The sequence below is a fragment of the Euprymna scolopes genome, chromosome 31 (genome assembly GCF_053919585.1).
Source record: "Euprymna scolopes isolate OS-2025 chromosome 31, ASM5391958v1, whole genome shotgun sequence".
Lineage (NCBI taxonomy): Eukaryota > Metazoa > Mollusca > Cephalopoda > Sepiida > Sepiolidae > Euprymna > Euprymna scolopes.
The window spans coordinates 2753854-2898032 of record NC_136512.1 but is presented as its reverse complement, the minus strand read 5'-3'; the positions used below and the strand labels follow the sequence as shown (position 1 = coordinate 2898032).

General features: G+C 33.0%; 1 protein-coding gene and 1 long non-coding RNA gene across 9 annotated transcripts; one reads left to right on the top strand and one right to left on the bottom strand.

Annotated features, from left to right (window-relative positions):
- Positions 1-38396: 38396 nt before the first annotated feature.
- Positions 38397-64552, bottom strand: LOC145255596 (uncharacterized). The gene is made up of 2 exons (XR_013863862.1): positions 64303-64552; positions 38397-39096 (listed from the first exon to the last, which is right to left on the bottom strand). It is a non-coding gene; the product is annotated as an uncharacterized LOC145255596 (long non-coding RNA).
- LOC145255594 (heterogeneous nuclear ribonucleoprotein L-like) lies at positions 59564-140640 on the top strand. 8 transcript variants are annotated; one of them, XM_080114078.1, is made up of 18 exons: positions 59564-59671; positions 90252-90373; positions 98410-98458; positions 104169-104281; positions 106497-106572; positions 106704-106791; positions 107708-107802; positions 109950-110013; positions 117803-117898; positions 120839-120853; positions 123979-124211; positions 131383-131562; positions 133445-133566; positions 133685-133815; positions 134833-134906; positions 138140-138197; positions 138796-138891; positions 139670-140640. In XM_080114078.1, exons 2-18 carry the CDS (start codon positions 90261-90263, stop codon positions 139726-139728), a joined length of 1662 nt encoding a protein of 553 aa, XP_079970204.1. In that variant the 5' UTR covers positions 59564-59671; positions 90252-90260; the 3' UTR covers positions 139729-140640. The 8 variants fall into 8 exon arrangements, with proteins under 8 accessions (XP_079970204.1, XP_079970203.1, XP_079970201.1 ...); XM_080114077.1 differs by lacking the exon at positions 59564-59671 and adding an exon at positions 63228-63475; XM_080114075.1 differs by lacking the exon at positions 59564-59671 and adding an exon at positions 64909-65322 and having other exon boundaries at positions 117803-117877.
- The last annotated feature ends 3539 nt before the right edge of the window (positions 140641-144179 follow it).

The window sequence follows — 144179 nt, the reverse complement described above, 5'->3', positions numbered from 1 at the left end:
AAATTGGACAATATAGTAACCATTAGTAATGGAGATTCGGTAAAATTGTTAACTTATATGGAACGGCTCATCAAAAACTTGTTTACGTTAGACTTGAAGACAACAATATTGTAGTCAGCTGGAAAGCAGAAAAACGGAAAACAATTGTTGATTCAAGAAAATGTCAAAAATTGTATGGCTGAAGATGAAGAAATCTTAAGAAATAGAAATTCATGGAATCTTGCTTAACTGATATTTAATGGATAAAATGTAATGCAAAGTGCTGAATTTTAAAATTGTTTGCATATTATGCCCCCCCCCCACACAAACACTTTTGAATTGCAAATAAATTTTGGAGGATATTTATTAATTAATTTCTTAATTAAAAATTCATAAAATTTTTTACAACAATTGCTAAAATTGCACCTCATTTTTACACCCTTTGCATAAAACTAAACATGCAATACCTCCGTTCAGTCTCAAGAGACAATGTATAACCCCTGTAAGGATAGCTGCACGTATAATTGTGAGGCAAGGGTTGCACAATATCAACCATGCCTCTCCTGAATCGGCATTGCTTGGATCCAGTAGCAAGGAGAGGTCCAAGACTGACTGGAAACAATGCCGAGATAAGCAGAGAACACATACAGCATCTGGAATTCCCAAATGGTCACCCATTTTAGTACTGACCAGGATCTGACAGGAACTGGTGTGTCAACGTGATTATGCCGCATACCTACCATTTTCTGTGAAACTAAATTAAACTAAATATAACCCACATTACGACTCCTTATGCCCATCAACTGTGTTTTAAAATTAATAAAGATTGGTTAATTTTTTTTTAGGAAAGAATTCCATACGCATATATAAACATATACACAAGCCTAACTTTATATAGAAATTTATATGCGATCAAAAATTTAGAAGGTATTGTATATCTTTAAAGTTGACATTAGTTGTGATGGTACTCGGAGCGGCGATGGGGGCTGGGGGGGGGCGTTGGGACACCAGTTCTGCTTTTTAGGAAATTCACATAAAAAAAACAACAAAGAATTCAAAGAAATAAGGTTGAATAAAATAAGAATCTTTTGCACCAAGTAAACAGCTTGAATTTCTGCAAGTGAATCTAAGAAAAAAAAAAAAAAATCTTGCAATGAAAGAAACTTAAGCCAATGGCGGATTAAGAAGATTAAATGATAAAATTTAAAAAAAAAAATCATTTCCTTTGGAAAAGCGAAAAATTGCAAAGATATATAAAAAAAACAAAAAACAAAAAGGAAAATCTTGATGAAAAGGGATTCTATCTTGTTGAGGTAGGAATGGAAATAAGGAATGGAAATGCACTAAAATATACACCATAGCAACAAATAAATATTACATATTGGATAAATATTTAATTCATAGACATGACATAATGCAAGACGCACGTATCTTGAATAATTCCATGTCAATGCACATATATATACACACACGTGTTTTTAGTATTACAACCGCAATTGTATTAACAGAATAAAAATTATCTGCCCATATCGTCAGATGATTCAAGTTAATTTATTTTAACTTGAATCATCTGACGATACGGACGGATAATTTTTATCCTGTCTATTGAAACAATTTGTAATGAATTAAGTTAATACACGTAAGGTTATGATAATAAAAACATATTTCGCTCCAATCTTCAGCAATTGCACAAAACGACTCAAAAACCCTTATTTCAGGCTTTTTGTGTGACTCAGCATTGTTCGTTACAAATCATATATAGATAGGACAATCTAGGGACGCACCTTTCAGGGAAAAAATCTGTTCGAAAGTTTTAAACATTTAGAATTTTATGAATAGTATAGATTTTTCAGTCGCGACAAGTGGAGAATGATGGTTCACAGGAAGTCGTCTTCGGACACGAAGGACAGCACATGATGATGATGATGATAGATTTTTACGTACTGTTGTCTGTTGCTATGCAGTTAACGACCCTGAAAGGTGCGAACAGTTCATGCAAGGAAACAATTGCTTTTATGATAGGTTCTTCTATTTCACAAGCCTGGGTGCCCGGCGTTTCCTGGGTATTTGGGTGGGGTGGGTGTTGTTAAGCAAAAAAAAAAAAAGTGGTAGTAGGCAGGCAGGCTCGAACCTGTACCACGAAGAAGGAAAAGAATGTAAAAATAATATGACGTCTTGCACCCATCGCCAAGCCGGAAGTGGCAAAGGTTTAAATTAAGGCTAGTCAATCGGAAAGAGGGGATGACTTTCGAAAATATCGGCGAAAAAAAGTGACCCTTCCCTGTAGAAAAGTGGCCAGTTGAGGGTGGAGGAATTAATGCTTTTAGCCAATTTTTTAGATATTTGTTGTCCAAAGGGTCGAGCTTCAAAACGATACTGATGATGATCTCGTGAAAATCCATCGCTTTTGTAGAAAATTTTAGGCAGACATACATACACACATTTAAACAGACAGGTGAGATTCATATTATAGATTATCTCCAGCCATTTTGTGAAACTATTCACTTAGCTTATCCATGGAAAAGATTAACCATTAGAACGAAATATTATGTGTGTGTATGAGGTTTCTGCACATTCACTACTGGACATGATATAACAGATGAAAATGAAGGGTGAATAGAAGGCGGGTGCATTAAACACAATGGTCTGAAGGTCGTGAGTTCAATCTCTGTACAAGGTAGTAGTACGCTTTTCAATTTCTATTCAATCCCAGCAAAATCTAAATTCCCACGAAACAATATTCAAGAAGAGATGATGTAAATAGGTCAGCGTTTGAACGGAATTAAATTCAAGAATTGATTGATTTGTTTGAAAAAAACTAACATTTCACAAATCAATCAAATCTTGAATCTGAACAAAATTTAATTCCATTCAAACCTTGACCTATATCATTTTCCTGATATCTTTCTAGTTAGAATTCTTTCTAGAAAGACATCGGGTACCTACGGGAGGTACCACATGAAGGTTGCCAACATCCCTAACTGAAAGTGTTTCTGTGGAACGAACTTGATTTGAACTTGGTACACACAGATCGTCAGTGCATATCATTAACCACTTAGCTACTGTCATGTCCACGATGATGATGAAGAAGAAGAAGAAGAAGAAAGAGGATCTTAAAAGTTTTTCCATTTCTTTTTTTTTTATCGAAAATCGCTCCAGACAAGGCATGAAGCCACTTAATGTACAGAACTAAGTAGAATGAAAGATGACTATTGCAAAGACAAGAGATATAGTTTGATAGTAGATTCATAAAGATAGAGAATAGAGTCAGGTACGAGAAACTGACTGTTTAGAGCGATAGAGAAAACTTACTTTATGAGAAGCAAAATGAGCAATGGATCTAATATATGTTAATTCACTACAGCGTGTTGAAACGATCGTTTAACTTTAATTAAAATGAGACGTGGGGGGGGGTACACTCTGCCAGAAACATTCTTAAAAAATAAAAATAAGATATGGAATTGTCTTCCGTTTTTCTGCTTTCCAGCTGACTACAATGTGGTTGTCTTCAAGTCTAACGTAAACAAGTTCTTGATGAGCCGTTCCATATTAGTTAACAAATTTACCGAATTTCCATTGCATACAGTTACTATATTGTTCAATTTCTACTGTCCACTCTTTAACCCTCATTCTCGAGTGGCCTCTTGGCCTTGATAAGTGGTGATGCCTATGTAAAAAAAAAAAAAGAAAAATAAAGATAACTCGGACACCATTAGGAGAATCTGTATAAAGAAGAAACCAGAGAAGACATCAGATGTCGAGTTCTTATGTCTTACAGGTTAAAAGCAATTAACCGGCAAATACTTTCATCTTTTATATAGATAAGACCAGTAAATTTCTTATCTTGTTCTTGCAAGTTATATGGCCACCCAAACAGCAGAATCCCATAGGCTAAAATTAGTCGAATCAAGTAACTTGACCCATTCTTTAATAAACATTGGGTTTGTCAAGATAAACGTTGCATTTTGCACGTATGGTCTTCGTTCAGTTTCAAAAGATAATAGATACCCCCCCTTACAAGCATGGTTACTACACATGTAACTGTGAAGCAAGTGTTGCACAATCTCCAGCCACACTTCTCCTTAATCAACACTACTTGATTCCATTAGCTAGGAGAAATTCAGAACAGCTGAAACAATGCCGAGATAAGTGGAGAGCACACACAGTACCTGGTGTTCCCAAATGGTCACCCATTTTAGTAACGAAGCACAAAAATAAAAAAACCAAAATAACAGCTGGAAACAATGCCGAGATAGGCAGAGTGCATATACGGCACTTGGTATCTTTAAATGGTTACCATTTAGTACTGACCAGGTTCAACGTTGCTTAACTTCAATGATCTAAATAAAACTGGTGTATCAATGTGTTTGTGACGTACCTGCAATTTAGAGGCATAACTAAGCACAGAAAAAAATTACTAAAATACATTTTTTTTTTTTAATTTATTCTAAAAATGTTCGCCATATTTGATGTGGAAGTGTGAGAAAATTAGTTTTATTTTCTTTTAAAGTTAATGAGTTCTTATTCTTCTGATGAGTCAGGGCGAAAAATATTTTTTTAAATTATATAATAATTATATGATTGTTTCTGCGCTACGAAACAGGTGCTGTCAAGAATTGATTATTTTTACGTGCTGAAAGAAATGAAGGGTAAGATGAGCAACATCTTGGAATTTGAAATATAGACTTTTTGTCATTTATTTGTATATGCTGTGTAGTCACGTCAAGCTTCATAAATTAAAGGATTGGTGTAAATAAAAGGTGAAATATAATTGAATAAGCATATTTTTCACACACACATATATATATATATATATATATCCTTGCTCGACCGAGTTCCAACCTTTGGTTGCTACATGTAAGACATTCATAGCAAGAACTTGTCTTCCTACCAAAATGAAAATAGACTTTTTCTCCCTTAATATGCCTATTCAAGCAGAATCTCTATGAGGAGAACTTCTTTGCAAGAAAACGTTACTAAGGTACTGCTTCCCTGCAGATTACAACATTGTTATCTTCAAATCCAATGGCAACAAATAATTGCCACAATCCTTCCCCATGAGTCATTCAACTTGCTATGTTCCATTAACCAGTTTCAGTGAAAAGTATGCGGCATATGCACATATTTTGTAGTTCCTCTAGATATCAGGGATTCAAAAAGTGTAGAACCTCACCCAATGTAAAGACAAATAACACCCTACCTGAGAATTCTTCCTTCAAACTCTTCGGCCTTATATTTGCGGGCAATATGAACTGGAACAAATACATTGAGGAGATGGCAAAGGCTGTTACAAAGAAGGTGAGCTCCCTCTATCAAGCTAGAAGACTACTCACCCTTGAAAGTATCCTGTACCTTTACAAGGCCACCGTTCGCCCATGCATGGAGTATTGTTGCCACATCTGGGCTGGTGCATCTACCACTAGCCTCTCCTTGGATAGAGTCCAAAAAAGAGTTTTCAATCTAATAGGTCTCATTTTGTCAACTAAGCTTCAATCACCACTATGTTGCATCCCTGTGCCTATTTTACAAATATTTTAATGGAATGTGTTCTGATGAACTCGTTTCACTTGTACCCCTTCGACGTACATATCCCCAACAAACCCGCTTAGCAACAAAATCTCACCCCTTCACTATTGAGGTCCCTAAATGCCAGAAAACTTTCTACTCTAATAGTTTCTTCCCATGAACAGCTAGACCTTGCAATTCCCATCCTGCTACCTGCTTTTCTGACTGTACTGATATGCAGAAGTTTAAATGTAATGTAAACCAACATCTTGTTAATCTTTCTTAGGCATGATCTCAAATAGAAGGCCCTTACGTTCAAGTGGCGATATTCCTTGTAAGGAACGCGAGTAAAAAATTTTTTAACAAAGATGCAATCAAGTTCATGATGTGTGTGCATGTGCGTGTGTGCGTGTGCATGTGTGCGTATGCGAGGTGGGGTGACTAGCTTCTCATTCCTTTTTCTCATAGAAGAGACTAGCCTGAGTGCCCGGCGTTGCCCAGGTGTTTGGAGGTTTGTGTTGAGCAAAAAACAAAAAAAAAAAATATTGGTAGTAGGCAGGCAGGCTCGAACCCATACCACGAAAGAGAAAAAGGATGTGAAAAACAAAAATACATGTGACGACTTTGCCGTTGCATTCATCGCCAAACTGGAAGTGGCGAAGGTTTAAATTAAGGCTTGTCACTCGAAAAGAGAGGATCACTTTCGAAAATAGCGGCGAAAAAAGCGACCCTTCTCTGTAGAAAAGTGCCCAGTTGAGGGTGAAGGAATGAATGTTTTCAGCCAATTTTTCGATATTTTTCGTCCGAAGGGTCGAGTTTCAAAACGATACCAATCTCATGAAAATCTATCGCCTCTGTCGAAAGTTTTAGGCAGATATACAAACATACATACATACATTTAAACAGACAGGTGAGATTTATATTATAGATGTTGCTAGTCTTTTTCTACTCCATCCTTATCGTAATGCAACCAAATAATAAAGATATCCCATTATATTTTATACACATTGTTAGTCTCTCTCTCTCTCTACTCTATCGTTATTTCTACAGAAAGTGCTCGACTGAGCTTCAATCTTTGATTCTTTTTTGCAAGACATTCACAGCAAGAACGCATCTTCTACTACTTTGAAAAGAAAAACAAAAAAAAAACGATCCTTTCTTCCTCTGTAGGCTTAGAGATCCCAATCTGTGGAACGCATTACCATGGGATTGAATCCTTGCAGATTACAACATGGTCATTTTTCCAATCTGATATCAAGAAATGTGTGTCATAATTGTTATCAGAAAACTGTCCTTGTTAATTTCTGGCTTTGAAAATTTGACAGATTTGACAGCCTTCAACTGGTGTCAAATATATATTTTTTTTTTTTTTAATCACTTGAAATTTTGTTTTGATTATTAGACGTGGCTATTTGTCATCTCTTTTGCTAAAACATATTCTATTGCTTAAATAATTTTTATTTTGCAAAATAAATATTAATCATATCATTTGAATAGTGAACAGTGCAACAATGGCCCCCAAAATGATTGTTTAAGGTAGCCATTTTGATTATGATCTTGAATGTTACCTCTGAATTGCGAGACAAAGTGAAAATCAGATACTCTTAGTCGTCAATCTTGAACTGGCAATTTAAATTTTTAAATCACATAGCTCTACTTAAAAATGATGGTCCAAAAACAGTCTGAAGTATTTCATACGTTTCTGTGACATTTTTTTCCAAGTTTAAAACAGAATTTTATTGCATATCATTATTCTAAAGTGTTCTTATGCATTTTTTAAAATTAACCAGCTGTCACAATCAGGCTTTAGTAGGGTGTATTCTAATTCTGGCAGTAGCTGTTCATTTGAACCTGGAATCATAAAAATTAGTTAGTCATCTCATAAGATGTCTCGCAATAACATACTAAATTTTCACGAGTCTATGACTATTTTAAATACCTGTACAAAAAAAGTCTGGACACTTATTGAAGGCACCTCATAGATGAGATCAGAGAAAGATTAAATCTGTATAATATAGGTAGGTCTGTGCAGAACAGGAGACTTTGTTGGTTTGGACACTTGAAAAAAATGAACGAGTGTTCTTAATTGTTTATTTGTCTTTTGTTTGTTCTGTTGTTTTTTACTTGGAGGGTCATTACTTATCAAAGCCCAGAAGCCATTTGAGGATAATGGTATTTATGCACCTCTCCTCTTTTTAAGCATTCATTTTTTGAGGAGCTGGTTGTCCGCATCAATCTGGGTTTGTGTCATTCGTCTCTTGCCGCAGTGAGAAACAAGTAAATTCCCACCTACGTGTGAAGTATTGTTAGAGGATCATTTATAAATCTTCTCAGAATGCCATCATAAAAATAAAATGGTTTGCTAATCCGAAATAGGTTAGAAAAGAAACAATGTTGTTTTTCTTTTATCCCCCCCCCCACACACACACTTTCCGAAAGGAATGCTGATGCGGATGGATTATAGGTAATCGGGTAATTGAGGTAACAGAAATATTTCAAGTCAGCTGCACACTCGTTTCGGTTATTTCACGTAGATGCGCGATTTGTAAAGAATCTCTAGCAAAAGTTCCGCACACAAAGCAAACCGACTGAGATCCCATTTTAAAATTATCAACCAAATCTTGTGAATAAAACTAGCAGCATTACTCGATGCTGCCTGGGAGCAAAAGTATAACATATTTCAATTTAAACTTCGCTTTGCAATCCTGAATTTTTTAGATGAGATGTGAATGTTTGTATTATTTTAATTAATCGAACAATTATTCTCATCCTGAGTGTTATTAGCATAACTTACTTTCAGTCGCTGCACCCCGCGACCTTCTTGAAGTGTTGAATACATGTTTCCTTTTCTCTACTAACGAAAAGCGGGGTTAGCTCTGTATTGCAAGAATTCGAACCGTGGGTTTGAGGGTGGGTCTGTTTTTTAAATAAAAAAAAACAAAAAAAAAAACGAAAATATGCGTGGGTATCGATCCTCTGTTTCGTAAAACATTTTTTTTTTTTCACTAATATCAACAATTAGCATAGATATCCCGAAAAATTGAGTCATAGGAAAACCCTAAAAACATATCTTAGTGGCCCCTGAAGATTGAACTTTCTAATGAACTATGGACCCATCCTAAAACCCACGGTTCTAATTCTTGTAATGCAGAGCTAATTCTTTTTTTTTTTTCCTTAGTAGAAAAAAAGAAGCATATTTTCAACATCCAGAGAAGGTCGCAGGTTGCAGCGACCGAAACGTTGTGCTAATAACAACCAAGATGAGAATAATATTCTGATTAATCAACATAACGCAAATATTTGTACTGGTGTTTTGTTTTCGGAATTTCACTCATCCAGAGGAAGTCTCGCAATAACGACAAAACGCTGATGAACATATAATTTGGTTTGTTCCTTTATTTATCTCTTTATTTCGTCGGAGTACTATTTCCAATAATCTCATCATATATATATATATATATATATATATATATATATATATATATATAGTCCTTAATCCATTTATCTAGTGTTTCCTTTTCAGATTAAATATGTTTTTAACTCATTTCAAAGTGTTTTTTAACATATTTTATTAACTGTTTGCTCATATTATAAGCTCTATTTCCTATTTGGTTTTATCGAGCTTTTATATCTGGCTTAGATATTTTTATAAATATTAATTCTTTATTATTTATAATTTACTTTAATTTTACCATCTTGGATCATTTTGGTAAATTCAATTGTAATTTTCATTTTATATATATATTCTGTCCCTCTAAATGTTTAGAGGGACAGAATTTAAATACAGTTTTAAATATAATGGGCGGATGTCTCTCTAGAGCTCTTTCAGCTATCATCTTATCAGGAGAAAATCGATAGCATAAAATAATATTATGTCGAAAGTAAAGAGTTCTGATGGGGAACTATTGAATGTGCCAAAATTACGGGGACACAAAAATAAAGTTCATTAACGTTTAAAAAACGATTAAAATATTGGCACAACGGGGGGGGGGGAGAAAAAATTCAAAGTTTCCCAAAGAGAAACAATGCGTTAGATGTTTCTTTCTGCCGGCACAAAGAAGGTTTCCGCACCGCAATAGAGACAGACTCCAAATCTTTAAATGGTTTCTGGAGTCCGCTCTATGTAGCACCTCGAACCATATATATATATATATATATATATATATATATATATATATATATATATATATATATGCGTAAGTGTATGTATATATATTTGAGCTAACTCCTCTTAGTAGAGAAAAGGAAAAATGTACTTAACACCTAAAGAAGGCCGCAGAGTACAGCGACCGACACGTTGTGCTAATAACACTCAAGGTGAGAAAAATTGTCCGATTAATCAAAATAATATAAACTTTTCTTTATCTGATGTTTGTATATTTTTGAGATGAGAATCGATAATTATTTTTTTGAGATGAGAATCGATAATTATTTTTTTGAGATGAGAATCGATAATTATTTTTTTGAGATGAGAATCGATAATTATTTTTTTGTATTATTTGGATTACTTCGACTATTGTTCCTATCTTGGTTTGTTTTGTGTTTTTTTTTGTTTTTGTTTTTACAACGTTTTAGCCGCTATAACCTCCATTCACACTGGATGTTATTCGTGAATGGTAAAAAATATCATCAAATATATTTCATTCTTTTTTTTTTTTTAATAAACCCGGATCCAATCCGTTTTTATTATTTTTTGTTTTTGTAATATTTGTATATTTTTGATTTATTAAAACAAAAAAGAAATAGACTTGCGCCATTCTTCACTATTCAGTGTGAGTGCACTTGAAGACGGTCGGAAGGTTACATCAGCCGAAACGTTGTGAAAAAAACAGCCAAGATGAGAACAATAGTCCAAACAATTCAAATAATACAAAAAATAATTCTCTTTAACTTTTTCTATTAATCTCCCTCTATTTTTCTATCTTTTCTCCTTCCTCATTTTACCCTACCCTCTCCCCAATCCCCACTACTCGACATATAAAATCAACAGAATGCTCTTTGGTAAGACAGGGATGCGTTCAAAAGGAATCTTTTTGCTGAGAGCACAACTGAACCATGATACTTGACTTTTGCATTTTAAACTTTAATTCAAATAAAAATCAACAGTGGGTTCTCTACAGTGCAATGTAGACTACAATGTATTGTGGATTAAGGCAGTGCAGAGAAGCATGCGGAACTTCTCTCTCTATCTTTTTCTCTTTCATCCTCCCCCATTTTACCCCTCCCTCTTCCTAATCCTCTTTTTCTTCTCTGCCACGCCCATTCCTCTCTAGCTGGACACATACACACATACAACTCTCATTTATATAATAGATTCCTTCAGGACTGGATCGGCATTTTTTTCCTTTCAAATAAGTACATACCACTGAAAACCGTACCCTAACTGACGAAACCTGACCCAATCGGCCCTCAGAAAGTAAATAATATTTTTTTAAATTTCAAATAATGTTCATCCGAGGCAACGCTGATTAAGAATTTACCAACTTTGTGTGTATGTTTTTTTTATGTCTGGTTAAAAGTCAAAAACGATAAAAACAAATACTGACAGATAAAAGACAAGGCCATCAAGCCAGATATAGTAATATGGAACAAGCCTGAAAGAACTGCACTCATTATCGACGTCACAGTTCCAAATGATGTTGGCTTTAATAGAGCTGAACGGGAAACAATAACAAAATATCAGGACCTTAAAAAATAATCTAAAAATGACATGGTCTCTGAAAGAAATAAACATAATATCGGTTGTGATGAAGGCAACCGGCCTAATAAAAAAACAAACCTTCTTTTATGATACTTAGAAGCAATCCCTGGAAGAGCAAGCCGTAAGGAAATACAGATAGCAGCCATAAAGGGAACAGTGTCTATTCTTAAAAGAGCCTTCGGATATAAATTTAAATTATAACAGAATCAAGTGTTAGCCCCTGGAGGGAGCCTCTTGATCTTTTCAAACTAACAAAAGTAAAATATATATATAAAAAAAAACAACTGGCCTATATATTATATACAACAGTGATTCCCAAGCTTTTTGATGGTTGCACATCATTAAGGTCTTTGAATTTTCGTAGCATACTTATTATACAAAATATGAACATTTAAACATTGCTTACTTACGTTTATTCTTATGGAAATTTCAAACATATCAAACAATTTAAACAAACGATTTATTATACATTTTATTTCTTCTTTTTTCACATTTAAACATTATTATTATGTAACTAATAATGTGGGAGTATTTATGAATACAAACACCTACGGCTATAACGATATGAAAACTGTTTTCAACTCACAACTTGTATAATCCCTTTGCGGCACAACAGTAATAAAAATAAATGATCTCCCTGATAAAATTGTCTCTGAGATGGGGATATCTGTTGATGACACTGCGCTCTATGGCAGGCACAAGGGCAAAACAAATGAACACATATCTAAGATAATAGCGGAAACCCAAGAGAAAGACCTCCAGTCCGTAGGGAATGTAGATAAAAATGGTCACATTCAATGCTTCTTTCGTTTAATAATTACAAGAAACCTTCTCAACCACCAATAGCTATGGCTAATGATTAGGGCTATGATGGCAGCATATACTTTTCATTGTCATCACTCGCGAATACATATTCGACACAGTTAGACACAGTTAATAAACCGAGAACCACACATCACTATCTAAAAAAGCATATGAGATATCAACGGATACACACTCAAGAGTCAAAATAAATAATGAAAAGAATATGCTGTTGTCCTAACCCTACTAATGATACATTACCTGAAAGTACTTCGTTCAAACTCCTTAGCTTAACGTTCACAGGGAACATGAGTTTGAACAGATATATCAAGAGCATTACCAAGACTGCTATAAGGAAGGTGGCCTCTCTCTATCGTGCTAGAAAGTTACTTGTGTCTGAAAGTATCCTGTACCTCTACAAAGCCACCATTCGCCCATGTATGGAATATTGTTGTCACATTTGGGCTGGTGCATCTGCTACTAGTCTCACTCCTGGACAGGATTCAAGAGAGAATCGCCTAATTAATAGGTCCTGCACTGTCAGCTAGGCTTCAGCCACTGTCCCATCGATGAAATGTTGCATCCCTCTGCCTGTTTTACAAGTATTTTAATGGTATATGCTCCAACGAACTACAAGCCCTTGTCCCCCCCTCGACATAAATATCCCTAATAAACCTAACAAGCAGCAAAATCCCACCCCTACACAGCAGAGATACCTAGATGCCAGAAAGCCTTCTATTCTAACAGTTTCTTCTCCAGAAATGCTAGACTTTGGAATTCCCTTCTGGGTTCCGGCTTCCCCAACTGTACAGGAGTTCAAGTGTAATGTAAACAGACATCTTTCTGCTCAACTCCCTAGATAGTATCCCTGTAATCATGTCCCAGATAGCAGCCCCTTACATCAAAGTGGCACTGTGCCTTGTGCAATAAGAAAATAATTCCATGGCACACTAATGTGCCACGGCACAGTGGTTGAGAATTACTGATGTAGATTGTCGGTGACTTATTTAAGCTTTCAACTAAGATGACTAGTTCTGTAGTACGATTATAGAAACAGACTAAAGGTTCTTTTTTTGTAATTCTCAAATGTTCTGTAGTCTGGATGACTGTTGGGACCTTTATTTTTAAATGAAGTTCAAGAATTATCGTCGTCATTATTTTTTTTTTTCTTTTTAGGAATTGGTTCATAATTAATGTTTTCATAATTAAGGGTAAATTTAATCTAACATTCAACAAAATGATAAATCAAAGAAATTTTTTTATCATATTCAATCATGTTTTTTTTTTCCAAATAAAAACACCAAAAATATTTGATAAGAAATAAAAACACCAAAAATATTTGATAAGAAATAAAAACACCAAAAATATTTGATAAGAAATATAAAGAATCTGTTAATATGATAAACGAGATTGAAGATATAAAAAGAATAACAACGTTTTACTTATTCTTATGAAAAATTAAAAATATCAAATAATTCAAACAAACGATTTATTTTCTTCCTTTTTTTGTCGTTTAATCATCGATATCATATAAGTAATAATGCGTGATATTAATTAATATATTACTTAATATATTAATCAATATATTACTTAATATATTACTTAATATATTAATTAAGATATTAATACAAACAATCTTTTTTATATAACGACATGAACCCCCCCCCGTAACAACTTGTAACTTCTACTTATAATCTATTTATGGTAAACCAATATACCGTGGCACATAATAACGAGGGTTATAGACGGACAATCAGCAGATATTTTTACCAAGCAGGTAAATTTTTCCATCAATAAAAAGAAAAATACTTACGAAGTGCCTTCAATAAGTTTCCAGACCTTTTTGTACAAGCATTTAAAATTGCCATAGACACTTGAAAATTCAGTATGTTATTGCTATACATCTTATGAGATGACTGACTAATTTTTATGATTTCAGGTTCAAATGAACAGCTACAGCAGAAATTGGAATACACACTACTAAAGCCTTATTGTCATAGCTAGTGAATTTCAAAAATGCAATCTGGACGTGAGGACACTTTAGAAAACTATCTTACTGTTTTAAACTTGGGAAAATGCCATAGAAATGTATGAAACACTTCAGACTGCTTTTGGATCATCTTGCATGAATCGAGCATCAGTTTTTGAATAGCATAAGAGATTCAAGGAAGGCGGGGAGTCTATGAGGGATGATGAAATGGGTGGGATGAGTAAGGACGCCAGAACACCAGAGTTGATTGGCCAAATAAAGACTTTCATAGATAAAGACCATCGTGTGTCTATAAAGACAATAAGTGCACAGTTTGATGTCAGTGTGGGAACTGTACACAATTATTTGCGAGGGACTGAAGATACAGAAGATTTGCTCGAAAGCACCAATCCACAACTGCATTCTTGTCACAGACAATTTGACCAAGATGGACATCAAAACAGTTCCTCACCATCCCTATCGACCAGATTTTGTTCCCTGTAACTTAGTTATGCTCTAAGCTCAAGGAAAACCTTAGAGGCTGTCGTTATGAGACACTTAAGGAGAGAAAGAGGCTGTGACACAAGGGTCATTGACATGCTCACACAAGAGGACTTCCATGAGGCATTCCAGAAGTTGTTGGAACGGTACAACAGGTGCATTGCAGCCGGAGGAGATTACTTTGGGAGGGGGACTAGAGTTCCATATGTGTACTATCAAGAAAATTGCCCATACAAAAAAGTCTAGAAACTTATTGAAGGCACCTCATATTTATAGATCATATTCAGTGCCACTAATTTTGGATCTGTTCTTGCTCTGCTCCCAAGAATTTGAGGTGATCCAGTAAGATACAATCTGTTTGTAAATTATATAGATGAAAATTTTTTTAAATTGAAAAAGATAAAGGTCAAATCTGTTTTATTTTGGTGACAACCTGAAGAAGATCGGAGTTTACGTTAACCAAAACGCCATAGAAATAACATCTAAGATGAGACTTATCCAAATGATAATTCCCCTTGAATAAAAAAGAACAAACTCTACATCATCATCATCAGTCCAGCATCCGTTTTACACACTAGCAAATGTTCAAAACTAATCTATCCTGATTCGTATTATATTGATTCTTTGGACGATTCTCTTTCTGCTGATTGTTTTCTTCTTATAGCCTTGGACTTGAAAGGCCACTATGTTGTATTCAACTGGGAAGCAGTTCAGCAGAACAGTATTCCACAGGCGGGCAGTTGGGAAAGAAGCTTTGTTCATAGAATCTGCGTTTACATTTAGGCACGGATAGAGAGTGGGGAAAATCATATATAGTGGTTGTAGCTAGTCGAGTATTTTTGTGAAAGTTTGGCAAGGGGGGAACCATACATTGGAGTTCAGTTGAGCACTTGCCATGAAAATAGCGATGTTGGTCACAGGTTGGTCACGAGTGTTTGTTTTTTTTTGTTTTGTTTTTTTGTGAAAGTTTAACATTAAATTATCAAAATGACTATTTGATCCCCCAAAAAATTAATCTTATTTTTCCAGGGTTATGCTGATTAAAACAAAATACTAATTTTTTAGGGGTTTGTCATGTATTTTGGATGTTTTACTTGGACATACAAACATACAGACAAATGACCCTTATATAATGGATTTCTTTGTGCAGGAAAGTTATTGCTTTGGCTCACAATGTAAATTCTTCTTGGATTAGTTGTCGTCCAAGTTAGTCGTCCAATCAAATTTGTTGTCCAATCATTCCGTTGGTCACGTGACACTTGCTTACCTTTTTGTCAAATTTCTTTTTGCCAAGATATACAGCAATCGCAACACTATCGTGTCTTATTTCTCTTTTTTTCTGAGAGGAGACGAGAGGGGGTGGGGATTGGGGGGGGGCGAGAGCTGAAAGGATAATTCCGTCTGTGATGTGTCATTGACATCACATCAGGATAAACCCTATGATTAAAGTAAATGAAAAAAAAAAAAAAAAAATCACCATCAAGAATTTGTCCAACTAATAGGTCCTTCACGTAAACATTGTGACACTGGCAGCTTAAAACCTGCACTCAGTGCAGAATTTAAAGCTTGTTCTATGGGGTGGGGTTAGGGTTCAACTTGAGAGTTAAAGAGTTCGGCCCACATACCTAAGAGTAATGACAGATAACAGACATCATCATCATCATCATCATCATCATCGGTTTAACGTCTGTTTTACATGCTTGCATGTATTGGACAGCTTTCAGAAATTAACTTCCAAACTAACTCATCTCTATACAAATTAAAAAGTAAACAAAATAAAAAAGAACACAATCCATAAATAATTGATTTATAAAAAGGCCTTTATGGTTTTCTTTTTATTATTTTCGTATGCCCAGAATTTTTCAAACTGGACGCTGTAAATCGGCTGGACGGTTTCAACGCCTAAGCAAGACGATTTGAGTTTTATATTATATTATAATATATATATATATATATATATATATATATATATATCATAATATATACATATATAAGAACAAAGAATTAATAAAACATGTTAAAAACACTTTAAGAAGAGTTCAAAACATTTAATTTTCAAAAGAGGAAACACAAATCAAGTGGATTGTCCTTAATCCATGGACTTTCGAAAGAAATACTTTTCTTCTCATCAGAGGGTAGGAATTAGCAAAATGCAAGCAAAATCCGATCCCGCAAAGTATTTAATGAAACTACAAGTAAGCCATAGAACTTAATTGGTAAAAGTTAAAAAATAGTAAAACAGAGGGGATGGAGAAAAAAGATAAATGATTTCACATGAATGGATGGTCGAGTGAAGAGTAAAATATCCAATAATGGTAAAATCCAAGAAAAGTTGCTAAAAGTCTGGTATCCAGAAGTAAAAATCCAAAGTAATCGTGTTATTGAAAGATATTTTGATGTCATCCAAAAGGCAGAATTCCGTGAAATAATTCACAAATGGGTACAAGGAGAAAAAGAGTTCAAAAAATTATTAAAAGAAAGATAAATTGTGCATAGAATGAAGAAATGGAGAGATTTCAAGATAATTCTGCCAAGGGCGAATTTCTAAATATATATATATATATATATATATATATATATATATATATATAGTACCGATTTCAAATATTAAAAACTGACTTAGGTGCCATCAGCTAGAATCGAAACCAAAAGATTTACTTTGCCAGCCGCGTTCCCTACCATTTTAGCTAACCTGACATCTCTGACCAAGTCTTTATTTGTCCCTCTTTCTCTTCCGTATTTTCAATCACCTTCTGCTGCAAACTGGACCTGCTACCTTAACTGATCTACATCCACTTTCCTAGGAATTCTAATCCATTCTTTCCACATGGGTCATACTAACCAATTCTCCTGCTCCCCACACATCTCTCTATACGGTTCCAAATTTAACATGAAACATGCTCTTTCAAGCTACAATCTATACTAACGAGATGGTTAGTTGGGAGGCAAAACCATGTGAAGCGGTGATAAAGATAGGTTTGAGAGAAAGAGGGATAAATAAAGACCTGGCCAGAGATAGGTTAGTATGAAAGCTATCTGACAAATGCCAGCATGTGAGAGAGACACTAAACTTAATATAACAATTGCAATAAGCGGACACCATTACTGAACAGTTGTGTATTTGCTTCACTGAAATTGAAGTCTGCAACATGCTCGTCTTCAAATTCAATATCAACAAATATTTGTCATAAACTACTCTCGTCTCTCTTTTTCAATTCATTTAACATCGCCTTTGTAGAATAGTTTAGATAGCAGATCCAGTTCGCAGAGGAAGACCATAGGAAGAAGTAATAAAGATGGATTTGAGAGGAGGGGGGGGATAAATACCACGTGACCTAGCTAAACCAATCAGAGCCCTTGATATTATAGGAGCAAATCTTTACGTAAATTCTAAAACTATCTGGGTAATCGATGTGAAAAAGAAAATCAAAGTCCTACAATTTATACGGATTTACTTTCGACGTAAATTCTTTTCAAATTACAAGAAGAAATAAATCAATTTGATTTATTGGATCCGTTCTTGACTTGAGGACATTCAAGATGACTTGACCAGCAGTAAATCTGCAGATCCTTTCAGTCTGTCGTCAATTGCACGTTAATGATGCGTGCAATTGTTATCTTTAGTTATATCCCTTGATATCAATATTGATATTATTATTTGAATGATATCAGATTATATCAAACATCAAATACATCATGGTTTTTTGTCTGTTGTTGCAAGAAATGCTTACGTTTAGAAGAGGGGTTCAATTTTCTTATCTTTAAAATCTAAATAGAATCACTAGGCTTGACCGTTTCACAGCATTTTCATAAGATACGATGGATATGTAATGTGAGTTTTAAAGAATGATGACTTCAGAGGATGATTAATCTGGACTTTATGGGGAGATGTGTGCAGGACTTTGTTGGTTTGGTCATGTTGAAAGAATGAGTGAATATTGTTGGGTTAGTAGATGTAGAATAGCTGAGATAGTAGGGTCAGTTTACAGAAGGCCAAGGAAAACATAAAAGGAAGTCTGGTGCAAAGTATCTGTTATTTGATTTGACCCCCTTTTTTCTTATTCTCTACAACCTCTCTCTCACAGACGTGATGTTGCTATTCTCAGTCTTTATAAAATTGTCTAATCTATACTCTGCTGCTTTTGTTGCAGCTCATTTGACTCATTGGTCTAGTGGTCATCATCAATTTGCTATTTTGAGGCCTCATTGCAATACAGCTTCCTATTCCAGTAGCTTCTTTCATATAACTGCACGTTTGTGGAACTCTTTTCCTGCAGACTGTTTTCCTCCTACTTATAGCCTTGAGTCTTTTCAAGAACAATGTCAATAAGCATCCCCTTGTTTTTGCGATAATAATATTTTATTCCTGTTAGCTCTTTACACTGAGTGGTTTCACACCTTGTCTGGAACAATTTCCACAAAAAAAAAAAAAAAATATGCAAATAATGTTTTTTTTTTCTATCATCATTGCGACTAACATCAAACTCAATTTTCATGAACAAAATTTCTGTGTAACACATTACGATGGTAATGCTCCCCTGCAGACTAAAACAATCTATTGTCAACATACTTTATGACACTTCTGAATTTTTTAGATGAGGGACCCATGCCACAGTGGTTAGAATATCTGGAAAAATCAATTGTGAAAGTGATATTCTCCTGAAGGTTTAAGGTTCAATTCTCAGTGCAGGCGACCGAAAAATACAATTGGGAATTAATTAGAACTTTTATCCAGTCATGACTGATGGAACAAGAGCATGCTACCTCCATGAAGTAAATAAAGGGTTCCGTTCGAAATTTCGTCCAAATTTCTGAGTTTGACAGAAACATTCCTGTGTTCAACAAGATACACCTGAAGAATGTCGGAGGTTACATCGAACGAAACGTTGTGGAAATGACACTCAAGATGAGAACAGTAGTCCGAAGAATCCAAATAATATTAATCAAATTTGTTCCTGAATTTTTGAGATTAGAATTGATTATCTATATTATTGATTATCTATATTATTGATTATCTATATTATCGATTATCTATATTATTGATTATCTATATTATTATTGATATCTATATTATTATTGATATCTATATTATTATTGATATCTATATTATTATTGATATCTGTATTATTGATTATCTATATTATTATTGATATCTGTATTATTGATTATCTATATTATTATTGATATCTGTATTATTGATTATCTATATTATTATTGATATCTGTATTATTGATTATCTATATTATTATTGATATCTGTATTATTGATTATCTATATTATTATTGATATCTGTATTATTGATTATCTATATTATTATTGATATCTATATTATTATTGATATCTATATTATTATTGATATCTGTATTATTGATTATCTATATTATTATTGATATCTGTATTATTGATTATCTATATTATTATTGATATCTATATTATTGATTATCTATATTATTATTGATATCTGTATTATTGATTATCTATATTATTATTGATATCTGTATTATTGATTATCTATATTATTATTGATATCTGTATTATTGATTATCTATATTATTATTGATATCTGTATTATTGATTATCTATATTATTATTGATATCTGTATTATTGATTATCTATATTATTATTGATATCTGTATTATTGATTATCTATATTATTATTGATATCTATATTATTGATTATCTATATTATTATTGATATCTGTATTATTGATTATCTATATTATTATTGATATCTGTATTATTGATTATCTATATTATTATTGATATCTGTATTATTGATTATCTATATTATTATTGATATCTGTATTATTGATTATCTATATTATTATTGATATCTGTATTATTGATTATCTATATTATTATTGATATCTGTATTATTGATTATCTATATTATTATTGATATCTGTATTATTGATTATCTATATTATTATTGATATCTGTATTATTGATTATCTATATTATTTTTCTTTCGACTACTTTTCTTGTTGTTTTCACGTTTCAGTTGATGTAACCTCCAACTTTCTTCAGGTGTATCTTGTTAAACTCGGGAATCTGCATGCAATTTTGAACGGAACCCTTTATTTAATTTAAGGGGGTAGCAGATTTTCATTCCGAAAAATGACGTCATCGTTGAGGTTCTAGCAAGCAAGATCTATCAAATAGTCAGACTGTTGGTAACGAATCAAATAATTTTAAAAAATGATTAGAAAATTGCATAAAAAAATGAAAAAATAAGGAACATGATGATTTGTATTAAAACTCGTTAAATATTTAAAAAAATAAAAATAAAAAATGAAAAAATAAGGAACATGATGATTTGTATTAAAACTCGTTAAATATTTAAAAAAAAAATAAAAAATGAAAAAATAAGGAACATGATGATTTGTATTAAAACTCGTTAAATATTTAAAAAAAAAAAATAAAAAATGAAAAAATAAGGAACATGATGATTTGTATTAAAACTCGTTAAATATTTAAAAAAAAAAATAAAAAATGAAAAAATAAGGAACATGATGATTTGTATTAAAACTCGTTAAATATTTAAAAAAAAAAAATTAAAAATGGAAAAGTTGTGTTCATGCATTAAAAGAAATTAAAGATTTCGTTGTTTGATGGATTTTAAAGACTAAAATATGTTCATCTTTCGATATATAAAAGGCAAAACGCGAGCAAGAGTTTTTGTATGTCCACGAAAGGCTTTTTTCGCCAGGGTTCCTGGGGGGGGGAGCTACTATCGCTTAGAAATGTTTATATACCCCCTAGATAATAATATCTACGATTTGCAAACGTGTGTTGCGTCTAGATTTATTTACGTCGAATTTTACACAATTCTTGCTCTTTCGGTGCCTCTCGTGTTGATTCGGCTTTTTCGTATAAAAGCGAAACTGATCTGAAGCTTATCAAAACTTTTTTTTTTTAATTTTTTTTACTCCCTCCCCCCAACACACACATATAAACACCCGAACAACGCCGGATACCCCTGCTAGTCTATAATATAAATCTCACCTGTCTGTTTAAATGTATGTATGAATGTATATATGTTTGTATGTCTCACAAAAACTTTCGACAGGCGATGGATTTTCCCAAGATCAGTATCATTTTGAAGCTCGACCCTTCAGACAGCAAATATCGAAAAATTGGCCAAAAACATTAATTTCTTCACCCTCAACTGGGAACTTTTCTAAAGGGTGGGGTTGCTTTTTCCGCCGATATTTTCGATAGTCATCACCTCTTTTCAATTGTCTAGCCTTAATTTAAACCTACTTCATTTCCAGTTTGGCGATGGTCTCAACAACTAACACGTCACTTTTTTTTCACATTCTTTTCCTCCTTCACAGTACGGGTTCGAGCCTGCCTGCCGACTACTGCTTTTTTTTTTTTTGCTCAATCAACACCCTTACACACACCTCCATTTTCTTTTCCGCCTTCGCGTCATGGGTTCGAGCCTGCAGCCTACTACAACTTTTTTTTGTTTTTTGCTCAACACCAAGGCCGCCAACCCCCAATATTTCCTCCTGTATCAGAAAACACGCTATGTGATATACAAATATCTGTACGTGATGTTGCCAAGCTAATCAAAAATCTTGACTCCAGTAAAGCAACCGGCCCTGACGGTATTCCAATTATAGTACTCAAAAAACTTCAACCTGAACTAACGCCCATACTTACAAAACTGTTTAAACGTTATCTTAAGGAGAATTGCTTCACATCACCCTGGAAAATCTCATCAGTATGCCCTGTATTTAAGAATTCAGATGATCGCTCATCCCCCTCTCAGTACAGGCCAATAAGTCTCCTGTGCGTCATGAGTAAGTTGCTGGAATCTGTGTTAAATAGAGAAGTAATCAACCATCTCAGCAAAAATAACCTTCTTAGTGACACAATATGGTTTTCGTTCTGCTAGATCTACAGCAAATGTGCTTACGGTTGTATCTCAAAGGATTAGCGAATCTCTTGACAGAGACAACCTCTTTAGGGAAATTGCTCTTGACATATCAAAGACCTTTGAGAAGGTATGGCATAAAGGTTTACTTCACAAGATCTCCAGCTACGGTATAGCTGGAAATGTCTTCTCAATTATTAAATCATTTCTCTCTGATAGGTTCATAAGATTAGTAGTTGATGGGCAAAAATCAGAAGCTTGCAGTATTAATGCTAGAGTCCCTCAGGGGTCCATCCTGGGCCCAACTCTTTTCCTGATCTACATTAATGATCTTCCAAATCACATCCTTACATCATTTGTAGACATTTTTGCTGATGACACTACCATCTATGGTAGCACATCTAAGACAGTAAACGACCAAGTTCTCTCCAATTCTCTCTCCTCTCATCTTGATCACGTTGTACAATGGGAAAAGGAGTGGCTGGTTACTTTTAATGCATCTAAAACCAAGCTTCTATCTTTACATCATCAACTTTCTGATCCCCATCTGGCATCAATTAAAATGAATGGCTCTCGTCTTGGGGAGGCCTCAAGTTTTGACAAGCTTCTGGGCTTGAGCTTTACTCCTGATCTTAAATAGAACACGTACATCAAATCTGTTGCCAAGGCTGCTGGAAAAATGGCCGGATCCTTCTATCGATCAAGTAGATATCTCACTGCTGATGCAATTCTCTATCTATATAAGAGCCAGGTACGTCCAAGGATGGAATACTGTTGCCACATCTGGGTAGGAGCTGCTAGAAAGGACTTGTCCTGCCTTGATAGGGTTTAAAATAGACTTCGTGGCCTCGTGGGAGATGTCCTTTTCTCTTCGCTGCAACCTCTATCTTACAGAAGAGATGTTGCGAGTTTGTCTCTGCTTTATCGTTATTTTCATGGAAAGTATTCAACTGAGCTTCAATTTATTGTCCCCCTCTCGTCAAACTTTCGCAAGAAACACTCGTCTAGCTGAAAACACTATCAATAATTCCCCCCACTCTTTATCTGTGCCTAAACCTAAATGTAGATTCCATAATCAAAGCTTCTTTCTTAGAACTACACGCCTGTGGAATTGTCTTCGGTTTTCCTGCTTTCCAGCTGTCTATAATATGGTTGTCTTCAAGTCCAATGTGAACAAGTTTCTGATGAGCCGTTCCACTTAAGTTAACAAATTTACCGAACTTCCATTACGATCGATTACTATATTGTCCTTTTGACTACTGTACACTCTTTGACCCTTATCTTTGAGTGGCCTCTCGGCCTTGATAAGTGGTGACGCCTATGTTAAAAAAAAAAAAATAACGCCTACAAACACCTGCACAATGCCGGGCACCCAGGTTAGTCATCTATATATATAAAGTAGTAGAGTTTGTGTGTGTACGCAACTTTCCTACAGCTCACAACACTGGACCGATCATGACCAAACCTGGCATGATGATGGTCCCCCACCTAGGGATGGTGCACACTATTTTTCAAGATTAAGGTCGAAGGTCAAGGTCGTAACTTATGTATATATACTCTTCTGCAACTCACACCACTGGACCGATCGTGACCAAACCTGATATGATGAGGTCATCCGATCTAGGGATAATGTAGACTATTTGTCAAGGTCAAGGTCAAAGGTTAAGGTTTGGACTTGCTAGTTTACTTCTAAATTACAGAGGGCCGTGGGTGAACATAATAAAAATCTGTGTAGCTATAAGCCATCAGATTTTAGCTTCAATAAAGTGTAAGTTTTTGCTGTTGCTATTAATCTAAAACCACTACATACGGCAACAAGATTTTTTTTATTAGTGAAAGCAAAAATTAATCTCGTTTTCATTTTTAAAGGCGGCATGCATTGATTGGCCAATCAGCAGCAGCTTGCTATAACAAAAGATTAAGGGGGGGATTTTGAGCAGAAACCTTTTTCATATCTCACAGCGAGTGGATTAATTGAGAAAAGCAATTTTGGATGTTGAATAAAACATTGATCGTAGGCCCTGGTTTGCAAACGCAAGATTATCTCCTGTTTACGAACCGAATAATAAAAATGGTAACACATAATAATCCATTTTTTCGTCATGATTATTCGTATTGTTGTACCAAAATAATGTATATATATACATATCTATAATATAAAACTGAACGTCTGTGTGTGTCTTGTCACGAATAGGCCACCTTCGGACCAAGATCAAAGTGTAGTATCTGTTCCGATAGATACTGCAAGCAAAGACCATATGTGGGGGTAACTCCACATATCAGACCTTGGTCAATGTAGGGGCAACCCTTCATACCAACAGTTACTATCTAGCTCCCATTTCCCATCTCTCGGGAGCTGGTCCCCTTTTCCCTCCCCCGTCCCTCTCTCTCCACATTAAAAAACGGCCTTGTGCCTAATTTGCTCAGTGGGGAAGCAAATAAATACATACTGCAAGCAAAGACCATATGTGGGAGCAACCCCACATATAAGACCTTGGTCAATGTAGGGGCAACCCTTCATACCAATTGTCACTATCCAGCTCCCCTACTCCCCGGGGAGTTGGTCACCATTTCCCCTTCACTCCTCACATTAAAAATCGGCCTTGTGCCTAATTTGCTCAGTGGGGGAGCAAATAAATACCTGGTCACAAATAGGCTCCTATATGCAAATTAGCTAGATCTTTTGCAGATGAATGCAATTCCTTGACCCATATATAAGAAATTTATTTTCTTTTTAAATAAATAGAAAAAAGGGATTTTTGATATGAATATCAATACACAAAAAAAAAATAAATTCATAGGAGTGTGTATATATCTATATCTATAATATAAAGCTGAATGTGTGTGTGTGTGTGTCTGGTCACGAATAGGCTCCTATATGGTTGACTATTATAGAAAACTGATCACATAATGATAGAAGATGTATCGAGACACAGGAATGGATATGTTTGATCTAGCATAATGATGATTCATTAAAATTGTGAGGTCTGCGTACGCGCCTGGTTTTTAATTTTAAATGTTCATTTACGTCAGTCAGAGAGTGATCTAATCGTTATACGATGATCTATGCATAAGAGCTAAGTTGACCGACTTTTAATTCAACTGAAAGTGCTCAACGATAAGAAACGAATTTCTTAAAGGGGCTGTCATAATTTTTTTTTTTTTTTTTTACTATCATAATTATTAAATACCTACAGACACTAGTAAGAGAGTAAATTCAATTCTATAAGAGGAGACTCATCGGGATGATATAAAGCTCAACAAATTTATTGGAGCTTATATAAGAAACAATAGTAAAGGAAAATGTTACCTAGCATCTTCTCTACTCTTCTGATGAGAAGCATTAGGCTTCGAAATACCTTGGTATAAAAAGTCCCCTTTATCCCTTAACTAAATGTATATATACCCTTATCAAATAAATGAATCATTCTATATTTACAAATATATAGTTTTTGTGACTTCATTTTCCACTCTTACTGTCTCATATATATACATTATATATATATATATATATATATATATATATATATATATATATTATTTTTAAAATGGGGGTACCAAAGTGGTTAAAAGGGAAAATTATTCCCAACTCGCATTTAGGTAAAAATGCACTTTCGTAAATAATTGAATTCATTCAAAACATATCGCTAAAACCAAAACAAAAAACATTATATATATATATATATATATATATATATATATATATATATATATATGAGCAAGCAGTTAATAAAATATGTTTAAAAACACTTTGAAATGAGTTAAAAACATATTTAATCTGAAAAGGAAACACTTAATGAATGGATAGTCCTTAATCTGCGGAGTTTCGAAGAAATACTCTCCTTCTCATCAGAGGGTAGGAATTAGCAAAATGCGGGATCGGATTTTGCATGCAGAAGTATTTGATGAAACAACAAGTAAGTCAAAGATCTTACTTGAAAACAAAATAAGTTAAGCAGGGAGAATATGGTAAAGAAAAAGGTGATTACACATGAATGGATATAGATAGATGTGTGTGTGTATATATATATATATATATATAGATAAATAGATAGAGAGATAGATGTGTGTTTGTGTATATATATATATATATATATATATATATACATACACACACATTTAATGGTTAAAGTTAAATTCTGTAAATCAAAATATAAACACATATAGTTAAGAATTTATTGTTTGAAACAAGGAATATAGAGAAATTATGTTTATTTTCTTAATCCATGGATTTTCAATAATGGCTTTTATCATCAGAGGAAATGAAATGCAATTAGCAAAATGTTCAGCGATGAAAAAAACCATTATTTTGCTTTTCAGCACAAATTATTGAAAATGTTATTTGAATCGTGAATAAGTGTCATAGGACAAGGAATTTCATGCAACCTGGGCAGTCCAATATCAGAATGCATTCAATATTTTCCGGGGTATTACTGCCAGGTCGGAGGAGTAGTGATCCAGGGGAAAAATCAGTAATCCGATATATCAAGAATGTTTGGTTGTTCCATACTGTTATTTCGAAGGGCATACAAAATATATGATTATATATATATATATATATATATATAGTTATCCACATACAGTACTGTTTCGCTGTTTCACAGCTCATTAGTGCGGCTAGGCAGGTAACTGCCTCCAGCCATGATCGAAACCTGATTGCCCAAATGACAGTCAAGGCTTCTCACCATTACACTATACGACTGCTGCTGAGTGGGTAATGAATTTAACAATGTTTAGTTTTGACATCGTCCAAATGCCTCCGCTCGAATTGTTTACACAAAGAACGTCACTTTATAGGCTAATGGCAATTTGTATATCACTTCCCGAAATGCTCAACCCAAGATGGGGAGCATTATATATATATATATATATATATATATATATATATATATATATATATAAGGGGGTGGTCATCAACAATGTGTATTTTTTAACATTATTTTATTATTCCGTGTTTTGGTTTTTCATTGAAAATTATGTTTAGATCATTGTTTTTAAATCATTGAAATCGTTTTTAAGGTGTTTCAGCCGTTCTGTGAAGCGTCCTCTTCAGAAATTATTTAAAATGTTTCAAATATAATCAAGATGTGTTAAAATGTAAAAGAACATTTGAAATGTTTCCGAGAGGTGGAAACATGTGTAAGTGATTCTGCTTTTCATTCGTATGTCCAATTTTTATTACTGGTTCATTGGGCTGGACTGATGTCTTATGTTTCTCTCTCTCTATTTGTGTTTCTATTTATCTTTCTTTGTTTTTTCTCATTTTTTTCCTTTTTTACTCTTACTTGAGTGGGAGTGAGGGGCCCATTGGTACTTGATCAACTGGGTGCATAGGGTAGGATGTGTATTTGTGTGTGTGTGTGTGTGTGTGTTTTCTTTTATTGGTTTGAAGAATGTATGTTCTGTTTTATAGTATTATAAAGTTATTTGCTTCCTTAGGAAGGTAACTGTGATTCAAGGTCGTTACTAATGTGTGTATGTGGTAGGAGGGGGGGCAGTTCCTCTGAAATAAGGGTAGAGGTGTTTTCATTCAATTTAGATATTTATTTTTTGAATTCTTAGATTTTAGTATTGTGATTTTTCGTTTCAGTCTTAAAATGTTCGGGTATTCTTAATATTATGTTTGTTTAGATAAAGAGGTGTATTTATAAATATACCTAGGGGATTTTATAATGTTTCTATTTATTTGTCTCCCCATATGGGTATAGTCAGACCCAGGATCAGTTCTTATTGTGGGGAAGATCTCGTTCCCCAGAGGAGAGGGGCCACTTGGAGGGGTATAGGTATGGGAGGAGGGATGATGGAAGGGATGATAGTTATCTCAGTCATGAAGGATTTCTCCTCCACTTACTGAGGGGGGAGCAAGGTGTTGGAACAGATATTACACTATGGTTCTAGGTGTTTCCTAGTGTTGTTGGTTTCGAGGTTAAGTAGGGTTCGTATTGTTCAATGTGTTGTATTAGAGACAGGGGTGTTATGTCTGTGTGTGTGTGTTTTAATGTGTCGGTTCTGATTTATGTGTGGGTGTGTATATGTACGTGCATGCGAGTGCCTTGCATTTCATGTTTTTGTGTGTTGATATTAAGCTCTGTTTAGTTCAGGAGTGAATCTTGTGATGAATTTTTTTTTCCTGTGAAAGTAAATAAAAATAATTGTCTGTTTGGAAGATTGGCATTATTTTGAAGCTATTTCTACTGCATGTGTGTACGTGTTTTGAAACATAGAGGCGTCTGTTATCTGCAATTTTGATGTTGCTCTTATGTAAAGCCACTCTATTGCTGAAATTTTTGGTGGCGCCTATGTAGGATTTGTTGCATGCTGTACATCTTAGTGCATAAACTACATTTCTGGAGGTGCAATTTATATGCTTTTTTATTTTGAATGTATTTTATACATAATTCATTTCATGAATATATACATATCTATCATATATATAAAACTACTTAATTTACTCACATAAATTAATATACGAAAGTATAGATTTATGCGTAAACTTTAAGTATTTACTTCAAAAGTGCTCAATATGTAGGTAGAGCTAGTTAGTAAGTTATAAAATATATATGACAATTAATCTACACTGAATATTCCGCGTTTCATCCACTCTAGGACTCTTCAGGCTTATGTGCGAATTCTGTGGTTGTTCATCGTTTCGCGCATAAGCCTGAAGAGTCCTAGAGTGGATGAAACGCAGAATATTCAGTGTAGCTTAATCGCCATATATATTTTATAAATTACTATATATATATATATATATATATATATATATATATATAGATAGATAGATAGATAGAGAGAGAGAAATAGATAGATAGATAGATAGATATGTATATATTCATGAAATGAATTATATTTTTTCAACCTAAACAAGGCATATTGTTACTTGGAATGTAAGGCGCTACTATTTGGGATCACGTCAGAGGACTGTGGGGAGTTCAGCAGTGAGATGTCTGTTTGCATTACATTCAAACTGCTGCAAATTAGTATAGTTGGAGAAGCAAGAAACAGGGAGGAAATTCCAATATCTAGCAGTCTGATGGAAAAAAAAACTATTAGAATGGAAGGCTTTCTGGCATCTGGAAATCTCTATAGTGAAGAGGTGGGATTTTGCTGCTTGTCAGGTTAGTGGGGGTAAGTCGAGTGGATACAATTGCTTAAGTTCATCAGAGCACATTCCATAAAATTACTTTTAAACCAGACACAAGGATGTCACATTGCGGCGATGAGACAAAAGCTTGACCAATAGTGCAGGACTTATATCTTCACTATAATTCACCAATGTATGGAGTATTGTTGCCGCATCTGGGCTGCTGCAACTGTCACTAATTTCTCACCCTTAGACAGGGCCCAAAAAAGAGTCTCGAATCTTATAGGTCAGTAGTTCAAATTGGCCAAATGGCGTGAATTATGATTTGTAGCCAAACCTTCCATTTAACCAAATAAGCGTTACGTGATCAATTACCTTAATATCGCAAATAAAGCGGCTTGCCTGCCAAGAAAGAAAATTATAAAGTAATATCGATCCTCACATGAAGATTAAAATTATGGCAGAAAAATAAAAGATAAGAAACTAATCAATGTTGCCTAACGCAGATATAAATATGTTGTAATGTGAAAAGTTTGCTATTAATATTTGACCTCATTTCATTACATCTGGGAAGTCTCGCCCGGTCCCTGAGGGGGTTGGGCATGAATCTCAAAGACTAGATGTGGGGGCCACCCCACATATAAGACCATTGCTCTTGTAGCAATCAGTTTTTGGTCAATGTAGGGGAAACCCTTCATACCAATTGTCACTATCCAGCTCCCCTACTCCCCAGGGAGCTGGTCCCCATTTCCCCTATCTCTCCACATTAAAAACCGGCCTTGTGCCTTATTTGCTCAGTGGGGAAGCAAATAAATACAATCAATTCATTAAATCTGACACAGAAATTGGCAAGAAACTCTTTAAAACAGTATTCTATTATATAAAGGCCAACTGGCTGTACGTATGTGTAACACTAAAGAGAGGCCGCATCAGACCTCTAGGGTTGATATGACGTTTCTTTTGGTTAAAAGTAATTTTTTGTTCCCGGACGATGATCGGGTGTTGAAGGAATAAAAATTATTATTAATTTTTTTTTGTCAATAAATTCTGAGCTAAGTCTGTTGTTGAGATGGCGGCGGCAAAAGTGCCTTTGTAGCGAGAGGTTAAATCACAAAATCTTCAAAAGCGAAAAAGAATGCATAAATATTTTAGCCAAAATACACAGGCGTTTGATCTGAAATGGCCAAAATCATAGTTTTGCAGGAGCCGGAGGGTTGGGGATTTCACACCCGCAATTGGCAAAACTATGAGCCAAGGTTGATCTGTGAGTTTGACAAGTTGAAAAAAGTCGGGTTGTTTTTGATCTGAGAGAAACACTCGCAGTGACTCGGAATTATGTTTTAGAACAAAGAATAGGAAAAAAATGAATTGTCCGAAATTTCAAAACAATAATATGACGTATCGAGAATTGTCATTTGGTGAATCAGGTTGAACGAAAATTGAAGTTATGAAATATTTTTGCTCGGATGGGAAAATGTGTTGTTCGATAAGTTCAAAGCGACAAATGCATTCTTGGTCTTTTGACGTAAACAAAATGTCTGATATAATGGAATGGCCGACAACCAGAACTTAATTCAAAGATAAACTAAAATTCCTTTGAATTATCAAAGCGAAAAATGAGATCAATAGATAATTTTAAAACAAATAAAATCGCGTGATTTACTTTAAGTCAAAGGAAAAATAATTTTCCTGGATATGAAAAAATTCCATTAGTAAGCCAGGGAGGAGTTAAATAATACAACGTGTAAGTTGGGCGTTAATTAAAGGAGGAGTCCATCCAATTCTGGAAATGGACCAATGAAAAAGGGCCCTGTCGAAGTATAATCAACCAATGAGAAAAGGCCCCGTCGAATTATAATCAAGCAATTTGATTTGTCGATGACGCACATGGGTGTCATTATCATTCCATAATTGTATTATAAAAGAAATGAAAAATCAGAGATTAAGTCAGAGAGAGAGAATCCGGAATCAGAGTCAAAGAGAGCTAAGTCAAGTTGTTCTGTCTCAGCAGAATCACCCCTCCTCTCTCTCCCCCTCGCTTATTGCCTGATAACTCAACGCTTATAACGTGTCGATCACTTAACGAGAATTACGCAAAGTCCGCGATACCGACCAGGTATTTCAACAACAGAAGCTCAGTTGTAGAACTAACTGCTTGCTTGAATTAATTGTCAACTATATGTATATGCTGTAAATACTTCTTTTATGAATTTCCGAAATATATATTATATTAACCAACCTCCGGAGTTTTGTTGCTGATGTGCGTTGATCCCTATATGTGGATATTTCTTGATTTGCCATTTGTGACACCGTATCCGTCAACGAACACCCAAAATAACTAGACGATCCACGGAGAACAGGCCTTGAGGACCGAGCATCCGAGAAGAATCCCAACGCCTTAACGAAGAACTCACTGGGTGACGCGACGTACTAACGGTTGGCAGACCTGGTTGCCCAGTCGACATATTATAACTGTGCCGACCAGAGTGCAGATCATAACTGGGCCGCGATCAGAGGTTCAAGGTCGTGTAAGACCACGTGAAAAGCTCACACATGTGCATTTGTATATCCAACTAAAAGTAAAAAAAAAAACGAAACAAAGACCCACAAAGTTGGTATATTCTTGACCGGTGTTGCACCGGATGAATAGTATCTAAAATTTAGAAAAAGTTATTATGGACTGGGTTTCATCATTAGTGTTATTATGTACTAATTTAGAAATAAAATTGCTGACTAAATCCACAAGCAATCTATTATATACAGGGAACCTGTTTGTGCATGTGTTTGTATGTCTGCTAAAACTTTTGTCATCCGCATCCGACCTGGTCAAAACTGGTACCATCTTAAGGGATAATGCCCCGGAGGCATAAAATGTGAAAATTAGAAAAAAAGATCTGTTCTATGGCAGTCAACCGGACCACTTTTTGGAAGGATGGTCCGTGTCTCTTTTTTTCGCAAGTCATGCATGCATATTAAACTAAAACTTATTTAAACGCTCATAGCCATGTGGGCAAAAGCGTTTGTCCGTCGGGTTTTTGACTTCTTTCCCCTTTTGCGTTTCACATTCGAGCTCAGCCATCACGGCTCATATTTTTTTTTTTCGGTCGCATAGGCATTTTCTGCTATTTTGATTGAAAGAAAAGTTGTTTTGATTTTATTTTTTATTGTGGGGGGGGGGGTCCAAAGCATAGACAACAAATCATGTTCAATATTCGGAGAATAGCTTCTTCTCTTTGTATCCTTTCTGCCGAAATATCTGGTGAGGAGGTTATCACATACATCTTTTGGGGGGAGATTACATCTTCATATTTTTAACCGTTTTTTAAGTATTAAAAAAAAAAACAAAAAAAAGAAAACAGGCTCCTTCAGTCTAGGACAGACTATGGATACCCATGAAGGGTTGCTTGCGCGTGAAATTTTCGTGGCAGGAGGTGCGCAATCTCCAACCACACCTCTCCTGAGTCGACATTGTTAAATACCAGTAGCAAGTGAAGTGTATGTACAGGACGACTAGAAACAAATGCCGAGATAAGCGGAGATCACATACAGCACCTAGAATTCCCAAATGGTCACCCATCTGGTACTAGCCAGGCTCAAAGTTGCTTAACTTCGGTGATCTGGATAGAACCTGTAATTGGCCCAATGAACAGAGAATGTTGTGAATTTGAAAATTCAGAACATTCAAATTATTAAAATAAATTCAATGTCAACGCGATTACGCCGTTTTTTTAAGTAGGATTACCGTATCTTTTATTTTTTAAATTGTTGTGGGGGTATCGACGTCGCCCACGATGGAGTTGACATATAATGAAAAAGTGTTCAATATCCTTAGTAGAGCAGGTGTGTCCAGACGGAACTTCATGTGGACCCAAGCAATGCCAGGTATCCCTGCTGGTCTGCATTAAATCTGCCCACACAACAACGGCTGCATGCGTAAAATGCTAGCAGAGGAGAAAAGACACATAAAAAATTCGAAATTCCGTGCAGATTCCCGAGTTTGACAGAAAAATTCCCGAGTTCAACACGATACACTTCAAGAAAGTTGAAGCTTAAGTCAACTGAAACCTTGTGAAAATAAAACTCAAAATGCGAACAGTAGTCCAAAGAATCCGAGTAATATGAATACCTTCGGGCTAAGATCATAGTGTAATATCTGTTCTGATGCTACACTTAAGTAAATTTGTCCATACTACGCCAATTTTTATTTGTGCCGAGTTCTTCAGTCGAAGTTCTCAGAAATCAAGGGGCCCACGACCTGGGGCTAACACTTGAACTCTATATGAGATACATAGATATTTGAATGTTCCATTAAAGTTCTTTATCTCTCAAGCACTGAGTTAGTAAAGAAATTGAGAACATAATTTTCCTCTCCCCAATTAATCATTTTTATACGTTGTAGTATATCTTTCATGTTGGTCTCATGGTCTTACTGGATTCCAGGACAAGAATTTGTCTAGTCTGGTGGAGTATCCAGCTTCGTGCTATTACTTGAGGTAATATCACTTGGAGAAGGTGCACTATTCCTCGGAAAAGCTGTGGGGTAGTCGTAGTGAGGATATCTTATTTGGGCTGCAAATACTATGGGATTTTGAATATTTGGTCAGGGTTTACTTCTACTGAAAAAGCATCCTCATGCCAGATTGTTCTGACAAACCCCTGTACAGAGAGACCCTAGACACTCGAGGATAATGTCTAGTAGGCATCCAAGCTCTCCCCTTTATTTGTGCCTAGTTCCAGAATGCCTCTTTTTGTGGGGGGTGAGCTGGTTTTCTCCCACATTAAAAATGACCTTTTGTCACATTTTGCTTTCGTGGGAAAGCAAATAAATACTAATACCTAACGTTATATAGTGATGTTCCTAGTGTGTCATCCTTGACCTTGAATATCACTTAGTATTGACCTTTGTTAGGGAAGAGTCCATCTTTGCTGCTCACATCAGATATTTTGACATTGATTCTTGTATTTTGCGAAATTGATATTTCTTTCAAGAAAGGTCAGATCAACATTTTGACAACCATCCTTTACCTTTGGCCAGATAAAGATTCATATTTCTTGATCCAGATTCTTCAAGTGTTGATGTTCTTTTTTTCCCTCTAGTGTTGTCTAAGAGTAATTCCAATCTCAAATTCCATAGGTCAGTGTCAGACAAGAGAACAGAGCTGCCAAAATGAATCTCACATCTCTCAAAAATGATGGAACGGAATATATATTTACTGCTTATGATATGAGAGGATATCGGCAAATAATTCTTCGTTTAAACAGGAAAATATTGGTTTCCAATTATAAATGCCAGGGCATCATTTTCATGCGTATTTCATTTTTTTTTTTTTCTGTTCCGTATATAAAAACAAAACTAGAATACCCGTCCCAGGACAAGTAAAATTAATTCCCTAAACAGAATAGTTTTGCACCACTTATATCCACTTACAAAAATTAAAATCAATATATAATCCTACTAAACCTTATTTCTAGAATCCTTATTCTAATTTTGATCAAAGTCTAATATATGATTTTGATCCTGGAAATCTCAAACTTTAAGAGCTATTTTTTTTTTTACTTGGGAGTCACCACTTATCAAGAGCCGAAAGCCAATCGAGGATAAGAGTTAATGAATGTAAGATGATAGTGTTGTAATCGTTAATGGTGTAAATTGGGTAGAATTTGATTATAAAAGTAAAAATTTAATCCCCAAAATAAGTGTACTTTTTTCTTTTTACACCGCTTATCAAGACCTGATGGCCACTCGAGGATAAGGGTTAGTGAGGGTACACTAGTCAATGAGACAACAACATATTGATAGGGGTGTAAATGGGGTAGAAATGTATTATTTAGGGGCGACCTAACAAGAACTTGTTGTTTGAACCTGATGTCAATCAAAACAATTTACAGATTATTCCCGAACCGAAGAAGGTCATCGCAGCAAAAATCAGGACAATTCTAACAATAACGTCGCAGTTATAAACAAAGGAAATAAAAATCCGCATCGTTTTTATTGCCGTTACTTTCAGCATCACTTAATGGTCACTCACCATCGTCCATCTCGCCTGGTGTACACTTTTTCTCTCTCCGACCCCATGCCAGCCGCAGCCATACATTTCTCGTCCTCAATTTTACATGTGCATTTCCTTTGAAGTCAACTTTGCTTCTCCCTGAGCACATGTCGCATTTTTTTAAACCTTTTTTGCCTTCCTCTTCTCGCTCAGACTTCCTAATTTGCATATAGAGTTTTTCGACTGCTGCTGCTGCTAATCTCTTCGCAAGCCAGCTATTCTTCGCTGCTGCTGATATTTTCCCACGCACTCATATGCACTGTATTACACTAAGAGGCGGGGGTGTCAGAGGTATTGACAATTTTAGACATTTTTACAACGCACAGATGCACATTTAATTGCCAATAAAACAAAGACTGTTGGAATTTCATGATTAAAACTTGGTGGACAAGTCAGGCATAGACTGAAGTTTATTTCTACAAAATTACCAGAAAGATTTGTGGATGATTTTATTAATGATTCTGATCCATAGAATATGAGTACATCTCGCAAGAATATGATTGGTTGATTAAGCAATAAATAAGGACTGGTAGAGCAGCTGGGGAAGACATCAAAAGATATGCTGAAAGCTTCAAGCTAAGGATATACCAGCTGCTCGGCATGCGTTATCTTCAATGACTATCAACAATTTCCTCCTCTATGTATAAATCTAAACGTAGATTCCATGAACAAAGCTTCTCTCCTAGAACTATTCACCTGTGGCACACTGTTCCACTGGCCTGCTTCCTGGCTAATTACAATCTGGTAGCTTTCAAATCCAATGTAAAAAAGTTCTTGTTGAGCCGTCCCCTTAAATAATCAAAATGATAAAATGGAGACTTGAGAATACATGACTGAATTCGTGGACAAGTCGGGTTAGGATTAGAGTTAGATTGTGGTTTATTTTGTAGCAAATAAGGCTGAAATTGCAGAAAAGATCGTGGATTTTACTAACAATTCCATGGGTGGCATTTCGGGAGATTAGTATGCAAATATGGAAGCGGAGATCAAATTTATTAAAATTAGTTAAAAAATTTAAGAAAATGTAAATGTATGTCACAGAAATGGGTTACTGTGAGCTGCAAGTCTGATGTAGCTGGGTTGAGCAAATAGTTTCTCATCAGCAAAGAAAGGAACTCGTGATAAAAAAATTGTTAGCAAAAATATAAAACACTCATTTATTTATTTCTCCGTGTTGCACGATTCAGTCAGTAGAAAGAAGCAGGGAGTGGGCGAATTTCAGCGACACAATGCAGCGATGTGATTCATGGCTCACCTTTGCTCTTTGACTCTCCTCTCTCTGTTGTCTCACTTGTTTATATCAACCTGTTCTCTTGCAGGTGTGAGATCAACTATTCATCTTCAGTGATGTCAGTTTTGACACTCATCTGCCAATTACTTTACCCTGATGACTGAGTGTGTGTGTGCGCGCAGTCTCACCATGCGACACAAACTGAACTGCATGTGGCTTATGCGTCTGAGAAACCTCAACTACTTTCAGGACTGAATTAAAACAGATTTTAAGCCATCTTCTTATTCTGTATTGCTTTCATACCAATAAAAAATCTTTACAACGATAAGTTACAGCCAAAATTTAAAGCTGTAGTGAGACTGCCAAATCATTTCTGGAATTCACTTTCCTCCTCTTTCCCCAAAGCAAAGAAAGTTTTAGCATGAACATGTGAACTCAAAATATTAATTCCCGAAAATTCACCAACCACATCTGCATTGAAAAATAAGACTCCAGAATGTCTGTTCAACCAAACCCCAACTCCTCCAGCTTTTGGTTGGAGAAGAAGACAGAAAGGACTCAATGACTCACTTACAAACCTTATTTGACGCAAACAGAAACGAATCGCTACTCACATTTATATATACACTGAAAAGAACAATGTAGATCAATGCACACACATACGCAATGCTATATGATAAAAACATGATCAAACTATGAACATGTTGAAGTGACATATTTCTACACCTTGCCACTACTTCCTCGACTTTCTCTACCAAACTTATGTTTGCATAAATGAACATTTAACATGAAAGTAACTTGTATATGTTTTAGTGATGGGACAATTCCAATATTTTTCCCCCCGATTCCAATACAATTACCGATTCTGATTCTTTATAAATCACTAAATATTTAACTATAGAGTTGTTATTTTTTCCTGATTATCATAAAAATCCATGCCAAAGTGTGCAGATATTTTCTCAAGTGAAAAAAAAGCAAAAAAACTTGTGGGGATAGTCTATAGATTTTAGTTTTACCAGTTAAAAATCAATAAATATTTAGTATTTAAACATTACTACCAACAGTGGAAGATTTTGTTTTAAACAAAATAAAAAAAAAAAAATAAAAAAACGAAAGACAATTAAGAGAATCGTTTTTGGCATCTGAAAATAGGAACTAATTTTTCCTATTTGAATACTCTCGAAAAATTCCAATTTTTCCGATTCCGATTAATAATCCTAACGCTAATATCTCTTGTATAAAATTTTTTGTTTTTCACAATTTTTGTATTTATGAAACTGTTTTTTAAGCAACACTTACTACTTGGTGACCCTTCCATTGACTCATGTTCCATTTATTTTGAATTTGTATACATGCACATGCCTATACACACAAATATATATATATATATATATATATATATATATATTACAATAGAAAACTGCGAGCATGTAAAGTAATATGGTTAAGCTTAAACATGTAAAAGTAAAGGACTAGTTGTAAAAACTGGAAAAGAAAAGGACAAAATATTCTAGTAAAAAATATAATAAATTTATAACTTAAAATAATGCAGCATTCAGAATTGATTATATAATGTTAAATTAAATTTCCAAAACAATTTGTAATGCTGCAATACTTTAAGTTATAAAATCATATTTTTTACTAGAATATCTTGTCTTTTTCTTTTCTAGTTTTAACAAGTAGTCCTTTTCTTTTTAATTTTTAAGCTTAGCCATATTTAAGCTCCCATTTTTCTATTGTAATGTATGATTTTTACAGGCTTCCAGTAAATTCACTTGTTCTTTATTTAATTTCAGTCTTATTTTTTTGTCTCCATAAACATAGCATACACATATGTAATAACCAATGTATGGCACACATCTGCTTTCATTCTCTCTGTTTCACTTGTTACTTCTCTTTTCGCGAGAGTGGTGAATTAGTAGCAACACTAGTCGCTGAAGCAAGGTGGTTGTTATGGAAACCAGTCACAAAAAAAAAAAAAAAATGTCGTTCACCACCTTACATATTTTTATGATTTTGAACACCAGTAAATTCATCATTACTTTTGTTTTACTGAACGAAAATTGAAAATAGCCGAGAAGGTGATCTATAAACTGTAATAATTGTTTGAAATTTAGTTGAAAAATGAGCAAGCAGTGAAGCTTTAAAGCAGTTCTAAATGAATAAAACTGACACTTAACTATATATTCAAACACGGTAGTGTTTGAATGAGATATATATATATGTGTGCTTGATTTTCTTGCTTCTCTAGAATAACTTTAACAATTCATCAGTGTTTTCTTGGCAATACTCTACCAAGGCCAAGAGCCGCACCACAAGGCTTCCATTAGAATTCAATACACTTAGGAACACTTTCAACCCACCACCAGAAATCAACAGAAATGGTCCAAACCTATGAAGAAAAAAAAAAGAAAGAAAAGTTAAATAAAAAAAATTGACAACTGAAAATTTTGTTTAAAAAAACTCAAAGTTCAAAATTAGCTTCGAAATCTAGTAGGCGATGCCCTTTTGTCTTCCCTGCAACCTTTTTTCCACAGAAGAAACATTGCGGGTCTGTCTCTGCTGTATTGTCATTTTCATGGCAAGTGCTTGTCTGAGTTTCAATCTATGATCTCTCCTTTGTCAAACTTTCACAAAAAACACTTGTCTTGCTAGAACCACAATCAACAATTTCCCTAACTCTCTATTCGTGCATAAATCTAAATGCAAATTCTACGAACAAAGCTTCTTTCCTATAACTGTGGAACACTGTTCCGTCGGCTTGCTTTCCAGCTGACTTCAATATGGTCATCTTCAAGTCCAATGTAAACAAGTTACACACCCCTAAATAATACATTTCCACCCCATTTCCACCACTAACTATTAATACCCTGTTGTCTCATTGACTAGTGTACACTCCCTAACTCTTATCCTCGAATGGCCATCAGGTCTTGATAAGTGGTGACTTCCATGTAAAAAAAAAAAAAAAAATGTATACTTATTTTTTTAAATAAATTTTTACTTTTATATATATTTTTCACAACAGAGCGTTGAAGTCATTGCCAAGGTTGCTGCAAAGAGGTGGGCTCTCTACTGTGCTAGAAGATTACTCATGACTGAGAGTATCCTGTATTTCTACAAAGTCACCATGCATCGAGTAGTGTTGATGTATCTCGGCTGATGCATCTGCCACTAGTCTCTAGTCACTAGACAGGGTTCAATAAAGAATGGCCAACCTAATAGGTTGAACACTAGCAACCAACCTCGGTCCTATCACCAAAATGTTGCATCTTTGCCCGTTTGAAAAGTATTTTAATGAAATGCGCTCTGATGAATTTAAAGCACTTGTACTCTCTCAATGTAAATACACTCGCTAACCAAACAAGCAGCAAAATCCCACCCCTACACTGTAGAGATCCCTAAATGCTGGAAAACCTATTCAAATAGCTTCTTCCCTCACACTACTAGACTTTAGAATTTCCTCCCGGGTCCCTGCTTCCATGACATGCAGAAGTTCAAGTGTTATGTGAACAGATATTTCGCTGCTCAACTCCCTACCTAGTATCCCTGTAAAGTTGGTCCTAATTAGAGGTCCCTTACATTAAAGTGACTGTGCTTTTTTTTGGGTGATATAACAGTAAAAAAAATAAAAAAATTCACTTTTATTTTTCATAGAAAAAATTTCCAACTTTTTAATACAGTCTTTTGTACCTTTTTTATTGTTAGAAAATCTTTTTACTATCTTTCTTTTTTAAAAATATTTTTCTTTTTTAAAAAATATTTTTATTTTTTTTTTCAGAAAATATTAATAATTTTTAGAAAATATTTTTTAGAAAATTTTTTCGGAAAATATCTTTTTTACTTTTAAAAAAATATTTACTTTTAGTTTTTTTTTTTTTTTTTTTTAGAAAATATTTTATTTTTTTAGTAATTATTTTTTAGAAAATATATTTATTTTTTTTAGTAATTATTTTCATTTTTTTAGTAATTACTTTTTTAGAAATTATTTTTACTACCTGATTGTATACACCTGCTTAATCAGTATTAATAGTATTCCCTTATTTCTCCTTATTCGGCCATAATAAAATGGAGGCTTTCTAATTTTTAACCAACCATTTTTAAATTTATTTTTTAATAATCGGACTCTAAACGTGATAATTGGTAACAATCTGAATTTGAAAGAGAGAAAGGATTTTTTTTAATTGTGCCTCTATTCCGAAAGACTATGCTACATTAAAAAAAAAAAAAAAAAAATTATAACTCCATTTTTCAAACTATCTTTTGCACGTGCTATTTTGGAATTGTTAATCGAATTTTAATTGGCATGCTTTTTTTTGTTTTTTGTTTTGTTTTTAATAATTTATTAATCAGAATAAAGTAAATGTGTAGTTTAGCGGCGTAAATTATTTGACAGACAAAAATTATAAAACCAATAGTTTTATATAATAAAACTATTCATATTTTTTTTAGATTAGGTCCACCTCCACAATTTTCTTTTAAATGATGACTTTTAGAGATTTTCGACTATGCTGAATACAAAAATCGCATTGAAATTTTGCAGAAATTAGTTATCGAGATATAAAAAGTTGTATTATGCATTGTATTCTTTGGCGGCCATCTTTTTTACGCGCGTGCAGTGTCAGTCATAGATGAGTAGATTTGTTTATGGCGCGCGCACGCGCGTAAAAAAGATGGCCGCCAAAGAATACAATGCATAATACAACTTTTTATATCTTGATAAGTACTTATTTCTGCAAAATTTCAATGCGATTTTCGTATTCAGCATAGTCGAAAATCTTTAAAAGTCGTCATTTAAAAGAAAATTGTGGAGGTGGACCTAATCTGAAAACTTACCTTTTTTTTCATCATTTTTATTAGACTAAAAGTACGACATTCGAGGCCGCCATGTTGCTGTTAAAATTTGGCCTTTCTAAGTTTTGGCCTTTTTGCGCTCTTTCATGAACCATGTTTTTGGCCGCCATATTTTTTGTAATGAAAGAGCGTAAACAAGGCCAAATTTGGCCTTAAAAAGGCCAATCTGTCAAACTTTAGAAAGGCCAGTTTTTTAAATAATACGGCGGCTTCGAACGTTGTACATTTAGTCTACTAAAAAAAAAAAAAATGATAAAAAATAATAAAAATGAATTTTTTTTCTGGTTTTATTTCAGCGTTTGGGTCTAATAATGTGTTTTATATAAAAATAAATAGATTTTATAATTTTTTTGTCCGTCAAATAATTTACGCCGCTAAACTACACATTTACCCAAAATAATTTTCAGTTTAAATTTCCGCTTTTAAAAATTTTAAACACTGAACACTATTTCACCTTATAGCTATAATATCGGCCAAATTGTTATAAGCTCAATGACGATAAATTTTCAACTGCAGAGCATGTATATAGAGCAGTTACTCCAATGACAAAAAAAAAATGAATAAAATAAATAAAAAAAAATCAAATCAAAATAGGGTGCGCGTCGTCCTCAGAGTTGCCATAAAAATATTTTAAGCCAAATGTTTCAGAAAAAAAGTGCCAAATTAATAATTGTACCTATTTACTATGCCTCCCCACGGGACAGAGTTAGACACCAGGGTCGTTTTTTAACGTGGAGAAAAGGTACAAAAATAAAAATTGTCTCAGTCGTGAAGGATTTCTCCTCCACCGAAAGAGAACAAGAAATAGAAGTGCAGCAATGCAGCATCTGAAGAACAGATACTACACTTTGATCTTGTCCCGAAGGCCAAATTAATAATTGTAGCCAAATTTTCACAAACAAAAAAGGCCAAATTGAACATTTAAATTGTTAAAAAAAATAAAGAATGTGTGCGTACGCTATTATTGTAAAGAAGACTTAAAATCAAAGATAAGTTCTATTTCTTTCAATTTAATTTTTTTTTTTAAATCGAACAATCATAAAATTCTATTTAAATTGTATTCCAATAAATTAATTCTGCAAAAAACATGTTATTGAAATAAATTTATTATTTTCTTATGTCTGTTGTAAATTCAGTTTTTAATTATAATTATTTTTCTACTGAACCATTTTTCGTAATTTTTGGAATTTATACTAATTTCGGCATAACACGTAAGTACGCAATATTTTTCTATCGTCGCCATAAGCAAAACAATGCGTGCATGTGGTTTGTTTGGCCTGTCGTCGGAAAGTGTAACGTTATTACATTCAAATTATTTGTCGGCTTCAAATATTTTTATGGTCTGGCAACTTTGAGGACGACGACGCGCTATCGTAAAGAAGTACCATAAATAAATAAATAAATAAAATAATGAATAAAATAAATGGTAAATTTTTACGACGTGCCCCAGCGTATTATAAACACCCTCAACCTCCCCATGTTAAGAACAGCTTTCGGAATAAGCACCCCTCGAAAGCCGTTCTTAACATTAGGTTGGAAGGTGTTTATTTATTTGCTTCCCCACTGAGCAAATTAGGCAGGAGGCCGTTTTTTAATGTGGAGATAGGGGGAAGGGGGGATCCAGCTCCCGAGAGGAGGGAAGTGGGAGCTGGATTAGAAACTGTTGGTATGAAGGGTTGCCCCTTCAGTGACCAAGGTCAGATATGTGGAGTTACCCCCACATATGGTCTTTGCTAGTCATAGCTTTGCAGCATCTGTCGGAACAGATGGTATTTATTTGCTCCCCCACTGAGCAAATTAGGCACAAGGCCGTTTTTAATGTGAGGTAAAAACCAGCTCCCCTAAAAGGGGTCACTCTGGTTACCAAAAAATAATAATTGTCCCAGTATAGAGGGTTTCCCCTCCATTGACTGGTACAAATTATCTTAAGTGCAGTATCTGCCGGAACAGATACTACACTTTGATCTTGTCGCCCGAAAGCCGTTCTTAACATGGGAAGGTTGGGGTGTTTATACTACGCTGGGGCAGGTCGTAAAAAAGACCAAATGAATAAATAAAGAAATTAATAAAAAATAAAATAGATAAAATAATAATTATTATAGTAAAAAAATAAATGATAAAATAATAAATTTAAATTATAATAATAATTATAATAATTATAAATAAATAAGGCTTCATTTAAACGTTTAAAAGTCAGTGTAGTTAGTGCTCATGAATGTAAAAAAAAAACAAAAAAAAAACACACACACACACACACACACACACGGGAGAAATGTCCGATAAAAAGAAAAGGAAAAAAAGAAAAGAAAAAAATGTTAGGATAAAATTTTAATTGTTTTGAATCAGATTGGGACATCTGTGTTTTTTCGTTTGATCTACCCCCCCTCCCCTCTCTCCATCATCTCTTATTCATATCTGAATCACTTCCTCCCCTTCATCTTTGTCACCCTCTACATCATCTCTCGCCAGTCTGTATGCGCGTGTGTGTGTACCAGTACCACAGAAACCACGAACGCACGTGTTGTGTGTGTGTGTTATTTTTAATTAATAGGATGACCTCGAAGGATCAAGTGGAAATTCTTTTTTTCGAAAAGAAAGGATAGAGCGTGCTAGAGAGGGGGGGGAGTATGCAAGAGAGAGAGAGAGAGAGAGAGAGAGAGAGAGAGAGAAATGGAGTAGAACGGTATTGATACGAGGTTGATGATGATGATGATGACGACGATGATGGCGTTGTTGCAATGCCGGCGAGCTGGCCCGACGTGCTCAAGTAGCTGGGAGGACGATAAAGCTGCCATTGTTGATCGGTTTGGGTCGGTCGATCGGACTCCTTTCTCGTGTCCCGAACGAAAAGAGTGAGGGGAGATTATGAGTAGCAGGAGAAAGTTTTTTTTTGTTATTTTTTAATCAGGCATCGGTAATTAGGGAGGATGGGAAGGGGGGTGACATAATCGTGGGAGAGTAAAAAAGAAAGAGTAATCTGGTGGAGGTGGGGTAAAAACTAAGACGATAAAGTGTTCCTCAGCGCTTATCGTCAGGATAAAAACCTCAAAGTGTAGTTAGGTATCTGTCCCGATGATTGTAGATCGATGATCTTTTACGCCAACGCATTTCAGGTAAAAAACATTACGCACGTACGTGTTAGGTCGAAATTGGTATAAATTCCAAAAATTACGAAAACTGATCCAGTAGAAAAATAAAATTAATCGAATTATTACGTTTTATCGTATGTTTTAACGTGGAAGAGTTATGCAACCAATTCAGTATGGCAATCTGACTTATCTGACTTAAATTAAGAATCCGCCATTTTTAAACACATTTTTAAAGAACGTAATTGTGATTTTTTTTTTTTGTCATCTGCGTCATTTTTCGTAATGTTTGGTATTAGTACTAATTTCGACATGGCAAGTAAGTACGTAATAATGTTTTCACCTGAAATGTTACCGATCTACGCAAATACTTCCGTTGGCGTTCCCGTCCGAAAAAAAGATTTGACTTGCTAAGCGGCCGACCCCTTGAATTTGCCTCATGACTTCATGTCTAACCTTGTTGAAGTGGGTGGGGTTAGGGGGCAGTAAATCACCCCAGGAGAGGAGGAGAAAAAGTACAGTAATCAAGAGAATCAAGTTGCTACACGACATTTTTTATTATTCAACTTTCATTTTATCAATAGTAGGAGTAGTAACTACCACCACTACTACTATTGCTATGCCATCATTAGAACCCATTAATAAAAGACGAAGGAAGGGGGCGAAATAGAAAGAAAGGGAAATAAATCGCAAAGGGGAAAAAGAATTAGAAAGAAAATGGGGAGAAAGAAAAGGGGAAGAAAGAGAAAAAGGGGGAGAGAGAAATAGAAAGAGGGGGGGAGAAATAGAGCGGGGTAGAGAGAAATACAACGAGTTAGAGAGAAATAGATAGAGAGGGGAGAGAGACAAATAGAGGGGGAGAGAGAGACAAATCGATAGAGGTGGAGAGAGAGAGACAAATAGATAGAGGTGGAGAGAGAGAGACAAATAGATAAAGGGGAAGAGAGAGAGACAAATAGATAGAGGGGGAGAGAGAGACAAATAGATAGAGGTGGAGAGAGAGAGACAAATAGAGGGGGAGAGAGAGAGACAAATAGATAGAGGTGGAGAGAGAGACAAATAGATAGAGGGGAGAGAGAGAGAGAGAGAGACAAATAGATAGAGGTGGAGAGAGAGACAAATAGAGGGGGAGAGAGAGACAAATAGATAGAGGGGGAGAGAGAGAGAGACAAATAGAGGGGGAGAGAGAGACAAATAGATAGAGGTGGAGATAGAGAGACAAATAGATAGAGGTGGAGAGAGAGAGACAAATAGATAGAGGTGGAGAGAGAGAGAGAGACAAATAGAGGGGGAGAGAGAGAGACAAATAGATAGAGGTGGAGAGAGAGAGACAAATAGATAGAGGGGGAGAGAGAGAGACAAATAGATAGAGGGGGAGAGAGAGAGACAAATAGATAGAGGGGGAGAGAGAGAGACAAATAGATAGAGGGGGGAGAGAGAGAGACAAATAGATAGAGGGGGAGAGAGAAAGACAAATATATAGAGGGGGAGAGAGAGAGACAAATAGATAGAGGGGGAGAGGGAGAGAGACAAATAGATAGAGGGGGAGAGGGAGAGAGACAAATAGATAGAGGGAGAGAGAGAGAGAGACAAATAGATAGAGGGGGAGAGAGAGAGAGAGACAAATAGATAGAGGGGGAGAGAGAGAGACAAATAGATAGAGGGGGAGTGAGAGAGACAAATAGATAGAGGGGGAGAGAGAGAGACAAATAGATAGAGGGGGAGGGAGAGAGACAAATAGATAGAGGGGGAGAGGGAGAGAGACAAATAGATAGAGGGGGAGAGGGAGAGAGACAAATAGATAGAGGGGGAGAGGGAGAGAGACAAATAGATAGAGGGGGAGAGAGAGAGACAAATAGATAGAGGGGGAGAGAGAGAGACAAATAGATAGAGGGGGAGAGAGAGAGACAAATAGATAGAGGGGGAGAGAGAGAGACAAATAGATAGAGGGGGAGAGAGAGACAAATAGATAGAGGGGGAGAGAGAGAGACAAATAGATAGAGGGGGAGAGAGAGACAAATAGATAGAGGGGGAGAGAGAGAGAGACAAATAGATAGAGGGGGAGAGAGAGAGACAAATAGATAGAGGGGGAGAGAGAGAGAGACAAATAGATAGAGGGGGAGAGAGAGAGAGACAAATAGATAGAGGGGGAGAGAGAGAGACAAATAGATAGAGGGGGAGAGAGAGAGACAAATAGATAGAGGGGGAGAGAGAGAGAGACAAATAGATAGAGGGGGAGAGAGAGAGAGACAAATAGATAGAGGGGGAGAGAGAGAGAGACAAATAGATAGAGGGGGAGAGAGAGAGAGACAAATAGATAGAGGGGGAGAGAGAGAGCCGAATAGATAGAGGGGGAGAGAGAGAGAGACAAATAGATAGAGGGGGAGAGAGAGAGAGACAAATAGACAGAGGGGGGGAGAAAGAGGGACAAATAGACAGGGGGGGAGAGACAGAGGGGGGAGAGAGAGAGACAGAGGGGGGAGAGAGAGAGACAGAGGGGGGAGAGAGAGAGACAGAGGGGGGAGAGAGAGAGACAGAGGGGGGAGAGAGAGAGACAGAGGGGGGAGAGAGAGACAGAGGGGGGAGAGAGAGACAGAGGGGGGAGAGAGAGAGACAGAGGGGGGAGAGAGATAAATAGATAGAGGGGGGGAGAGAGACAAATAGATAGAGGGGGGGAGAGAGACAAATAGATAGAGGGGGGGAGAGAGACAAATAGATAGAGGGGGGGAGAGAGACAAATAGATAGAGGGGGGGAGAGAGACAAATAGATAGAGGGGTGGAGAGACAAATAGATAGAGGGGGGGAGAGACAAATAGATAGAAGGGGGGAGAGAGACAAATAGATAGAGGGGGGGAGAGAGACAAATAGATAGAGGGGGGAGAGAGACAAATAGATAGAGGGGGAGAGAGACAAATAGATAGAGGGGGGGAGAGAGACAAATAGATAGAGGGGGGGAGAGAGACAAATAGATAGAGGGGGGAGAGAAACAAATAGATAGAGGGGGGAGAGAGACAAATAGATAGAGGGGGGAGAGAGACAAATAGATAGAGGGGGGAGAGAGACAAATAGATAGAGGGGGGAGAGAGACAAATAGATAGAGGGGGAGAGAGACAATAGATAGAGGGGGGAGAGAGACAAATAGATAAAGGGGGAGAGAGAGACAAATAGATAAAGGGGGAGAGAGAGACAAATAGATAAAGGGGGAGAGAGAGACAAATAGATAAAGGGGGAGAGAGAGACAAATAGATAAAGGGGGAGAGAGAGACAAATAGGTAGAGGGGGGGAGAGAGACAAATAGGTAGAGGGAGGAGAGAGAGACAAATAGGTAGAGGGAGGAGAGAGAGACAAATAGGTAGAGGGAGGAGAGAGAGACAAATAGGTAGAGAGAGGAGAGAGAGACAAATAGGTAGAGAGAGGAGAGAGAGACAAATAGGTAGAGGGAGGAGAGAGAGACAAATAGGTAGAGGAGGAGAGAGACAAATAGGTAGAGGAGGAGAGAGACAAATAGGTAGAGGAGGAGAGAGACAAATAGGTAGAGGAGGAGAGAGACAAATAGAGGGGGAGAGAGAGAGACAAATAGAGGGGAGAGAGAAATAGAAAGAGGGGAGAGAGAAATAGAAAGAGGGGGGAAGATAGAACTAAAAAGAGGGGGAAATAAATAAAAAGGGGAGAGAAAGGGAAGAAATAGGAAAGGAGGGAGCTAGAAAGAAAATGAGAAGAAGAAATAGAAAGAGAGAGAAAAGGGAAAGGATGATAAATAAAGATTGGGGGGGGGGAAGAGAAAATGCAAAACTATATAGTAAAAAAAAAAAAAATAAAAAAAAAAAAAGAATCATTTTAACAGTTTAATAGAATCTTTAACAGTGAATTCTACGCCAGACTTCTCTACACAAATTATTTTATATTCTAAAAATAATGTTGGGTTTGAAATGATTTTTATTATAATTCAAAGAAAAGTAAGTTAGCCTGCAAAATTTCGGACGCAATTCAAAATCGAAAATAATTAAATGCGAAAATAGCGCGTATATATATATATATATATATATATATATATATATATATATATATGTGTGTGTGTGTGTGTGTGTGTGTGTGTGTGTGTGTGTGTACGTTCCCTATGGACTCGAAAACGGCTAAGTTGATTTTTTATGAAATTTCACACTAAGGTACTTTATGTGCCTGGCAGTGTTCTTAGATAGGTTTTGTATCGAAATGTCTTCAATAAGTATCGATAATCGAAAAAATCCGATGAAAGAAGGAATGGGGGATTTTGATATAGCCTAGCATCACAAGTGCTTTTGAAAAGTTTTATTACACCACAAGCCAAAAGGCCCAACATATAAAATCAACGGTGGGTTCTTTGATATGACAGGGGCGCATTTGAAATGAATGTTTCTGTTTAAAGCACAATTGCACCATGATACTATACTTATTATTATTATTATTATTATTACTATTATTATTATTATTATTGCATTTTCACCCCAAACAAGGTATAGTGCAACTTTGATGTAGGGGGCTACTATCTGGGACATAACTGCAGAGACACTATTTAGGGAGTTGAGCAGCAAGACGTCTATTCACATTACACTTGAATTTCTGCGCGTCGGTACAGTCTGGGAAAAAGGAATCTGGAAGGGAATTCCTAAGTCTAGTAGTTCCGGGAAAGAAACTATTAGCGCAGAAGGCTTTCTGACATCTGGGGATCTTTACTGTGTAGGGGTGGGATTTTGTTGCTTGTCAGGTTTATCGAGGGTATTTACGTCGAGGGGGTACAAGGGCTTGTAGTTCGGAGCATCTGCCATTAAAATACTTGTAAGGCAGAGGGATGCAACATTTCGTTGATGGGACAGAGGCTGAAGCCCAGCTGACAGTTCAGGAGCGATTCTTTTTTGCTTTTTAAACTTTAATTCAAGCCATTATCACCGCACAAGCAGTAACGTCAACCATAAAATCATTAGTAGATTCTTTGATATGACAGGGGCGCGTCCGAAATGAATGTTTTTGTTTAGAGCTCAATTGAACCATGATACTTGACTTTTGCATTTTAAACTTTAATTCAAGTCATTATATAAAATTTTTTTATAAAATCAATAGTAAGCTCGCTACAGTGCAATGTATTGTGGGTTAAGTCTATAAGGGAGGCATGTGGATGCACTCCGGTGAGTCCTCGACTAGAGCAGGCAATCAATCGATTTGATTGAAAAATGGGTGATTTCACGACAAAAAATAAATATGGCAATGTGAAACATTCCTTGATCATAATTCAACCCCGGGAAATGTCAGGTATTCTTGCTAGTATATATATATATATATATATATATATATATATATATATATATATATATATATATATATATATATATATATATATATATAAGTTCCCCGCCAGTCTTTAAAATTTTTCACTGAATTGAAAGGAAAAAAGTGATTTTCTTGAAAATTGTTATTACGAAGGAGGAGGTAAGTTTTATCGCTTATGTGGGTATTTAACCAGCGTTACGAGAGGGTCGGGAAAATTATTCATAATATTCGATTATTATCATTATTATCATTATTATTATTATTATTATTATTATAGATTAACACTCTCAGTTATTCCCTCCTCCCAACGCGAGATTCTACTTTTCAAGCTATTACGTGACTGAACGCCTCGAAAAGCTTTAGCTGAAAAAAGTTTTAATATTTTCTTTAGAATTTAGATTGGGGGATCACTCGGTTTCACATAAATCCATGGTAAAATTATCTTCACATTTCTAGCGTTTTAGGGCCGTTAACAACTTATTTTATTATGGGAAATAAATTTTAGGCATTATTGTTTGGGGGGGGGGGCTCTACTTTTTTAAGCGGTTATAAGTGGTAAAATATTTAGATTAATTCTCCTAAAAAGGTAGAATGGCCCGGAAATGGATCGATCATTTTACGTTAAATTTGCATAGGAAACTGATCTTCCACTCTAAATTCTAATTATTATTATTTTATTTATCGTCAAGTTTTTTAGCGTGTCTTCACATGTAATAGCCTCTATTTGAGGGGAGGGGATGAGGCAACTTACAATATCAAAAAATAAATTAGCGTTTTTATTAAAGTTACGCATAGACGAGAACAGCACACACACGTGAATAATTACGCAACTTATTAATATAGGAATTTTTGGAATTGTGGTGAGAAAAATAATTTGAAAAACAAAGGAAGAGGAAGTATTCATTGTTGAATAACCGACTGTTGAGTTAAAACGCGTAAAAAATGGGAACTCTTATTTTCAGTTCGTGGAGAATGTTTGAAATTTTATTTTTCTTCGTGGCAAATATTTAATATCAAGTTTGATTGAAAATTCGCACGTTTATTTTTATTTGGAGGTTATAGAAAACGTGTGACCTCTATGACCTAGTTTTTCTTGCCGGTATAACCGCGCAATACAACCGAAAAAAAAAAAAAAAAAAAAAAAACGGAAGAAGGGGTTGCACAAAAAGTGGGAAACTTTTAAACGATTGCCCCATCATTCGCCTTCAGTGTCTCCATTTACTTGCCTCTCCACGAGGGCAGTGTTAGCCACAAAATCGGTTTTTAATAGGGAGGGAGGTCCAACAAACGGGTACTTTAGATTGGGAAAAAATTACATTGTCTCAATCTAGAAGGATTTCTTCCCCACTGACAGAGTACACTAGAAAAGATGTGTAGTATCAGAACAGGCACTTTGAAAAATCTATAGTGCTTATTCAGAATTGCATTTATGGCGGCAATTAAAAGTAAAAGTAAAAAAAAAAAATACATTAAAGTACGTACTCGTTACGGAACGAAGATGTCACATTCTAAAAATTAGGTAAATCAAATCAATCAAGTAGTTTTTTTAAAAACCAAGAAAATGAAAATTTACGATTTTTAGCGATTTTACTACTAAACTGTATCGAACATAAGGCTGATTTTTTTTTACCTTTGAGTTGTCTCCCCTTATTTATTTCATCGGACTTCATCATGACCGACGAAAACACTGATTCGCTTATTTGTAAAATGTGATTTTCTTGTATAAAAAAACAAAACTACTTGATCAAATTACGTTCTGAAACAAGTACATCATACACAGTTTTCTGTAATTTATTTACTCTTAACTGTCGTCATAAATGCCAATTTGAATAAGAACCCAATTTATTTATTCTAAAAAAATTCTACAATAATTGAAAATAAATTGGGTACAAGGTCATTCAAAAGTGTGGAGAAGGTGGGCCTATGGTCATCCCTATCACTACATTGTCTAATCTATTCCTAAAATATTCAATCACCATAATACCACATTTACACCAAGGGGGGGGGGTCGTCGTACTTAAAATTCTCAAATCAATTTTTTTTCCTATAATACACTTAGCCAAAAGGCGTCATCTTCAATTTTCATCCGTTCATTGTTAAAACTCCTACCACATATTTCTGTGCATGTGTGTATATATATATATATATATATATATATATATATATATATATATATGCACACACGTACACCAGGCTTATGGTATTCAAGATTAATAACTAATGAATTTAACGAGGTTGTTAAGAGTGCTCAATAAAAGAAGAGCAATATTAATATAAGCAAATTTACATGGTCACCAAACTGAACATGCTAATGTTTCGGACAAATGGTCGGTTAATACCAGAAGTTCTCGTCAGGCGACTTAATAAATGGTTGCTTTCCACAGAAGAAACCAGTCCTCAGATATCTCTCTCTCTCTATATATATATATATATATATAGCACATGGATAGTCTGGCTCATACTACGGTTGAGTATGGTTCAGTTCAGTTCCAGTGTTCCACATGGTCATCCTCCCAAGCATGGTCTCCTCTTTTTTTTGGGGGGGGGGAGTATAAGTTTAGTTTGTCGCCTGAGGTATCCTCCTCACTGACAGAACGTTTGATTAGAAATTTTAAACCATCCAGAGTGGCCGAGTTTTTTTCTTGGAGGTGTGTGTGTGTGTGTGTGTGTGTGTGTGTGTGTGTGTGTGTGTGTGCGCACGCGCACGCGCGTGAGAGGGTGCATTCCACTTAATTCTACTCTCCATCATTAAAGGAGTGTGTACCTTATATTACAGTGGGATATGGTTGTTTTGTTCCAAGACGCCATTTTCCCAAGCATTATCTCCTACGTTTAGGGAGATGCTTGTTGCCTGAAGTGGACCCTTTCTTCCAAACTTATGGAATACCGACGGAGCTCCATGTCAATGAAAATTTTGCAACCATATAGAGTGGCGCCTTTTTTAAAGAGTTGCATTCCACTCCCCACCTTTAAACTGCCCCCCCCCCCGTGCAAGATACTGTCTTAAAAAGTAACTAAATACTTTCATTTCTAATCTCTTACTTATATATAAAAGGCACTGTGTGTGTGTGCGCAAATGAGTTCCCTATGAACTCCAAAACGGCTGGGTCGATTTTTATGAAATTTCACACAAATCTACTTTATGTGTGTGGAAGTGTTCTTAGATAGGTTCTATATCGGGATACTTCCGGTAAGTATTAAAAATTGATAATAAAAAAAAAAAATTTTGATTTAAGTAAGCACTTTTATACAGCCTACCATCACAAGTGCATTTGAAAAGTTTTATCACTGCACAAGCAGAAAGGATCTACATATAAAATCACCAGTAGGTTTATTGATAAGACGGGGGGGGTGCATTTAAAATGAATGTTTCTGTTTAGAACACAATTGAGCCATAATATTTGATTTTTGTATTTTAAACTTTAATCGAAGCTATCGTACATAAAAATAATGTCATAAAATTAGTACGTTCTCTTCAGTGCAATGTAGACCACAATGTATTGTGTACTAAATCGTTGTGAGAAGGCATATGTAATTTCCTCCTAGTGCACCATGGTGGGTTCCCGACTAAAACAGGCAATCAATTGATTCAATGAAAAAAAAATGGGCGATTTCACTGATTTGGATGACAATAAAAGTATTGCAAGTGTAGAACATTTGTTGATCTGAATTCATTCCCGGGCAACATCGGGTCTCCTTGCTGGTTTTAAAATAAAATTAACTTTTGGGAGAAACACGATTTTTTTCTAACTATTGTCGACAATGTTTTCCTTTGCAAGATTATTTAATATTTTTAACTTTGACTATGTCTTAGGTGAATTTAGGTAAAAATGGCACATTAAAATGGCACAGTAAAAATGGCAAAAATGATGAATAGGACAAAAAATGGCACGAGGTAGATATAGACGAAACCCTCACAAGTTTAGGGCAAACATTAAGTTTGTTGAATTAAATAGAAATTATACATTTAAAAGTAGATGAGGATTCTAACCAACACCATAGCACTACACAGACAATAAGATTCTACTATTTTTAGGTGATTACGTGTGAACACCCTGAGAAAAAATATTTTTTAGAATTTCAAGTGAATTAAATCTTAAACTGTATTAAAAATGAGACAGAGCGTAGCATGCGTCTCTTGAAAAATCCTGATTTTATATTACCAAATTGTTCTTGCTTTGTGCCATTTTTTCTATTCATTTGTGCCATTTCTGCCTAGCAGTGTTTTAGATATGTAAAAAAAAAAAAAAATAGAAAAGATTTCTTTAAGTTATTCTTTAGATTGTTCAGGATTTTGTGGATTGTTGGGGGGGGGGGGTTGCAATAAATGTAGGTTAATTCTCATTTCGAATGAAAGACCACCTCCACGCCCCCCCCCCAAGTTCCTTGACTCTCTCTGAGGACAAGGTTAGATAGTGTAACTTTGTGGTGAAAATCCAGCCCCCAAAAAGGAGAATTCGTCTTAATTCAATTTCCTAAAATCACACTGCCGCGGAACATTCGTTTTCTGTCTGTCTTTATCAGCACTTTGCCTAAGAACGTGAAGCTAAAAAGTGCACAATTTCAACATTTTTGGATCTGACCAACGCATTTCGAGAACTGTTCCTCACTCGGCCCTGCAGCAGAAACTACCATCGTTTGGCGCTAGAGGCAGGCTCTTATCTTGGATCTGCAACTGTCCGATCGATTGCAAGGAACTTTGGTCACTGCTTGTCAAATGAGTTTCCTGTCTCGGCCGAGGTGCCGCAGGGAAGTGTTATTGCGGCAACATCATTTTTTGCTTTTCATTAACGACCTGCTGCCATTAATGGACAGGGCAACATCTCATTTTAACTGACGACTTGACTGTGTTCCCAAGCCCTTATGCCAATGACATACCAATTTGCGTCACATCCAAACCCTTCCTTGACTGTCGTACAGGCGGTCGGGTTTCAATCCTGACTTGAGGTAGTTACCGGTTTAGCTGCACTGAGTACTGTATGTGGATGACTATAATGCTCCTCATCTTGAGTTGAGCATATTGAGAAGTGATACATGAATTACCATTAGCGTATAAAGTGACGCTCTTTGTGTAACCAAATCAAGCTTAGGTATTTCGGACGATGTCAAAACATTAATTCACGACTCACAGCAGCCGCCGAATAGCGTAATGGTTAGGAGCCTTGACTGTCATACAGGTGGTCGGGTTTCAATCCTGGCTTGAGGTAGTTGCCTGTCTAACCACACTGATGAGCTATGAAACAGCGAAACAGTATTGTATGTGGATGACTATATATATATATATATATATATATATATATATATTACTGGAATCACTGCTTGCTTTTGCATCTGAGGGAGCGAGGGACTGGGGTATACCATTCACAAAACAGTTGCACTATTATCCTCTAGATGCCTCTTCTGTCCATATCCATGGGATTTGGTTTCAAGAAACATTTGTGCCATTCTCAAAATGTCACAACTATCTGGGAGTAAATAATATCTAGCACTCTCAGGTCTGACAACCACTTGTCTTATGTAACCAACAGGGTTAATACGGAGCTTTATGTGTCGCGTATCCTGAGCTACCAAATTCTTCATGAATGACATTTGCTGACTAGGCTTTACAATGATTCGTCTCCACTTGGAATATGGGTCCATAGTGTTTGTCGGAGTTAACAGGGTGTTTTATGATTCTCTTGAGCGTCTACTGCATCATGCCATCAAATATGTACTGCAAGCCTGTTTCCTCTGGAGTATATGTTCTGCTTGGGTTAGATTTGCTGTCTACTTGCTGGAATCTAACACGTGCATCCGTTGTTTACAAATTATTTCATAGTTTTTGCCCCACCGCAATGGTTAAATACTGCCCTGTGCTTGAGCTGAGCAGACCAAACCTGCGACGATACACATTCACATTAGACCATCTGCATAATTTTTATAGGGCTAAATAGTAATAAAACAAAGGAACACAGGACTTTTAGAAACAGACATGTATTCACATATATTACAGGCAAAGCGGGCTGAGCAATACCATTCCTCAACTGTAGGGCGGTTGCACACGACCCCTTGGCCACGTGCTAATCTCTGACTCCCAAGCCCCGGTACTCGTTACCGGAAGTGACGTCACCATAAGACAATAATCACACTAGTGTTTGTTGCGAGATGTACTATCGATCTCCTTTCGCATTGTGTTCTGCAGTCCTGAACATGCTGCCTCAGAATTGTGTGAATGAACATGTATCACTGTTACATTTACGGAGTTCTGTATTGGTTAACTGTCATGATGTTCCTAAGTTTTATGCATTCCCTAATTAGCTTAGTAGCTTCTGTCTATTGCTGACGGTTTTATGACCATGGCTTAATAAAATACATTAGAAAAAAACACTTAAAAATCAATTAAAACAGCACTGAATTGAGACAAAAATTTAAATTACCTCGGTTGAGAAGGATATCTTCATTAACTAGAGACAGGATCGATACTACATTTTGATCCTAGTCTGAAAGCAGAGAAAAAAAGACATTGTGCTGAACGGAATGTTCAAAATTAGAATCTATATTTACCTAGCCCCACTCTAAAAGCAAAAACTACCAGAAACCGATTTCTATTGTCAGCAATTAAAAGTATCAGACTGTGTGTGTGTTTCTCGCATTAATGTAACTAATAAACATTGAATTTATTTATTGTATTTATTTACTATGATTTAGCGAATTTTTTAAACGAAATAAATGAAAGCTAAAACGAATTTAAAAAAAAACAAGTGAAGCATGTGTGGTCCCCTGTGAGTGCACAGTGAACGAAGCATGAAAAAATGACTAAGTTCAGCATTGCCCCCCCCCCCATTTAGTCCCAACAGTCCCCAGGGGACGTCAAATCCTGGTAAAAAATGAACAAACGGTGCCGTTTTAGGCCTTAACATATGTAAATTTGAGTTCTGCACCATGCAAAAAAAGAAATGACTAAGTCCATCATTTGCCCCCCTCCCCATTTAGCCCCAAAAGTCCCCAGGCCTCAAAATATTTAAATTTGAGTTCAGCACCATGCAAAACTGCTAAATAGACATACACAGAAAATTTTGGACAAATATAGTAAAAATAGTCCCAAAAATGGAAAGTTTTTATTAGCCCTAAAAGAGCCCCTGGGGCACACCCAAGAGTTATCGCAAAGTATAGACAAACAAAATTATACAGAAATCAGTTAGTTACAACTTTTGAGAAAGTTTTATAAAAATCCAAGGCATCAAAAGCGTCAATTTTAACCCGAAAGGCATCCCTAGTTTTCTTGGAAAATCTGTTCTGTTACTTTTTTACTCATATCATGTTTAATGTTTGTGCAAAATTTCAAAAAATTCCAAGGCGTAGTTAATGAGAAATGTGCGAACAGATGAACAGACAAGGGTGAATTTACAGGTCCGCCCTCCTTTTGTCAGCGGACCAGAAATCTTTTAGATTTTTTCCCTAGAAACTAATCCACTATGTTGTCGTAACATTTATTAGGTGCATTTCTAACAGTATTTTGTTTTATTTTTAAGTTTTAACCCATTATCGACACTTTAAAGATGCAACAGTCAAATCGCGGCTATTTTTTCTTGCTCTGACATAACGCTAGACTATTTGTTTTTCGAACCGAATAAATGTTTAAGTAAAAATACTAGTATCTTATCCACCTACATAGGAATCTTGCCTTTGATAACATTTGTCATGTTTGTTTTTTTGAATAGGTTTTCATACCCCGTTTATTGTAAAACACCTCCCCACTTTTTTTTTTTACCCCAAACAAGGCACAGTGCCACTTGGACATAAAAAGGGCTACTATTTGGGACAATATCTATAGGCCCACTATGTAGGGAGTTGAGCAGCGAGATGTCTGTTCACATGTTCACATTACACTTGAACTTCTGGATGTCAGTACAGTTAAGGAAGCAGGAAACCGGGAGAGCATTCTAAAGATTATCAGTTTGAGGCAAGAAACTATTAGAGTAGAAGGCCTTTCTAGCATCTAGGTACCTCAACAGTGAAGGGGTGGGATTTTGCTATTTGTTGAGAGTATCTACATTGAAGTGGCACAAATGCTACAAGTGCGTCAGAATTCATTTCATTAAAATACTTGTAAAAAAGACATCACGGTGATAGGATTTACAGCAATAACTTTTTGGGGGTTTGTATTACTATCCACATGGATTCAAAAAAATTGTCGAAAAAACAAATATATAACAAATAAATGTTACCAAAGGCAAGATAAGTTACTTTTCTACCAGACTGGATATAATTTTTTTAGTATTTTTATTTAATGTAACGTGTTTATTCAGCTCGAAAAACATACCATGGTTACCGATATATTGGAAAATTAAAAATAGTGCCGGACTCTGTTGAGCACAGTAAGTTTGAGAAAGTGAGTTAAAAATAAAAAACTATACAAAATACTGTTAGAAACTCGCTCAATATGTTACCATGACATAGGCTGACATATTCGATGGGTTTTTAACAGTATTTTGTATAGTTTTTTTAGTTTAACTCATTTTCCCAAACTTACCGTGTTCAACAGAGAGTCCGGCGCCATTTTTAATTTTCCAATACATCGGTAACCACTGTTTTTTGAGCTGAATAAACATGTTACATTAAATAAAAACACTAAAAAATTATCCAGTTAGGTAGAAAAGTAACTTATCTTGCTTTTGATAACATTTATTTGTTATATATTTGTTTTTCGACAACTTTTTCGAATCTACGTGTATAGTAATACAACCCCCTCTTTTTTTTCAATTCTTATAGAAAAACTTACGTCTATAATTAGGTGTTTTTTTAATGTTAGAATTGGGTTAGATATTATCCCCCTCTCCAAGAACATCATCCTATTTAAGAGTGAGGCGATTAAAAAAAAAATGGGGGTTGTATTACTGTACACGGATTTGAAAAAGTTGTCAAAAAACAAATATATAACAAATAAATGTTATCTGGATACGTTTTTAGTGTTTTTATTTAATGTAACATGTTTATTCAACTCGTAAAACATACAGTGTTTACCGATATATAGGAAAGTTTAAAATGGCGCCGGACTCCCTGTTGAACACGGTAAGTTTGAGAAAAGGAGTTAAAAATAAAAATATGCAAAACACTGTTAAAACCCCACCGAATATATGTCAGCCTATGTTACGGTAACATATTCTGAGCGAGTTTCTAGCAGTAGTTTGTCTAGTTTTTTTAAATTTTTAACTCCTTTTCCCAGACTTACCCTGTCAAAGAGAGAGTAGTCGGGTGCCATTTTAAATTTTCCAATACATCAGTAAACACTGCATGCTTTTCAAGCTGAATAAACATGTTACATTAAATAAAAACACTAGAAAATTATCCAGTAAGGTAGAAAAGTAACTTATCTTGTTTTTGATAACATTTATTTGTTATATATTTGTTTTTTGACAACTTTTTCGAATCTATGTGTACAGTAATACCCCCCCCCCAAAAAAAAGTAACCTGCTGTCCTGACAACACTGGGAAAATGCAGTTACTTTTAAACAAATAAAACCTATTTGGACTATGAAACTGGGTAAAAAAAATAATAATAATCAGCTCTTCTATGGAAGTGCGTTCATTTTCTATTTTTGTTTTCTTTCTATTTTATGTTAATGATTGTGATGATGCTGACTATGGTGGTCAAGACGATGACACTCACATTTTTCTGTGCCTTTTTAAAACCACAGTAGATGATTTCAGCGTAAAAAATTAAGAGTAAAAAAAAAAGCCTCACTGGTAAGAGCTTGAACCATGAAAAAAAAAAAAAAAAAAAAAAAAGAAAGAAAAGACTTGGTACATTTTACTGTTCTTATGACGTAGTACAAGTACCTGCTATTTTCATTTTTATTGCCTTTTTTATAAACACTCTAATTACATCATTTCATTGATATCACCACAAAAACATCTCAGTTTTATTGTTTGGCAAACTTAAATCGAAAACAGGTTTTGTGTTTTGTTTTTCAAACGAAGAAATAACATTTTTTTTTTTATTATTAGTTCGTCCCGTTTCGAACATAGTCAACTGAAATCGACATCAGCCCTTCATTTCCGGGGGCCACCTTGTTTATTTCGTTACTTTGGAAATGTGCCAGGGTTGATATTCCGGATTTATTAGAGTCGTATCTAGGTTGCCACGTTTCGGCTGATGTCACCTCCGACCTTCTTCGGGTGCATATTTTCAAACTTTGGGAATTTCTATATATCGAACCTAACCTGTGAAGATGGGTGAAATTTCGAACTTAACCGTTCATTTAATCCATGGGGGTAATTTGTTCTCATTTTTTGCCGTGCAGTCGTGCATCGTGCGTGCACTTATGGCATAACGGTTAAAATCGTTCACATCTTTCTTTTGGGCTATGAGAATATTTCGAAGTGTATCAAGATATATTCTCCTGTAGCAGACGACTCCCTAAATTACTCTCGCGTTTTCTCGCTCACACCCCTATTCCGAATTCGTAGCAGCGGGCCATTGGGCCAATATCAGTGGAGTACTCTTTCTTCCAAAAAGGTCATTAACAATATTTTTTTTTTTTTTTTTTTATGTTTGACATATTTCAAACTAATATAAATTATAGTACAATAAAAAAAAAATTAAATTAAAACAAAAATAATTTTCTTATTTCAAATTATTTAATCAAGTAAAAAAGATTTCACCTTTTAATTGATTATTGAATTTAAAAAGTTAATCTAGCGGATTACATAATACAAAAACTGAATTAATTTTAAAAAATACCATAAAAAAGCTTTTCAAATTTAGTAAATAAAAAAATGGCATTTTTACTTGATTCAATAATTAGAAATAAGAAAAATTATTTTTTAATTTAATTATTTTAATACTTGTGCGCTTTTGCCACCGTGCTGAAATAATAGCATTATTTTGAAAGCCATTCTTAACATGGGGAGGGGGAAGGGGTTTTGTAACTATTCCGTGCTTCCACCTAACAATTTAATAACAAATAAATAAAAAATATCGTGAAGATTGAATCTAACCTGAAAATACTAGTGGAAAATGGTGTGGTGGCAAAAGTGCACGATTGTGCAATGACCGTTTTGGCGTTTTGGTACAAAAAGTAAGTCCACTACTACGAATTCAGAATAGGGCATGTGAGCGAGGAAAAGAGAAAGTAGGAGAACCTAAAAATATTGCAATGCGTAGTATCTGTTCTGCAGTCTGCACTGATGTTCCACTTAATCTTGTTAATGAGAAATATTTCTAGACTGAGGTAATTTTTATTTTTGTTCCAATATAAAGTGCCTTCCGGATTTTCTCCCACATTAAAAACTAACTTTGTATCTCGCTTTGCCCTTGTGGGGAGGTAAGTAAGGTAAATCAGAAGAACAGGCGACTCGAAGTCTGCAGGAAACATTGTCCATGTAAAAATTCTAGTTAAATAAAAAATAAATATTTCATAAAGTAATATATCGGTAAACTTTTACGGCGTGCCCCAGCATATTATAAACACCCCAACCTCCCCATGTTAAGAACGGCTTTCGGAATAAACCCCCCAACCTCGAAAGCCGTTCTTAAAATGGGGGGGGTTATTTCGAAAGCCGTTCTTAACATGAAGTGGTTGGAGATGTTTATACTACGCTGGGGCAGGTCGTAAAAATACCAATATATCTTTCAATATTAAAAACAAATTAAAAACAGTGAAATAATGTTATCAGTTTATGCTAAATATAATTAAGTATAATACCAATATTTATATGACAGTTTGCTGTGGGTTGGGTCGCCTATTCTTCTGATTTACCGGTAAATAACTCGGAACAATCCTTAGTCATCTATCGGTTTAAGGTTCAATTCTTACAAGTGACAATAGATAATAATAATCTACCCAGTCATGTCTGACGCAAGATGACAACAATCTACAATATTTTTATAGAATCACTCCCGTCACCAATCTAGACTTCAAATCTTTTTTTTTTTTTTTTTTTTTCTTATGTGTATTTTAAGACAGGTGGTTTCTTCGTGGCTTCCCCGGTTACGGCCATGTTTTATGGTGAACGTAAGCCCCAAATCACCCAATTAGAGCCTTTGAGTAATTTTATAAAATTACCCAATCCACCCCCGCGAATGATATAAATGGTTCGGTCCGAAATGCGACTCCAAGGTTCCAAAGTGCCAAAGAACACAATTGAAGAATGACGAGTTCCACATCGACCCAACCGCTGAGGACAACCAATGCGAATGAAAATAGTCCGAATAATTCAAATAAAACTCAATTTTGTGGGTAAAAATTTAACAGTCCAGAAATGAAATAGCCTTATTTAGAAACCCCTTCTTAACGGGTAGTGTGTAAACTATTCTGTAATTTCATCTAACAATTTAATAAACGAAAGATAACGTAAAAATTGGATTTAACTTGAAAATGCTGTCTATAAAAAAAGAAAATTAGTACGATTCGTATTCTAAATAACTACCGAAAACCCGATCCTTAGTTTGGAGACTGGGGTGATAACAAACACACCCACATATCTGCACTGTGCAGGTTTAATATCCTTAAGCAAATTGTTTTCATTCAAAGAGAGTTCCGTCCGCACCAAGGAAGAATTCAAGCCCCGCTTCCCATATTAAGAATGGCTTTCTAAATTTGCTTGGGATGTTAAACTGTACAAGTGTATATAATATATATATATATATATATATATATGGGGGGGGGTAACCACTAAATAAAATCTTAGGTTTATCGCCTCTAGTAAGGATTGAACCTTGTAGACGTTTTCTTTAACGATTAGGTCACGGGTTCACCTGAACTTATGGTGCAACGCCGCAACGGCACACGTTCTAACCCCTAAAAACTGAAACAACACTATATTTTGACATGGTAAATAAATCTGTTCAGTGGAAATAATTACATCAGACACATTTTATTTGATCGCTTTCATGCCAGGTACGGCTGCGTCTGGAATAATTGCTTTTACTTTAATAACTGATATGACTAACATTTGTACAGATGTACGTAGTTTTTATTAATTAGAATTAAACCCAGCATTAAAAGTCGATTTCGTGTTGCGAATCCTCGATAAGAGTCACCCACGTGGCCCAAATACTGTAGAATTCCATGCGTGTATTAACGTTTAATAGTGAAAGGGAGAGGAAGATACATATAAAAATGCTGCTATATATAAATTTGGACTGTGATTTAGAAAAAAATATTGTAACAGTTAATTAAATTTATTTTATATTTTTTTAATAAATACCAATTAATTATTAGGGTGAAAAAAAAAAAAAAAGTAAAGAATTTTTTTCTCGCGGTGTAGACTGTAGAAAAATATAACACATGCGCAAGAGTGGAGAGGCATTTACTGGTGAAAGGTAGTTATTGACGTCACCACTTAGCCATCCAAGTCCTAAACATCTACTTTGCGGTGTGCTTTACTAAAAAGACCCGAATTATTACCGGCCTGAATGGGTCACAAGGCTATCTAGCGGCCTTAGGGGGCAACGATCCCCTTTCCATTGCGGTCATAAAGAGAAACAAAACCTAAAAATATTAATACTACCACTGCAATTTCAGAACGTACCTCTACCTTCGAAAAGTAAGAAGCTGCCTTTAGCATTTACTAAAAAAAAAAAAAAAAAAAAAAAATTGTAAAGCTTGCCTTAAAAAAAAAAAAAAATTAATAAGTAATTTTTATATTTTCTTTTATTTTTGTCAGCGAGACATTTCTATTTCTAATTTAATATATTAACGTATATGCACGTTACTTTTTTTTTTTCATGGTGATTGTTTACATCCATGCATTAAATCTTTTTTCTTTTTAAATTTTAATTCGGTCTTTAATTTCTTTCGGTAACCACGTGTCAATAAGACATTAAATACCTAAATTGATTTATAGTTAAATTCGACTTTACACCCCCCCCTCCTCACAAATCAACCAAATTTCACTTTCAATATCTTTTTTCTCTCTATTGCCAGACTAGATCTTGAGTAATGTTTAATATAATTATTTAGTAAATATTTAATGTGTTTTATTTTTGAGTTGGCCATTAAAGTTAAACTTGTTACGGACCATCTGCGACATTAACCAACCTATCACGTGGTTGCAATGTTTTGTTATGTGCATATATATATATATATATATATATATATATATTAGGAGTTTTGCTTTTTAACTGCAGACAACAAACCGAAAAAAGGTGGTCCATAAAAATCTATAAAAAGTAAATGTTACTAAAAGGTAAAAAGTAACATCTTGCCTTTGGTAACATTTTCTCGAACATTTCGGTTTGTTGCCTATAACATAAACAATGCCCACACTTGTATATTTGTAATTAAAATATAACTTGACTAATCTTGTTATCAAATCATTTTTTTAAACTGAAAAAATAAATATATTTTCTTAAAAAGTGTCATATGTGATACCTCTCAACTGTTTTTCCCTCTTTTGTGCAACCAATCAGTTCTCTGTGGATTTTTGCAATCGACGAAGTCATCCTTTTTTCAGTTATCTATTTTTTGAAAACGATATATTTAAAGAGCAGAGGTATATCTGTGTGTGCTTAAATAGTTAGTGTTTTAAAGTCGTCAACAACAACAAAACAAAACAAAAATTAAATCTACGACGACAAGATAATAGTTTGGACCTTTTATTTATATTCACACATAAACAAACAAACAAACAATGCGTACATATATATATATATATATATATATATATATATATATATATATATATATATATATATAAAATGTGGGAGGGAGGTATTAAATGAGGGTAGGGGTAGAAAGGAACTCTGTCACGTGATCGGCTATAGTCTCCATCCCAAAACGTTCTCAAAGAAATGAAAAAAAAAACAACAAAAAAAACTGAATGCGATCAATTATTTTTAATTGATGAGTGGAGAATACTTTTTATTATTTGAAGTGACTAAATTATTTGCTTTTATTTAGCAGCAATTTTTCTCTCGTTTTCACTCTCTCACACACCTCTTTGAAGAAGAAAAAAAGAAAATATAAAAGCTTTGTCACGTGATCAGATATATATAGCCTCGTTCACAAAACAAGTTTCTTTTTGTCTAATCGATTTTTTTTTTTGATTTTTAAAGGAAAAACTAAATCATACCAATTATTTTTTTATTTGATTTGCAATTTAAGAGAAATTTGGAGATTTTTTTTTTCTTTAGACTAAATTATTTGTTTTACTTGTTCTCTAACTCCCCCTTTTTCATTAACGTATTTGTCTCTCTTTCTGTCTCTCCCTCCTCCTCTCGCTCCGTCTATATTTTTCACCTTCTCTCTATATTATTCTGGTTCGAGAGTATCAATTCTCGCACTAAACACTGTAGAGCGTTAGATATTGAAAAAATGGCGACCTATGAGGGTCATGTAGCGAAGCGTCAAAAAACTGAAAATAATGGATATGGAATGAATCAAGGAGGAAAAGTAAGTCATGTTAGTTTTCTACTAAGAAACGCGTCTCGTTGTTGGAAATTACCTGACTGGGAAAGAAATGGCGATTTTAAATCCAAATCTGGGTTTTTCTATTTGCCGGTTTGGACTCTATTTTTTTTTTTTTTTTTTCTATTTTTCAAATTCAGACATGCTTGTGCGTGTGTGCAAATTGTTTTTTTTTTTATTTAAAAAAATTTTCTTTTTTGAAAGAAAAATTCTTTTATATATAATAATAATAAATAATTTTAGGGAAAAAAATATATTTACCTTTTTAAAAAAAAAAAAAAAAAAAAAAAAAATCCCCCCCCCTTGTCTATGTATAAAAAAAAAATGATGGCTTCAATATAAATGCACATCATATAAAAGATGGGGGCAAACTGTTCACAATTATTGATATTTAATAAATTACCTATTTTATCAAATATTTTTGTAGCTAAATTTTGGATTAGTTTTAAAAAAATATTATCCACAAATTTCACCCTTTTTTTTTTTTTTTTTTTCCTCCTTTTTATGAACAAAGACGGGTTGTGTGCGCTTTTAGCGTCCCAAATTCTCTTGTTCACAAAAAATAAATAGAAAATACGTTTTTATTTCATCATTCGATTTTTAGCTTGGAATTTTACATTGCAATTTTTCATTTAACAAAATAGAAATGTTCAGATTTAATTTCAAATTCCTTTTTTTTAATATAACTATTCCTAACTTTAATTGAAGATTTAATTTTAATATTAGAGAAAATGAACTTTTAAGCCCTAAACTTTAAATTCACACGATATCCAAATTTTAAAATAAATCACATACAACACGAATATCTACAGATACAAAAAAAAAACCGGGTACCTTCTTTTAAAAGAATTCATCAATTGATATGAAATTTTTCTATTTCCCACTGTGCGCTGCTACGTCTTAAATCTCCATGTAATTTTAAAACTATAAATCGAAGAGAAGGGAATTTGGGACGCTGAAAGCGTATGTAATTTTAATATGGCAAATCGACTAATCGTATCGAAAAAACGTTTTTTCGAAAAAGGAATTTGGGACGCTGAAAACCTATACAACCCTAAAGATTAGATAAATCGTCTCTTCCCCCCCCCCCCGTCTTTTTCTTTTTTTTTTTTCGACACCAGTAAATCTTGAAAATATGAAATATTAGAATTAAATACATATTTTTTCAAATGAAAAGCATCGATGAAATGTTTACTTTTTTGTGCGTATTTACTGTTGTAATGAATTTCACGCACCTGAAAAAAAAAATTCCAAGTAGAAAAATGTCAACTAATGGGAGAGGGAACCAAACAATTTGTTGATTAATAATATTAACATTTTCCCATATAACCAGAAAAAATTTTCTTGGTACTTATGCATCTCTATTACTGTGCTGCTGAAATGTTTAGAAAGCCATTCTTAACATGAGGGGGTGTTTGGTAACTAATGTGTACTTTCACTTAATTATTAAATAAAAATATCGTAAAAATTGAATTTAACCCGAAAATACTATTTAAAAATGTAACAGATGCACGGATATTTTTTGTAATTATTTTTTAAAATATTGCACTTTCCACTTTGTAAAAACATTGCATAAAGATTGTGTTAATGATTATACGATTCCAATACAATGACGGATTCCGATTCTTTTAAATTTGTAAATCTTGATTTAAGGGATGGAGATGACTGAAATGTAACGTCTTCATATATTTTCAAAAACTTACAAATAAACTTGTCGATTTATAGGTTTTAGTTTTTCTGTAAATATTTATTTCATAATTAATAATTGAAAAAAAATCATTGAAAAAATAAACACTAATCGGTTTTGGAATCTAAAAGTCAAATTTTGGCGATTCCGACACTTCGGAAAGTTTTTATTTTATTTTCGATTCTCGTGTGTGTATATATATATATATATATATATATATATATTAGTGGTAAGAAAAACCTGAAAAAGTGCTCAATACTGCTGTAGTGCTGTCTGTAGAGCAAAATTATCGGATCGTTAACACTACTCTGTAATCAAAACATGTGTAACCAAGCAGATTAAAAACAAAGCCAGTTAAATATAAGAAAAATAGAAGCGGTTTTTACTATAAAATAAAACCATTTTTAAGTGCATTTTAAGAAATGCACATTAAAGCATGGATAATTATTTCAAAAATATTAAAAAGCTGGTTTAAGGAATTAATAAGATTAAATAATTTAAAAATGACTTTGATTTTTGATTGACAAAATATTTTTCCCCATGAAATACTTGAACACGTTTGTATATACTTTATCGAAATAGTGTTTGCATCTAGAAGTAAACATGTTTTTTTAATTTAAAAAAAAAAAAAGAAAAGATACTCGTGCACGTGCATTTATTGAACCGCGTTATTTTTAAATGGTATTTTCATGTTTTACGGTATTTTTTTTTTAATTAAATTGCTAGGTGAAAATACAGAATAGTCACAAAACACCCTTTTCTCCCCATATTAAGACTGGCTTTCTAAAACATTAAGTACCCTAAATATATAGGAAAAACTGGAGACTGAATACCAACATTTTCTATAAATTCGAACCAGAATTAAAACTTGAAAAAGATCCGTTTTTATTGCCCTTTTTCATTAATAAAACTAAATTGTCCAAATCACGAGATTAAAACTTCCCAAGCGTGTCCACCTCCACTTGGATACAACTATTGTCAATAATTGCAAATGACAATTTTCTTCTCGGCCCGTTTAACATACACAAAACATTTGAAATTCTCATTTAAAATTTCAATCGTGATGACAAAAAAAAGGAATAAAAAGGTTCTTGTATAGATCCGCCCCCATGAAAGCACACATTGGTTTAATAAAAATCCAGTTACGAATTACAATCAAAAAACGATATCCCAAAATTCTATTCAGATCCAACCATCGTTTGCAATTCTCACCGATTTAATGACCTTTGTCCTCGAATGGTTTTCGGGCCTTGACCAGGGAGTGACACTGTAAAAGTAAACAGAAACAAGTGAAAGACAATTTTTTTTTTTTTTCGCATATATATATATATATATTACGATTTGATACAAGATCTTTAATGTGGAGAAAACACAGCTCTTCAAAAAAAAAAGACAAAATTTACTTGTGCAGTTTAACCTGTGCTAATAACGTTATTTAAAAGAAAGCCATTCTTAATGAGTGTGAGACTGGGGTGGCTTTCTATACTTTCACTTAAGTTTTATATACTAAAAACACCGTAAAAATTTAACAAGAAAATTCCTATTTAAAAAAAATAGCACTATCTATAAACTGCGTAAGCCCCCCCCCCCGGGGGGGGGGGAACTGCCTTAGTCTAGAAAGATTTCTCCTTCACTGATCGGGGGTAGAACAAGATAACATAAAACGATACACTTTGCTCTAAGATTTGAAGTAAATAAGATGAAGATAATTCAAATCGAAGTGTCTACGTAAAAAAAACAACCTTATGTTCAATAGAGTAGTAAAATCGCTAAAAATTGTAAATTTTAATTTTCTTAGATACTTGACCAAATTACGTAATGTTTGAAATATGACGTTCTGTAACGAATACGTACATTTTTTATTTTTTATTTTATTTTTTTTTACTTGCCGCCATAAGTGAACATTTGAATAAGCAAAAAAAAAAAAAAAAAAAAAAAACTTACCCTCTTGCATGTAACTCATTATTTTTTCCGTGTCATGGATCCGTTTAATTTTTTGTGATCGCCTTTTAAATATTTTACTAAATTGTATGTGTATATAGTGGGTAATTATATTTTAAAAGATATGCTGCTCCCCATTTGGGGGTACCAAATTGGTCAAAGGGAAACTTATTCGCATTTAGATAAAAATGCACTTTCGGATAATTCATTCAAAAAAATATCACAAAAACAAACATGTACATAAAAAGTGGTAGAGGTTTACGCTTCTTTCCATGGGGTCCCGATTTCGAATCTCGCTAGATTCAGCCACTCTAATATAAACGACGAAACACGTGTCAGTGGGTAATATTAAAATATATATATATATATATATATATATATATATATATATAATATACGCGCGTGCGCTAAGCCGAGGGTAACTTTATAAGCCGTGTTTGAAACTCCCTACAAACACTGATAGTTGCGTAAGCATGAAACGCTAATGTCTGTAAAATATATTAAATTGTTAATAGGTATTTAAAAAGTATCATTTGGTGAAAAGGGGTCAATATTCATTTTTCTATTTATTGTAGTTTGGAAAACCTCGATAATGTTTATATTTTAATTTTTTTTTTTAATTCAATGAATAACTTTATTTTTTGCCTCCACACATTTATTTATTTTATTTTATTTTTTTCTCTGCCTATTTTTATTGAACAAGAATCGAGCTGATCATATTGATCAAAATGAAGTGTCTTAGTTTGGAGGTTTGAAAAAATAATCCTGAATATTTTTTCCAATATAAAGTATATTTTCTTTAAAATAACATTGTTTGCTATTCTCGTCTCTATTTAACTTACACATGAATTTCATTTTTTATTTGAAAATATCTTAAATTACGTAATTAAATCCAGCATAATAGGTTTTTGTTTCTCCAGAAGAAAGTCAGTTTGGAGATTTGAATCCTTTAAAATTGTGTAATGGAAAAGCAAAAATGAAAGTAAAGACCATCGTCAATAATGTTTAGATATCATGTGCGTGTGTTGAACTTTGACCCTTCACCCCCCCCCCAATTAAAGTTTCCAGCTGGATAGGTTTTTATTTTACTTATTTTGAAGCGTTTATTCAATTTGAAGTGTTACATGAGAACCAGTAAAAAAATTGGCTTACATAAGAGGGCACGCATCTTTTGGAGTCTGAATAATCGCTCAAAAATAGATGATGAAACAATATTAGAAACTCATCCAATAAATATTATAACATTTATTCGGTGGTTTCTTTCTACCCCCCCCCGTAGGGTTATTAATTCTACATCAATTTAACAAAACTTATTACTCTAACGATGAAAGTGAAACCATTGTATGATTTGATGATGATGGCCGTGATGAGATATTTTTTATTTTGATTTATAAACTTTTAACGAGTATTAGTTTTTAATCGTTGCTATTACCAACACAAATTATTTTAGAAATAAAAGGAAAACAATTTTGCTTTATTTATCATCCATTTTCATTTATAAAAATTAATATTTAATTATTTTCTGTTATGAGCAAAGTAGCCGTTTTGTGTTGCAGAAAGTGAAAGCTAAAAAAGGATGCGAAAGGGATTTTTTTTTCTAAACTGATATTTTAAAATTCTCATTAAAATACGCAAACAAATAAAAATCCTCAATTTCCTTTAAAATAATGTTACTAATGATTTGTGTTCAAGTTCTAAAAAGATTCGGATTTGAAAATGTTTTTTTTTTATTATTCTAAATCTTTGGACATAGTTTCCGTTTGCAACAATGAACAGTGGATATGATTGTTAAAATCTTCGACAGTTTTAAAGAACAAAAGCGTGTTTTTTTTTTTGTTTGTTTTTTTTTTTTAATTTGATTTTTAAGTGATAATGTCAGATAAATCTAATCGCAAAGCCATTATAAAAAATTGATACGAAACAAGTCACTTCTTAGAGAATGAAGTAACCGGAGTGAAAATGGTCCAAACCACCTTGTTATATTAATGGCAAGGCAAGCAATATGAAGCTGGCCTGCCAACACTCTACATATATAAAAATGTAGGCAAATTTGAGCATATTTTATTGCCTTTAAAATATAGGCTTTTTATATATATATATATATATATATATATATATATATACCAATTGTCATAAAATTTTAACCATAGAATAGTATTATCTTCAAAATTCCGTGTACTTTCGTCGCATAGAACCAAAGAGATAGCATTTCAATATTCAATTTGGCTACGAGTATAGATATATCTATATAGACTTACCTTTTTTGGCAATTTTATAAGTTCCAAGTCTCAACGACTATTGCTTAGAATGTAACAAATGAAGGCTCGTTGGAAAGATAATGACCTGAATTGTGTAGTGGGTTGTGACATTTTCCCTTAATATCGCACATTACGGAAATCATCCAGAGTCTGTTTTTGGCACTTTTTTAGTCGTAAAATGTTTCAATCATGTTCTAGTTTTGCATATGAATTACAAAATATCTTAATACCTTTGGCGTTGATGGAGGGGAGATTAAAACTTGCTACTAGGGTTTCAAATGATCTGGAATAAATGCAAGGGGAGGTTTGATTCCAAATATTTCTCATATGTTATATTTCTCCACTTTTGGAAATAGGGTACGATTATGAATATCTCCTGTATCAAATAATCCTTATACACTGTGAAATTTAATGTATGTATGAAAACCAAAGAGGAAAAATATAACATGAGAAATATTTGGAATCAAGTCACCCCTTACTGTTATTCCAGATCATTTGAAACCATAGCAAGTTTTAGTCTCCCCTCCATCAAGGCCAGAAGTTTTGTTTCCATATTTATTGCAAAAATCTAAAGCGTGACAGAACTTGAGGTTCATAATTTCTATTCACAACCAAAAATTTTTTTTTTTCAACATCACGTGTAATTATATTCGTTTATGAGTTGGGGGGGGGGGTGATGGCTGTTGTAGGTAGATAAGCTTTTGGGGTGTGAAAGTTTGGCAAGGGGAAACCATAGGTTGGCGTTCAGGCGAGCGAACACTTGCCATGAAAATAACGATCGAGCAGAGACAGGCTTGCAAATGTTTCTTCTGTGAAAAAGGTAGCAGAGAAGAAAAAAGTACATCCCCTACTGGGTTTCGAAGTTCGTTTTGAACTTTGTCATGGCAGGATAAGTGACTTTGAGCGTCTCCTGCCCAGATATGACAGGAGTACTTTATTTTAGGACGTGTCTGGCTCTTATACATCTAGAGGATTGCGTCGGTAATTAGGCACATTCTGGAGCGGCAGAATAATGCAACCATTTCATCGGCAACCTTGATAATGGATTTCTTGTAAGTCTCTCCTTTCAGGTCAAGAATGAAGGTCTGTCAGAACAAGAAGCTTCTTTTAGACGAAGTATTCATATCAATTGGGGCTAAGTGGGGGATTAGAGCGTTTTTGGGGAAAAGAGAAAAGCTTGGTTTTTAAAATTCGTCAGACATTTTTGACCCCAATTTACTACATACTTAAGATCTGAAGGGGGAGACTCAGATCTTGGTCATTGTTGGCCTTTGAAGTGTTGCCATAGATTGTAGTGTCATCTGTACGACGAATGAATTTGGAATGTGATTTGGGAAATCATTGAAGATGAGTTGGGCCCAGGATAAAATTTGGTACATTTTAATGTTATAATGAACATGTACTGTACTTGCAATAACCCTTATCCCTGAGTGGCTTCCGGGCCTTGATAAATGGTGACCAACCCACCGTGTTAAAAAAAAAAAAAAAAAAAAAAAAATGGCAACACATTTATCTTTTAGTTGACTGAATGTGCATTAAGAAAAGTTCCAAAATGCCGGTGTATCTTTAGTCACAGTATGATTGTATGAGTATCTAATGTGAATAGACTGGACAGAGAACGTTACCCTTTTTTCTTTTTTCCCCCTCTATCTTACTCCTCTTTAGTCAGAAATGGCTAAACTGATTTGATCACAAATATAATACCACAAAGTTGTCACCAGATTTTCGTTAAAATTATATGTAAAACTAGTTGTACCTGGTCGGCGTTGCGCGGGAGTATTTTCATCACCACCTCCAGTGCCAACCCATTTTATGCAAGATTTTGTAACTAGGTTATATTAAAGCATTTGGCTCTCAAAATGGTTGCTAAGTTTTAGCGGCTAGTTTTGTCTTTGCAACAGTGACCGCAAATTAATGTATCCTTATTTTGCTATTTTTAAAATGGAATTGATCAAACGTAAGACCATTTCTTCGGTAACGTTCTATGTTGGATACGTCATTAATTCTTTTTTTCTTGAACGGCAACTCGGAATTCATCGTTAAAATGACTTAAAAGTTTTCTGGTATGCTGAAAACAAATATCGCATTTAAATTTGGGGTAGACTAGTAATTTTCTGGAAAACATTTATCCAATGTAATCATTTGTTTTAAACTGACAAGTACTAATGCGCATGCGTACTACAACCCTCCTCCTCCTCATGTTAAGAATGGCGACGACCACTGACATTCATTAATACATTGGGGAAACTTTTAATAACCAGATTTGAATGTGATATTGGTTTTCTTTAAAGCAAACCCGAAAACCTGTAAAAGTCATCAATTTAAAGGTAATTGAGTTGGCATTAAAGTAAAAATTTAGATTATTGATCAATACGTTTAGTTGTTGCGTCATTAATTCACATAAGAACAAACGCTAAATTCATGTTAACTTTCCGATCCCCTCTCCAAAATTTTGTATTTTACTTTGAACAACCTAAAAAATGTTTGCAAAAAGAACAAATTTTCATAATGTAAGAGAGGGAGGGGGGTCAGTTTAGTATATATATTTTATAGTAAAATGATCCCTCATTTTCGGGTCTTTTTTTTTTTTTTTTACGAAGTCACCACTGATCAAGGCCCGGAGGCCACTTAATAAGAGTCAATGAGTGTATGATAGTTAATGGGAAAATATACTAATGATTGTTAGTGGTGGAAATTTGGTAAATTGTATTAAGGGGACGGACCTCTAACTTTAAGTTCGAGTGGTAAGATTATAAGTTCACATGAGACCACCTTTAACACTTTTCCACCACCACACGATTCACGATTAGGGGATTCGCATCAGACAAAGCATGAAACTATCTGATGTAAGGAACTTTATGCTTAACATTTGCCAGTGATAAGTGCTTGATACATCAATTCCAACCCAGAAAACAGCTATTTTTCCACTGTCAGAAACATCGCTTCTAGAACAAGTCTCTGAAAAAATGGAACTATCCTAAAACGGGTACTTATGCAGAATATGGACCGTGCTGAAATAATTACGTAATTTAGAAACCCAGTTTTAGCCTATTTGAGGTCATCTTTTACCTAACAATTTAATAGATTTAAAAAAATTGAATTTAATTTTAAAATCCTATTAAAAAGTACCACGATCTATATTCTTATACAAGTACCAAGGCAAGAATTGACCGAAAATGTATCGTTTTTACCTTGGATTTAATTTTTTTTTTTTTTTTTTTTTTTTTTTTTTTTTTTTTTTAAGTTTTTTAGTGTTCACATGTAATCGCTTTAATATTTAAAAAAAAAAAAAAAAAAAAAAAAAAAAGTAGAATCGCGTGGGACCAAACAATAATTTAATAGAATCACTTCTCATTCTAATCGGGTAGTTTTGTGAGGTTTTTTTCCCCTCGAGGATTTTTGCAGGAAAAAAAAACAGCAAATAAATTACGTCATACCCACGGTTATGAGATCCTTTAATAACTAAAAAGCCGGTATAACCTTTAAAAAAAAATGCCTAAGAAAATGAGCTTGTTCGTCGTCTGATACTTAACTGAAAAGATGCTAGAAAAGTCTCATAAAACGTGTAATTTAAAATAAATTTGTCATCAGGTTTTAATGGCCCAAAATACGTGAAGGGAAAACTGTTCGAACTCTGTGGACGGGAGTGATTCTATAAAAACAATTTCGTATTTGTGTATGGATTCCAGAAGTTCTGCTAAAAGGTTCAGTTTTAAAGACTGATGGGGTTCGGAGGTTACATCGGCCAAAACGTTGTGAAAATAAGATTAGTAGTTCAATTAATACAAATTATCAAAATTCGTATAAAACGTTTTCGTTTATCTACTTGTCGCTTTCCTCCAAATTTTCCTTTTATGAATTTGATTCTTTAGAATAAATTTAAATCTTTGTAAGAAATATGAAATTGAAAGGAATTTGGAATCCTTTAAACTTTCGAGTTAAGTTAAAAATAAAATTCATTTAAGATTTAAATCTATCCTATAATTTGGCACCGATCCCAAATATCACAATATCAGTTTTATCAGCATTTCGGTTCATAATTAGCTAATAAGCAGAACAGGAGACTTCGATGGTATATCACATTAAAAAAAATTAGTGTTCTTTAATAGATGTAGAACAATTGAGGTAACAAGTTCAATTTAAAGAGCATGTAAGAAATTTCCCACACGCCCACTTTCCTCCATGCAAACAAAAGGACATTGGGGAAATGATTAAAATGAACATAAGGGATAAATAAAAACCTGCACCAAAATAGCAGTAGTAATAGTTATGGCAGTTATTTTTTTAAAACCGTCCAAAACATGCCAACATTTCAAACGGGCGTTAACCTTATACAGTGATGACTTTTAATATCTATATTTGATTTTCCAAATTCTATTTTGAAATATTTTGTGTAAAACAAATACGGAAGTATAATCTCCTGAACAACACCGAATACAATTAGGTTAATCGAGAAAATCGTATTCCAATCTTTATGGGGTGGGGGTGGGGGCTACTTTCAGTTTTAATTTTATATTCCACCACAAAAATCCTTTTTTTTATTTCTATTAAAACTATTTACTTTATTGTCAAAAGATGTTTAAAAAAATTCGCTTCTTACAATAAGATATCACGTTTTATTAAATGTTGAAATTTCAATCCAATAAACATTTTCAAAAATTTTTCTTTTTAACAATGAAATAAACATATTGAACATCCGCCCTTTAATCCCCACCCTCTTTTTATTATAGCATCGTTTGTTGAATTTGAAAAAAAAATGTTGATAAATATATTTAAAAAGTGAATTTTGATCATTGTCAGATGTCCAACATTATGGCTTTTTTTTTTTTTTTCTTACATGAGGGTCACTTATCAGGGTCCGGAAGCCACTCAGGGATAAGGGTTATTGCGTGTACAGTAATCAATGAGATAGTATTGTAGTAATCATTAGTATTGGAGATTTGATAGTGTCTTACTTAAGGGGGCGGTTTGTCAGGAATTTGTTTATGTTGGACTTGAAGATATCCAAGTTGTGGTCAGGTGGGAAACAGGCAAACGGGAGAGTTCCACAGTCGTGTACTTCTGAGAAAGAAGCTTTGTTCATGGAATCTATGTTTGGATTTAGGCACAGATAAAGAGTGGGGAAAATTGACAGTAGTTTCAGCCAGACGGGTGTTTCTCGTGAAAGATTGGCGAGGGGGGACAAGAGATTGGAGCTCAGACGAGCACTTGCCATGGAAATAACGATGAAACAAAGACAGGCTCGCAACGTCTTTTCTGTAGGAGAGAGGTTGCAGGGAAGAGAAAAGGGCATCCCCCACTGAACCACGAAGTCTATTTTGTACTCTGTCAAGGCAGTATAGGCTGTTTTTAGCAGCCCCAACCCAGATGTGGTAGCAGTATTCCATCCTTGGACGTACTTGGCTTTTATACAGATAGAGAATTGCATCTGTAGTGAGATATCTTCTGGAGTGGTAGAAGGATCCCACCATTTTCCCAGCGTCCTTGGAACCAGACTTGATGTACGTGTTCCATTTCAGATCAGGAGAAACAGTCAAACCCAGAAGCTTGTCAAAACATGGAGCCTCTCCAAGAAAGAGCCATCCATTTCAATTGATGCCTGATGGGGATCAGAGCGTTGATGATGTAAAGATAAAAGCTTGGTTTTGGATGCATTAAAAGTGACCAGCCACCTCTTCCCCCACTGTACCACGTGCTCAAGGTCAGAGGAGAGAGAATTAGAGAACTTTGTCATTTACGACCGTTGATGTGTTGCCATAGATGGTCGTGTCATCAGCATAGATGTCAACGAATGATTTAAGTATGTGTTTTGGGAGATCATTGCTGTAGATCAGGAAGAGAGTTGGGCCCAGGATGGACCCCTGAGGAACTCCAGCATTAATACTGTGAGCCTCTGATTTCTGCCCATCAACCACTACTCCTGTCTGAAAACAAGTGCGTATTTGACTGTCAAACTTTGAAAAGTGAATATCAAATTCCATTGAGTCAAGGACGTTTTCATGAACTCATCAATAAGCAGCAATATCATTTGATCACCAATAAAAAAGATCGATTCTGATGGAAGAAATCTCTGTGCGTGTGGTAATATATATATTACTATATATACCAGACGTTGCTTGGTATTGGACGTAACGTTAAATTCCTTTTAAAAAAAAAAAAAAAAAAAAATTGTGAATGCGAGTATTGTTTTCTGTGATCGAAACCAAAACCTGAAGACAGTGGGTCAAGTACGATAACCATAAGACCAGCTTTAATCTTTAAAAAGTGTTTTCAAACCTCACGAAACAGTTCATACAGATAAAAATCTTGTCCCTCTTCCCCCCCCCCCCCCACCGCTAAGTAACAATTTTTCAATTTTGACCCCTTAATCAGACCTTTTGTTGTGGATGAAAACCAATTAAAGTTTTCTGCATGTCTGAATACCCTATATACCAAATTTCAAGTCTAGATCAAAAATTTGAGTATATAGGTTGAGAAGTGTCCCCCCACACACACCCTCTCACTTTGCTCATTACCCGATCGTAAAATACGCTTAAACATGATATTTTGATGAATGCAGATTTCATATTTATTATACTACTAGCAGTTCAGCCCAGCTTTGCTTGGGTCCTATGCACTGTTCATAACTTTATGTGCATAAAAAGTTTGACTTGTGTCGAGGTAGCCCCAAAATTGGTTGAGGATTTTGGTAGAGTCTGCAAAGGTCAACTCTTTACACTTTGATCTTGGCAGCCAAATTTTCACCCAAAAATTGATTAAAAAGCTTGCTGCATGTCTGAATACCCTTTATGTAAAATTTCAAATGTTTAGACCCAAAATTGGCTGAATAGTTTGCTAGAAACTGCAAAGGTCAAATCTTTTTGCAGCCAAAATTTTGGCCAAAAAACCAATTAAAAAGGTAGCTCTATGTCTGAATACAGTTTATGTAAAATTTCAAATGTTTTTAACTTTGACCCCTTGGCATTTGTTTTTTTGGCTCAAATTAAGTTAGTTTGATCCATGTCCAAGTAACCTACATCTAAAATTTCAAGTGTTTAAACCTAAAATTGGCAGAAGAATTTAATAAAGTTTTCAAAGGTCAAATCCTTGAACTCTGACCCCCTTGACAGCCAAATTTCTGGCTGAAAACTGATTAAAGATTTTCACAAATCTCAATACCTCTTATGTCAAATCTCGAACGTGTAGAGTGAAAATTGGTAGAGTAGTTTGGTCGGGAAATCTATACACACAAACACACAATTTCACTTTTCTAGATATATAGATATTGGACCCAATATATAGTAATGATTTAAAGTTTAAAAAAAAAACTTGTGCGCCACAACCAAGAATCAAAACGTTTAGCTTACGATTTACTTTTTTATTTTGCATTAATACCTGAGCTATAAAGACATGTTTGCAAGGCTAAGAATTAAAACATGAACCAATAGCTATTACGTTACGCATGCATATTCATAATGCCGCCAGTCGGCCATCGCCTGGCAAATTCAATTTTTATTAATTTTCACACTTTCACACTGATTTTCCCTGGCTAAAACCCAAATTTCGCGTGGGTTCAAATACCCTATATAAGTTCCATGTCTCTAGATCAAAAACTGAGTTTGATAGGCAAAATTTTTTAAACAAAATATATATATATATATATATATATATATATATGAGGTTTGTATTTACTATAATCTTTTTTACTCTATTATGCAAATATAAATCATGTCGAATATCTGCATGACATGTAATAGTTAACTAAAGATAATCATCCCATAAGGTATTAAAATGAATGTTTAAAAGAATATGCAAATTAACTAGACCTTTTGCAGGTGAATGCAATTCCATGACCTATATATAAGAAAGTTGTATTTTCTTTTGACATCAATACACAAAAAAACTTATAGGAATATAGATTATTTACCGACGATACTCGCCCATCGTTTCACATTTGCACAAGTTTTTGCGGTTTACTTTTCCCTTGAAAGAAAAGTTAAACCTTTCCAATGAGTTAAAGTACTAATAATTATAGTATCTGTGCGATGGTTTGTTTTGTTTTTTAAGGCACTTATACAGTTTAATCCAGACATTAAAAAATGAAAATATCAAAGGAAAAAAAAAATGGTTATATTGTACGTATCTGTTTTGGACTGAAGATCTCTGGAAAAAAATTTCACTTAATTTAATCGAGTAGGTTTTTTTTTTTTTTTTTTTTTTCAGTGAAAAAGCATGTTTTTATGACAGCGTATTGAAGATAGACATCTTGGAATTTTTTGAACATGCCATGGAGAGATGACTCAGTGTAAAGCGTCGACACTTTCTCCCCATCTCTAATACTAGCTTTTCTTCCTAAAAAATCTAACCATTTGCTCGGTATCATAAATCGTTTTTTCGCTGTTAAAAAAAAAAAAAAAACTTAAATGTTTTTTTTTCCTTCCCTCCTCCCCGGAGAACTTCATTCCATAACGGATACATACAATTTAAACTTTTTTCAATATTTTCATTTTTTAATGTCTTGATTAAACTTTACAAGTACCTTAAAAAAAAATATTTCTAAGCAATTTTGTAAAATTGCTTCATAACGAAGTCCCTTTTCTCTTAATTTTATTTACTAGCAAGGGGGGTGGGAACGGAGGTGTAAAATAAAGTTTTGGTAAGAAGGTAGATTCAAACCTTTGACGCGAAGGTTGAAGAGAAAGAGAGGGGAAAATGGCGTCTTACCCACTAAGCCACGAAGAGAGGAATGAAAAACATTAATTTAATGATTTAAAAATTAAATGACGGGTAGGTGAACTTCATGAGATCAAACATCACACCATATGGGGAAACTTAACTTTGGCTGCAAGCCAGTGTGTGCGTTTCCCAGCAATTGTCTGATATAAGGGGTTTCCCCCGCATTGATAACACCTCATTGCTTTTCTGGATGTCCCTTTCACGAGTGTCAGAGAGCTGACGGATCCAATTTCACTTTCATACTGAAAAGCAAAACAAACATGCATAGTCCAAGAAATATTGCGAAAATATCATTTCAAAGTCGCCCAAATTAAAGAAACATGTGAACTTGTTTCGTAAATCTTAGATATTATAATCTACGGAGCATATAAAAAGTTTTAAGAATGAGCGCCCCCCCCCCTCCCCAAAAAAAAACCTTTGCCGGACATACACAAAAAATGCATGTGCACACATTTTTCCTTTCATATATATATATATATATATATATATACACACTAGCGAGGGGTACCTGGCGTTGCCCGGGTGTTTTTCGGTGTGTGTTGTCGGTGGGGGTGTTAATGAAAACCTAAGAATAAGCAAAGTAAAGAAAACCCAGAAAAACGAACGTTAAAAAAACCCTGCTGCTTAGCGGGGGTGTTCCCCGAGTGTTTGTAGACATGTGTGGTTGTTTAATGAAAACCTAAGAATAAGCGAAGTAAAAATAGAAAACACTTAAGCGGGAGGGTACCCGGGGGCGGGGTAATCAAAACATCGAGAAAAACAAAAAAAAACTAACGTAAGGCTAATGAACGATGTTAAGTGTAAAAATCGAAAACAGAAAAACGAACGTTAAAGGCAAAAAAATAAAAAATGTGAAAAATGGCTTAAATAACCTGTTTCAATATTAAAATTTAAGAAATCGGTGGGTACCCGGGTGTTTTTGGGTGTGTGGTCGGTCGGGGGTGTTAATGAAAACCTAAGAATAAGTGAAGTTTTAAAAAAAAAAACGTTATGTGAAAAATGGCTTAAATAACCCTGCTTCAATATTTAAATTTAAAAAATCGAAGAAAAAAAATCTCACACCACGATTCGAACCTAAAACATTTAGATAATGAACCAACTGAGCTAACACGACGTACATGAAATTTAGTCAGTTCTTCAACTATTTAAACTAAATCAGGTCATGACGTCATCTGACGCATGCGTAGAACCGGTCGCCATCATGAGAGGACGGTTTTTGTTGACACCCCCTCCCCTCTGTAGAAAATTGTCGATTTCGGGGTGAAAAAAATTAACATTTTTGGCCAATTTTTCAATATTTTTCGGACGAAGGATGGAGCTTCAATATAATACAGGGTTTGTGAATTCTTGTTCTGGTTGTCGAAAGTTTTTTGCGAACATACATACATATTTTCGCTTTTATATATATATATATATATATATATATATATATATATATATAGATAGACTAGCGGGGGGGGGGGTATCCGGCGTTACCTGGGTGTGTGTGGTTTTGGGTAAATCAAACTCTAGGGGGGGGGTAAATAAAAAATAAAAAACAAGTTTTGGGAGGTGAGTAACCCGAACCATTGAGGCAAAGTTGGAAATTAAAGTGTGAACAAAAAAAGTGTGCAACTTTAACCATTGACCCACCGCGAGATACTAACGGAAACACGTTTGAATTTATTTAATTACTTAGATTTGGCAGGTGCACGTTTTAATGACTTAATGAGGTCAACTTTGACTGCGGGATAGTATTTCATTTATTGCGGAAAGCTTTTATTTTTGTTTCCCCAAGATGTTGAGGGGGGGGCAGCTCCCCTTGTCCAATTTTGAATAGCAACTGTTTGATATGAGGAAAATATTTCCACATTGATCAAATCTGATTGCTTTCGGACATTTCCGCCGATAGACGAAAAATACCGCCAGAATTAGTGTCGCTTTTATTATAGGAAAAAGACTAATCCACATGCGGCGAGCGACAAATGTTGAATATTTATCTTCCGGAAGTCGAGCAAATTAAACAGACAGGCGAGCTCCGTTGTTAACTCAGAGATATTATAATTTCTATGTGATATAGAAAGTTTTAAGTTGTGAGCCGACCGACTGCTTCTCTGAAAAAAGCCTTTCTTGGACATAACAAAAAGTGAACATACATACACACATTTTCGCTTATATATATATAATGAAAAATAATTCTTTAAATTTGGATTAATTGCCCTTAATGATCTCAGATGGAATTAAAAGAAAAAAAATTTTTTCTAGATTGTGAAAAAATGTGACCCTTATTAAAACTTGAACATTCTATTAACCTCTATTTATATAAAACACATGTTTTTGATTAACAAAAGTTGAGTTTGATCTTAAAATCCATATGAATGTTTCTTGTCCCTATATAATTTCGACATTTTTTATTTACCAATTATTGAAATAGCAAAGTAAAACCTGTTTTTAATCCTATTTTAAAATAATTCAATGGCAAAACCATTATTTAAAATTACATTGCTTAAAACAAAGTAGCTATTGTGTTAAAATTGGAGCTCTATTAAAACTTCAATAAAAATGTGAATGTTAGTAATAAAAACGTTTTAATTCTATCTCTAACCCAAAAGTTGGAAAGTCGACACTGAGTAATTATTTTATAACATTTTAATGTATATTTTCAATAGACCAACCCCTCTCCATCCTTTCTCCAACATACACAAAATAATCCCCCCAGGCAAATATAACTAATCTGCCTCGTGGTCATAGCTACGGAGTAAAATGGGTCATTTTAAAAACTGTTTTTCTTGGCATCTGATTTTTAACTCAAAACAGCACGCATGAAGGTGGCAATGTGTTATCAGCATCCTGTCAATAATAAGGCATGCTAATGTTTCCTATAGCACTAAGTATCGAGTTAAAGAAAGTACTGGCCAAAGTGATACGCCAGTATTAAAAGTTTAAAATCATACAAACATTTATCAACATGTATTAAATTTTCTTTACTCTTGCATACAATGTTTCCAAAAAAAAGTCGTTTTCTATCAGTATCATTCCATATACATACACGTCTCGGATGTCACATCAACCAACTCATAAGGTCACAAATGTGAAACAAACTTCAAATGAAGAATGTTTAGACTCTGGCACCCACATATATGGTGCCTGTAACGGGACGTTTCACACACAGGACTACACTAACACCGAGGCCCCGACTAGTCATCGTCAAGATTGATGGACTGCATGATGATGAATGTTTAGACCTACAATCCTGCGTGATTTTGGAGAAGAAAAAAAATGGAGTTTTTGGCTGTGAATAGAAATTATGACCCTCTCCAATTGTATATCACTCATTAGATTTGCAATCAACAAAAAGTGCAAAGATTAAAAATGTCTATGCAATTATACTTATGTGGCCTTTTCACTTGAAAAAAAAATTGTGCACAAGAATTTTTTGGTTGATGTAAATAAAAACAAAAAGTGCAGATTTTGCCATTCAAACTTTCTTCATCAGGATAAGGGAGGCAGAAAAAAAAATGATACAGTTTTTTTAATGGCCATAAAGACAATGTCCAAAATAGAAACCTCAAACTTTGGGGGGGTGATGGGGGGGGTAGAGATTATCATTGATGGCTCACTTCATACACTATTTACTTGCAACACCGGCTTCAGTATGACACCGACTTATGGTAGAAATACTGTAGTATTCGTTTTCTTAGCATAATAAAGGAATGGGGAAGGATTCTGCCTTGGTGGCTGTTTGAAAAACAAGACTGAAACTACTCGTCAGCTAGTTTCTTCAATTATATTGAACCAGTTGGCAAAGAGAGGATGTCACTGCAAAGACACAACAAAAACTGTCAGAATAGTGGTTTACTTTTGTAATCGTTAGTGGTCCACTTTATCCAAATGTTCTCTATACATAATTTTATTGAATCTAAAAATCTCAAATATTAATTAATAAGAATCTAAGTGTTTTTTTTTTTTTTTTTTTTTTTTTTTTTTTTTTTAGAAAAGGTCTTCAGATTTGCAATAGCGATATCCGTTTAATATACTTTTACTTTGATATTTAAATTGACTTTTAAAAAAAATTTTTATAGTGTTTCTATGATGAAACTATTCTTGCAAGTTGTTCAATTTCCACAGGAACAATGAGGATGTTCTTCAGTTAATAATTTTATCCAACCATTTCTGTTTGGAAAAAATGAAAACATAGTTTCTGTTTGGTCTTATCCTATTTAGTTGATTATATTCATGGTACCTTCATGAGTGGGGTCATGGAGCAATACAAGTATTTTGTTCACTTTTAGGGTGCCATTTTTTTTGAGAGCTGGAATCTCCTCGCATTAAATTTAAAAACTAATAATTAAGAACACCTACCTTTCAGGTAATTCTGCTTTTATTGGAGGACAAATGAATGTGGAGATCCTTACAATTCTTTGTTAACCATTAGCATCTGTGTATTAATATTGTAATTTCATTGTAGAAAGGCTTCCTTGTTCAAGTCCAGCGAACTGTACTAAATTTTAAAAAGGTGCTCTTTTTTTTTTTTTTTTTTTTTTTTTTACAAAAACAGGTAACGGGGTCAATTCAAGTAAATCTCAAAAATGCAAGAAAAGACTTTCATTTGTTTTAGTATTAGCTCCACCCATCATCAGTAGACGATAATGTAATGTGCATTTTAAATTTCCTAAATAGATTCTGCTCTTAGCAAATTTTGTGTGTGTATCCGTGTCATCTACAGAACAGAAAGTTGTGTTGCTGTAGTTAACTGTTTTTTGTAATGTCATAGAGTCATGAGATACCCTCTATTAGTCACAGGTCCTCTTACTTTAACTCAAATCACTGGATTTAAATATTTCATAGGATACACAATTTCTACATTTGTACAAATCTACGAATTGCATTGTTTTAATCTTTCACACATTCTAAATTTTGCTTGTTTTAAGTTTCATAATTATGTAAAGCAAACGCTTGTGATAATTTAGCAGAGAATCCCAACAACTATACGAAAAAATATATATACAAAAAATAAGTGTTATTGCAGCCAGTAAGTTAATTTTATACCTACCTGGCTCATTTGTTTCGGTTTTCAAGTAGTTTTTATTGCTCTTTATTTAAAAATTGTTTTTTTTTCCGAGTGAATTTGAAAAAGAAAAAATGGCATCTTGAAGCCAGTCTCGTTTTGAATTCAAGGTTTACAGGTGCTTTGATTTTTTTTTTTTTTTTTTTTTTTACGAGAGTACCCAGTGTAGTATAAACACCTCAACCTCATGTTAACAGCTTTAGGAATAAACACCCCCAACCTCGAAAGCTGTTACCATAGGGAGCTTGGGGGTGTTTATAGTATGCTGGATACTCTCGTAAAAAAATACCAAAAAAATTCAAAACTAGGCTTGCTTCTTCCAATCCACTCGGAAAAACTTTGAGATTAAATAAAGAACAAAAACTATTAACTTGGCCATGGTAACATTTATTTCTTGTGTGTGTGTGTGTGTGTGTGTATATATATATATATATATATATATATATATATATATATATATATATATATATTGTTGTAATCATTTGTTTGCTTCTCTGCTAAATTACTACAATTTTAATATTTACTTTTGGGTGTTAAATTCCTGTATCCACTTTTTGACAATTTTGCGCAACATACTTTTCAGTTTCTTTTTAATTTTTTTTACGAATAAACTCGCTAAAATAAATAAAAACACTAGAAACATATCCAGCTAGGTAGAAGAGTAACTTATCTTGTCTTTGATAACGTTTATTCATCTTATATTTGGTTTTTGACTATCTTTCCATTTTGTTGGTTATAGTAAAAAAAACACCAGTGGCTTCATTGCTAGCAAACTACTTTTGTCAGCCATAACGTACCACCCTACCTTCCAGTTTTGTGTTGTTGTGAAAAGGAAATAAATCAGAACAATATAATCACATTGGCAAACTGTTTCGCGTAGGATTATCAAAGTTAAGCAACATGGTGTCTATTCAATATCAGACAGGTGACCATTTTGGCCAGGAATATCAGACGTAAGTTGAAAGATTGCAACAACTTATTTAAAAAACAAATATTGTTTGAATAGGATATACATATAACGAGACCATTTGTGAATTTAATATTTTATAAAAATTTGAGGAAACTTGCTAAACCCACTTTGGATGGCTGTCACATCAAGATTGAAGTAAATATAGTAGTTGTCTATTCCAATTTCAGATTATAATTTTTACTTTGATTTTTCTTAAAATTTGCATATTTGAATTTAAAATATTCAGATTTTTTTTTATTTATTTTTTTATTACAACTAAATTCATTTTAAAAACTTTGAAATGAGCTTTTAGATTTATAATATGCAACCTTTTCTGATTTTTTTAGTATGAGTAGGCCTATCTGGAATGGAATTAGAAATTTTTTCGAAAAATTTCTATCTTTCTTACTCCAACCCCCTCTCTGTCTAGCCTATTTCTTTCTAACTGGACATACATAAGCACACAACTTTATACAGTATAATGGAATGGACTCCTCTAGTAATGAGTCTGCCTTGAAAAACTGAAATCTGGTTCAGAATTTTTAATTTACGATTCTCTTCCATCTTCATTTTCTGTTTTTCCAATTTTATGTGAATGTTTTTTTTTTTGTTTTTTTTTTATTGAAAAATGTTTACATGAAGACATGCGTGGTGGCTATCCCATTCCATCATGTTTGCAAAAAACATTACCCCACATCACCGTCAGTGGGACATTAGACCAAGGCTTAATTTCACAAATCATCCGCAGTTATTAAAATGATTACATTTGTGCTAGTCAAAATTCAAGAAAACTTTTATTGAAATTTTCGTTGTTTGAATAAAAATGTCTGCACTTCTTGTGTGCTACTTTTTACCTCAAATCTCAAGGTTTGTATGTTCTATAGTGCAGGGTTTCCCAAAGTGGGCTACATGGAGATTAAAGGGCTTTGGAAGCTCTTTCTTAAAGAGAACCAAATGCTTTATATGGAAAACTTAAATAGTTGCAGACATATTAAAAATAAATATGATACATAATTACAGGTGAAAAGAGTTTCAGAAAAAAGTGCAACAACTTTTAATCAAAAACAAAAAAAAAATGGTTGTACCATTATCAATAGTGTTAAAATTTGAAATGTTTTTCATATTTTAGAAGTTAGTTCTCCATGAAAAACTTTGCCCTGCTTAGGGGCTACATGGTGTCCGGAAGTTAGGAAAACCTTGCCATAGTGTATAGAAAGAAAGGTTAGCGAATCTACATAAAATCTAAATGTGTATACTTATGTAAAATTTATCAAAAGATGTATTCCCAAATCGCTAAGTACACCTGAGCAGGTTTAGAGTATTATCCCTTTAAAACTTGAAAAATATCCTATTTTTATGAATGTATAAAATTATCTGAGGATGACAATGGAAGTGGTCCCAAATTTTCATTACCTGTGCTGTATATCTACATAATCTCATCTCTAATTGAAACAAAACTTTAAAAAAAAACTTACTTGATTTTAATGATTTGAAACATGCACGACACTAATTCAGAGTTTTCCAACTTTTCATTTTTCAACTGTATTAGGGAGAGAGGATTTGTAAAAAAAAAAAAAAAAACAGTCTCCCCACCAACACAGTCGGTTTTAATATAGGGAATCTAGCTCCTCAAAAAGGGCACTCTGGATTTGAATAAGAATCAAATCTAGTGTTAAGATCCTAATGAAACGAAATGTACATAAGTGATTGTCATTTAATCCTGAACAACATCAGGTCTTCTTGCTGGAAATGTGTACCTGTTTCCTAAAGAAAAGTTAGAGAATCTACTTAAAAATTTAGTGTAATCATTTGTAGCATCTTCTGAGGAAGACGATGGAAGTCTCCTGTATTCAGTGGAGGGGAGGGATCTTAAAAATTTCAAATCCTTACATATATACAAAGTTATTTGTTGCACTGACATTGATATTAAAAGTCCGCTTTTCTATTTTAAAAGTGAATACAAATTATATACCAACATAACAATAAAAAAAGATAACTAATTTGCATATTTCTTTAAAAACCAACTTTCATTAATTCACTTTTCTTATTTGACTAGCGGGGGTACCCGACGTTGCCCGGGTGTTTGTAGTGGGGGGGGTAAATATTTAAAAAAAAAAAAAAACAATGTTAGACTTAAAAAAAAAATATAACCAAAAAAAAAACAGATTTTAAAAATGGAAAAAAAATCTTTTGTAGATGTAAAAGGAAGAAAAGGGGGGGGGCAGGTAGGCTCGAACCCGGAGCCTTGAAACCAATAGGCCGATGACATACACCTGCACTACAGCGACTGAAGCAATTTAAGATGTTAAATTTAGCGATTAAAAATGGAATGAGTTCAAATTGAGGTCAAACATCACGCAAGAGTTTTTAATGGGGTCAAATCTGCACTTAATTTTACTGCGGGATTTTTTTTTTTATATATATATATATATACACACCCAACTTAGTCTGGTTTGGTTTACCCAACGTGTTGGGAGGAAACCAGCTCCCCCGTTTATTAGAAAACCAACATTGACCAAACATCTATTGCTTTCTGGATGCTACCGGCCCGTAGGCCGAGAACCGCGCATTAGTTTCGCTTTTATACAAAAAGGCCGAATCAACACAAAAAGCGCCGAAAGAGCAGGAATTGTGTAAAACTCAATGTAAATAAAATTTAGCCGCGACGCACGTTCGCAATTCAAACATATTATGATCTACACAAGAAATATATAAGAAATTCTAAGCGATCGTATTGAAATCTATTTAAACAGATTTTATGACCGGCAGCCTGGTAGTGGTTGATGAAATCTAAAATGTGTATAAATTTCTCTAAAACGATGGAAGGGATCCAAAATCTTTACACCCCCCCCCCCTTCCTTAAACAATTACGTATATCTGATTATAATGAAATTTCTACTGTATGTATAAGACAGTAAATCGGTTTTCAAAAGCAGTTTTTAATTTTTTAGAATATGAGAGGGGAAATAATAGAAACTGTAAAGGTTTTATGAACATGATACAAACGGCCCTGAACGTCAATATTCATGATTTATTGAAATCCAAACTTACAGTGGCATAATTTTAAAAAATCTTATTTGGAAAAAAAAACTTTGTAGCATTTTAGTTTTTTAAAACCAGCTTTATAGTTTGGGGAGGATGGATTACTTTGTGACCCTTTAAAATTTGAAAAGAATTGTTAAATGTTTAAACTAGCTTCAAAATTCTTAGCAAAAATCCTCGCATTAAAATTTCAAAATTATTTACATTCAATCGTTTTATGGAATTAAAACATTACAAAATTAGATAACAATTTGATAATTTAAAATGATACTATAATTAAGTTGCGACTATCGAAATCTTGGATTTGTGGACGGTTATCCTCGTCTTTGTAATTGTTGTTTCACCACGTTTCAGCCTCCTCCTCCGTGGAGCAACTAATACACAAATTACTGATCTCAAAGGATTCCAATAATAAAATATCAAAATCCTATTTTAAAAAAGAAACGGATAAAAAAATACCAAATGAAAGTGAATCCTTTTTAGCAACGATAGGACATAATAAGTTGAAAATAAACTTTGAAAACGATCGATTACGTTGAATAAATTTTCTGTTAGAAATCAACAGTAAATTTTCTCAATTTCTCTACATCAAATTTTAATGACACGCTTACAAACTTTTTAATACTAAAATAAATTTGGAACCATTTGACCATATTTTTATGTCGGATTTGAATCCAGATATACTGCTACTAAACTGTATTTCTAGAATCCTTATTCTAATTTTGATCCAAATTCATTATTCTGATCCAAATTCATTATATGATTGTGATTCTAGGTATCCAAAAATTAAAGCTTCCACTTAAGGAGTCCCAAGAAGAAATAGGAAATCTGTCTGAATTTGTCTAATTCCTGTTGATAAAATTTAATGCCCATCTGAAATATTTAAATTTTTAAAGTGAGAGGTTGTGCGTGTATTATGGTCTAAAAAACTTTAATATTTAAAAGAAATTGAAATTAAGAATATTTATTAATTTAATGTCCGAATACTTTTCTAAACATTTGACGTATTTAAATTTTCATGAAGGTTCCACTTTCAATAAATCTAACTTAAACTATATATAGCTCACGTTGCCTATCTTTATGCCATACATCAATATTCTCACATAATGATTGGTTAATTAGTTTGAAAGTGAATCCAGTAATACAACTACATAAGCATATCTCACTCGTATAAACGTATCCTTAAAGATTTTTATATTGAGGAGAGGGTAACACGAAAGTTTAAGTTTCCTAATTTGTTGCATCCGATCTATAAATTGTTTTCTCTTTTTCTAGGACAAATTAATGGAGGATCCACATAAACCGTCACCTTCTCCTGTAGTGCACGTTCGAGGGCTTTCTGAAACTGTCGTGGAACAGGATTTGGTCGACACCCTACAAAACTTTGGATGTATTAGGTAAGTACAAGCTAATTTTATACGAGTACCTTTTTTAAAATGGTGAAAATTCAGCCAACAATTGCACTAATGCTTTTGAATCTTGAAAAAAAATATTTCAGTACATCTGCAAAGATTTCTTTTGTCTAATATAAATTCAATGTTAAAGTATTTTAATTTTTCCAAATTTTATGTTATAACCAGCTCTTTTATTTTGTGACAGAATTTTGTTGTATTTGGGGTGACTTATGAGTGCTTTATGCCAAATTGATTGAATATGGTCAAATTCGTGCTGATTTTTTCCATTAAATATTAATCCCTAACTGTGCACTGAACGGATCCAACTGTAGTTCATTGCACTTTTATAACGAAAGTCAATGCAAAATTTCAGCCAGATCGGACCAGTAGTTTCTGAGAAGTGAAACGCATGGGAAAACAGGCAAGTGTGTAATATTTGTGTATGTTCCCTATAGAAAGAAAAATTAGAGCCAATACATAAAAACTAAGTTTATTCATATGTTAATAAAAAAAATAAGAATCCAGAAAGTAGTGAATTGTTCTTGAGTCTTTAAGTGCATTCTTAAAAACACCTGAGTAGATCTTAATACTTGAAATATTATCGGCAAACATAAAATTTAAATGGTGATAATATTCTGAGAAAGACAATGGAAGTATTCTTGAATCTTTTTTTTCAACATGGCGAATCTCTATGGGAGATATGGGGAAAACTTCAAATACATAATTTGATTTTAATGGTCGCTAATGGGTCCAAATTCAAGTTCATACCGATTATCTGTAATCATATACAAAAAATCACTATAAATATTGTTTTAAGTGTTAATATAGAACTCATTTTGAATTACTTTATATTTACCCTTTTCTTTTTTCTTTTTTTTAATTTTATTAATCATTTGTTTAAATATGGTCATGTTTTAAGCTCTATAAGAAAATCCAAAAAACTTGGTTTATGGTACCTCAGGCAAAATATATCAAGGTTTTTATTTCAATATTCCTTGTATTACATTAAGTGCACAGTAAAAAAAAAAATTTTTTTTTGCGAAAATCCCTGTTGCATCCATCCTCAGGGGCTCAAGAGGTTTTAAAAAAAAAAAAAAAAAAAAAAATGACACATTTTGCCCCATAACTTTTTATTCATCCATTAGATTTTTTTTTTAAAACTTAACCAAAATGTGGAACTCATTGTTCTTAATATAAATCCAGTGTGGGTGACCCTGGCAAAATTCTGGTTCGCGTCCCCGGGGACTTTTAGTGCTAAAGATGCCCCCTCTTCCCCCCCCCCTAAACAAAACTTGATATGTCTGACTATATAGTGGTTTTTCACGGTGGTCAACTCAAATATACATGTGTTAAGACCTGAAACCTTACCGTTATCCATTTACACTGGGATTTGGTGTCCCCAGGGGCTCAAAAGCGGTCAAAAATGCACCAAAATTACACTTTTTGCCCCATAGCATTTGATCCATCCATTAGGTTTTCTTGAAACTTGGCTAAAATCTGGAGGCCATTGTTAATTCAGTATGGGTCACCCTGGCAAAATTCTGGTTTGCATCCCTTTGGGACTTATGGCTAAAAACATGTTTTTTGGAGCTCTTTTTTCATATTACTCAAAACCTTGATATGTATGTCTATATAGTAGTTTTCCATGGTGCTGAATTCAAATATACACGTCTTAAGGCATGAAACTGCACCTTTTTTTTTTTTACTGGAATTTGGCGATCTCGGGAGCTCAAAAGGAGTCACAAATGCCCCAAAATTACAAAAAAATAACTTACCCCATAACTTTTGCCCCATTCAGTAGATTTTTCTGAAACTTTGAAAATGTGAAGGCAACAGAGGGGAACCATGCACATGCGGCTTGTTTTAAAATGAGACAAATTTCAATGTTATTGTTAAATGCAGTAAATACAAAGATTGTGCCTGGCAAACAAAATCCTCGATTTATATTTAAACCACACGTATAACATACAAATTCCGAGTGTTTCAAACATCTAGTTTTTTCTATTAGGTGGTAAAAATGAGGCAGTTAAAAAAAGAATATAATTAATAATGGTAATGTTCTTCATTATGCAATGCTCATGTTAAGTTCTCTAACGTTATAGAATACTAGCTCAATCTACCAACATTGTTGTGAAAAAATCATTTTAGTTATTCCCCTTGATTTTTATTCAGAAATTCCTATACACCCGATAGCAAAATTGACTGGGAGGACAGGGGGTTAGGGTTTGTCAGTGTATTCACTAATGCTCCTAAAATCATAGAATTTTTATAATTTTCCATATATAAATTATCATTTCTGATTCCCCCTTTTTTTTTTTTGCCTCCAAATTCATGGTGTGATGGGCTTGCTATTTTTTGCTTTTCACTTATAAAGTTTCATCTGTGGAACTATTGAAATAAATATTACTTTTTTTTAAACCATTGTACAAATAAATACACATTGGTCTTTATTGTAAAGTGGAGTATTTTCCATACTAGCAGTCGTTTGGGCTGGTCTAGTAAAGTATATTGCTAATAAGAGTGCAAATGAAAATTTGCTTGTTGGAAGCAGTTTCATTTTGTGTTTTACTTTGAAAATATGGCAAGATAACTTTAGAATTTCGGCACTGTTAATTATTTCCGATTGCAGAAACAAATTTCTTGAGTGATTAACGAAATTTAGACTTTTTATCAAATCGAATATTGCATCATGTACGTTAAATGGTGTAATTAGTTGCTTCGTTGGTTGTGATCGACACCTGGTTGAAACTCAAGGTTTTGTCAATTGCGTAACCAATTTACCTGCTGCCTCTGGTGGTGATAACCGGCGTTGTCTGGTGAAATGTCTTGTTTTGAAAAAGCCACCACCCTCTTCCAACCTGTTTTCATTTGAAGTGGACAGGCACTGCCACCATCCGCTCCACTATAATTATGGAGTTTAAAAACAAGATTAACATCCTTTCATTTCCATGAGCATAAAAGCTCAGCTTACGACTTGACATAATAAAATCCTGAGTGTGCAATCAACGTGAAATAATGCACAGGAAGTGGTCCCTATCTATTTCCCTTATATGGACAGTGTGACACAAGGTTCGTTTTTAATGGGGAGGTGGGTATGTAGCATAGTTCTTGTGTTCTTTACTTGATCTCCAAATTGAAAAGCAGAAATGGAATGTCTTTTTTAAGCTTAAAGTTTATTGCATCTACAATATTGTTTTTATATATTCTACTTTTACGGTTACAACCAAACTTCAGCTGCTTCTCGCTGGCTGAGGTGTTCCCAAATCTTCTCAATTGATGCCATGCGTCTGCAACTGTTTGGTACATTCCTTAACGAACATAATAAAATAAAGAAAAACACAAATGTTTGCAATTTAAATTTTAGTTTCCAACACAAATTTATCAAAAAAAAAAATTTGTTGCATTCCAAACACGATTACTACTCGTGCCTCTGACCTACACTCCATTTCATATAAAGGGTGATTCAAATGTCAAGAACCAATCATTTGTTATAAATTGTTTGTAATTAATCGCTTATTATATAATTAAATTTAATAAAATATAAAAAGTTTAAAAAAGAATGTCTACTTAAATGGTCTGGCAAAACAAAAACTAACAATAGATAACTTTTCACTAAAGGAGAGAGAAAAAAAATCTATATTCCTGTAAATGTTTTTTGTGTGTAGATATTCATACTAAAAACTCTTATTTTTCTTTTCTATTTATTTCAAAAGAAAATGCAACTTTGTTATATATGGGTCATGGAATTGCATTCATCTGCTAAAGATTTACCTAATTTGCATATTCTTTTAAACATTCATTTTAATTAATTCCCTATTAGTTTTTTCAGTTTTTTTATGGGATGGCCATTTTTAGTTATCTATTATGTTTAATTATATCCATGCAGATATTCTACATGATTTATACTTGCGTAAAAAGCTTATAGTAAACACAAACCTTTCTATATGTGGTTTAAAAAATTTTGCCTATCAAAATCCTATTTTTGGTCTAGACATGAAATTTAATATATAAGGTATTCAAACCCATGCAAAACTTTGTATTTGGGTTTTAGCCTCCATATGAAAATTAAAGAAATGAAATTTGCCAGGTGAAGGTCAAACGATGGCATTACGAATATGCATGCGTAACGTAATAACTATTGGTTCGTGTTTTAATTTTTAGCCTTGCAGCAAACATGTCTTCATAGCTCAGGCATTACCGTCCAAGCAAAAAGTAAATCGTAAACTAAACATTTTGGTTTCAATTCTTGGTGATGCGGGAGTTATTTTAAATTATCTATAATATAAAAGGGAAAATGTTTGTATGTCTACCAAAAACTTTCGACACTGCCAAAATCAGTATTATTTGAAAGGTCAGTTTCTTGGATGACAAATATCAAAAAATTGGCCAAAAACATTGATTCTATGCTCGTCAACTGAACCGTTCTTTAAAAGAAGGGGGCGGTTTTTGCGTCAACATTTTTGCAAAGTCATCATACGCCTTGCAATGACTTAGCTTATTTTGAACGACTGCGATGTCATAAATCACAATGGACATGGCGGCCATTGGCTTTTTTACTTCTTTTTACACAGGAATCACCATTTATCAAGGCCAATGTGATTATAGCGTATATAAGTAATGGGAATTGGATTACTTGGGGGGGGGGGTCATCAAGAACTTGTTTACGTTGGACTTGAGGAAAATCAGATTGTAGTCAGCTGGAAAGCAGGCAATCGGAAGAGAATTCCACATGTGTGCAGTTCTAAGAAAGAAACTTTGTTCATGGAATTTAGGTTTAGACACAGATAAAGAGTGTGGGAAATTATTGATAGTGGTTTTGGTTAGACGAGTGTATTTCGTGAAAGTTGGGCGAGAGGGGACCATGGATTGAACCTCAGGCGAGCACTTTTCATGAAAATAACGATGAAGCAGAGACAGGTTCGCAACGTCTCCTCTGTAGGAAAGAGGTTGCAGGGAAGTGAAAAGGGTATCATTCCCCACTAAGCTACAAAGTTTATTTTGAACTCTGTCAAGGCAGGATGAGCTGCTTCTAGCAGCTTCTGCCCAGATATGGCAACAGTAATCCATCATTCGCTGTACCTGGCTTTTATATTGGTTGAGAATTGCATCAGGAGTGAGATTTCTACTGGGGTGGTAGAAGGATCCCACTATTTTTCCAGCAATTTTCACAATGTATTTGATATACGTGTTCCATTTTTGATGATTAGTAAAGGTCCAGCTCAGGAGCTTGTCAAAACCTGAAGCCTCCCCAAGACAAGACCCGTTCATTTCAATTGATGCCAGATGGGCATCAGAGCGTTGATGTAGAGATAGAAGCTTGGTTTTAGATGCATTAAAAGTAACTAGCCACCTCTTTCCCCATTGTACCACATGCTCAAGATCAGAAGAGAGAGAATCAGAGAACTTAGTTGTTTCTGGTCTTTGATGTGCTTCCATAGATTGTAGTGTCATCAGTATAAATGTCTACGAATGATGTAAGGGTTCGAGCCTGGCTATTGCAGCTAGTTTGTTCTGTTGCTCAATACCCTAACCATAAAATCTTTCCACACCTAAGCAACACCAGGGAACCCCCACTTGTTACTATATATTGAATCTAACATAATAAATACCAAATCTGTATTAATCAAAATGTCATATTTAAGCATATTTTATGACTGGGCAATGCCAGGTGGCCTACTAGTTAAAAATAAAGCAGATATATACACGCACACACGCACATTATTTGGTCTTTTTTTATTACACTCCTTCCAAATCCGATTTCCCAAACTATGTTTCTTATCGAAACAAAAATAAAACTTCAGGTATGGACATGTTCACTATTGACAAATTCAACATTAAAACCTATGCTTAAAGTTCTACAAACTGGTATAAATTGTAAATAGGTACAATAGTTTATAAGTTATTTAAATCAGCCTTATCTGTTAAATTGAATGATTTTCTAAACGTCATCAAATGTGAAGGTCGGGATAGAATTCATTCTGCTACAATTTTTGAGATGAAGCAACGTCAAAAGATCATTACATGGAGGTAAATTTATTTTTGGCCAGTGTTTATACTGTCATTGTGCATGCCGGGGGGGGGGGGCAAACATTCTGATCTGCAATGACTTTGGTTAAATGATCGGATGAATATGCAACTGCAGAGTGGGAGAAAAGATCCCATGAAGCTTGCTTCATCAGACGTGATGGATGTTATGCATATCTTAAGCGCTTTGACGTCTCATTTGGCCATGTACTGCATGCCACATCTTTTATAGCACTAGGAAGTGTGTTAGACCAAAAAAGGCCTTGTTTAAATTCATAAGAAATGATTTGACTGCAATCAACTTATATTAAAACTTTGGATTGAGCCACATGAGGGTCAGGTGTGAAATGTTGCTTGGTGTTGTCCACTGCAAGGTCCAAGATGATTGCAACATCTTAAAACTTAAACAACGTCGCAAAATATTTAAAAATGTAAATTATTTACATTGTGATTGTTTCAAGTTGGATGAGTTGGAGCGTCTTGTCCAAATCTGTAATTGATGACCTTTCTGACCTTTTGGAATAGAAAGCCATATTAATCCATGCCACATCCCTCCTTTTCGTAGCTGGTGCTTTACGCCATTGCTCCAAGACCATGCAGAACTTATCTAATATATATATATATATATATATACTTGTGTATAATATACTCGGTTCGTGTAATTCAGTAAATTTTATTATACCAATAGGTTTTAAGCCAAAAGTGGTTGATTTAAGGATTAAGCTACAAAATTATCACATTTCATAATTGAGCATTAATATACTGTGTGTTCAAAATCCAAGACTTCAAGACAAGGTGTTGATGGCAACAAAAAGTGTATTTCATTTTACGTTACAATTGTTTCAATGTCTAGTTCGACAATTTCAAGCATTATATCATTTGAAAATTTTCAACTAGACATTGAAACAATTGTAACGTAAAATGAAATACACTTTTTGTTGCCATCAAGTCTTGATTTTGCACACACAGTGTGTGTGTGTGTGTGTGTATGTATGTATATATATATATAAACAATTTTGAGTGATTAGGGAGGGAGGATGAGAGCTAACAATTTAGATATAGATCACAACTCAAAATTAGGTTATCAGCCTCCTCAAAAAGGTTGGAAAGGAACATTTTGAACAGAATTGTTTAAATATGTCAAGGAAAACAATATTAAAAATCATTGAATTTTAAAACAAAAGTAAACTGCCTTTTATAAATCGACTAGCCTGGGTGCCAGAAGGTGAGTGTGCAAAGATCTTGTTTTAGAAGGGAAAAAAAATATATATAGGAGCAGGCTCGAACCCTTAACGTGCAGAGGTGAAAAAAGCATACGGTCTTATTAATGCGCCAACTTTGTGTTGTCGCAGGCGTGCGAAATAACCTATTTTATGCAATGTCGTGGACTTGTACGACTTGCAAAAATGTCAACAAAAAAGGTGATCCCTCCTTGTAACAAAGAAAAACAGCCCAATTGATAGTGAAAGAATTAATCTTTTTGGCTAATTTTTCGATATTTGTCGTCCAAAAGACTGAGCTTTAAAGCGATAGCAATTTTGTCAGTCTGATGCATGTCAAAAGTTTTTGCGAAATATACAAACACACATACACGCACATTTTGCTTTTATTTATATATATATATATATATATATATATATATATATATATATATATATATATATAATGTATATGTATATTCAAAGAGTTACATTTTAGATTGCATATGCACATGAGTAGTGTGTAAACATAATGTTGAGATTACTGGAAATCGGAAATCAAAAATTGGGATTTGTTTTCTCCCTCCATTGCTGCTACTACAGAAAAGATTGTTTTTTAAAGTACCAATAAAATTAAGATCTATATATCACCTAGTGTGTAGTTGCGTTGTGAAAATATATGTACACTTTTTTATTGAAATATAATTACAAAAAGGTTTTTTAATTCAAATTCTTAAAATTGCTTATATATATTATATATTAATTTTGCATGTTTGAACATTTCTTTATTGATTTATTTCAATGTTTTCGTTTCAGTTATGTTATCATGATGCCAAAAAAACGACAAGCTCTGGTTGAATTTGAGGTATGTATCCAATATTTCTAAACATTGATTAATGTAATTTGGAGTGAAAAACCTTGGTTAGACATCAGATTGCAGTGAACTGAAAAGATGTGTCCATTAGCCAGCCATCAATGGCTGTGTGTGAAATTGGCTAGTCTGTCGAATGATGAGAAGTTTGTCGATTTAGTTATTTTATAAAATTCTTACTCTTCTCAGTGATAAAGCTTGTTCATTGGTTGAGTTTTTTTTAATGCCCCCCCCCCCTCAAAAAAAAAATTAAAGATTTGACATGAATAAATTTAAAATCTAGTAAGAATATCCTTTGTATTGGATTCTTCGAACTACTGTTCTTATCCAGGGCTCTACATTGCGAGAGAAATAGTCGCATTTGCGAGTGATTTTTCAAAGTGGTGACTAGAAATAATGAAACGCTTATCTTTTGGCAATTGTATTTTTTTCACTCACAACCTTGCAAAGCTAACTACACAGTGAAAAATATCTTTTCAACTTTTTTTTTATTTTTTTTATTTATTTTTTTTGTTAATAAAATGAGCAAAGTAAAAATATTTAAACAAAATGTTTAACAAAACCTTTTTTTCTTTTTTAGCAAAGGCTGTTTAAAAAGTATCTGAAGAAATTAGAATTTTTATACCTTCAAGTATAAATTTTGTTGTATATTTAGAATTACTTATTAAAAAAACACAGAAAAATCTTTATGATGTACATAATCGTCACAGAACGAAGATGTCATATTCTAAAAATCATGTGGGTTTGGCTAGTAACTTTTCTATTTGGCTAGTAAACGTTTTTTGTCTTTATAGTTCATGTTTTCTCCCACTTAAATCGAATAACCGTATGTGATCCATCCATCCTCCTCTTCAGAAGGAATCACGTGACCAGAATTCAAGAATTAACTTTTCAAAGTACAGGTTAATCCTAACAAACTGCTCTTAATTACTGCGTCTTAGAGACATGAATGCCTACGAGACATTATATTCGAGTGTCTAAGGTTTCTCTGTACGGAGATTTGTCGGGTCAACCTGGTATGCAGATATTTTTTCATACAAGTAAATCCTGGACAAATATTGAGAATCACATATTTGTAGCCCAAATAAGATCCTAGTATGGCTAATCCACACTAGCTTTTTTGCACTTTCTCCAAATGTTAACTCGAGTAGCAACACAAGTCTAGGTACTTCACCAGACTAGATGAATTTTTGTCCTGGAATCCAGTAAGACCAAGAGTCCACAAGAATTGAAATTGTCAGTTGGGGAGAGAAAAAATGTTCTTCACTTTCCAAACTCAGTTTTTGAGAGATCTGGAATGTTTGAATATCTATGTATCTAATGTAGAGTTTAAGTGTTAACCCCTACGTAAAGGACCCCCTTGATTTCCGAGATTTTCGACTGAAATGAAACAAAAAGTGAAAATGTGATTCATAGTTGTCCTTGATCATTATCACAAAAAAGAAAAAAAAATTTTCTTCAGTTAAAAGAACCTACACATATTCTGACACATTTCTATGTGCATTGCAATGTACTGGTTATTCTAAATGAAAAAAAAAAAAAAAAAAGGATTTGCATTCTTGGGATTTTTGTGATTCTCTGGCTCATGGTGCATCTATGTTACGAGCATCTCTATTCTTTCGAACCTCATGTTTTCTTAGCTTCTTTGTAGTTGCATTCATTTGTACTTTTTTGTGGCATTCACCCAGGATGGAGCGGTGTCCTGGATGAATACTGATCATGCACGACAGTTCGTAGCAGCTCCGATCTTTATGGGCAGCCATTCCCGGGACCAGCTGTCAAACACCGTAGACCTCTTGACTTGTAATAGGTTTGAAGTTGACATTGGTAGTCTATAATATCTTCGGCTGACCTCCGAGGCTTATTGTGGTACTTGTGCAAAGCCATTCTTAACCTGCTGAGAGGAGAGTGTTTTATGACTATTATGTACTTTCACCTAACAATTTAATAAGATATCGTAAAACTAATTTAACTTGAATACTATTTAAAAATAGTGCAGTTCAAATAAGTGCACAAGTATCGTCATTGTCAATCTTGGAATTATTGTTTCATGAATGAATCTGTTACGGGATGCAGTGTGGCTGAACCAACAAGTCTCCTCTTTACACGCACTTGGTCGAGGGAGATTATTCTGCATCATGCCAAGATTTGTGCATTGGAGATAAAATGATGCTAGTGGACCTGTAGAATTTTGTGGAGTTGATATAAGTCAAACACTACCAACCTTATGAGATCAGTGGCAATCATTGGCCATGTCTCTTGCGGCCATAGAGAATGATCGTTCAAACAAGCACCTAATAAATTCAAAATTCATTTGTACGTCACCTTTGTTGTGCACACCACATAGATGTAACGTTGTTAACTAGCTCAAGCCAATATTTTATGCATGTATTATCAATATGTTTAAACCAAATGTGATAATCACACTTAACCACTGGTTCTTGTTAAAATCACCAGTTAAGTGATCTGGAGTTTGGTCAGTACCAAATGGGTGAATGTTTGAAAGTACCAGGTTCTAGGAGAAGCATGTCCGTACAAAACTAAAATTCTCTCCCCTGAACGAGATACTCATGCGACTGGAGAGCATTTATGAATTTGATATTTCCCAGAAAGTTCATCCTTTGAAGCCGGATGAATCTTCACCTTAAATAGCACAAAGATGGTCGGAAAGGAACAATTGTATAAAATGACCATTGGTGAGGATATTACTGGAATTACTCGAAACAAAGGTTGGTAGCTAATCATAGATCGACACATTTTTATTACAAATGAGAAAAGGTAAAATTGTGCCTAATGAAATTTCTAAATCTCCAATATCAGAATGTCGAAACTGTTTTTTGTTTGAAGCATCATGAACATCGGACGAAACTTATCCGTCAACCCTTCTCTCTCTCTCTCTCTCTCTCTCTCTCTCTCTCAACTTTTCTCTTTGTTCCCTTCAGAATAGTAAATTCAGTATTGCACATATTAACATAATTTCTGTTTTGATGTAAAAATATAGATTTTCAAAACCATTTTTTTTTTTTTTTTTTTTTTTTTTTAATCTTTGCGGTCTTGTGTATGACCTGACCCTGGAGAAGTATGGAGTTAGCTTTTGGTTTATCGTTACTTCCAAATTCACTGACCTGCAAGGACCCCATCTATGGATTAGATAGAATTTTTTTTTTTTTTTTTTTTTCCCCCCCCTGCTTGATATAAAGCTGTCTTGGATGTCCTTGCAAACAGTAACACACCTTCACCATTCTAGTCTTGACGATGAAGTGGATAACACTGGACTGATGACCTGGGTGTACCAAATTCAAATCCAGGCGCTTTCATAGCACCACTTATAGATTCTAGCAACCTTCGTATGGTCCATTCTGTAAACGACTGATTCTAAAAAAAAAATTTTTTTTAAAAGTGAGTGAAATTAATGCCTTCAACTATATGAAGCCGATCAAGGGATGATTTATACAAATGCAAAGGGTTTATGGCTGAAATAGAATTTGTCATGAACGTGACAATAAACTGACTTGTCCGCTCTTGGGCAAGGTGCTCGCCTATATTCATCCACCACCCCCAAATACACCTTACCCAATCCTTTCTACGTTTTTTTTTTTTTTTTTTTTTTGTCAGCCATTTTTCTCAACCTTAGCAACTACTCAACCTTTCTTTATGAACTGCCTTAGATATTAGACAAAACTCTGGGAGTTTTGAAAAGTGTGGAATTTACTCCTAAGTTTCTATTACTCTCAGGTCCATTCTGATCAAGAGTAGTAGTAGTACTGGTCATTATCTCATCCATTGGTTAAATAGAAAGTATTGTTTACAGACTTTTTATTTTTAAAATGTACATCTACAAGCCAAATATTCAAACCAATCATAGACAAACTGTGTTTAAGGAAGCATAAAATTACCCAAAACAAAATTGACATGCCGTAAAATTTATTGATCTATAAATATTGCTAGTTTTTCTCTACTTTATTATGATTTCCATGGAAGGTGCTGAGTTGGACTTGAATCGCTGGTTCATCCTATTAAGGCATTCACAGCAAGAACTCATCTTACTGCAACTAACTTTGCTTCTGAAGAAGCACTCAAACTTTATTTACAAGGTTTATATGCCTACAAACCAAATTAATGTACAAAACATGTATGGCTAAGGAGGCATAAATTACCCAACAACAAAATTGACATGTAAAATTTATTAACCGCATTAATCTATCATGATTTGCAAAACAGATGTATGTTTTAAGCTAAAAATGACCCAGTAACAGTTGACATGCCGTAAAACTCCTCAACCAACTCGACACATCTTATAATCTAAGATGTAGAATTTAGGCTAATCCCAAACTTAGGGTTAGTTTTGCGATTAATTAAAACCATATTTCCATCTTTATTATCGAGTAAGTTGCAGCATAATCATAAAAATTGTTTCTATCGCAAGTTTGTTTTGGCCAATGTAATCTTTCTTTGGGTTTCTTTTTCACTGTATAAAATTTCAAACTTGAAACTTTTCTAACGTCCACAAGGTAGATTGTTCTCGTTTTGTTAGTGACCAAGTAGAAGTCTTAAGTAATTCATAACATTTATAGTATTGCCCACACTAAGGATTGAACCTTTAACCTCCAGAAAATTGTCATTTAGAACTGATTAACATTTTATGCAATGCACCTCATGTTATTTCGCAGTTCTCACATTTGCAGCTGATGAGACAAGAACAATTTACTTCTGCCGATTAATAAACAATTCAGTTTGATATTATGTACAGATTCCATAGTATACGATCGTTATTGCAATTTTGTTTTGTTTAGATGTACCTATTTACTGTGCCTCCCCACGGGACAGAGTTAGACACCAGGGTCGTTTTTTAACGTGGAGAAAAGGTACAAAAATAAAAATTGTTTCAGTCGTGAAGGATTTCTCCTCCACCGAAAGAGAACAAGAAATAGAAGTGCAGCATCTGAAGAATAGATACTACACTTTGATCTTGACCAAAAGGCCAAGGATTTTTTAGATGTAATAATACAAATTGACAGTACTTTGCGTTTATAAAAAAAAATTGATTTCTCTGAAATCACTCCAGCTTTTTTAAGCTGTCTTCATTTCTTTCGATCCTTTCACTTTATATTTCTTCCCCTACATGTGTCTTGCTGCCCTTTTCCCTCTTATGACAGTTCTCTCTGAAAACTGAAGATGTTCATTTTGCTATGGAAGATAAGACTTTGGACAATTCATGACGTGGGTAGGAAAATTAGATGATTTGTTTCATCAAAAATTATTTTCTTTCCTCCATGCAGTCGGCAGTGTCTTTTTTTTTTTTTTTTTTTTTTTTTTTTTGCGATAAAACTTAACTTTTACATTAGCAGGAAAATTTTCTTTTTACTGTTTATTTCATGACTTTTAATGTGAGGGATCACTTTTCAATTATCAATTCTATTAAATTGATACCCCACTTTTTCGTCAATCAGCAAAACTCTCCTTAAGTTGTTTTTGTGGTATAAAGAAAAATTTAATAGAACATAATTGGAAAGTGATCTCCACATTAGTCATTAAAAAAAAAAAAAAAAAAATCTGCCAATATGAAAGTTATCAACAATAATTTTACAGAAGGTTGGTAAAGCTCGTTCGGGTCTGCCAAAATACCAAAAAAAAAAATGATTCCAAATTTTTTTACATTCTATTACTTGCATTCCTGAAAATTGTTTTTATTTTATCTCGTCAGGATTTTAATGGAGCAACTGAATGTGTGAATTATGCTCAGACTAACCAGCTGTATGTTAGTGGTCATCCTGCTTTCTTCAATTTTTCTACCAGTCAGAAAATTCAAAGACCAGGGTAAGCTCTGTTACTCTCACCCTTTCTCAGCATCAGTGTATGCAGGTATTTGATGGTTTTTAGAAATTAACTTCCAAACAAGCCTATTTCTGGCCAGGTCTTCATTCACCCCTTTGTCTCTTAACAATATTTATCACACTTGCTTCTTTGTTTATTAACAAAGGTAATTAAAGAAAGAATAAAAGCATTGGAATAGTCCATTTATATTAAAAAAAAAAAAAGCAATATACCATTATGTAGCTGTAACAATTTTTTTTTTTTTTTTTTCAAACACTTTTTCTTGATTTAGTATCTAACCGAAGCTCAATTGCTGTCCCATGTCATATTTGATACGGATCTGATTTCTAAATTATTAAAAGCCATCAAAATCGTTACAATATGTAAAATAGTAAAAATATACATATGCATGCAATTTTAATGTTATTTGCTAATGTTCAAGAATTTTTTTTTTTTCATCAATTTGCCACAACTGTTTTTCTAAATTAATTTACTTCCTAGATTTTTATTTTAATATTTGTATCATGTTTTTCTATAACAATTTTTTTAATTATGTTCATGTTTTGTTGGATGTTATGGAATCTGTTGAGGAAGAGATTTGTAGGTATAGATAAGTCATCTTAGAAACGATTGTACACCTGAATATTTTGTTAATCTTTAGTTCATGGAACTGATGTTCTAAATATTTCAATTGTATTTCTGTTCATCTGTCATTTATTTTTTATTTTTTTTGTAACATTTTGTTTCATTTTCACATCAAAATTAAACTTTAAACTTCCGTACATTAGAACTGTTTCAAAATCTAACATTTTTCTATATTTTAAATTTGAAATAAAACATGTACCATGTGATACAATCTGCATTCAAGTTTACGCAATCTTTTTCAAATCTGAAAAAATTTACAATATTACAATGGATTCATTTAGACAAAATATTAGCACGTAAACCCTTGTTAAAAGCTATTTTCATAATAAAGGCACATCCCATTTCTTTTAACCCTTATTGCCCACTGTGACTTGTTTTCTGTGATAGCTGAAAAAGAGCATTTCAGATATTAGGTTGGGAAGGCCTTTACTAACGCAAACATAATTCAAATTTTATGATTTTTTGGGGGGGGGGTTGTGGCTTAGTGATTTGCCCATCTCTTTCATTGCAAATTTGTACATACCATGAACTTTTTTTATATTACAACTAAATTAACTTTTCATGTTTTATTTTATTTATTTAAAAAAAAAAATCCAAAACGCCTTGTAAATACTTGCGCATCATATCTGGATATTTTTAATAATTTAGGTCCACAGTGAAAGAGGTATTGTGTTGTCTGTAATCTAGCGTAGGGATTAAACTAAACGGCACTCCCCTCTGTCTACTTTGGTTTTGTGTCACATCTTTTCACTTTTTTTTTTTTTTTTTTTTTTTTTTTTTTTTTTTTTTTTTTTTTTTAAATAAAAATAAAATTTTAGGGAATTTTTGATTGGAACAAAAATAAAAATGGCCTCCGTCTTTAAGGACTTCACCGTCACTAACTGAAGACACAACAGACTACTAAGTTCAGCATTGGAACGGATATCACAGCCTAAAGGCCAAAGAGTTGTAATCACAAAGTTAGGGTCAATAAAGTCACTTCTAGTTTCTTATATGTCTGAGACATGTTCAGTTGTTGATCTTTGAAAATTCATAAATTTTTAACATTTTTTTGTAGCATTCTTTTAATAAAATGAAAAATGTTTGGTTTCATCGTTATATATTCTGTATATTCTTGCATACAACTTATTTTGCGATAAGCCACTCTTGAAATACTCAAATTTATCAACATAATAAAAGGTGGCTGATAGAAATAAGAGGAATGACTTGTTCAGTTGATTATAATTAAAAATTAGACTTTTTTGTTTTACCTGTCTTGAACCCAAAACTGGGAAAAAAAACAAATAAAACCCCTTTCATAGTAAAGGATATAATGTGAAGCTCTGAAACTTTCAAATAAATCTATGAATGATGTCACCCAAGAATAGGAATTCTTCACAAGTATATGGATGGGTTACATGACTTTTCCCTCCATTCTGGATATGTTCATACTTTTTTTTTTTATTGAATTTCTGAAAGATATTTTGTTTGAATAGTATTTAGATAGGTTTTTTTTTTTTCTTATAAGTAATTCAAGTTTTTGTATTTCTTAATATTTTTTTTTCTACCTCTCTCTCTCTCTCCTTTTCTCTAGCGGCCCCGAGGATATGCGAACTGCAAACCACATACTGCTTTTTACTATTTTGAACCCACAATATCCGATTACTGTGGTAAGTTGTTTTTAACAAAAATTTATTTAAAACGAACTCAATTTTTTTTTTAACTTATAAGATTTTAATTAAATATTTTTTTTATATTACTCCCTTAATTCACCGTTTGTTTTTTTGTTTTTTTTTTCCAGGAAGTTATGCAAACAATCTGCTCACCTTATGGCCAGGTCCAAAGGATTGTCATTTTCAAGAAAAATGGTGTCCAAGCAATGGTGGAATATCCTTTTCATGAAATTTTTTTTTCTTTTCTATAAAGTTAAAAATCTTTAACATTCATCCAATTTTATTTTCTAATGAATGTTTATCAAAATGAGATATACAATTTCCTTTTGTGATTTAACAGCAATTTTTTTTACTGTCTTGCAAACTAATAAAATATTTGCTGGTTGTATAAATTAGTCTTTTAAACTCATTTTAGGTGAGTACATTATTACGTACTTAATCAAAATTAGTATAAATTACAGAAATGATTCAGTATAAAATAACAAATAAAAATATTTAATAATTTAGAGTTTTATCGTATGTTATGTTAAGGTTCACAAGATCCGGCAGGGGAGGGGTAATTATAACTCCATTTTAAATGTAGAATCTCAGAAGTGATTGGGGCTACTTTTTTTTTTTTTTTTTTTTTTTTTTGCACATCATATACTAAACATTTGTTATAAATTTTTTTGAATTTATGTTAAGTTTGCCATAACACTTAAGTACATAATGTTTTCACCTGAAATGCGTTTAAAAGATCACCTATCTACGCAAGCATTAAATATTTAAAGAAATTGAACTGTAAATTATAAACTTTTTCTGGTCATGCATAAGTATGAAATAATGTTTACACCAAGTGCATCTTCACATCTCCGTAGGGGTGCTCAGTCATCGTTGAGGCCAATAAAATTATGTAAAAAAAAAAAAAAAAAAGGAAGAAAAAATATCAGAACTTTTATTTTTAATTGTCTCGTCCGAAAATTATCATGATTTTTAATCTAAATTTTGTTAAAGATTCTGACTTTATTCAGAATAAAAATTGTTACTATATATGATACTACACTTTGATCTTAGCCAAGAATGACAATATTTCTACAGTCGTTTGATAAATTTACAATATATATATATTTAATTACCTTAATTCTGTAAACATTTGAAAGCGTGGAGCAGGCTAAACGTGCCAAGCAAGCTCTGAATGGAGCAGACATTTATTCTGGCTGCTGTACATTGAAAATCGAGTATGCCAAGGTAAGGCTTTTTATTGAATATTATTGAGGTGAATCATATTATGCTGTGTGGTTGACTATATATAATGCTAGGATCAATCAGGTTTCAGTTGCTGCTGCAGCATTTTTTTTTTTTTTTTTTTTTTCTAATTGTTAATTAAATAACGTGTTAAAGTTAAAAAAATATTGTCAATTTATTGTCTCCCTTGTTTTGGTGATACCCCCTCTTTCTACTAACCCTTTTTTTTTTTTTTTTTTTTTTTTTTTTTTTTTTTTTTTTTTCTAATTGTTAATTAAATAACGTGTTAAAGTTAAAAAAATATTGTCAATTTATTGTCTCCCTTGTTTTGGTGATACCCCCTCTTTCTACTAACCCTTTTTTTTTTTTTTTTTTTTTTTTTTTTTTTTTTTTTCTAATTGTTAATTAAATAACGTGTTAAAGTTAAAAAAATATTGTCAATTTATTGTCTCCCTTGTTTTGGTGATACCCCCTCTTTCTACTAACCCTTTTTTTTTTTTTTTTTTTTTTTTTTTAACATATACTTTAAGGAAAACAATTACTTATAACCAGTGTTGTGGAATATAAATAAAGGAGTCATGAAAAAAAAATAATTGTTAAAAATAATCAGGTTTTGGATTTTTTTTTTTTTTTTAATTTATACTAAATATTTGGAAGAATTTTAAAAAATATTTGGAAAGCTCGAAGTCAGATTTTATACAAGACTGCTTATAACAGAATATTATTGTCAGTCGGGAGTAAAAGATGCCGTCTGCCTTTGCTTTGCCTTCTGCCATGGCTGAACTGATTTTCTTGTCTCTCCTCCGGACAGTTAACTTAAAAAAGCAAATATGATTTCATGGAAGGGGGACTCCACATGCTTACTCTTTTCTATACGCAACCAACATGATTTGCATGTCATTACCAAATTCTAAGATTCCTTCTCTTCATTCTTATAACTATTTCCTCCATGAACATTTAAAATCATGAAGAGGTCTTTCCGAAAGGCAATGGAATAAAACTTTTCTAATCTGGCGTTGGAGATGAGTTTCTTCTACATGAAAGAAATCGATTCCGTTTGAAAATGTGAAGTCTGGTTGAATACCATTTGGAAGTTTGCCAAATTTATGTCCATTTGTTCTCTATCAGCATTGATTTTATTATTGTGGGTGTTATCTTTTCCTTGTTTGTATCAGTTCTCTCTGAAAACTGGAAATGTTAATTTTGCAGTGAAGGTTAAGATTTAAAATTTATGAAGATAAATTTGTATAATTTATTTGAATTATTTGCACTATTACCCTCATCTTCTAGTTGGTTTCACAACGTTTCGACCAATTATTCCTCTGGCCTTCGTCATGTTAACCGCGACAGGATATGAATGTCAAGTCCTCCAACTACATCCACAGCAATTACGGCCTTCAATGGTTGTCATCTCACCACGGGTTTGGCCAACTAATTCTCTGACTGATTTTGTGTCAGAGGATTAGTTGCTTTGTATGTAGTATCTATCTTGTCTAGAGAATAATTGGTCGAAACGTGAAAACAACTAAAAAATGAGGATAATAGTCCGCAATTAAATAAAAATAAATTTACTCCTCTCAAAATAATTCCAAATTAATTCGATGAGATTTGCTTTCATAAAAAATATTCATCTTGCTCTCCCACTGCACACTTGTTTTTATTTTAACTATTTTAGTTAAAACTGAAGTTTTAATTAAAATAAAAATTATTTTTATCTTTGTCTATCCCGGGATGACTTTGAACAAACATTTAGTAAAGTATTGGGAAAGAAAATTATTTTTTTAAGCTGAAGTTATCAAAAAAAAAATACACTGCATTATTTTTTTATTTATACATTATTATTTTTTTATATATAGCTATGCAACCTTTGATAACCAGTTGTTTTACATATTTTCATAAAATAAATTTATTTACCATGTTATGTCTGTTTCATCTTAGTTTTTTTTGTTTTGTTTTTCGATATTACTTGCCAGAATATTTCATGTTATTTTGAGCCCCTGAACCCTGCCTCCTTTTTAAGTGAAGATTTTAACAATTCAAATATTGAAAACTCTTGCCATGAGTAAAATTGTTTGGTTCTGGTATCCAACATTTCTGTTGAATTTATCCACACCTTTGTTCACGTTAAGATGCTCTGTTCCTTTTTGCAGCCAACCAAACTCAATGTTGTCAGAAATGACAACGAAAGCTGGGACTACAGCAACCCATCTCTAGGTAAGTAATCGTTTTTACTATTCTTTGAACACAATACCAACAGCAGCTAACTAGTCATAACTTAAGACAAGTATTGCAATGCACAGTTGATAATTGCCCAGTCAATAGAAATTTATGTAAACTTGTAGAATTTTTAGTTTGTTAGCAATTTGTCTGAATCAATATTTGATTTTGATTAGCCAGTTTTTCATTTCATACATAAATATCTCCCTTCTGTTTCTATTGAAAAATACTTAATTAGGTTAAGAATTTTTTCAACATAATCATTTTTCACTAATCCTCTTCCCATCTTTGTTTTATATCATGAATAAAAATAAAAAATGTATACATTACTTTATATCTATGCAAACTTTTAGATAGCCAATTGTGTTTTATATATTGACCTATTTCTTTTGATAGAATAATTTGATTTATTAAATCTATTTACCATGTCTTAATGTAATGTTCCACGTGGTCTTAAATATGTACATGGTGAAAGTTGTACACGACAGTGGAAGTTTCAACCAGTTCAAGTTTGCTGCTGACACCTAGCCGAGCGACCTATGACAATTGTTGAAACAAAAGGGAAATAAGCACTTACAAACTAGTGATGTATACACACAATGCCAATAACTGCTAACTCTTGACTTTTTGTCACAGCTACCAACTCTCACAACTTGCATTTACAATCGTTTTGTTAAAATGTTGCAAGTGTCCTTAGCAGTAATTTACATTTTTTTCTTCCTCTTTGCTTTTGCAATTAGTTGTCTGTCAAGTTAGTTTGTGAGCAGTATTTATATAATTGTGCCGAGGTGATCATTTTTAATTTTGCTTTATCTTAATATTTGATCCTTGCATTGCAAACAAGTACACGTGCTGTTAATCTGATTTCCAAGTTGCGACTGTTTTCATGTAGGCCATAATAAATAGTTCTAGCGCTTGAACATTAAATAGCTAAAAGTTCCGTGTTCGATCACGGGTTTGAATGACTGATAGTTTATTCTATATTTAATGAAGTCAATCATCTAATAACATGATTTTCTCATAACCTCAGTTTTTTATACATTTTCTTTTACCTATTTATAGCATTTACTTAAATCCTACAATGTGTAGTTTGGCTTATGCAAAAATATACATTACATAAGTGTGCATTTTCAGCTTTTTGTGGGCAGAATTGTTTAGAGCCTTATAGCATTTTTTTTTTTTTTTTTTTTTACTCCTTGGAAAGCGTTTATCCTCAAAATGGCTTTATTTTAACAAAATTTATCGAGGACGTTTAAAGACACAACAAGATCGTCCAAAATGTGTTAAAATTATTTCAATAGTTTTAAAAATAAAAAAAATAAAAATTGTTGATGATCCTGAGAGAGAGGCAGTGAACTTTGTGATTACAATAAATCACAGAAAAAATTTTATTGTGAAAATATGGTTGATTCCAAAGATTAATTTTTTGGCATTTATATTCAACAGTTGTCAAATCTACAATTAAAGGAAATAGTTGTCAATTTAAAGTTCACCACCTCCTGTTAAAAAAAAAAATATATATATATATATATATATATATATATATATATTAAGAGATTATTCCAAAAGTCAAATATATTTAAAATCAATTAACCAATGATAATGCACATATATCAATAAGAATTTAAGCCAATTTGAACACAGATGGTGGACATGTTAAAACATGGGGGTGGGTCACCACCTGATGTAGCTTTTAACGAAAAAAATATGTCAAGATACGTACGAGTTTTGTATTTTTCAATCATATCTGATGAGATGTAAATATGAAAATGTTTAAATGATATAAAATTTAAAATTGTCTGATTTATGTCGAAACAATTGTAATGTCTGAAAAAAATATGGTACTTGTACAGTTAAATAAAGACATTAAAAAATGAAAATATCGAAGAAAGGTTATATTGTATGTGTTTTGGACTGAAGATCTTCGTAAAAAAAAATTCATTTAATTTGATCAAATAGTTTTGTTTGTTTTATTTTTTTACAGTGGAAAAACGTTTTTATGAAAGCGCGTTGTGAAGTCATTATGGAAATTTTTTGCACACACCATGGGGAGATAACTATGTAAAGTGCTGACACTCCCTCCCCATCTTTATTATTAGCTTTTCTTCCTAAAAATCGAACCTTTTGCTCCGTATCATAGCAAATTGTTTTTTCGCTGTGAAAAAAAAAACAAAAAAAAAACTACTTGATGAAATTAAGCGAAAAAAAAAAATTTTTTTTTTTTTTTTTTTTTTTTTTTTTTTTCCTCTCGGAGAACTTCGTTCCATAACAGATATGTACAATATAACCTTTTTCGCTAATGTCTGGATGGAGCTGTACAAGTACCAAAAATACAAATATGAAGTTATTCCTTGTTTTTTATTTTGCCACTAAGAAATGGCCAAATCGCTAAAGCTTTGTCCTTCTGTATTTTTTCACTATTTAGCTCCATCTTGTTTCTTTTTTTACTCTATCACATTTTTTTTTATCTTGCTGCCTTCATCTCTTCTCCCTCTGAAAATGTTTACCTACATCAACACTTTGTAGATTTCAATTAATGTCTCCTTTAAAACATTTTCAGATTAAAAAAAATAATTGTAAAAATTGTAAATTAACATCTTTTCCCTAATTGCCCCTCCCCCCCTCCCTATAAAAATAGTCAGGAGTGAAGACTTATTTTAGAAATTAGTGTCGAGTTGAAATTTGTTTAAATTTCACATGTTTTAGTCATTGTATGGACATTTTTTTTTTTTTTTTTAAGGATGCATTTTGGCTTATTCTTAATTCAGCAATTTTAATCTTTTGTTTAAAGATTTCTGGACAGTGTTGGATTGGGGAGATAGACATGTTTTATTAATGTATTCCTGTGTCGTTTAGAATTTAAAAAAAAACTATAAAACGGTTTAAATTGTATTTTGTTTTCTGAAAAACAAAAACGGGTTTGTATTACTTTACACATAGATTCGAAAAAGTGGTCAAAAAACAAATATATAACAAATATTATCAAAAGTAAGATAAGTTACTTTTCTACCAAACTGGATACATTTTTTTGTGTTTTTATTCAATGTAACATGTTTATTCAGCTCGAAAAACATGCAGTGTTTACCGATGTATTGGAAAATTCAAAATGGCGCCCAACACTCGCTTCAACATGGTAAGTTTGGGAAAAGGTGTTATAAATAATAAACTAGACAAAATACTATTAAAAAAACACCGAATATATGTCAGCTTATGTCACGGTAACATATAATGAGCGAATTTCTAACAGTATTTTGTTTAATTTATTATTTATAACATCTTTTCCTGAACTTACCATGTTAAAGAGAGTGTCGGGCGCCATTTTAAATTTTCCAATACATCGGAAAACACTGTATGCTTTTCGAGCTGAATAAGCATGTTATATTGAATAAAAATACGAAAAATATATCCAGTTAGGTAGAAAAGTAACTTATCTTGCCTTTGATAACATTTATTTGTTATATATTTATATATTTGTTTTTTGACAACTTTTTCGAATCTATGTGTACAGTTATACAAACCCCAAAAAACATTCTTTTTGTTTGGATTTGAATTGTATCGTATCGATTATATGAAAGTTTATTGGATAACAATTCATATCTCCCCCCTTTGTACATCAAAAAATCATTTCTGGATGGTAAGTTATGACGATGCATTTTTCACGTCTTTTTTTTTTTTTTTTTTTTTTTTTATGCATCAAAAAAGATTGTCATTACGTGTAGAATTTTTTATTTTTATATATGAAAGGTTATTTGCTAAGTTTTCTTTGTATTTAAACTAAATTAATCCCTTGACAATTGTATAATTCTGTCGTAATGTTTGCTTTTATAAATACTATTTTTCTCTTGTATCAAGAATCTTATAATTGTGTCCATTTTGATGTAAAATTTAAAAAAAAAAAATTGTTGCAAATCCAGAATTCAATTTAATTAAAAGAAAAAAATGCAGTATCTTTGTACATATTTGTCGAAGAAAAGTCATATTCTAAAAATCACCTAAATTGATTTTTTTTTTTTTTTTTTTTTTTTTTTAAGAAAAATATATTTTATGAAGTTAGACAGTCTGTATTAATCCAAAAGGAGGTGACTCAATTCAAACTACATATATTTTTAAATTGGCTTTATAATCGTTATGAGATGCTATTAATCAATAAAAAAAAAAATCATACAAATGTGATTTTCTATATTTAAAAAAAAAAAAAAAAAAAAAAAAAACTTTGATCAATGTACATGATTTTTGGAATTAAATTTTTGTTCCATGATAAGTACGTACATAATAAAGACTTTTCTGTATTTTTATTTTTTTTTAATTAGGTTGAATTCTGGATAATAACCAGTAACTTTCGTACCCAATCATTTGGTTGTTTCAATTTTACCTTTTTAAAGTTTGTCTTATTTAAAAACATTTCCTTGATTTAAAAAAAAAAAAAAAAAGTTTAATTTTAAGCAAATATAATCTTTTTGAATTTTTAATGAAATTCTTTGTGAAACCACTTGTATGTGAAGGCGATGTATGTTAGTTTTTATATTTTTGTCTATTAAACATTTATTTGTGATCCTCTCTTAGTCCCAAACATTAAAACTTGTAGCTTTTTTACAATCTATTCACCTTAAGACAACAATCTTAAACCTGTTGCCATTCATCACACTAATATTGCCTGGCTACATTCTTTTAATTTAACCCCTCCTCTCGCCAAACAAGTCGCAGAACAAGTCAGTTACACACAATATAACTCAAGTGAACATTTCTATTTAAAAAGAAAATATATATATATATATATATATATATATACACATCTTGAAGCCATTATGTTCTTGTATTTAGATGCCTACATAACAAATCAGAAGCAGCCATTATATGTACATATTTATAAAAAAAAAAAAAAAATGACCACAAAAGCAGATGGATAACCGCGTCCACCTTGAGCACAACTCGATCGACTTTTTTAGTCGGTTTGTGCAATGGCAGCAGACCTGTGCAGACAGACTCTCTCCCCCCACCCACCCCTCTCAAAAAAAAAACACAGGGGAAGCACGGTTTTCTCAGTCGCAGTCAGACAGACAAGTACAACAATGCAAACAACAACAATTACAACAATCACCATAATTACCACCACCACCAAGCAGATACCTTTTATCACCACCGCACAGAACAAAACATCACAAGAAGCCAGGTCCACCACACAAGTAAACCCATCAGTCTGACTCTCCTACGCTAGTTTGCCTTCCTCTAACCAAGTCTGGTTGGTTTACTGACCTGTGATTCTGTGTGCATTATACAGGGTGTAGGCCAGCGCAGGCCCGGCCCTACTACTACTACTGCTGCAGGAGGAGGAGTTGGAGGATGACCATTCGCCAGCACCGGGTTGATTGAGTGATCTTGATTCAGGCTCAACTACTGCCTCGTTGACCAACAACCTACTGCTCTGACCAAATCAACTGGCCTCCTTCCAGTGCTGTTATCTCACCAGAAACATGAAACTGGTAGATTGTTTTTTTTTTTTTATTTTTCTCCTTATTTTCCAGGATGTCTTTTAATTTGAATTTAATTTTCCTTGTGTGCTCTTTCGTCCCGTCTGGATTGCTAGCTTGTATGACTTGATGACCAAACCAACTATGAGTCTCAAATATCTTCTGAGTGGCTTTCTTCCTCATTCGGATTATATGACTCTCCTTCCCCGTACCTGTCCTTTTTTTAAAAAAAAAAAATTTTTTTTTTTTTAACCTCTATTAATATTTCAAGAGTGACTTTTTTATTTATTCCTTCCACTCCCCTTTTTATAAAAACTGGAAAATTCATTTTATCGAACTTTATAAATTTGAGAGCTGCCTGCCTGTCTGACTGCTACTGCTGCTAAATACTGTTTTTTTTTTTTTTCTCTTTTTTTTTTTTTTCTTTTTTTTTTTTTTTTCTTTTTTTTTTTTTACGGGAGTTATGTCTGCTCTGTCGTCATCACTTTGGTCGAAACAACTAGAGAATTATTTCTTTCTCGCTTATGTCTAAATTCCAAACGTTTGCAGCTAACAACAAAGAAATCAAATTTTAAAAAATACAATTATTACTTCCGTGAAATGCGTTAAAATTTAATTTTCTACACAACCGTATGCTTTTAAAATATGGAAACTGATGTGATCTATAGAAAATTTTATTAAAAATCAAACTGGACCAAAAATGTCTGCAACAAAACAATAGGAGGCAACCCCAGCCCCGTTGTTGTTCTCCCTCGATAACTCAAATTAATGACAAATTCAGACATAATAAATTTTACAATCAGTTTCTTCATTTTAAAAGTGTACAGGTGGGTAGAAAATGTAATTTTTATGCCTTAGGTAAAAGTTAGTACTTGTAATCTTACCAATTTCTTGTCTGTTAACTAGACTGTAAGATTACCAAAAACTCTTTATCTCTCATGTGATTGGATTTAATTTGAATATCAATGTGTTGATCATTTTAATTTGTGAACGTCAAATATAAAGGTTTTTATCCTTGCTTTTCATAAATTTCCAAACGTTTCTTGTAAAAATCAACGCGAGTCAGATTCTACTTTTAAATTTATTTCTATTTTCTATCAAGTTGCCTTACTGTAAATGAATTGCACCACTCGGCAAAATATCCAAAACTTCATTTACAAAAATTTTATTTAACAAATTGGAATTTTCCTAAAAATTATTGGATCTTCAAACAAAATAAAATTAAACTAATGGAAATATTTCTTTCACATTCAAAGAGTTTCACATTTTTTCTTGATGCATGTTACATTTTCGTCCACTTTTGTTTACCATGCTAAATTCCTTCATTGTCAAGGGATCTACCAAAACTTTGATATTGTGTGTGTGTGTGTGTGTGTGTGTAAAACCTGTTGATTTGGTCGGCAGTAAATCGGTAAGTTCTTTTTATGTATTTGCTGCACTGTGATGGGGAAATGTTTTGAGTGGGGATGCCTTTTATTTTACCGTTTTTTTTTTTTTTTGTTTTTTTTTTTGTGTAATATATATACATATATTTGAAATAATGATCAGTACGTTTAGGCTCTCCTACTCATGGTTTCTATACAGAGGATGTACTAGCCAAGAGTAGGGATTTTTTGTCGATAAAATACAGTGTTATATTTGTACACTTACTACAGTACCCATCCGTCTGTAGTTAAACCCTTAAATGAGAACTGTCACCTTTTTTGCCGGATCTTGCAACTTGGCTATTTTTTGATATAACCACAGGACTGAGTGTTCGAGCAAAAATTAATGTTTAAAAGATATAAAAATAAATTTTAAAGAAATTTTTATTGCATAAATTTTATTAAAGAAGCACTTTTTCTTCAAAAGCCTTGTTAAATTGGATCCTTTCTTCGAAATATCTAGCAATTTTTTAGCTAAAAGAACATAAAGTTTTTGTTTTTAATATATTCAAAGATTTAATTTAAAAATGACTTTCAACCAAGTCTAGTTGTCTCATGACAAGCTTGATTTCATCAATTGCTTTCTTTTTTATTTGGGTCTAAATTCTAGACCATATTTTAATTTTTGGGACATTTTTCTGGTGGTGCTTCTATTTTAAACGTGTAAAGAAGGAACTCCTTTTCAAAGTTCTTAGCCAGCTTTTTATATAAAATTAAAAAAAAAAATGTTTTACTCCAAAGTTACATATTTAGTTCAAAGCAGCAGCAACAGTTGGCCAGTCAGACCATGCACAGTTACCTCCCCTTATATTTAAGTAGCACACTATTAGTTTTCGACTGTCTAGATTTCTTGCTTGCTCTCAGACTTATCTCACCTGTGTCACTTTGTTTCAGGTAAGAGTCCTGTGGTTGCTAAAAATCAGCCTTTGCTGCAAGATCCACGCTATACACCAGGGCCCACTCCCTATGGTGAGTGTCCTCAATCACCAGGTGAAGTATTGTTCTACAGATCCGATTTTACGTTTTTTTTTTTTTTTTTCTTTAATTTTTTTTATCTTTAACTTAATTCTTTAAATAACTCCACTAAATCTCTTATGTCGTTGACTTCCTCTTGTTTGTTATTAAGAGATAACTCTTTGTATTATTGATAGAAAAAGTTTATGGGTTGATCTCCATTGCAATCGTCTTTTTTTTCTTTTTTTTTCTTCTTAAATCTACATTAATTGGTCAGTTGAGGTACGTCTGATTGAATTTAGGATAACATATGTTTTTATTTCATCTTGAATGCCTTATCTTGTAACTTAAAATTCGAAATAGCTTTGAAAAACATTATAAAAATTTAAATACTGCCATAATTTGACGTAATATATTTTTTCTCTTTTCCATAAAGCTCAAATGTAAAAATATTTCTTGAAGTTAATTTATGATAATCCTTACGATTTTGCAACAATTGTTTTTTCCTTCCTTAGTATTATTTTCTAGTGTTTCAAATAATTTTATGTCAAGTCTGTATGCAAACTGCTTTCATCAACTCTGTTCATACTTTTCTATTTTGGTTGCTTTATATAATGTGCGCACATTGAATAATATGCTTTATATAATGTGCGCACATACACACATTGAATAATATGGACAATTCCTGTCTACAAATCTTGGTTTTGATCTTTTCTAATTTAATTTAGGTAAGAACTGGCTAATGTAGCTGCCTTTAGTTACTTCATCAAGGATAATTAACAGAACTGGTTTTAGGATGTTTATAGACCCCCCCCCCCACACACACACACACAGAGACTTGTATGAATACTGTTTTTTCTGGCTTTGTCGCCATGTTGGTGTATGTTAGAGAAATAGATAAGCCATAACAACCTGTGAGTAGTTAACAATCTCTGTTTAAAAAAACTATCAAATACAAAGAAAATATGAAACTTAATACAAATACAGTGTTAACTTTTATGTTTGTACTTGTAGTTTTGAACAAGTCACCTTTCAGATTGCCATTTGAGCACCTTTTTAAAAATAAGATTTCAATGACAACTGCGTTTTTGTTGTTTCCAGTAAGGTTTTCAGTTTTTGGAATCATACTTTTTTTTTTTTTTTTTTTTTTTTTTTTTTAAATTCTGCATTATATGCAAGAAAATTATATTTTTATAAATCATGATTGTAAAAAGATATTTTAAAGTCTTGTTTTATTTACACTTTCCATGGTTTTTCATTCGTTGTTATCCTCTCTGGTCTCTTTCACGTTTCTTTTGTCCTAATCTGTAACCTAATTTCCAACTTGAACCTTTAACCCAGGATTGAACTCTTTACTTTTAATCATGTTCCAAAATGTTCAACACTCAAGTGCTTCATAAATCCAATTTTTCACTTTAATACGAGATATTTTTTAATTTGATATCCCCATCTTTTCTCAATATCAGCACTCTGATACAAATCTAGAAAGACTATAAATGCATGTACATTGAAACGAGATACATTCAACATTAATTATGAAAGATATATGTTCAACAACACAATAGGCTGATATTGTGCGTTAAAGCCTGCTATTATAAATATTAAATTCTTGTACATGTATATCATTATCAGTGTTACTGTGACCTAGAATGTTACGTTCTATGAATCATGTCTTGATTTTTAAAAAAAAAAAAAAGAGTCAAATCTTGATAGACTATTTTGGTATGGTATCAGTTGGACAAAGTTAGAGCATTATCTTGGATTTTCTATAAACACAACTAAATAGAAAATTCTTAGATTTGAACACCAAAAACTTGCAAACATTGGTTGCTCACTATTGAATGGAGTAGTTGAGTAATATATATAAAATACGCATCAAGTGCGCTTGAAACCAAATCACAACGGAATATTAGGAAAATAAACAAATATTTTACTTGTTTGAAATTTATCACATGTGATGCGCATTTTATTCAAATTAAAACATTTCTATTGAACTCTCGTTTTTGAGATATATATATATATATATATATATATATGCTTCATTTTCTTAATAAATATTATACCGTCATAGTTTACAACTATTTCAAAGCAATTTGTCATACGAAGAAATAAAATTTGTAGAACAATCAGATGTTTGATAAATTTCATGTGTACATTTAATTTGGAATATTTGAAAATTTTAATCTACACACACATAAGCTGTGAGCAAAATTTTTTTATCTGAATAAACAATTTGAAGTTTACTTATAATAGTCACCCATGTTTAATGGCTATTCAGAATTGTTTCTATTCTAAACAATAACATAGTATTTAGTATCTTCATACATAGTTTGTTTTTTTTTTGTCTGATACATCATGAACGTTTTTGCCTCTGATCATTAATTTATACAGTTTACATTTTCCAATGCATGCAGGTATAAAAAAACATTTAATACATTTTTATTGGTGTTCCTCGAAAAATATTCACATTTAATCATTTCTAGATTTTTGCTGTAAATTAAACTTCAATATTTTTACAAATGTTCTACATAGCTTGCTGACTTAGATTTCCAAGTTTAAAATAAAATTTTACAATTTTTAGCTATTAAAATGATTTGTTTCTTTTAAATAGAAACAAAATCTCGGTAGTCAGATGGAATTGTCACTCTTGAATTTTAACACATTCTAAAACAGTCTCACTTTTTCATAAAATTTGATTTTCTTTTTTATTTTTATTTATTTTTTTTTTAAACCTACTTCATCAATTTATGTGGGTTTTGGAATATGACATTTTCGATCCCTTATGAGTACATAGATTTCTTAGTACTTTTAACAAAAAATAAAGTTAAATTCTAAATAAGCACCCAAAAACGTCCTTTTTTTTATTTTTACTTTTTAATTGTAAAAGAAAATTCAGTTATTAAATATTTTTGCTTTCCAGATATCTTTTAAATTACTATTTTTATTTTTTGTTTTTATTTTTTTCATATTCTAAAGAAGTTGGACTCTTAGGTAACCATTTTTTTTTTTTTTTTTAACCATTTTGTTGGATTAGCGTTCCTATTTTCTTAATTTCTTTACATTTTACTCTTCCCTTTCTGTGCAAATGCTTGTTAGCAATTCCTACAAATGTTGTAAAAAATGTACTTGTGTTACCCAGTTTTCACCTCTTGTGAAGTTATTGACAATAGTTTTGTGGATTGCGCCTCGTTGCTGACATGATACAAAATTGCACTCTGGAGTTCCTTAACTTTTTATTCGTTGTATTTATATTTAAAAAAATGCTTGATTTTATATTTGGATCTAAAAATAGCATTCAAGCTAACAAATCAAACTTTGATTCTGACTAGCCAACTTTCACTTGCTGTTGTACAGTGTTATTTGCATCAAATATACTTGCAACAATTTATCTTGATCACCATCATATCGTATGATTCGAAGATTCTATCATGGGCACTGGTTTCCCAGATATTTTTGTTGTCAGAATTCTTTCTAGAAAGCACCTCGGGTATTTGGGAGGGAGGGGGGCGTTGCCAACAAGTAAAAGTTAATTTTTCTTGTGGAACGAATTGGATTCGAACTTGGAAAACTCAAGTTGTCCGTCCGTGTCGTTAACCACTTGAATACTGCCATGTTGTTTTGATAATTTAATCGGATTCGACAGCTTTCTGTAGAATTTTCGACTGTATGAAAAAAAAAAAAAAAAAATTAAAAAATTGGCTAAGGGAAATAACTCTTTTGGAGTTATCGTTCTTTTCTTTCCTCTTCTCTCATTTATTTCTCTATCTTTTATATTGAACATGACATAAACTCCTGCTCGTAGAACAAAAACATATTTACGCAATAAATTTGACTGCAGTGGATCCTAGGCCAGTTTTGTTTAAAATAGTTATTCAATATCCAGAATTGATACTTTGCATAATTCAAACTATTTGTATTTTGGTTATTACGTTTATGCCAACCGGTTTGGCTACATGCATGAGTATAGTGTAAGTCCCACCAGGATAAGAATTCAAATAAGAAATGAACTTTTGTTTTAAAAAGTCCTCTGCTTCTAAAATGGTTTTCTTGAATTTGCCAAACATTTTCATGACTTTTTCATCCTGCTGAGTTAGCAATAAACGATCATAACATGCATTTCTATAGTCAGACATGTTTGCATAACAATTTATTGAATGTGTGGCTCATTTAGAGATGGTAAAATTCATATTTATCAACATCTATGAACAAATATATTTTCTCATGGTAGACTTATTACAATGCCCGCAAAAGGGACTTGTGTTTTAACTAATTTTTGTTTTTGTATGTTTTTATATTATTGCCCCTTTTTGCTTTGCTCTGCATGCATTTGAGATTATGGTTTCTTTCCTTGCATTTTATTTTCTTTCCTTTGTCCTTTTTTTCCTTTATTTTTTTATTTTCTGTTTTTCTTTTTCCTTTTTTCTCTTATTTTCTTTTTCCTGTTTTTCCTCCTTATTTTCTTTTTCCTTTTTTTTTCCTCATTTCCTTTTTTTTTCATTTCCTTTTTTTTTCATTTCCTTTTTTTTTCCTCATTTCCTTTTTTTCCTCATTTCCTTTTTTTTTCCTCATTTCCTTTTTTTTCCTCATTTCCTTTTTTTTCCTCATTTCCTTTTTTTTCCTCATTTCCTTTTTTTTCCTCATTTCCTTTTTTTTCCTCATTTCCTTTTTTTTCCTCATTTCCTTTTTTTTCCTCATTTCCTTTTTTTTTCCTCATTTCCTTTTTTTTTCCTCATTTCCTTTTTTTTCCTCATTTCCTTTTTTTTTCCTCATTTCCTTTTTTTTTCCTCATTTCCTTTTTTTTTCCTCATTTCCTTTTTTTTTCCTCATTTCCTTTTTTTTTCCTCATTTCCTTTTTTTTTCCTCATTTCCTTTTTTTTCCTCATTTCCTTTTTCCTTTTTTTTTTCCTCATTTTTTTCCTTTTTTTTTTTTCCTCCTTATTTTCTTTCCCTTTCTCTTTTTCTCAGTTTTCCATTTATTTTTTCTCTCCCTCTGGTATTTGGTGCTTTCTTTTATCGACTGGTGCAATATTTAACTTGCTTATTCGATACTTAAGAGAACATGAAAGCTGCAAAATGTTGGGTTTTTAAATTTTTGTTTTATTTGTTGGATTTTTTATTAAATACTCCAATTTTTTAAATTTATTTGTAACATGCTTTAAAAATAAAACAATTGAAACGTGTTATCAATAAAATTAGAAGTTTCTTACCAGAAAGTGACTAATTCTTTCATTTAAATACTAACTACTTTGATAAATTTTACTAGAAAATGTTTTTTTGTTTTTTGTATATTAAAAAAAAAATCTGCTCAGCTATTTAAGTAAAAAAAAAAAAAAAAAAAAAAAATGACTTTTGACTCATTTGTAGGCGTGTACATATGTACTTATGAATAGGATTTCAGTACTTTAATGACAATATCCAGAGTCGGTCCGGGAAATGGTTGAAGCACTTTGATTTAAAACCAGAAAAATAAATTTTTAAAAAATTTATTTTAAAATGCAAAAACAGTTTAGGTATTAAAAATGTTTTTTCATAAGGAATCCCGTTTTGTTAGATAAACACGGCATCAGGTCAAATTCAGTGACAATTTTGTTTTGGCTTCTTTTATATCACATTAACACTTTGCAAGCATGCTTTTCTCAATTTTAGATGCATAATGCTAACTTGATTTTTAATGAAAATGATTTATCATTTAGTAATAAGAAAAACGACACCTTCCTGCTAAAGTTGCAAAAACCTAATGCCGTTATCTCCCCTAATTGGGATATTCATGTGACTAGGCATTGCTTATGAATCTTATACTTCCATGGAATTTCTTCTTTTGGAGGAAGCCGGTTAAACCTGCATAGGGTTAATGCTGTTTGCATTTTTCCCCCATTCCAATAACAAAAAACCAAACTTCAGATTTTTGTGTCTTTTCATGTGTGCAATCTTACTGTGTTACTCTGTTTCATCTGTTTCTGGGACTGACTTGACATTTTTCAACATGCTTAAAAAAATCTAAACAAGTTGCTTCTACGATTAGTTTGTAGAATTTTTTATGCTTGTATATTTGTTAGCGTCAATTTCAACAGCATGTACGATTATCATTTTATTTCAATTTTCTTTCCCGTTTCCAGGATCCCACCCAGATGTACGACGTGGGGGTGGTGGCGGTGGAGGAGGCGGTGGCCCTGGCATGGGTCCGCCTCCTGGCAGCCATGGTGGTGGATATGGACCTGGTCCTATGTACGAGAGTGATGGCTATGACAATTATTGTGGTGGTGGCGGCGGAGGTGGAGGAGGTGGTGGACGAGGCTACGGAATGCAACAGGACCGTTATGGACCAGGACCTGTCAGCACTGGAATTCTAGTAAGCATTTAAATTTACTTCCTGGATGAATGTTACACCAGAAGGAAAAAATACTTAAAAACTAATTATTCTAATCCTGAGTGTTATTGGCACGTTTCAGTTGAAACCTTCGATCTTTGTCAGGTTTTTTTTCTTCAAAGTAAAAGGGGTTAGTTCTGTATTGCAGACATTGGGTTTGAGAGTGTGTTCATAAATTATAAAAGCCTCAGTTTTCAGGTGTCACTAGGGTACTTTTATAAGACTTTCTTATGGTTCAAGTTTAATTGAATCTTGTTAATTGTCACTATTAGTGAAAAAAATTTATGAAACCATGGATAGACATCTTACGTGGTGTTTTACACATTGAAAGAGAGGTGAGTCTAGGAAAAAGGTTGGGGGGGGGGATTATCTCCCTTGGGTTGGGCATCTTATTTTTTATTTTCCCCATATAAATTTGTAATTAATAGATTAGAAGTGTGGTTTAAATTCGATACTTGAATGGCTTAGGATGTTGTTGCTATCCACCATGTGTGCTGCTGCTTTGAGTTTTCTAATTCTCCATCTTCTATATTGAGTATTTTAATGTCCTTCCACATGCCTTCATTTTTTTCTGCATACTACAGCTTTTTGTTCTTCTAAACTTACTTTGAGAGAGCCGCTTGCTCCCCCTTTTATCGAGTTTTCCACATTTACATGAAATCTCATAAACGCAGTTTTTTTTTTTGTCTAGAGTTTTACTCACACAAGGTATTTTCAAAGCGGTGAGTTGCTCCTGAATTCTACCCTAATATACCAATTGCAGATTTAAAAAATTGGCTAGGCTTTTCAAGTATGGTGTGCCGACTGTGGTGAGTTTTTGGGTGGTGTCCTTTGGTATTTGATGTAGATTTTCTGAAGCTGATGTCATACTCTCTGGATAGTTATTTCAGTGGGAGGTTGTTCTTACATTGGCCATCTGTTCTTGATATGCAATGTTACATATTGTCCTCGTTCAATGTTGTATTCGACTTCACCTTTCTTTACAATGCATGATAGTGTGAGTTAAAGCTAACGTATTGCCCTGTGAAGGTTGGCTTTCAGTATACAGATGATACAAAACTTATCAGTACAGCTTATCAATACATCCAGGAAACAGTTTGTTGTCATGTTCCTTGTTCATGGTGAACTTAGTTGAAACGAACGTGTAGTAATGACGAAGGTCAGAGGTTTCATTGACCGAAATGTGTCAACAACACCCAGGATGAGAATAATTTTCCGAACAATCAAAACAATACGAGCATTCCTTTCTAAAAACTTCAGAATTGCAAAAGCGAATTAGTCATACGAGAAAAATAAGATAAAATATTAAAAATAGTACTAAGTACCAACACAACTTCCACATTAAGTTTAAATAATATAAGATTTAAAACAAGTACATTCCAGTTTCTGCAGAATTGCACATTTTTACCATAGCCATGATATGCATGTTTGAAAGTGGAATACATGTCTGACGAAGGGAAAATTTCCTGAAATATTACAATACATATCCCTTGTCTAACCATGTTGGCACAGCTAAGAACACAATGCAGGTATAAAATATTCAAAATATATGTACATGCTATCAGGCTACCCAATGTTGCTTGGTTGGAAGATATGCTTGAATGTATATTGATTTATGCAGATTATGTATTTATTATAGAGGTAATTCTGTATTATATTGAACCTGATATAGTTGTGAGATCAAACCTAAAAATGTATATATGAATGCAGTCAGCTAGAATCAAAACTAAAACCTACAACTTTCCACCCTCAAGTGTTGGGGCGATTAATTAGGAATCTGAAAGATCAGAACTTTGTAATATCGGAATCTGAAAGATCAGAACTTTGTAATATCGGAATCTGAAAGATCAGAACTTTGTAATATCGGAATCTGAAAGATCAGAACTTTGTAATATCGGAATCTGAAAGATCAGAACTTTGTAATATCGGAATCTGAAAGATCAGAACTTTGTAATATCGGAATCTGAAAAAAATTGTCGAAAACAGTTCCTTTATTTGATTTTGTTTAAAATCTTCCACTGCTGGTAGTAATAAAATGTTTATTGATTTGAACTTTGAGTAAAACTAAAATTTAAAGATCACACCCTCATAAGTGTATTTTTATAGTTAAATATTTAGAAATTTGTAAAGCATCAGAATCGGTAATTGTATCAGAATTAGAAAAAAAATATTGGAATCATCCCATTACTAATATATAGCTTAGTGCATCAGAAGAAAAGAGTGAGCTGAATTCTATAAGATGAGGCTTATCTGGACAATATAAAGCTCAACAAGTATCATAGGAGGAACAATAGGGAAGTGAAGTCACAAAAATTCTATATTGGTGGATATAGATTGGTTCATTTATTTAATAAGGGAATACAATTGGGTTCATAGAATAAATGAACCAATCTATATTCACCAATATATAGTTTTTGTGACTTCATTTCTCATTCTTATTGTTCTCATATATATATATATATATATATATATGCATCACCATGGCCTACTATACATATGGCCCTGTATGTTACATGAGAGGCTTTTATTTAAATATTTTTATATTATTTCATTCTTAAAATACATGTTTTTATCCATATAAAATGTTTTTCACCGCTTTTATTTATGTTAATTTACAGAACAAAAGTACAATAGAGTAACCTCCCTTGATTTTTTTTTTTTTTCAAAGACGTAAGCGATCTTTATGCTTACAACCATTTTTGCGATCTCTACTTGTTGAATTTTTTCTACCCATTTAAATATTGTAAAAAATATATATCTTAAAATATTTAAGTTTTGTTATAATTTGCTTAACAAAATGGTGAACAAATGCGTTGCATTTTGCTGCAAAACTGGTTATAAAAACCATGAAAATCTATCAACTTTTATTTTCCACATGGCAAACCCGACCTGTTTGAAAAATGGACAAAATTTGCAAATCGTGCTGATTGGATTGCAACAAAAAATTCATTTTTATGTATAAAATATTTTGAGGAAAAATTTATTTTAAAAGGGAAAAGAAATAAGTTAAATTGGTCCCTACATCCAATACCAACAATTCATTCACCGTTAGTGAATATTAAGCCATCTCTACATCAAACACAATGAGAAAAGCCCCAAAGGATCGAAATTACCAAGATGAACTACCAAATTTTCTTTCAGCAGATATTATGAGTTCCGAAGATTTGGAAGAAACAAAGTGTTGCCTCACCGGTTTCAGTTTAAAAAAAAAAAAATGAAAAATATGTATGGATTTTCCGGATAGATTTTGAGACAAATTTTCCATTACTGAAAGAGTGCATTCAGATTGACAACAATTTACATGTTCAACTTCAGTATTATGGAAATCCAATACCATTACCGGCCCTGTCGATGGGGCATTAGAATATGCCGACTGCCCCTCTGCAGAGGGTAAAAGTCCCTCAATGGGGGTCCTGGATATGACCTTAAACTATATCCAGTGGTGAGGCCCCAGCTTGTGGGTTTTGGGAAGTGTGGAGCCACTCTTTAATTACCATTGCTCCCAGGTCCACTCTGACCCGGAGTGGTAGTAGTACCTTTAGGGTCCCAACTATGGGTTAAATAGAAACCGACGTGAAAACAACAAATATATTCTATTAAAAAAAATTGTTCTTCAAAATCTTTGGATTCGGCATTAAATAACCCGAAAAGGGTTGATATGCCGTAAAACAAAAACAACCAAACCAATACCATTACCACATTGGTTTGTGATGGGTCACAATGCAAAACTTACAAGGTATAGCATGTTGGAAAATTTCCCCTCTTATATTCAAAACATTGTAGCAGAACCTCCAAATTCCATTCTAAAAGAACTATACAAATTTCAACATTTTAAACCTGAGAGTCGCCCTTCATTTTCTGTTGAACTCATCAGATTCTCTTTATTATTGCGCTATACTTCTCCTCAAGCATATAAACTACTGGTTGAGCAATTACCATTTCCTTTATTTCTTCATTAGAAAAAATACAAAAAGGTGATGTAGAATCTATAACTGCTGCAAAATCTCTTGGGAAAAGGTAAACATTCTCAGGATTGTATCTTGATGTTGGATGAAATGTACCTTCAAAAGGGAACTCAGTTTCATGGTGGGAAGTATGTTGGTGCTGATGAAACTGGCAACTTATATAAAGGTATCATGATATTTATGATTTCAGGGTTGGAGGAGACAGTGCCAACTGTAGTTAAAGTCTGTCCTGAAGTGACTGTTACTGGTGACTGGTTCTCTCAGGAGATAATTGCATGCATTGTACAGCTTTTAAATGCAGGATTTAATATAAGGGCTGTAGTTGTAGACAACCATTCTGCAAATGTAAATGCCTTTAAAATTTTATTAAACAAATTTGAAGGAGATAAAAAAAACATTTTATTACTTATCCAGATTCTCCAAACAATTTTTTTTCTTTTTTGACATTGTTCATTTGTTGAATATTCGAAACCGTTTACTAAACAAAAGCAAGTTTGTGATTCTTTCTTTCGATTTCAATATTTTGGACCTTCATTTGTGTTCCCAGTCAGGAGTTTTATCTTGATCTTATATGCATAAAATATATGACAAGGACGGGGTTTTGGATGCTATATTACGAAAAGCACCAAGAGTAGCTTTCAAGGCATTACACCGCGGTGACAATAAGCAAAGTGTCGATTTGGCTATTGCTGTATTCCACGAGACAGCAATTGCTGCTTGTAAAAGTTACTTTCCAGAACGGACCGACATTGCAAATTTTCTTAAATTGATATGGTGCTGGTGGACTATAGCCAATTCTAATCAAAAATTTACCCCTAATTTTTTGAATGATGCTGTTACTGCAAGTTATAAAATGAACTTTTACCAAACATTTTCTAACTGGGTCGAGTCTTGGTCAAAAATTTCTGACTTTTGCCTCACTGCACAGACTAGCAAAGCATTTGTCACAACTTTGAGAGCACAAGCAATGCTTATGAAAGAACTGCTGAATGATGGGTATGAATATATTCTCACTCATAGATTTCAAAGTGATCCCTTTGAAAAGCAATTCTCACAGTATCGTAAAATGAGCAGAGGGAGATTTTTTGTGGGTCTTCGTGAGATTTATAGCAGTGAAAAGTATATATCCCTTTTAAAAGAAAATATTAACATTTGGTAGGAAAACCTCAATCCATTGTCAAAGAATGAAAATTATAATCTTCTGGATATTTTGTCCAAACTGGAGTCAGAAATAAATTAACTATGTTTATCACCTGACAGGAAAGAAGTAGCATATTCAATTGCTGGTTATGTTGCAAAAACACTTTTGAAGCGCTTTAACTGTGATATTTGTTCTACTTTTATGGTTGGCAATGATACGGAGATCACTGAGAATCATTATCGTAATTTATTATCTCGAGGAGGTTTGACAATTCCATTCACTCAGATTGCTGAATTTATTTGTTCTTGCTTTGCAATTTTGGATTTTTCTTCTCAATTCATTGAAAAACATGGTCAGTCTACAACTAGGAAGTCTGCAGAAATAATTTTAAAAACTTATTCGCCAAAGTATGTATTTATATGTGAGAAACACATTGAAAAGTACATAAATTTGCAACAAAAATTGTTATAAATATATTCTATAACAACAAGCAAAAACTTTCTTCAGATGAAATTAGAAATGATTCATTAAAAATTTTTAAAAAGCAGCAACAATCAAAATAAAAGTTAAATTTACTGTTGAACCTTTACCTTTATTTACAATTTTTATTGAATTTCTTGTTCTTTGTAAAAAGATACTTTAAAATTTCTTGTGCTTTGTAAAAATATTTTAAAATTCCTCTTGTAAGAAAGATGGCAGTTAATTATTTGATAATCTTGTAACAATTTTGTGAAAAACAATTTACTTTCCAATCTTTATATTCATGTGCTTTGTAAATATTTTGATATTCTTTAAAAAAAAAGATATTCTAATAAAATCTTTAAAAAACAAATAACCTGTTGTAGTCAAAGCATTTTTTTTCATATTTATAAACAACAAAATTATTGGAAAGGTCAGGGGAGACAACTCAAAATGAATTTGTTTTTGTTTTGTTGTGTATTATAAAGAAATAAAAGGGGAAAATACATCTAATTAATGGAAACATTTTACTTTGGACAGGATAACAGTAAAATATGTAAGTAGAATTCATTTAAGCATTATTTCAAATACTAGCGGGGGTACCCGGCGTTGCCCGAGTGTTTGTTTCCGGGACGGGGGGGGGTTAAAAAAATGTTATGGTAGGTAAGTAGGAAGGATCAAACCCGGAGTCATGAATAAAAGTAGGAAAATAAAGTGTGAAAAAAAAAAACATCTGCAACGTTAACTGTTCGGCCACCAAGAAAAGTCCATTCCAGTTGTTTAGGAAAAAAAAAAATGACTACGGTAGGTCGGCGCGAACGTGAAAATATAATGTGAATTGTCCAGCACGCTAACCACTACGCCACAGAGCACTGCAGCTTAGTTTAGTGATTTTAAATAACTTCACATGAAAGAACTACGAAGCCAAACCGGTGTTCTCTTCTCAACTGTTCCTTGTGAACGATCCCCAAACGGTGTTAAGTGATGGCAGGGGAAGGAGGAATTTATTAGAGAGAAAATATTTTACCACTTCCACTGATCTTAACCGATTTTGGCCGTGACTTCTCAACAGAAAAAGTATAGAAATCTAAGATTATCGAGGAATTTGAGAAATAATAAGCCTATAACACACCTCAGATATTGTTCTGCCGTTTGTGCATATTATATTTGCATGAAATATCTTTATTTTTAATCCTATTAATGTCAAAATCAGACGGGGGGAAAAAATGAGTTCATTTTATTTATATAGAGATAAAAACCTGAAATAATTATTTAATTATCTAAGCATTAACATCTGAAATAATGTTTGAATAGAAAACAATTTCCGAGTTACTTCCCTTTGTCTTAGTTTCAATGGCCTCTTAGAAAATTGCCTCTCAATGAAACACATACGGTCATATTATTATAGTAGGCCATGTCATCGCTTATCCACTATTAATTTTCTTCAGTTTTTATCAATTCCTTACAGCTTTGCATGCTATTGCTTTCTATGAATGAAAATTTCTTCTATTAAAAAAAAAAAAAGTTGTGCATATGTTAGTAATTGCAATGCATACAATGATTTCTTTTTCTTTTTATTTTTTTACAGGATCGTTATGGTGGCCCACCGATGCCTCCTTATGAAGATCCTAATTCTCGTATGATGGGTCATAATCCAGGTGGCGGCCCTCAACAAGGAGCCGTCCTCATGGTTTATGGGCTCAACATGGAGAAAATTAACTGTGATGCACTCTTCAACTTGTTCTGCCTTTACGGTAATGTCGTACGGGTAAGTAGAATGATGTATTTGTGTAACGTTTGATTTGGGGAAGGGCTGGGCTATACTTTACCAACTTTCATTTTATAAAACTTATTGGTGATGAAAGTGTTCCGGGGTTTCAGATTTTAGAGAAATGGAAAGAGAAAATAAACAACCACATTAACGCAAAGATCAGAGACATTTACAAAGCTAGAATAATTGGTCCCCCGATTCATCAGAGAAGGACCTATGTTTTCAGTGGCGTCCATTAGTCCGGACTTCTGCCATATTAACCATTGATTAGTTTTTTCCTGAAATTTTGCCACAAATTATATTTCATTAAATAGATGTGCACAGTAAAAAACAAAAAAAAAAAAAAAAAAAAAATTTTTTTTTTTTTTTGTTTTTTTTTTTTTACAAAAATTTCCGTTGTGCCCCCAGGGTCTCAAAAGAGGTGAAAATGGCCAAAAATTACGCTTTTTGCCCCATAACTTTTGATCAATCCATTAGGTTTTTTTTAAATTTGGCCAAAATGGAGTCCAGTATGTGACCCTGGCAAAATTCTGGTTCATGTCCTCGGGGATTTTCAGTGCTAAAAATGATTTTTTTTTTTTTTTTTATATATATATATTTCTCAACAAAAACTTGATATGTCTGACTATATAGTGGTTTTTCATGGTCAACTCAAATATACATGTATTAAAGCCTGAACCTGCACCGTTATCCATTTATACTGGGATTCGGCATCCCCAGGGTCAAAAATGACACTTTTTACTCCATAGCGTTTGATCAATTAGATTTTCCTGAAACTTAGCCAAAATGTGGAGGCCATTGTTCTTGATATAAATTCAGTATGGGTGACCCTGGCAAAGTTCTGGTTCGCATCCCTCTGGGACTTTTAGGGCTTAAAAAAAAAAAAAAAAAGAACATGCCTTTTTGTAGCTCTTTTTTCATATTACCCAAGAACTTGATATGTATGTCTGTATAGTAGTTTTCCATGGTGCTGAATTCAAATATACATGTCTTAAGGTGAGAAACTATCGTTTGTCCATTTTTACTAGGATTTGGCATTCCAGGAGCTCAAAAGGGATCACAAATGCCCCGAAATTGCAAAAAATGACATTTTTTTACCCCATAACTTTTGCCCCATCTGTTAGATTTTTCTGGAACTTGGTGAAAATGTGAAAGCAACATTGACCCGTCACATGCTTTACATTTATCATTTCTTCACTATTTTTTTGTGGTGTCATCTCACGTGCAGCACAAGAGGGGACCACACACGCGCAGCTTGTTTAACTACCACAAAAGTTGAAAAAGAAATAGTGGAAGATATCCGGAGTAAACTAGTTGAATAATTTTTTAAACCAAGTCAAACATGTAGCGAGAAGTGAAGTTGGTATACCATGCGCTACCTTGCTTGACAACAAATTACCCACCCTACCTCCACATACTGTGTGTCATGCGGACTACTTTTCCTTAGTTTTGCCGTGTTGTCTTTCGTAAATGTTCAAAGACTGAATAGAATAAGTTATTCCTTAATCCATGGAGTTACAAAAATACATTTAGGAATAACCTCTGTTCTATTCTGTTCTTTAAAACATTTGATGATGTAATCTAAAAGCATCTGTTATCGATTTATTTTGTTTAATAATGCTCTATCTAGAATATCGAGCATCCTTTTGAAGAAAGGATTTATTTGATAATACTTAGATTTAAAAATTCTCGTTTCTTATATTTCTTACCAACTTCTCAACCCCCACCTTCCAAAAAACACAATTTTTCTCTGATGGTAAAGAAAAAAATATATAATATATTTGGTTAACCGCCATGAAAAAAGTTGGCAGGGCTTTTTCATGTGATGAATGTTTTGTCCGATTTTAACGTGACCATATTTTTAAATGTTTATTTTCAGATCAAATTTTTAAAAAGCAAAGAGGGTTCGGCTATGATTCAAATGGGTGAAGGACTTGCTGTAGAAAGGGCAATTCAAAATCTTAGCAACTGCTACTTTATGGGACGAAAATTGCAACTTGGGTGAGATTTTTTTTTTTTTTTTTTTTTTTTGTGATTATCTATTTTTTATATTTTATTCAAATAAGAGATTTGCCATGGGTTTATTTATTATTTTTTTTAAATTTTTATTTATTTACAGGCATTCTAAGCAAGCTTTCCTCCAGGATGTTCCGAACCCTCACACGCTACCTGACGGATGCCCTTCCTTTAAAGATTTCATGGGCAGCAGAAACAATCGTTTTACTAATCCAGAGGCTGCGAGCAAGAATCATATCCTTTTATTTTATTCATCTTTTCATATTTTTTTCATATTGTTCAACTATTGTTATATATAACAATACTGATTTTTAGCAGTGTGTGTCGATAATTTTTTTAATATTCCATTTTCACCCTAAACAAGACACAGTGCCACTTTGATGTGGAGGGCTACTACGTAGGGTGTTGAACAGCAAAAGTCTTCAAAATTAATATTTATTCACAAGAAATAATGGTGTTTCTATGTTGAACGAAATTCGAAAATCAGTATATTGAAGTCCAACTAAAACAATTACCTCAAAAATTTATAAAAAAAAAAGGGGGAGGGGTCAATTATTTTGTGTAAAAATTGTCTCTTTTTTTTTAATGATTTCAACATCTGCGCAACCATTGTTCTCTAAATTAGTTTAAATGTAAGAATTTCCAACATGATTTCGTGATCAATGCAGTGGCCAAAGGGATTAGGAGGTCGTCTCAGAACTATTCATTTTGTATGTTCACACGCAGCTTTTTATTTTTTTTCTGCATTAGAACGGAGTTGCTTTATAATTTGTACTATTTGCTGGGGATGCTCGGCTTTTTTCTATTTTTATTTGAATGTGTAATGTGAATCGTAAAGACAGGCTTAGTTCTGATGACCTCAGAGGAAGATTAAATCGGGGTAATATAGAGATGTATGTCATTACTAACCAGCAGTGTATCTACTTTCAACTGAGAGAAGCCCATCAGACGTGTAGTCATTGTGTTGATGTATGAAAGAGAAACTTGGCCAGTTAGACATGCCTTAGAGGAAAATTAAATCTGAACGTGTACAGAAGAGAATTTGATATGGCCATATTGAAAGAATAGATGTAGAAGCAAGTCCAATTCGCAGGGGAAGAAAACGTGGAAGCGATAATGGATTTCATGGATAAAGACCTGGCCAGAGGTAGGCTACTTTTAGAACTTAATTTCTTAAACCTGTCGAACACATGCCAGTATGTAAAATGAACGTAGATTCCAATCGGATGATGTTTCCTTAACACATTTTATGTATTCAAGGTCCTGCTAAGGTACTTCACTATTTCAATGCTCCGCCTAACATTAGCGAAGAAGAAATATGTCAGGTAAACTATCTCCTTTTTATATGCTGTTTTCATGTGTATTTTTATGTTGAATTTTATCAAATTTGGGTACTGGAACAGATTTTTAATTGGACAAGTTCAACTTTTTGCATAAATTATTTTTTGATGAAAAATACTCATAAATATTTGCTTCAACCTTCTTTCCCCTACCAGTGTTCCTTAAATAGAACAGAATTCTTGAAGTAGTGGAGAAATAACTATTTGATTTCAAATTCGATTTTTATCACATATTTGCATTAAATTTTATTTTATCTTTTTTTTATTTTTTTTTTTATTTTATTTTATTTTTTTTTTTTTATTGCTTTCACGTAAATGACAGTTATATTTGAAAAGTAATAAAATCAGAAAGTTAATGATTATTTGGGCCTTTTCCCCGTTGCTGTAATTCTGTGTTGGCAAATTGGGTTTTGTTTGTATAATTTTTGCAAATAATTGAAGTCTTTACCAGTTATTTATATAAAAATAATTACCAGTTATTTATATAAAAATAATTACCAGTTATTTATATAAAAATAATTACCAGTTATTTATATAAAAATAATTACCAGTTATTTATATAAAAATCTTTACCAGTTATTTATATAAAAATCTTTACCAGTTATTTATATAAAAATCTTTACCAGTTATTTATATAAAAATCTTTACCAGTTATTTATATAAAAATCTTTACCAGTTATTTATATAAAAATCTTTACCAGTTATTTATATAAAAATCTTTACCAGTTATTTATATAAAAATCTTTACCAGTTATTTATATAAAAATCTTTACCAGTTATTTATATAAAAATCTTTACCAGTTATTTATATAAAAATCTTTACCAGTTATTTATATAAAAATCTTTACCAGTTATTTATATAAAAATCTTTACCAGTTATTTATATAAAAATCTTTACCAGTTATTTATATAAAAATCTTTACCAGTTATTTATATAAAAATCTTTACCAGTTATTTATATAAAAATCTTTACCAGTTATTTATATAAAAATCTTTACCAGTTATTTATATAAAAATCTTTACCAGTTATTTATATAAAAATCTTTACCAGTTATTTATATAAAAATCTTTACCAGTTATTTATATAAAAATCTTTACCAGTTATTTATATAAAAATCTTTACCAGTTATTTATATAAAAATCTTTACCAGTTATTTATATAAAAATCTTTACCAGTTATTTATATAAAAATCTTTACCAGTTATTTATATAAAAATCTTTACCAGTTATTTATATAAAAATCTTTACCAGTTATTTATATAAAAATCTTTACCAGTTATTTATATAAAAATCTTTACCAGTTATTTATATAAAAATCTTTACCAGTTATTTATATAAAAATCTTTACCAGTTATTTATATAAAAATCTTTACCAGTTATTTATATAAAAATCTTTACCAGTTATTTATATAAAAATCTTTACCAGTTATTTATATAAAAATCTTTACCAGTTATTTATATAAAAATCTTTACCAGTTATTTATATAAAAATCTTTACCAGTTATTTATATAAAAATCTTTACCAGTTATTTATATAAAAATCTTTACCAGTTATTTATATAAAAATCTTTACCAGTTATTTATATAAAAATCTTTACCAGTTATTTATATAAAAATCTTTACCAGTTATTTATATAAAAATCTTTACCAGTTATTTATATAAAAATCTTTACCAGTTATTTATATAAAAATCTTTACCAGTTATTTATATAAAAATCTTTACCAGTTATTTATATAAAAATCTTTACCAGTTATTTATATAAAAATCTTTACCAGTTATTTATATAAAAATCTTTACCAGTTATTTATATAAAAATCTTTACCAGTTATTTATATAAAAATCTTTACCAGTTATTTATATAAAAATCTTTACCAGTTATTTATATAAAAATCTTTACCAGTTATTTATATAAAAATCTTTACCAGTTATTTATATAAAAATCTTTACCAGTTATTTATATAAAAATCTTTACCAGTTAGTTATATAAAAATCTTTACCAGTTAGTTATATAAAAATCTTTACCAGTTAGTTATATAAAAATCTTTACCAGTTAGTTATATAAAAATCTTTACCAGTTAGTTATATAAAAATCTTTACCAGTTATATAAAAATCTTTACCAGTTATATAAAAATCTTTACCAGTTATATAAAAATCTTTACCAGTTAGTTATATAAAAATCTTTACCAGTTAGTTATATAAAAATCTTTACCAGTTAGTTATATAAAAATCTTTACCAGTTAGTTATATAAAAATCTTTACCAGTTAGTTATATAAAAATCTTTACCAGTTAGTTATATAAAAATCTTTACCAGTTAGTTATATAAAAATCTTTACCAGTTAGTTATATAAAAATCTTTACCAGTTAGTTATATAAAAATCTTTACCAGTTAGTTATATAAAAATCTTTACCAGTTATATAAAAATCTTTACCAGTTATTTATATAAAAATAATACGCTAAAGCATTTCTATGTACATTGTCATTTTTCACACATTTCAATCAGCAAAGGTATGGATTGGTGATTAATCAGATGTTTATCCAGAATTCCACCTATATATCTTTTTTTTTTTTTTTTTTAAATCTGTATAATCTACATCTCCATGACAAAAAGGAAATATATTCCAAAAATCACATAAATCTGGCAAGTAGTTTTATTCTTTAAATAAATCAAATTTTATGAGTAAATAAAAAGCAACCGTTTTGTGCACCATTTTGAAATCAAACTTTTTAAAGCTAACTCAACAATTCCCAGCATTTTCGTTTTGTCTCTGGTAAATACCTTGTACAGGTTTAACAAATTTTCTTTAAATATAAGAATTTTTGATTTTGACCAAGAATCTTGACTCATCCCAAAAATCAACTTGTCAACTAAAACGATAAAATTTGACATGAGTGCATTTCTAAAATGGACATTTCTTTGGATTTGAATATTTAGCTGACAATTATTTTAAAGAATGTAGTTTTTAAAATAAACTAAAATTTTAAATAAGGGGATATCAGAAATGTTTAGCTCACAATAATGATTTTTAAAAGGAAACGAGTCATTTTATTTTCTGAATTCTGAGAAAAAGGAGTCATTAACAGCGACGCAGATTGATGGAGAAAACATTGAATTTCTAAAGATTCTTGCGAGTTATAATCGGTGTTGAATACTTTTCAGAGACGAGCACGTATATTAATTTAAACTTTTTTTTTTTTTTTTTTTTTTTTTTTATAGATATTCACAGATGCAGGCGCACAAAGCCCGGTTAGAATTAAGCAATTTCCTTCACGCAGTAAGTAATTTTCAATTTGAACCACTTTTTGTTTATATCGGAAACTTATTGATTTCAAATTTCACTTTTAATTGTCTTAGCATCTTGACGTAAAATTTGTTTTCATTTTTTTTTTTTAAAATGAAGCAACCCAAAGTACCCCTATTTAAACGTGATGCCCTCCCCTACATCAAAGTATAGGGAGAGGGTATCCCACTTTTTTCTGATTGCTCCATTTAATTTTCATATAAATATGTGAATTGAGCAACAAAACCTCAACTGCTTTTAAGTTACCATTTAATTAGGATAAAACTATTTTTTAGGATATTATACAGAATTTTATATTTAAAAATTGTTGAAGTATTAAAATCTGATGATTTTAAAAAAAAAAAAAAAATGAATAAAAATTTTTTAAATTTGATACCGACTCCTTATTCTAGGGTTTAATTTTTCAATATTTGACCTGTATGTCGTTTCTTGAGATTAACAGATTCAACTACTTGCTTACTAAAGCCATTTGACTCTGCAGTTCTTGTGAAAACCCTGTATAAGTGTCTGTTAATCTTAGCAATGAATCACCTTTTCTCTTTTTTTACTTTCTTTTCCCTCGCCAATCTAGCTGAAAGGAGTTCTACCGGATTGGTTGAATTTCACACTAAAGCTGATGCTATTGAAGGACTTATAGCATGCAACCACCAGAGCATCCCTAATCCTAGTGAGTATTATGTTGTCATTTCATGATTGCGTAAATCTAATTTAAATGGAAATCTCTCTCTACTTCAGTTGTCAATTGCAGTTTATTTGCATTTTCTATCATAACCTTTCTCAAGTCCAAACTTGTTTCACACTTTTTTGGTTAAAACACTGGATTCAAATTAATTTAAAAGGGGGCGGCATATCTAGTATTCAATCTAATAAAAAAAATACTACAGGAAAATCTTTGATTTGTCATGGTAAGAAAGTGGTTAAAAAAATGGGTTTCCCGCTAACCTGTCGAGCTCCAACCTGTCTCGTCATCGGTGTTGCATAACTGTCATGGAAGACTTCTTGGCCTTTGGGCCAAGATGAAAGTGTAGTATCTCTTAAGATGCTACAGTTCAATTTCTTTTTCTGTCAGTGGAAGAGAAATCCTTCATGACTGAAGCAATTTTTGTTTTTGTTCCTTTCTCCACGTTAAAAAACGACCCTGGTGTCTCTGTCCTGTGGGGAGGCATTGTAAATAGGAACTCATGAAAGCACTTCTACCTCCCTCAACTAGCAGCAAAATTACATCCCAAAAAATACACCCAGGCTTTGTTATTCTATTTGTATAATCTATGATAATAGACATCTCCTGTCTTTGCGATAATCATTTTTCGTTCTTGTTAGCTACTTACATCAAGTGGCTTCATGCCTTGTCTGGAGCCATTTTTCATTTTAAGTTATTGATTGACATTATTAATTTTCCAGATGTAATTTTTTTTTTTTTTTTTTTTCTCTCTCTCTCATTTCAGATGGGAAAAATCCATTTGTGTTCAAATTGTGCTTCTCGCAGACTCCCATCATGGGTTAGCCTGGCGCAGTGGCCGCCGTCTCCTCAGCTGAAGAATTGCATTCTTACTCACATCTGTGTGTCTATTTGTCCTTTTACTGATGATAAAATGTCTAGAATCAGTTGAAATGGAAGAAAGAGAACTCCTCGCTCAGGCATTTTACTTCTTCATGTCATGTCCTCCTCTTCCTTCTCCTCCTCCTCCTCGCCACCAAAGCCATGTAGCTGCCAGGATTCATGTGTTAGTTCTCATCAAAACACTCACATCATAATTAAACAACAAAAAAAGCATTTTCGTTTTTGTTTCATTTTTTTTTTTTTCTTTTATTAACATTAGATTTAAAAAAAAAAAAAAAAAAAAAAAACCTTTTCTTCACTCTACACTTGATCTGCTTTTTTCTTTTCTTTTTTTTTTTTCACTTTTTTGTTTTTACTTTTTTTTTTTTCTATTTCACTTTCATCCTTTAAAATATCAGCCCTTTTTTTTTTTTTTTTCTTTCTTTTACAAACATGATTTATTGATTAAATAAATTGTGCCCGATATGACTGGCTTGTCGGGACACTATTCTGCTATTTACTTCACTATGTTGTATTTAATGTCCTCTGACGTGGGGCGCTCTCTTCCTTGGTGCCTGCTGGCAGACTAATGACTGACTGAATCGAGCAGTGAACGGAGGATCATGGAAAGATTTTTTTTTTTTTTTTAAATCTCTCGACCACCCACTGCAGTCATTTCTGTCGAGTTTTTGCATATTTTGGGGGGGCAACACTGCAGCCATTACATAGATTTGTAGTATGACTGCCATTTTTCTTCACCATTTTTTTTTAATTTTTTTTTTGTTTTGTTTTAAAGTTTCTTTCTCTTTCTCCACCTGACATTTATTGTACTGTCGGCAAACTTTTTGCTGGATTCTAAAAAGAAATGGAATTATATGCCTTATATTTGTTGCATCATTATTTTTTTAATTTATGATCACGCGAAGCCCATGATTGGTTTTGATTGACAGGACATTTGGGGATCTGGGGGGTGTGGGGTAAAAAAAAAAATTTATTTTAATTTTTATTTTATTCCTTCATTTTTCATCTGCTCAGCTTTTTTCCTTTTTTTTTTTTTTATTTCAACTTTTGATATCCTGTCACATTTTTACTGTTAGGGGGGGGAAAGCAGTTATTGTGGCTATTATCAGTCTGGGACAATCAACTGGTTTTTCCAAACCATTTCATCTTTTTTTAGGTTATTGTAAACCATTACTTGATTCCATTCCAGAATAAATAATTAAAAAAATAAAAAAATAATTTAAATTTTTTTTATTATTAAAAAAAAGAAAAAAAGTAGGTCCCTCTTCTCCCCTTCCCCTGACAAAAAAATAGGGTTCTTGTCCAGAATTCAACTAATTAAAAAACGAAAATACGTTAAATTCTGTATGTGCTTATCATGGAACAAAATTATCATATTCCAAAAATCATGTAAATTGATCAAGTTTTTATTCAAATCAAATTTTATGAGTAAGCAAAAAAAGGACTTATCTACTTTAAAAACATAACACCACAATTCAACCTTGCAATATCAGCCTTGTAATGCTAATAATTTCACATTGATCACTTAAAATCTTTTCTTTTTTTTTTCTTTTTTTTTTTCTTTTTTTTTTTTTTTTTTTTTCTTAAACTTGATCAATTTGTGATTTTTGGAATATGACCTTTTCATTCTGTGACAGGTACATACATCATACAAATTCTTGTATTTTTGTTTTTTGATTTAGGTTGAACTGTGAATTTGCACCGAAAGTATTGTAAAAAGTTGCCAGTTTTTAAGGATTTTTTTTATTTTTTAGTAAAGTGCCTTTACTTTTTGACAGACTTGTTAATCTTGCAGCGTAGTTAACAACCAAGACAAAAAAAATACCACAAACCACTGAAAATACATTTAAAAAAAAAATTCTACTCACATGTATGCTTTTTAAGGATTGTTGTAACTGTTCGTATGAAATAGCGATTTGCATTTTTATTCTGACTTCAAGATCTTGATTATTTCAGCTTATTTTGAAAGTAAAATAATTTTAAACTTTGAAACAGTTTCAGAAGATTAAAAGTATTCAGATTGGTAGAAAACTGAGTAACAATGAGTTTGATAAGTTATTAATGTGTGTGTGTATGTATGTGTATATATAATTCCAGCTTACAGTAACCAATGAACTTTTGGAAGTTGATAAGTGCTGAAGTAGGGTAAGATATACTTTTTATTTTACATTAATGTCACACATTCATGAGCATGAGGTCCCTAGTTACTAGTAACTGGCTGATGAAACATGCTCATGAATGTGTATCGAGATATTAATGCTTATGTGAAACAGTGACATTTCTCGGCTATTGACTTTACTGAAAGCTTGCTGATTTGTCACTGTAAGGTTAGTAAATATAAAAGAATTTTGCAAAAAAACTTGCGTGAGGCAATAAACTCTTTCGCAGTGATTCGTTCCCCCACTTTCTTATTTAATTCCAAACTTGTGCCTTTTTTTTTTTGTTCTTTTTTTTTTTGTTCTTTTTGTTTTTTTACTATTGAGGGAGAGAGAACAGACAGTGTTCTAACTTTGGCCAAACCACATCTCTAATTAGTTCACTCTTTATTAATAGGCTTTGACTTTGTTTATTTTTCTTCATATTGAAGCGGTTGGTTCCCAAAGTTGCTGCTAAAAAAAAAAAAAAAGTAAACTACAAATTGTTACAGTGGATTAGTTTGCCCTGTCAGTTCAAAAACTAGAGACCTAACCGCTTCAATATAAACTTTTTATTTTATATATATATGTTTTTTTTTTTTTTTTTGTTTTTTTTTTTTTTGTTAATTAGTAGTGATGGTTGTTTTATTTCAATGTTGGCTTTATTTTGTCCACTGCTTTTGTATTGGGTTATTGTGGCACGGACTTGAAATGCAGCCAATTTTTTTTTTTTTTTTAAGGCACTTTTAAATAATCGTTCTCTTCATAAATGGGTCTTAGTTTCTATCTTGTGGTCTCCATTTATTTGCCTTCCTAAGAAGGCAATTCCCCAAAAGACAAATTAAGAATATCTCATCCCACTAACAGATGCAACACTTTGATCCAGTCAAGTGCCTTTCCTCTTGTAACATTCTGATAGAAAAAAAATCATTGTTCTATTGATCAAGTTTTCACTGAATATGATCCGTTTCTCTCTCCCCTTCCTCCTTTATTTAAAATTTTATTTATTTTTTTTACTCTTTCAATTCCCCATTTGGTTGTCAAAACGAAAATTTGTACTAAACTGAGAAATAATAAAAGAACCAAACTTTGGTTAATGCTGTTTCTTTAGGAATGTTCACCTTGCTGCTCCTCAACATCAACATTTGATTTATTACCCAGATGTTAGCCGTCTGCGCATATTTACGGGAAGTGGCAATTTCGCTTGAACAATAACGTCTAATAAATCACAATGCAAACCTGACTTGCAAGAATAGAAACAAATGTGAAGCTTGCTTGCCACAAACACTTTTTCGTTCAGGCTTGAACAAGAAGGGTTAGCCTGTCGCGCGATTTCTTGTTTCCCCATATGAAGTGAGACGAATTAGGGTTTATTCAGATTGGCACTTATGGCTGTATCTAAAATGAAAGAAAATGCCTGCATGAACCAGTCATGGTGCAAATATGAAAAATGTCAAAAATCACTTGATTTGATCAAGTTTTTTGGGTAAATCAAATCAAAATTGGTAGACAAGGGCAGGTAATCCTAATGTACGTGGAAATCGTTGGAATAATCATGGATTACCTCCCCTTATGTTCTGTAGAAAAACCTGCCTCATTTGTAAGTTTTTATTTAAACATTTGTTTTCATATATAATAAAAAAAAAAATGATCAATTTTTGTCATATACTATCTTCATTCTAATGAGTAAAATATAAGTTGTTCTTCATTGTTTAAGTTTTTTATTACATTTGCACCCCAAACCAGGCACTGTGCCACTTTGATGTAGGGGTACTATGTAGGAAGTTGAGCAGCAAGATGCCTGTTTACACTTTAACTTCTACATATCAGTACAGTCAGGGAAGCAGGATCCCAGAAAGGAATTTCAAAGTTTAGCAGTCCTAGGGAAGAAATTATTAGACTAGAAAGCTTTCTTACCTCTGAGGATTTCTACTGTGTAAAGTTGGGATTTTTTGATGTTGGTCGGGTTTGAGTGTATTTCCATTGGGGGTGGAGGCACAAGGGTTTGTAGTTCATCAGTCCCTGCCATTAAAATACTTGTAAAAGTGTCAATCTGAATAAACACTTCCGTCTTTTGATGGAATTTTTTTTTTTTTAAGACAATAAGTTTACGCTTCCGAACTATAATATGTAATATATATATAAAACTAATTCCTACTTTTTTAGCTGCAAAAATATGCATATGTGGTAGGAATAAATCTCTAAATGATTTCTATACGAAATACAATTAAATAAATGTTAAGCATTTCAAATAAAAAC

Coding starts and splice junctions, on each gene's coding strand:
- LOC145255594 (XM_080114073.1), top strand. CDS start 65,245: ATGGCGACCTATGAGGGTCATGTAGCGAAGCGTCAAAAAACTGAAAAT. Junction 65,323..90,251: donor GAATGAATCAAGGAGGAAAA/GTAAGTCATGTT, acceptor CTCTTTTTCTAG/GACAAATTAATGGAGGATCC. Junction 133,816..134,832: donor AGAGGCTGCGAGCAAGAATC/ATATCCTTTTAT, acceptor AACACATTTTAT/GTATTCAAGGTCCTGCTAAG.